At 41.1% G+C, this 121,998-nt stretch overlaps 3 protein-coding genes and 1 long non-coding RNA gene across 8 annotated transcripts; 1 reads left to right on the top strand and 3 right to left on the bottom strand.

Moving 5' to 3' along the window:
- Positions 1-12,410: 12,410 nt before the first annotated feature.
- Positions 12,411-22,209, bottom strand: tmem179ba (transmembrane protein 179Ba). The gene is made up of 5 exons (XM_020937750.2): positions 22,094-22,209; positions 17,328-17,524; positions 17,118-17,255; positions 16,876-16,954; positions 12,411-12,604 (listed from the first exon to the last, which is right to left on the bottom strand). The coding sequence occupies exons 1-5, from the start codon at positions 22,202-22,204 to the stop codon at positions 12,413-12,415; spliced, it is 717 nt and encodes a 238-aa protein (XP_020793409.2). The 5' UTR covers positions 22,205-22,209; the 3' UTR covers positions 12,411-12,412.
- A 1,335-nt stretch (positions 22,210-23,544) lies between these two features.
- LOC110171946 (uncharacterized) lies at positions 23,545-67,801 on the bottom strand. 5 transcript variants are annotated; one of them, XM_055156846.1, is made up of 11 exons: positions 67,597-67,801; positions 64,767-64,923; positions 64,525-64,640; positions 61,373-61,637; positions 59,016-59,174; positions 57,518-57,712; positions 42,416-43,803; positions 39,832-39,939; positions 38,555-38,667; positions 33,689-33,791; positions 23,545-23,723 (listed from the first exon to the last, which is right to left on the bottom strand). In XM_055156846.1, exons 1-11 carry the CDS (start codon positions 67,693-67,695, stop codon positions 23,550-23,552), a joined length of 2,877 nt encoding a protein of 958 aa, XP_055012821.1. In that variant the 5' UTR covers positions 67,696-67,801; the 3' UTR covers positions 23,545-23,549. The 5 variants fall into 5 exon arrangements, 4 of the variants coding, with proteins under 4 accessions (XP_055012821.1, XP_055012822.1, XP_055012823.1 ...); XR_008632637.1 differs by lacking the exons at positions 23,545-23,723; positions 33,689-33,791 and adding an exon at positions 39,208-39,336 and having other exon boundaries at positions 38,564-38,667; XM_055156847.1 differs by lacking the exons at positions 23,545-23,723; positions 33,689-33,791; positions 38,555-38,667 and adding exons at positions 39,218-39,336; positions 39,488-39,578.
- A 6,496-nt stretch (positions 67,802-74,297) lies between these two features.
- Positions 74,298-75,349, top strand: LOC129409906 (uncharacterized). Its single transcript, XR_008632635.1, has 4 exons — positions 74,298-74,421; positions 74,796-74,852; positions 74,936-74,983; positions 75,230-75,349. It is a non-coding gene; the product is annotated as an uncharacterized LOC129409906 (long non-coding RNA).
- A 15,928-nt stretch (positions 75,350-91,277) lies between these two features.
- ppp1r14bb (protein phosphatase 1, regulatory (inhibitor) subunit 14Bb) lies at positions 91,278-121,371 on the bottom strand. Its single transcript, XM_020937752.2, has 4 exons — positions 120,790-121,371; positions 98,186-98,269; positions 98,072-98,104; positions 91,278-96,443 (listed from the first exon to the last, which is right to left on the bottom strand). Exons 1-4 carry the CDS (start codon positions 120,988-120,990, stop codon positions 96,375-96,377), a joined length of 387 nt encoding a protein of 128 aa, XP_020793411.1. The 5' UTR covers positions 120,991-121,371; the 3' UTR covers positions 91,278-96,374.
- Positions 121,372-121,998: the final 627 nt, after the last annotated feature.

Below are 121,998 nucleotides of genomic sequence, written 5' to 3'. Positions count from 1 at the left end.
AATTAAATAAAAACGTGAAAGCTGTTCTTGACTCCAATAAAATGATCAGAACTTTAATGCAACATTGTACCACACAGTAAGAAAGCAAAGAAAAATGACAAACCACGTATGAACAGACAGGACGAGAAGAACGAGGGAGAGAGGAGAGAGAAGAGACAGAGATATCTATGATTAAGAGCTGTAAAACAAATCCTTTAAACAAAATTAAATAAATGATTAAATAACAATAATACAAGTATAACCATGTAATATAACAATATAGAATAACATAATAACAATATAATGTATCAATATCACAATATATAACAATAATATTATAACAACAATAATAACAATAATCATCATCATCAAGATGAAACTGAAACAATAAAACTACTGTAAACTAGGGATGTAACAATTCAGTGTAGACTACATAAAGAAATAACAGTTGTTTTAAGACTTAGTTCTTTGGATTAAATCTTGTCAAGGCATTTTAAAGAGGAAAAAGTAGCACCTTAACAGTTTTAGCTGTTTAACCTCCACAAAACTTCGCAATAAATATCCTACCGTGAGATGTATATAGTGAAAACATCGCACCAAGAGATTTGGATATTGTTACGTTCCTAATCGTGAGCCTCCCCACCATATCGTGAGCTTTCCCATGATATCGCAATAAATAAGGTACCGTGAGGTTCATACCGTGACGATATCGTATCGTGAGGCTTTGATATCACCCCTACTGTAAACTGTTCCTCCAGTCTTCCAGGGACAGTCCTGAGGCTGGACAGTACCACCGCCCCTTCACCTGGGTGTGTCCAATTCTTTTGCTTTTGTCCTGGCCACACTACATGCAGGTGTAGTGGTACTGCTCTTTTGATAGCCTCTTCTTTGGCGGTTCCCCCCTTGACACTAGCTCCTCATCCTCCTGGGCAGCTTTGGGAAAGGTAAATGAAATAACACATACCACGAAGAGACCGTGGTATTGTTCAGGGGCACCAGAAACAGGTTTGTCTGCTCCAAGACAACCCTACTGTCCTCCAGCAGCTGTCTGAGGTTGCTGTAGACACTGACGATGGACTGAGGGACGGGCGAGGTTTTCCCCTTTGTGTCCTTTGGCCCGTTGCGTGCTTGCTCAAACTCTTTGGCAAGCCTGAGGCAAACACACTCACTGACCCTGTTGACTTCAGGGTCCTGGGCTGCTTGGCCATGAGTCATGTATAGTCTGTGGGAGAGAAAGAGCATATGATCTGGACTGTGAACAAGGATGTAAATCCGTGATGAACCACGTGACGATGTCAACAGGGATTGCAATAAAATAATATGAACTGTATTGAACCATGATAGCAGATTGTGGTCAAGCTGCTGTCCAGGAGCAGAGCCACTCTGCTTCCTGGGCGCTCTCTACGGTCCTGCTGACACATGTGACTTTTTCCCAGAATTCTGGGTGTATCTAAACGATGAAAGAGACATCCATATGCTTCATTAGATCCATGGAATGTATGTGTAATTATGGTGTACAAAACAATTACTAATTTGTACCTTGAAGGTGCCATGATCATGGCATGGAGAGCTGCATGCAGGCGCACTATGTTAGCCTCCTCCTTGGCTGACAAAGCAGTGATGGTCTGCCTCCCATCCCACAACCCCTCTCGTGTCACTTGGGCTGGTCTGGAAAGTGATGAGTGAGAAAAAGAAAAAACAAGCAAATTAATGGTCACTCTTGTTCCTAATTATGTGAGCAATGCTGATTTTACATTCATTCATCTTATTCGTTTAACCACATTTATTTCAGGTAAGTATTGTGTTTTTGAGTAGGCTAAGGTGTTAGAGAAAATGTTACCTACCTCTGTGACGACTGCATCATCTGCGTCCCACTCCTCCTCAAGCACCTGTGATGGGATTTCAGGGACATTCCATGGCACATCCACAGCTACTGCCTCCTTGGCCCCGCCCATGTTCCACCTTGATAGCCCCTCCAGCATGTACATTTGCATATGTGTAGCATTGCACCGCCAGCCTAAGAAACAAAACTTTCAGTCAACACCATTATTGTAAAGTGAATCCATATGAATACATAAGAGTGTTAACCCTTGTGCTATCCTCAAATTAAATGTGGAAGCGTACTGCTTTGGGGTTAAAACAGATTCGAAATATAAATGACCACCAGAGGGAGACAAAGCGAGCCAAAGTGTGTCAGATGAGTCCAGTATATTGTAATAATAATGATAATGATAATAATAATGATGATAATAATAATGATACTACTACTACTACTACTACTACTACTACTACTAATAATAATAATAATAATCCAATAAACTGGACTCATCGGACACACTTTGGCTCATTTTGTCTCTGGTCATTTAGAGAGCGTGAGGTTTTTTTTTTTTTATTAAATGTGGAAGCGTACTCCTCTGGGGATTCCAAATGACCACCAGAGGGAGACAATGCGAGCCAAAGTGTGTCAGATGAGTCCAGTATATTGTATTATTATTATTATTATTATTATGATTATGATTATGATTATTATTATTATTATTGTTGTAATATTATTATGCATAATAATGATTATAAGTGCATACTGTTGGTACTGCAAAACTGTTATAAGTTGTAAAATTATTCATATGTTTATTTATTTATTGATTACATTTTGTAACACATACAAAAGGTTAAAAACTAAGAAAATCATTTATTGGGGATTGAATTACAAAACATATAAATAATAATAATATGCACATGAAATGACACAATGTCACAAGAAGAAGAAGAAGAAGAAGAAGAAGAAGAAGAAGAAGACGCAATAGGAGCTCTGGGCAAGTCCTGCCAAGTGCTGCAACATGAGCACAGACGTCACAAGATGTCAGAGGTTTTTCTTTGACTGTATTTTAGCAGGTTGTTGTTGTTGTCGTCGTCAAGGTGACAGGATGACATTTCTTCATACACAGGTATGAATCTTATCATAACATGTCCTCATACACATTATATGGATCAGAAGGAGTGCGATGTCCTGGTCCATGTTTCCAAGAAAACAATTGACCTATAAGTTAAATAAGTGCAATTTAAACTTGGGCTATAAATTGTATAACAAGAAACTAGCACAGGTGCGCGCGCGCGCACGCACGCACACACACACACACAGAATGAGAGAGGAGGAAAAAAATTAATAAATAAAGATTTACTTGTACCTTTCCCAGTGTTAGAAGAATCAAAGCTAAACCGAACAACATTAGCAGCAGCAGCAGCAGTGCAGATGAGGAGATGACAGCAGATGACAGAAGAAGCATTTCTTTTACATGGGCCCAATTGTTGTATGTGTGACTTGTACTTGTACTTGTACTTGTAGATGGTGCAGCAGATGGAGGCTTGTCTCCTACAAGCACAATATTATTTGGAAGTCTGTGTCCTGCATCCGCTGTTGTCATCGTTGTCATCATTATCCTCGGCGTTGCGGCCATAGTTGCTGTAGTGGTATCGGTCATTGTGTTCTATAGGCTTGAGGGCTGCAGCACCTTTGAACAGATCTAGATATTAGCATAAATCCAAATGACAAATTAAAAAAAACAACGCTTTATGAATTCTGTATAATCCATAATCCACCAAAGCTTTTGTGGCACGTGCACACACACTCACACACACGCACGCAGGCAGGCAGGCAGGCACACAGGCACACACACTCACACACGCACGCAGGCAGGCAGGCACACAGGCACACACACAGGCAGGCACGCAGGCACACACACACAGACACACACACACCCCTACACACCCTTACACACACATACACACACTTAAATAACCAAGTAACCTGGTAAAATAATGAGTGTGGTTGATTCACGTGAGACATTGAGAATCATGCTAGTCTGGCTAGTTCTGAATCCGTCATTCACAAGATAGGAAGATCTATACTATATCACAAGTCCACCGATGGGCTTCTGTCAGAGTCATGTTGGGTGTGATTGTAGTGCTATATGTCCCCTGTGCGTTGGTGACTATTTTGTGGTCTGTAAGAACAAAAATCCCATGGTTTTGCCCGAGGTTCCACGTGAGCCAAGGAAAGTCAAGAGGACAGGGCGTGACAGCTGAGCAGGTAATAGTCACCACCTCTGTCTCTCTCTGTTCACCAGAGACTTTTAGTGTGGGACTCCAGGGAGAGTCTGTGAAGAGTAAAAGAAAAACAAACAAACAACACACACACTACTACTACTACTACTACTACTACTACTACTGTCTGTAAGTCTAAAGACACCACAAAAACACATAGTAACATTAGACCTTTTGCCCTGAGAAAGGAGTTACAGATCATCAGTGTGCTAAATCATTTTCTGCTGTAAATGTATGTGTGTGTGTGTGTGTGTTTGTGTCTGTGTACATCAGATCAGAGTGAGGTGCTATTTGTAATTACATTGTTTTATTTTCTCATTTAATGAGGATAATCAACATCAAAAGGTTTTAATGTCACTAAACTTTGAAGAAATAGGAAAAGGGTTCTTATCTCTGACTGTGATGTGAAGAGGGTCACAAACAGCTGTGGCTGAGAAATCTCTGCTCACTACTCTGAAGGAGTAATTGCCTTCATCCGCTTTTTTTAAGTCATAAAACACAGTGTTGCAGGATTTGTTTTTTAAGTGCCCAGTGATATTCATGGGATAAGACTTGACTCCGCTGACTGAAAAGACAAGTGATACACTTGCTATATAACTATTTTTAAGCCAGACACCCACTATAGGCTGTGTAATCCATGTACTGTTGATTTGAGATGAGGGTGTATATGTACCATCTCATCGTCCTTGTCGTCAGTCTTTTCCTCTGAGTCTCGCGACAATTGCGGTACCAAACCAAATGAAATTAATACAATCGTATATTTATATAAAGTAAAACATAATTTTCCTGTATGAATTATAATATTTTTTAAACAAATTTTAACATAATAATTTTAACTTATACATTTCTTAAATCAAAATGAACTTGTTTTGCATAATGCATTTTAATGACACTTACAATAACAACAAAAAATGAATACAATTTGCATTTTTCCTTGTTGCTGAGTAGTATTACTACTACTACTAGTTCACAACACTAGACACAAAACACTTTTTCTAAACACTACTATGTACTGTTACTGAATGAATAATGTTAATAAGTACCTACAGTAGGTATACCTACAGTATACCTACTGTATACCTACAGTATACCTACAGTATACCTACTTACCTCTGAACCGAACCAGTTGCTCATCCACAGTCACATTTCGTCCCGGATTATACAAGCGTGGAAGCTGAGCCGCCCACAAGTTCCAGACCTGGCGTATGGCGGCGAGCTTATCCGCGGAGCGGCGTGCGCCTCTCGTGGTGCGGTCGTCGAAGCTGAGATGACGCGAATACGTGTAAAAGGTTTTCAGGGACATGGTTGCGCGGAATATGGCCCTGCCCGTGTGGGTGTCCCAAAGGCTGGCCGAGGCTTCTCCTCGCGATTTGAACTCTCCCGCTAGGATGAGCAGTCCCAGGTAAGCGCGCAAATCGATCTCGTCCATGCTCTTCCACACGTCAGAGCCAAACTTGCGCACTCCCTCCCGATTGGTTTCAGCAACAATTATTTGTTCAATTTCCGGCGTCTTTAAAAGGCCAAATGTTGAGGCGATCTTCTGCCGCTGCTGCTGCTGCTGCCGCCTGTGATGACGGTGGGGTTGGTGATGGTAATGGGGATGATGATGATGAGAAGGAAGTGCAGCAGAAGGAACACAACCAGCACCGCCATGGCCACAACAGTCACGACCTTCTTCGTCACCGCCATTGTCCTCACCCTCACCGCTTGCCACGGTGGCCTCAAAATTCTCTTCATCTTTCTCTTGCTGCCCCGGCTCCTCGTGTTCTCCTTCCATCCCTTTAACAGCATATTGTGTGAGTCCAGGAGTTCCTACAGGCGACGGGGAATGAGGAGGACGATGATGATGGCGTCTGCGATGTCCGCGGCGATGATTGTTGTCGTCATCGTCATCATCAACATCATATGGTGATGATGATGATGATGATGAGGTCGGGCTACAATAAGGTTGGCAAGGATCATATGGTACAGTAGACCATTCTGTTTGACCGTCTTTTGAACTGTAAAAGGAAACTGTTGCTGCTGCTGCTGCTTCTTCTTCTGCTGCTGTTGTTGTTGGATGTCTGCGACAGACATTGCTGTCATCGCCGTCTTCCTCATCCTTGTCCTCGTCTTCCTTATCTGTGCTGTAGTCCTCATAGTCCTCCTCCTCGTCCTCCTCCTCGTCCTCCTCCTCCTCCTCCTCCTCCTCCTCCTCGTCCTCCTCCTCGTCCTCCTCCTCGTCCTCCTCCTCGTCCTCCTCCCCCTTCTTTGGGTTCCTCTTCAGAGTCCTGTTCTTCATCATCGCCACCTTCTTTTTCTTCTTCTGATATCTCTTCCTCTACATTATCCTCCTCTGGGGAATCCACAGCCTCTTGTGAAAAGAGTAACTGTAGAATTTCAAATGCACTCGATTGTTGGCCATCGCTATACCCGCTACCTGTTTTTTGATTTGTTGTAGCCGAATGCTGCTGCTGTGACATGGCTGCAAAAAAAAAAAAAAAAAAAAAAAAAGGATACCTGTAGTAAGTAGTACAGGGATTAGGTTTGGAATGGTGGGGTTGTGCAGTGTGTGTGCTGCTGCTGCAGGGGAGGTGCAGGTGTGGTTGAGTGTTGGTAAAGAAAAAGCACTTTAAAGCACAAAGGAGGTGTAGTGAAGGAATAGTAAATACATTGAAAGGTAATACTGTGTGTGTGTGTGTGTGTGTGTGTGTGTGTGTGAGTCAGTGAGTGAGAAGAAGAAGCCTACTACTACTACTACTACTACTACTACTACTACTACTACTACTATTATACAGACAGTGATTTAAGTACATGTACCACACAAAGCACACACCAAACAAACCAACAAAGGAGGTGTAGTGAAGGAATAGTAAATACATTGAAAGGTAAGGGTGTGAGTGAGTGAGTGAGTGAGATGGAGGAGAAACGTACACAAAGGAGGATCCAAGACGTGTTTCAGCTGCCAGGCCACCACCACTGCTATACTACTACTACTACTACTACTACTACTACTACTGTTGCGGCTTATGCTTATGCTTCTACTCCTGCTCTTGTTACTTTCACTGAAACAAGTTGCAAAAGCAGTGTGGTCCAGTGCTCTGTCTGCTGGTACTGGTGTGTAATGCCTGCCCTGCCCAGAGAGAGACACCTCCCTAAGAAGAAGAAGAAGAAGACGAAGAAGAAGAAGAAATCATGGTTCCACATGCACAAGAATGCAACTCCAGAGCAGAAGCAGAAACAGGGGACAAACATTGCAATGAACATAGACATGGGTCCACAGTCTGGAGTCCAACAGCCTGGAGCCCAAGAAGGCTCTGAAGAAACAGAAACAGAAAGTGAAACTGAAACTGAAACAGCAACTGAAAATGAAACACCAGAAACAGGGGCCACTACAGAAGCCAACGGCATAATAAGAGAGGCTATAGATGGAATAGTAGCCGCTGCTGCTGTAGTGACAGGGGAGAGTGAAGTAGACATACGGGCAATGGAAAATGCCTTGGTACACATTTTTAGTAGTAGTAGTAGTAGTAGTAGTAGTAGTGGTAGTAGTAGTAAATTGTTATATTGTTATTGTTAAGACATGTTTGCCTTGATTTGTATCACAGTTGTTGTTGTTGTTACTATCATGAATGTAATAAACAAACTTAATAAAAGAGACAAAGACTTGAGTATGCATTTCTTTATCTTTTAATAATCATAATCATAAGTATGAGTAATACTTTTATCCCTTTCACCCCAGCATAGATAGGCCCTGTACCAAAAAAAAAAAGGGAGCTGAGAGGAGGTTGATTTTGAGTCTATGATAGCAACACACACACACATAACACACACACACACCAACCAAGGAGGTGGTATTGTACAGTAGATACATTAAAGTGAAAGGTTAAGTTGTGAACTAAATACTAATTGATATAAATATTACTAGTCTAACACACATTTATTTCTGAGGTTTAATATATAAATAGTTTTTGCACAATTGTTCTCTCTCTCTCTCTCTCTCACACACACACACACACACACACACACACACACACACACACACACACACACACACACACACACACACATCCCTCCCAAGACATGTTTCTTCAGCAGCTGCCTGCTGGAGCACAAGGAGAAGTCATCGCTGCTGCTTCTGCTCCGGCTTTTGCTACTGTCACTGAAACTGCTGTTAGTGAAACAGTTACAGAAGCAGAGGCAGACTCAAAAGCAGCAGAGGATGCTACAGAGGTGGTCGAAGCCAGGACGCTCCCTTTGCGTGATGCCCTAAGGGAGACAGTAGTACTGATGTGCACATACACACTCGCTACTGTATTCCAGAGTCAGCAGAGTCAAGATTTTGGTCTGTTTATTAAACTGCACTAGCCTGATTCATCAGCAGGGTTTCACACGGTTTATACTCGGAACCGTATTCTTGATTCCTGACCTAGTCGCTGGAGAGAAATGAAAATTGAGTGGAGGCACTAAGTGGCACCAGCCTGGGTAAAACTCCACCACCACCTTGTCCTTGTCCTTGTCTGTCTGTGTCCTTTTGTCAGTCCTATAAAAGAAAAAAAAGTTCAAGTACAATTTTAAGCATGGATCCACGACAGCCTGGGGCTCATGGAGGATCACAGGGGGCTTCTAGAGTAGCAGGAGCATAAGGAGGAGGAAGAGGAGGAGGAGGACGAGGAACACAAGCCACCGCAATGGCCTTGCATGTCATCATTACAGCGGCAGCCGAAGCCAGAGAGAGTGAAGCGACACTGCAGAGGATGCCCAATGCCATGTTACAGCGGCAGCCGAAGCCAGAGAGAGTGAAGCGACACTGCAGAGGATGCCCAATGCCATGGTCCGTGTGTGTGACACACAGCCCCCTTTCATTCTACTGCATGAGTTCAAACTGTCATGCTACCATGAAGGCATACACTCGGTCAATTCTGGAGGCAATCAGTTTCTGAACACGCTACTGCAAAATGTTCGGCTGTACCCCGAAGAGTACCCCACCTATTGGTTTCTGTTAAGAAAGGCCAGCAGGGCCTGCTCGCAGTATTTCCATGCAGTTTTGAGAGCAGCAAATGAAGAAAAAGAAAAAGAAGAACAAGAACAAGAAGAAGACAGACATGAGGACCAACAACAACCACCACCACCAAAAGTTAACCCACAGGAACACTGTGACATACAAGTGACCTTTGAAATGGATCAAGATCGCAAAGAGGTCAGAAACATTGTGACCACAGAGGACTGCTCCCCACGAATGAGAAATGCAGTGTCTCTAGGGAGAAGGCTCTGGGTTCGATCCCCAGGTCGCCCAGGGCCTTTCTGTGTGGAGTTTGCATGTTTCTCCCCGTGTCTGGATGGGTTTCCTCCGGGTGCTCCGGTTTCCCCCATCATCCCAAAACATGCTACAGGTCTCCAGAACAGTTGATAGTCATGGTCAGTTAAATACAATCAATCAATGAACCTGTCCAGGGACTACAAGTGGAAATTAGCAAAAATGCCCTTGTGCGCTGATGCAGTTCAGTTTCTTTTGGACTAAAGGACACGACTTAGTGGAATATAGATGTTCTCTCTATGACAGAGGGGTGTTGATAGTGAAGGTGAGTCTGTTCTGTGTCTGTGTCACGATGTTTTCAGAGATCAGATGTGTGCAGGTTTAGAGGCGATGCGGCGATGAAAATTACAATTCTTTGCGGGAGCGAGCAGAGCAGGACTGCACAGTGCGGGACTGTCCTAACAACACATAAAAACAGATTTTATAATAAGGCAACTCGCATACAGAAACAGTAAAGTTAGAGATTAAAAATAAGATTAACGCAATTAAAAAACATAACGTGCTAAATATGACTGTAATTAATTCATTGCAATTAACGTGATAAATTGACACCCCTAATATTTACCAGTGCTATCAAATATCTCATTATTAACAAGTTAACGCAAAATAATTTTAAAGGTGTTATTTATTTATTTTAATCATGAGATTAGCGCTGTTTGTGACTTAGTGAACTAGTTTTTATAAGATGTGGCCACTGCTGGTAACATTAGAAAAACTACAGTATCTGGCTGTAAACCGTGTCAGGTGCACTGATGTAATTTATACAAAGAAAACACGAAACAAAGTTCACGCTTACCTTCAATAATGGACTGTGACAATGACAGAGGTTTTGCAGCTTCTCTCCTCCGGCTGTCCTCAGGACAGGACTCCTATCGGTCTCGCTAATTAATAGATAATTCATGCCACTGGACTTAATTTCTCTGCTCAAAGAGTTAGCTTTGCTGTGCGACATGTAAACAAACAGCGCTGCGTGATGACGCCCTTAGTACAGCAGGCACTGGCTCAGGAAAACACAGTCGCACTAACTGGAGATTACTCATTACTGTCCCTCAGTAATGAGAACTTCCTTGGGTCACAGCCCACAGCACTTCAGTTGCATGCTTTGACTGTTCTGAAGACAGAAGAGAGGCACTACGCTGACATTGTTGCAGAGCACTTCATGAAAGTGGAACATGAGAGTGGAACATCAAACAGAAAGTCGTCTCACTGACAATTGTTATCCATTCATTCATGCATTTTCTTCCGCTAATCCAGGGCAGAGTTGAAGAGGTAGCAGTCTAAGCAGGCAGTTCCAATCTTCCTTTACCCTGGACACTTCGTCCAACTCCTCCAAGGGGACCAAGGGGCATTCACAGACCCATGTCCTAGGTCTTCCCTAGGGCCTCCTTCTGGTGGGACATGCCCGGAACATCTCCCGGGGGAGGCGTCCAGGAGGTATCCGGAACAGATGCCCCAGCCACCTCAGCTTGCTCCTTTCACATTGCTGGCAGTATGCCAGATCTGCTCCCGGTGCATGATTCTCCTCTCCAGTACCCTGGAACAGACCTTACCGGGGAGGCTGAGGAGTGTGATTCACCTGTAGTTGGATCACACCCTCTGGTCCCCCTTCTTAAACAGAGGGGCCACCACACTGGTTTGCCAGTCCAGAGGCACTGTCCCTGACCACCATGCGATGTTGCAGAGACGTGCCAGCCAAGACAGCCCCACAACATCCAGAAACTTAAGATACTCAGGACGGATCTCATCCACCTCTGGAGCCTTGCCACAGAGGAGCTTGCTAACCACCTCAGTGACTTCAGCCAGGGTGATGTGCAAATCTGGCTCCGAGTCCCCAGCCTCTGCTTCCTCCTTGGAAGATGAAACGGAGGGATTGAAGAGATCCTCAAAGTATCCCTTCCACCGTCCGACAACATCCAAGTGCCGTGAAACACCCTAAGCCCTGTCTCCTGTGAGGCACCCTAAGCCCCCCTCCTTTATGTGTGAGACATTGTCTGATTTACTATGAGCTACTTCTTCTTTCTTTGTTGGCCATTTTGTGATTTACCATAAGCCCCACCTACTTTCTGTGTGTAACGTGAAACACCCTAAGCCCTGCCTCCTTTCTGTGTGTAACACATGAGGTACTCTAAGGCCCGCCTACTATTTATGTGTAATGCACCTTAAGCCCTGCATCCTTTTTGTGTGGGAAATTGTGATTAACACTTGAATGAGGGCAGCTCCACTGCACTTGGTAGGCTAGATTTCAGAAAATAGGATCATCCTATATTATGATGCTCTATGCGAGCATAGGTGCTTATCCCCATATCAGCATGCATTTATTGTTGTCCTTTATACAGAGAATGGAGGCGGAACTGGTGGTGCCACCCGAGTTACGCACAGAAATGAGGCTAGGCTTATGGTAAATCACACAATGTCCCACACATAATGGAGGAGGGGCTTAGGTTGTCTTACGTGTTACACACAATACACACAGAAAGGAGTTCTACACGGTGGGGGAAAGCTCAGTCTTCCCAGGTTCAGAGTTTAGTCCTGCAAGAGATGGATAGGTGCAGACAGGAGCAGGGAAGGGACAGGAATTTGGCATTAGATGAGCAGAGGGAGCAGGATGGAGTGCAGTGTTATAGCTGGTCTGAGAGGTACGAGGGGGTCAGGTTGTGGAGGTCTTTCAACTGGATGTGTTGAGGGACTCTGTGACATCTATGTAAAGCATTAACAGCTACATTGAGACAAGCTGGTGCTTGTGTGCTTGCATGGCATGTCCACCAGAAAAGGTACAGTCAATAAATGATGACAATTAAACATTTGATGGAAGATTATTTATTTAAATATGCAAAATGAAAGTCTTTGGGATCCATGGCATCCATAGCATCCATGGGTAAATGTAGAAAATTTAAAAAAAAGAAAAAAAAAAGACCTAGAGTCAAACTGGAAGGAAACCATGCAGTCCTTTTCCCTCATGTATGGGGTGTTAGATAATAGATGAATCAAAAAAAAAAAAAAAAAAAAAAAAAAAAAAAAAAAGCTGAGTGTGGATTCTCATTGTTGCTGAACCGGGCAGTTGAAAAAGGGCTCTGTCTCTGCTGCAGTCACCCCAGGGTCTGCTAATATTCTCCCAGCAGACAACCCAAAGCCACTGGGCAAACGCTTTGGACTCAAACTGTATCTCCTTTGTGCGAAACCCAGAGCTCCAATCATCAGCCATAAGAATAAGCTCACCCACACTGTTGTCTGAGGAAGAAGACACAAGGACAGTTTACAAGCTGAGCTTTACAGAAACCGTACAGGAGCTGAAAACTGCATGAAAATGAAAACTTATAAATACTAATAAAAGCAATGTATGATTACTTTAAGGATAATTTTAAAGATCTATTCTGTGCATGAAGGTAAGTTATCTCTCTCTGCACATGTGTGTGTATGTGTGTGTGGGGGGGATGTCTGTGGGTGGGTGGGTGGTTAGGTGTGTGTGGTTTGGTCGGTACGTGTGTGTGGGTGGTTGGCTGTGTGGGTGTGTGTGTGCGTGGGTGTGTTCGCATGTGCGTATGTGTGCGTATGTGTAATATCATCAGTAAGATCATCAATCTCTGTTTGAGGCTAAACTTCAATGAAATTGGAAACACTGGGTCTCAGTTCATGTATATTTACACATTGAATACTGCACATTATTTCATTGTTGTAATGAATACACAGATTTTCAGATAGGTGTAATGCAACAATATCTATCGAAAGCAGACAACATGCCAAAGAAATAACAAAATTATGAACTGGACAGAGTACTTCAAAGAAGAAACCTAAACCTCAGCCATCTCTGCAAAACTGCAGCCTGCATGGTTACAAGGGGACAGTAAATGACAGGTTCATACTTTTGTCTTCTAAGGCTGATCCACTGAGTGCATTTACTGCTATCCATGATATGAAAAAGAAACTTCACACACAAACATTTGATGGTGCTGGTAAGCAAGATGTTGTTGAATCAATTCCTGATGAATTGTGTTTGGAATGTGGTTACCATAAAAGCTGCCAACGCATGTTTTTCCAAAATGCTAACCCTGCTTTAAGCAAGTGGTTGGTTTAGTTCCCGGCCCCCTCCTCTTCATACTCTACATCAGGGGTCTCCAACCTGTAGCTCAGGAACTACCAGTAGCTCTCCACCCCAAGTAGCTTGCCAAGGTATTTCTGAACTATATATAATGTGCTAAATAAGTAAAATTTGATTAATTACCATTGTCAATCTACCATATTAATGACCAGTTTTGTGCACTAATAAATAAATAAAGGTTTATATGTTATCTATCTAACTGTCCCTAACATAAGGCTGTGGCTCTTATATTTATTACATTTCTTGCAACTGTTAAAATAAGTAGCTCTTTGGCATTTCTGTTTTGTAGGTAGGTAGCTCACCAGAGGAAAAAGGTTGGAGACCCTTGCCCTTCATCATACCCCTTGGTCATATAATCTGTCACCATGTCCTCCAGTTCCATTGCTTTGCAGATGACATGGACTCTGCCTGTTCGCCAAATCCATAACCCTAGCCACACATTCCACCCTCACAAATTAATCTCCAAAATAAAGTCAAAATTCCTCCAACTCAATGGCGACAAATCAAAAATAATCATCGGCCCCAGAAACACTCACCAAAACTCACAACAACTTCACCCTCTCCTTAGTCTCCTCCTCCTCACACCTCTGTAACCTTGGTATCTTTGACCAGACTCCAATTTTTGAACACCACATCAAACACATCACCAAAACTGAACTGCCTTCTGTCACCTCCAGGACGTTGCTCGCCTCCACCCATGCCTTTCCCCTCAGTCTGCTGAAACCCTCATCCACGCCTTTGTCATCTTCCGCCTCGACTACTGTAATAGCTGCTCTATGGTTCACCCTCCAAACTCCTCAACAGACTCCTGTACATCCAGAACTCTACTGCCCGCCTCCTCACTCGCACATCCTCCTGTGAACACATCACCCCTGTCCTCAGAGATCTCCACTGGCTCCCCATCCGCCGAGAGCCCCCACCTGTCTCTCTGAGCTCCTCCATCACCACACCCCCACCTGTGTCCTCTGATCAGCTGATGCCAACCTCCTGTCTCCCCCCAACAGAACTAAACATAAGACCCGGGGGGACAGGGCCTTCTCTGCTGCTGCCCTCACCCTCTGGTACTCCCTGCCCAAACACATCAGAGACTCATCCACACTCCCCATGTTAAAAAGCCCTAAAAAAACATCTCTTTAAAACCACCTTTCATTAACTGTCTTATTTCTGTCTTACTTGTTTGCTTTTGTTTATCTCTTTGTGTGAAGTGTATTTGAGTATCTTGAAAAGCACTATACAAGTACTACATATTATTCAGCGGCTGTTGCTGAGATCACTAGCAATAACCTAAACAAAAAATTGTCAGACTGGGTGCTTGCTGCATGTACTGTTTGCAGCATTCAAGAAACTTGTCTCCTTGGCAAAAAGATCAACTCCTCTGATTTTGCACAGCAGGTCTTCATCACTGAGTTGTAGAGCTTTTTTCTCTATATTTTTGTTTGCATTTCATTGGAAGCTATATCTCTTGCCCGACACTTGCTTTACTGCACTACTACTGCAGAATATGTAATAACTCCTGAACCAAACTAAAGAATCCACGTGCTCATGTTTCTGTCTCATGGAGACATTTTCTTGACACTTGCTTAAAGCAGGGTTAGCATTTTGGAAAAACATGCGTTGGCAGCTTTTATGGTAGCCATAATCCAAACACAATTCAACAGCAATTGATTCAACATCTTGCTTACCAGCACTATCAAATGTTTGCGTGTGAAGTTTCTTTTTCATATCATGGATCACAGTAAATGCACTCAGTGGATCAGCCTTAGAAGACAAAAGTATGAACTTGTCATTTACTGTCGCCTTGTAACCATGCAGGCTGCAGTTTTGCAGAGATGGCTGAGGTGGAGGTTTCTTCTTTGTAGAATTCTGACCAGCTGACCAGCTCATAATTTTGTTATTTCTTTGGCATGTTGTCTGCTTTCGATAGATATTGTTGCATTACACCTATCTGAAAATCAGTGTATTCATTACAACAGTGAAATAATGTGCAGTATTCAGTGCGTAAATATACATGGATTGAGACCCAATGTTTCCAATTTCATAGAAGTTTAGCCTCAAACAGAGACTGATGATCTTACTGATGATATTACGCATGCACATACACACACACACACACACACACACACACACACACCCCACATAGCTAATGTTCAGTCTAGAAGTCATTCATGCCTAGAAAAGGACACCAATCTCCCAATAGACTCAATCTCTAACTTCTGATGGGATGTTGCATAAAGGATTAGGATGTTGGTTGGTTAGTGTGTGGGTTGTGTATGTTTGTATGTGTAACCTGGTTACCATAGTTTTCTCTGACCCTGACCCCTCTCCACCTGGAGTTTTAATATTATTCACTTTTAATGTAATTCACTTCATATAGTACGGCAGGACATGAGTCAGCTCTTTTAAAATATTGTTTTTATGAAAAAAAAAATCCTGCTTAATCCCATAAGTAATGGTAATGCATGAAAGTTCTGCTTTCTGCCGATTTGAGGTACAGTGAAGATCTTTGGTCATAGCAGCTGTTTCCCTCTAGATACAAGGGTCATCTTGGGCTTAAATTGAAGCTTATAAAAGGTAAGTTTTTCATGTACATTTGAGATGGTGATATATGCAATAAAATGCTTGAAAATGATCACTTTTGCTGCCAATTTGTCAGGCAGACAGAAATTTTTTTGTCTTTTGGTATACTACTATCTACTACATGATATACTATCATGGATAGTAGAAAGGCAGCAAGCCCCAGAATATTTTTCTGCTATTTTCCCCCATGTGTCAGGATACACCATGTAAACTTTTAGGGTTATTTGACCAGGTATGCAGTTACAGTACCTTAATATTTACTGTTACATAATTTCACAAATAGCTTTTCTTAAAAAACTGTGTTTTTTGGGCCCTGAGACCAAACGTTGACAAAAGGTAGCAAAAAACATCCTGAGGGGTGTACCTGGCTCCTGGCCTAATACTGCACGAAGCATGACACACTATGAAGTCAAAACTCGGCCTGATCCCTAAAACAGTCACACGAGTGAAAAATCGTCTCAAAAAGGGTCAAAAATCGCACAGTGTACACCCAGCTTAAGTGTGAACTGTGCTTGAGTCGTATTTTTGCATGTATTTTTTATTCAGACCCCTGATAGGTAATCTCACCCCTACGATCATTTATTCTATTTATTTATTGTTTTGTCAATGTATAAGTCATTGCTGTCTACATAGAAATTAAATTTTCTGAACAAATCTAGCCTGTTTGAACAATGTCTCTAACCACTTCTTCCCCTTTGCCAGCATCTGTACTTTTGGCTCTGGGGTGACTGAGTTGCTGCTTTGTTTCTCCTTTTTATGTCACATATGGGTGAACCTGTTTCATTTGTATTTGTTTCTGGCAAAAAAATAATTTAAATATACTGACCTCAGCTTTGTAAAAACTACTGTAAAACAGGTGTCCTTTGAGCGGTGCAGTCCATGCTTTCGACTGAGCTTCTTCACAACTAAAGCAAGAATAAGACATGCATTATTTACCCAAATCATGTTACTGAATATGAATAATTAAAATTAGTGTATGTCTTGAAATGTCTTTGTGATGTGTGCTTTAAAATTTAGTTTTTAAATCGCTACGATTGAGCCTGTCTACTGTACATTGACTGAATTCACCTGGTTATATTAGGCACTGTTTGCGTGACAGAGTTACAAAGTATGAGGCTGCCGTTTCTTAACACAAAGCCTGTTATGAACAGGAAGAAGAGGAACCCTGCGCAGACAGAGGCAGTGAGGGTCATCCACAAACGCTCCCTGTGAACAAGCAGATCACAATTAGTGGTAAACTACAAACACAAATCCAAACATAACTGCATTGTGCATCACCTTTTCATGTTCCCTTCAATGCAGAACGAGTAGAGGGAGTGCAGGGAGAGAGAGAAGCATACTACTGCCATTATGACTGATATGGAAGATACAAAGTAACACAAAGAAGGAGGACTGGAGTATTGGACTCCAATGGATTCAGAAGTTTTGTTGTAGGAAACAAGTCCATAGAGCAAACACAGACCAGCAAACTGACCCTGTGAACAATAAGAACAGGCCATTAAATTCATGATATTGGTTAAACTGTTCCAAAATATTTACAAGAGCAATAGTTGCTCCTTGAATTATAACTAGTTCTGTGAAGAAAAAAAAATCAGATTAACTACACTTGAAATATGATTAATCATCATTGATTGATTGAAATGTAAACTTTTTTATTTGATGCATTTTTTAAACAAAAAATATTGTATTTAATTATTACATAAATGTAAATTAATTATATTAAAGGCCAACTGTCTATGATTTAAGTCTATAAATTCAATTGCATAGTAAATTTGTGTGACCACATGATCCAGATTAATGTACATGACCGCAGGTTTAGTGGGGTTACACAGGCTTGTCATTGCCACTTGCAGGTGTAACTGGCTCTTATTGTGACAGATACAAGCTGTTAAGGGCAAAGTAGAGTTCTGTGTCAACTCAACACACACTGCCACCGTGGCCTTGTTGCCGTCGTTTTTGATGTATGGATCTGCGTCGAGGTCTATGCGCCGCAAAGTAATTCACAGCCACAGGAGGATATATATGTCCATTCATATATACGGTCTATGCGTATGACCTGCAGACGTATGATCTCTGAAAAGTTTAACATGAACTAGGGATGGGCATGATTAGTCGATTAATCAATAATTGATCATTAAGAATTTCATCGATTACGTAAATTTTAATTCACAAACCTAATGCAGGTTGCTGTGCCTAGCGTGACCAAACAGGGGTCCATACAAGTAGCTCTCTGCACTCAGAAGGAGCGAGCAAACACAAACAGTCAGTTCGCCTGCAATGTACCGAAGTGCATATGCATATTTAACAATGACTTGTACAAGAAATTCCACACTTTCCGTTCCGGTCGGGACAAGTGTGAGGCCATGTGTACAGTGTACGAAGCAGCACATATGTTTCTGTGTCCAGTGGGAAAAAGCTTTGCCAGGTGAAAGAAGCGCAATGTCGATGACAAGTCCCCACCTCCCATCCCCTGTATGGTGTCCTGGTTTTGACAAACGCAAATATGGTCACACTAACTTGTATTCCACTGAGTCATGTCTTTTAATCTGACAGAAGTTGAACCACATCAGCGCACAAGAGCTGTAGTTTTATCTTCGCTTTATGCAAATTAGCAATGCGGTTTTAAGTTTCGTTTCTGTGAGACTTGCGCAAAACTGAATTAAACACATTATAATAAACGGGCTGATGTGGCTCTAAAGTGGTTACGGTTTATTTGTCATAAAGTTGAATTTATTTATGCAGATTAGGAGTGCAGATAGTAATAATAATGATGATCATTTTAATATAAAAACATTAATGATTAATCGATAATCGATCGTTAATTCTCTCGATGATCGATTAAGAAAATTTCATCGAATGCCCATCCCTAACATGAACCATCTCCAACGCGATAGAAACACAGAGTCCAACAGAAGCTGAACAAGGAGCACAGGGCACAAGGAGCGAGCTGTTTTTTTTTTTAGCTCTTATACTTTATTCAAATTAGCCATGTGGTTTTAAGTTTAGTTTCTGTAAAATGTAAACAAATGTGTGCAAAGCTGAATTAAACACATTATTACTCAATGTATATTGAAAGAAGTGGTGTACAGGAGATGTACTTGGTGGTGGTAGAGAGGACAAATCACAGCCCTTATTGCCTGCGTTGCTTCCCCTGCTGTCTCCATCGCTTCGACACATAGTTAGAACATTTTTAACGCTGGTTGACGCAGACATTTTGCATAGGGGGTTCACGTCAACGCATACTGTCTGTTTTGTGCCGCAGACGATTTGACGCTGGACCGTAAATTGTCCTTAGAGTTGGCCTGGTATCTTGCAATGTTCTGTAACAGTTTGCTCAAATATATTTAATAACATGCAACTGTTATTTCTATTTATTTTGAATACAATCTAAAAAAAAATACACATCTAACACGTACCTTTTTTATGCTTGCATAAGGCAAAATATGTGTGCAGTGTGTCCTAGGCCTTAAAGTTGACAACTCTAATTGTAACATTACTTCTGCAGAACTGGAACTGCAGAGCAGATGGCTTAGTAGATTAATTTGTGTAGTGGACAAATTAATGAAGTCACATCTAAAAATAATAAATACACACACGCATTATTTTCATATGTTGCATTCAAAATAAACTAAATTAAAATGGGGTTTGGTCATAAATGTGTCACTAACCCATAAAAAAAATTAAAATTTACCTCTCTATTAGATGATTTGATTTCATCAAATCAAAAACACAATTAAAACATCTTTTAAAATTGATTTTATGAGCATAAAGAATAAATAGCAAACAATCTGTGCCATTTAACACAATAGATAGTGAATAGATTGGGTGGATACAGCATCCACAGCACAGCAGGTTAATAGTATCTGAAAAGTTACTCTGTTCACACCTCTGTTCATATTTCTGCTGTTCACTATGCTCTTCTTGTATCATATGATATGATTAATAAATAATAATATTAAATATATAATAATATAATAATATTAAATATATCAACAAAGCTTTTTACAGCTGCAAAAAATTGCATTTTCTCATCTCTGTAATATTTCCAGCCCCATGCCCTTCATTGACCAGCAGTTCAGGGTTAAACACAAATCTGCCTCCTGGGCTATCAGCAGTGATAGAAAAAATATTTTGAAAGTGTATTTAGTTATTGTATTTAGGTATTTAGAATACTGAGTTAAAACGTATTTTGCAAAATATTCTGATACATGGTCCAATCAGAGTACTGTATTTGAACACTTCGAGATGCATTATATTATAGTGTGAAAAACATGACATATACAAAGAAACTTGACATTATGCATTAATCTATGTCCATTTAGAGACAAAAAATGTACATGTATGCACTGCAAAATCAGTGTTTTCTTTTTTCCCCCACTAATAACATGCGTTTTAAAGGGCCCATCTCATGCAAAATCAACTTTTGCAGAGCTTTCTACCTTCTAAGAGTGATGTGTGGGCCTTGTATATGTCACCAAAGTGGTTTTTAGATTGATTCAGCAGTTTTTTAACAAATTGCTGTGTATTTCTGCTGCCCTCCCATGTGACAACCAACTGAAGAATGCTACAATGATGATGCAGCCAGCTACACCTATGACACGTTTAACGTAGCAGAAAGTGTTTCGCACCTTCCCCCCTCCCCCACTTCACCACCTCCGCCCCGCCTCCACCCCGTCTCCACCCACTCACACACCATCCTGCCTCTGCATCATACAGGTCTGCTGTTATGCGTTATTTATCTTTATTTTTCACTTTAAACACTCTTTTTGTAACCATGTCTTCATGGAGAAAGTGCGTATTTGGCTGTCATGGCAAGTCGAAATTATTTGGCATGCCGACAGAAGAAACAAGGTATGCTAAGTGGCTGAAGTTTATTTTTGGGAACACAGTCAAAAAGGCTGAACGCACTGTAAACTGTAAAAGTTTATTCCTACCGCCATCAGGGTGCCTGTCTCCCCCTCCCTCCCTGAGATGGGCGGAGGAAAGGCGGCTCACTCAGAGCCTACGTCACTTTTGGAGGGCGGAGCCTGTGCTTTCTCAGGACGGGCGGAGAGATGAGCAATAGCGGCCCTTTCATAGTTCCTAGTCTGTGACTGCCTCCAAGAAATCAGTAAGATCAGTAAGAACTATTGTGTAATGGATCCAAAACCCAAACTGTGCTTGTATATGTGCATAAGATACAATGTGAAAAGAGTTATTTTGCATGAGATGAGCCCTTTAAAGCCAAAATTGCTAAATGAAGTACTGCCATGTATTTGTTTTAATTTGATAAAGTAACTGTACCACCAAATAAAAACGTAACTGTATCGGAATACTCAAAATTAGTATTCAGAATATGTATTTTTGGTACTTGTATTCAGTTACTTCCTAACACTGCCTATCATTGCACCAGAGAGAACTGCCGACAAGGAACAAACCCACAAGACATAAATGTTTCATTATTATTTTCTGTTCTGCTTTTTAATGTCTTGTTTTTGGCCGAGTCTTTGATCTCTCTTACCCAATCATTAAACATGTCCACTTTGCATTTATTCAATGACGTGTGATTTTTAATTATTCAGAAATGCCTTGAAAAACATGTCCCATGACATTACTGCTTGTTTCCATGGGGTCCGAAAAGTTGGATCGTGCACCTCTGGGACTAATCACCCACAGCCCCAGAGTAGAGGCGTGTGATGTCACATGTCACACTAATTTGCCTAAATGTTCCTCAGTTTGATGTTAAAGTTACTGTTTTAAATTGCTGGTGTTTTGATAGTTTAAATATTCCTTGAAAAACTTAATTTACACGCTTGTCTCCACTAATTTTTAATACCAATCTGTAGAATATTCTAAACAGCAATAATTGAGACAAGTAGGTGGCAAACCGCAACCAGAAAACTGTATGTACCTTAAAGTGAAATTACTTGATTGAGTTTGAGTGAAGTTATCAGGGTGTTAATAGCAGTTTGGGTGAAGTTAGGTTTGCAGAAGTGGTTATGTTTAATGAAGAGGTTATGATGTTGTTGTTATTGTTAGAAGAAGAGGAGTTTGATTGAAGTTACCTGGGTTATGGTTATAGATGCAGCGGTCACAATGCCACAGACGAAGCAGCTGACGTAAAGAATGAGCTCCAGTATTAGTATTCCAGTTACTGCCATGGTCCAACCCTTCATGTATCTTTAAGAAATGCTGGATATTTCAACATAAAATGTTTTAACAAACTTGTCCAATTTAACGTAACATGTTTTGACAAATTTGTCCAATTGTTTAATTAGACTAAGGCAGCAGTTAAATTCTTCATTAGAGAACAGTCACTTACATTTACAAATGCAAAATCCTGGATGTGTGCTGTATGGCTGATGTCCCAGCTGCCTCTCCATCTGCTATGTTTCCCATATAAAGCCTGAAATTACTTGTTGGTCATAGTGACGGCTGGATTTACCCAAGTTAAGCACTTCAGAACAATTTTCTTCAGCCCTGAAATGGACTTGCCTGATTAACCACAACATGAAGACTATTTGGCCTCAGAAGCTGACCATGTGTCACGGAGTCATGTGACTGAACTATCTCCACATTGGATCTCTTTGTCAGTTTAACTGAATGTAATTTTTGAGGATTGCCATTAAGCATTGATTGTGATAACATTCTTACTATCAGGGGCTGGTTCTGCCCCTAAAACGTCTCTAATCTACAGTTTATTTAAAACATGAATAAGAAAACATTGCTAATAATAAATTATAAGCCTTTTCTTCTCTTACTGATTGACCTTTGATAGTGACTTCTTCTGCACTGTCACACTGTCACTGTTTACTCCCACACTTTAATATGTACATCATAATAGCGTTGTATGTCAACAGTTATACACATACTTGTTTATTACCATATCAGTACAATAAATCATGTTTCAGTCAGTGCACACACAAATTTATGGAATATTAAAAAGCACTACACGAGGTAGTGAGAACTAGTAGATGATCATTTACTGTACCTCCCCCTCTATCTATTCTACACAACACAGATTAACAATGTAAATTCATAAACCCATATATTATATACAATAAAATATATATAAAAGTGACTCTCGTTGACTCTAGTAAAAGTGAAAGTATCACATGAAAAAATTGACTGAAAGAGTAAATAAAAAAGTGAAAGTAATTTATATTGTGCATATTTTTAGGTCTTATAAGACTTCAAATGTAGTGATTTTAATACAGATTTGTGCTAAATTTTGTTCAGTAGAAACAATCATAGAATAATTTTTTTTAACTACAAATGTGTGTGTGTGTGTGTGTGTATGTATGTATATACACACACACACACACACACACACACGTGTGTGTGTGTGTGTGTGTGTGTGTGTGTGTGTGTGCGTGTGCGCGTGCGTGTGTGTACATGTTGGAAATTCTATAACATTTCCTTGGGAACGTGTGTCTAAATAATTGTGGAAGAAAATTCCTTCCCTGCCAATGTTAATCCAATTGGACAGTCATGGATAGTATCACAAGACCTTATGCAGAACTATCCCACTGGACATCCAGGCAGTCTGAATGCATCTGGTACATGGTTGTCCAGTTTACAGATCATTTTATAAATGGCTTTTTTCCAGCAGGGGTCACTATCTCTGCCAGTCCAAATAGCAGCATAAAATTCTCTCAAAGCCACTTCAGAAACTTTGATGAATCCATCTGGAACCTGAACACACAAAAGAAGATCAACACAGCATTACTAAGGTATGAGGCTGTAACAATACAGTTAGAATAACTTGTTCCACTGTATTCTAAAAATCACAAACAATAGTAGAGGTGCAAATTCTGGCACCACAAACCTTAAACTAGTTACACCATATGTACCAATGCATTGAATTAGTACTTATCTACTTTTATGTCTTGAATTGTTTAGCCCATGTTAGGTCCTTTACATGTGGTGTGAATCTTTATTTGTTGTGATTATTTGTGTTTGTTGTGAGCAGATAGTTTTTAAAAGGACATGGTGGACTGGAAGACTGGACTAACTGGATTCTACCTCCCTGCCTATTAAGATTGATATATACTAAAAGTGAAGTAGAGGGCATGAAGAGGAAGTCAAACCTACTCAGTCTGTATTTTAATCATTTCTCATCCCCATCTCTACACCTCCCAGTCGCCCATTTCACACCTCACCACAGACCACTAAGACTGCCATTCATCAGCCCATTACGTCTGCTCCCACGCCCACCCTCATGGAGGAACCCAGCCTAGTGTCCTTGTCTCCTGTGCAGGTGAGAATGCAGTTGGAGAAAGTTCACCAAAAACAAGTTTCCTGGACCAGACCAAGTCAAAGCCCTGTGTGCTGAGGACATGTGCAGCACAGCTTACTGGGATCCTGCACTTTCTCTTTATACTGAGTCTGAAACTTGAAAGGATACCGGTGCTATGGAAGACCTCCTGCATTGTGCCGGTGCCCAAGAAGCCTATTCCATCTGGACTTAATGACTTCAGACCAGTTGCTTTAACGTCTCATGTCATAAAAAGTGTTTGAGAGAGTTCTGACTCAGCTCAGTCCCCTGGTGGCACCATCCCTGAATCTTCTGCAGATTGCCCATCTTCCATGTAGGCATGGAAGATGCAATAATCTGTCTTCTGCAGCGGGCTCACTCACACCTGGATGGTGTTAAGGGCTCTGTGAGGATATTGTTTTTTGATTTCTCCAGTGCCTTTAACACAATCCAGCCCTTTCTGATGAGTGAGAAGCTGCTCAGGATGGTGCCAGCTCTCCTGGATTACTGACTACATGTCAGGCAGGCTTAAGTATGCGCAACTGGGGAGCACCCTGTCTGGTAGTGCGGTCAGTAATATAGGAGCCCCCCAGTGTACAGTCCTGTCTCCATTTCTGTTTATTCTGTACACCTCTGACTTACAGTACAGCTCTGGGCTCTACCACCTGCAAAAGTTGTCTGATAATTCTGCAGTGGTTGGGTGTATCAGAGATGGTCAGGAGCTGGAGTACAGGACACTGATTGCAAACTTTGCCGAGTGGTCCCAGGCAAACCATCTGCTCCTGAACATTGACAAGACCAAGGAACTGGTGATTGACTTCAGGAAAAATAAGACACCAGTGGAGCCCATCACCATCTAGGGCCATGAGGTGGAAATAGTGACTGCTACAAGTACCTTGGTGTTCAGATGAACAACAGATTGGACAGGAGGGACAACTGAGTAGACTCTACTTCCTGAGAAAGACAACTGCTCTCCATCATGGACATTCTGGCTCACCCACTGCACCAGACTATAGAGGGACAGAGGAGCTCATTTTTCAACAGGCTCCTACAGCTTCACTCAAAAAGCGAGAGGTGCAGGACTACATTCATCCATACGCCCTACAACTGTACAACAACTCACCCTTGTGTAACAGATAATACTCCCAACAAATGTAAAACAACTCACCTTTATGTAACAGATAACCCTGTCCTGTCAATAATTATACCATTGATGCACTGTCTTCCTGTGACCTCTTGTATAAAGCTGTGATTTAATTTTATTACTTATCTTTCTATTTTATTTTGACTTGTACATATACATTTATATAATTGTCTTATTTGACACCTGTCACTTGTTTCTTTTTTGCTACTTACTTAGAATTTATTATTACCATTTATATTTTTACTCTTTTTTATTATATTATATTGTCATGTGCGAGCTACTGTGTCCAAATAATTTCCCTTGTGGATAAATAAAGTTTGTCTAAGTCTAAAAAGAGGGCATTGAACTGTTGGCAGAAGAGGAAGGGAAGCCGACACAGCTGGATCATGAGGTGACAGGTCAGAGATAGGCAACAAAGCGGCAGGACAGGAGCAAATATCTTGTTTCAAGCAGAAAGTCAGATCAAAGCAGCTATCACTCTTAACACAGGGGTGTCAAACTAATTTTGGTCCGGGGGCTGTATCCAACCTACTTTAATCCCAAAGGGGCCAGATCAGAAAACTAATGGCAAATAAACCCCAAAAATAACAATAAGTTCAAATATTTGTGCAGAGAAACAAAAATCTATTACAGAAATCTATTTTTAATTAATAAACTGTTTCTTTTACAAAATATTATAATATTATGAACAACCTGAAACTTTAAGAAAAATGCAATTTCAACACAATGTTTTAACATCAACTTGTATACAAATAGGAATAAGTCAATTTTTCTTGGAAAATCCTGCACTCGGCTCCACTTTTTTGATTTTTGACATTTTGCTGATGAGGGTGTCACGGTCAACAGTCAAAATGATCATCCTTTAAGAGCGTTTGGAAAGAGACAAGTCTTCATTTGTGCTGCTCTGGTGGGAGGGGCCATGCACAGAGACGCTGGAGATGCTGATATGATAAACATTGCAGAAAATTACCAATATTTTAATAGAAAATATAATTAAAATATTTTAGTAGAAAATCAGCCGAGAGCCAGATTAAAGGACTTGGAGGGCCGGATCTGGCCCCCGGGCCTTATGTTTGACACCTGTGCGCTAACATCTCAGAATGGACCAGAAGAAGGAAGTGTATAATGCCGACATGAGGCAAGTATAGTGACAACACCAAGTGGAGTTGGGGGGGCAGAGCTAGACACAGTGTCAGGAGTGAACTGGAAATTGTCCATTGTCTGGAGGGAGCATGCAGAGGAGGAAATTGCTCAGCTAAGTACACCTAAGTACAGGACAGTTATAACCACCTAACCACCAAGTGTGTGTAACCATTTCCTGTTGCTTATCAGTGCAGTGGAGTGGCTAAATATTACTCAATATTACTCAGGAAACTTATTTGTATGCATGTGGCTTTCTTTCTCAGCACAGTAAGGGTCACTTTTTGTCCAAAAGGGGGGAGCAGACACACAGCTTGGACAATGATTCTATGCCTGTACAAGCTAAGTACAGGAAAGTGTGTGTGCAGCAATCATTCATGACTTTATCCATGCAGTAAGGATTCTTTGTTTTTTGGCAGTGCCATGGAGGAGGTTGCTTTGCTGGGGGTGGAACCAGGAGCGGGGGAAGTGCTGTGAATGATGGACATGTGAAGGACAAGGAAATAACAAATGTGACACTTTTCATTAAATTTCCCCTTCCCTAAGGAAACCCATATTTCCCTTTTAATATTAATATCAATATTAATATTAATATTAATAGGCCCAAGCGCCAGAACTGGTGAAGGGCCTATTAGTATCACAAAACTGCTCCTCGATGCTCCTAGTGGGCAGGAAGTGAAATGACGTGACGTGAGTTGCTCATAGTGACCAGGGACAATCACCATGACATAGCAATGTGCCTGAGATTTCACAAAATGTATAGTTTGTTGGCCAAACAAAAAGTGGAACATTGTTCTTGTATCAGAATATTATTCTTTCTTCTTTCTTGTTTCTTTCTTTCTTTCTCATTATTTTTCTCCTAGCCAACTCACTCATTTTTCACCTAGTGAACCATGATGAAAATGCCTGAAATTTTGCCAGCTGTTAAACCTCACTCTTCTCTAACTTTTGGCTATTTACATTTTCAGTAAATAAATAAAATGGCTCATCAGTGCCCTCAACCACCTCAAAAATGCATTAGGGAAAAGGAATGAGTCCAAAAATAAAACTGGCACGTACAATCTGAACATTTTACACAGAAGTAGATCATGACAAGACAAGGAAAAAATATTATTACGCCAACGCCATGGGCTCCACCAGGGGGCAGTAATATTGATGTGCTGTTCTAGTTTTTCCACCTGAGCTGCTAATTACTATTTTGTTTCTGTGTTCATGCTTTCTTGTGTTGTGGCTCCTTTAAGAAAGGAATAGTTGTATCAGTAGGTTATGTGACACTAAAATCAGGAAGTTCAGTAAAGCATGGTTCTGAGAGGTGTTGGTTTTCATCCAAGTTAATCCAGACTCATCTATATACATCTTATGCCTTTGGTAGCATCATGGGTATGTACTGATTATTTGTTATATCTTCATTTGTATATGATTATTTGATGGAAAATCATAGAGTGTTGGGTTGGAAAGGGAAGTTCAAAATTGATAATGCCGTACCATGTTGAATTGCTCTGTAGCCATATTGGTTCATGTGAATGGGGTTTTAATGGGTGCAATTTTACGTTTGGTTTTATATGACATTTCATTTGAAGAAACAAATATTATAAAAAGCTAAAAAATATTGTATGGTAGTGATATATAGTCAGATTGTGAATAGACATGCTGCATTCCTTTTGCATACTTTGCTATGTTGTTATGTTAACATGTTGAAGGTGCACATTGTAATTTCTGTTTCATATCTGTTTCAGTTTCACCTTTTCTTGCCACGTCAAGAAAAGGTGAAACTGAACGAGATAGGTGGACAGCGAGATAAAGTCTTCAGGGTCTTGATGTCAAGAAGGAGTTTAGCTGTCTTTCTAGTTGTATTCAGCAAATATAGCGAGGACAGAACAGTGAAACCACAGCTGTCAAGTGGGCAAGATAACGCTGTTTGAGCTGGAAAACAAAGACTGCACTGCACTGTCCCATGCAGCAAGTGGACCACCATCAGAGTAAAGAGGTGCATAAACAAATGATACAATGGATGAGAAATCTGTCAAGTGCGTCAAGTGGCTCAGCAGTTGCAAAGGCCAAAGCCAAGGCAGAAGCAGCAAAAGCATGCCTTGAATATGCTGAAAAGGAAATGAAACTAAAAGTGGAAAAAGCCAAAGTGGAGGCATCTATGGAAATGCTCAACAGTGAGAAAGAAACAGCAGCAGCAATAGCAGAAGCTGAAGCCCTTTAAGCTGCCTGTGAAGTGGAAAGCACAAAGCACAGTTTTAAGTTCAAGCTAGACTCTATCCCATCCCCAGAATCGGCAGAAAGCACTGAGCAATATGTTGTCGAACAAACATGGGATTTGCAAACACTTGTCAAATTTGAACCAAGTACCACTTGTAGAAATGTTTTAAAAGCTGAGGCCAAACCTTTCACTCCAGCACACCGAGCCAGCACCGATTTACTGCCATTCCATCTCATTCAGCAGCCATCTCACTCATACAATGATGAGTACCTCTCTAAGCCACAAGAAGTAAGGTTTCAAGATGGCAATGCTTCATCTGTGCATCGCACTCAGTCCTATCCCACCAAAAACAAATATCAATAGCGAAAATGTTAACGACTTTGTGCAATACCAGGCTCGTCGTGAGCTTGCTTCAACAGACTTGCTCCAATTTAATGATAAGCCTGAGAACTTTAGAGCCTGGAAACAGTTGTTCCTAATGGCAACTGATGGCTTACACCTGTCTGTAAGTGAAGAGATGGATGCTGAAATGGCTTGGCAAGGAGTCTGCAGAACATGTTGTGTGGATAAGAACAATACATATCAATCACCCAGAAGCAGGTTTGGAAATGATATGGCAAAGATTGGAGAAGACATATGGTTCAGCAGAGGTGATAGAAGAATCTCTGTTCAAAAGACTTGATGCCGTCCCAAAGGTGACAAAAAAAGACTACTCAAAACTGACTAAACTGTGATAAGTGATATGTTGATGGAGCTATAATCAGCTAAGAATTAAGGAGACTTACCAGGTCTGTCTTTCCTTGATACTGCAAGGGGAGTCAACCCCATTTTACAAAAACTACCTGCAACAGAAACAAGTGTCCTATCCTCCATTTTCTTGTTTTGTGGACTTTCTTTGTCATGAAGCCACTGTCGCTAGTGACTCAAGTTTTAACTTCATCTCTCACAATGACACAGCTCCATGAGCAGAGAAAACAGTCCAGACCAACACAAAGGAAGTTGGCGTACACAAAACAGAGATGTCTCAAGGGAGAGCTATCAATACTGGCCAGCCTCCAACTAAAACTGAGTACTGTGCCCTATTCACAGGAAACCACAACCACTGTGCACGTGTCGTGCATTCAGAGAAAAATCTATTGAAGATCGCAAGCAGTTTCTAAAAGAAAATAATGTGTGCTTTAAATGTTGTTCTTCGTCGTCACACATGGCAAAAAATTGCAAAGCCAAAGTACAATGTAGCGAATGCAAAAGTGAAAGACACACCACTGCAAGTCTTAAAGAATGTAATGAAATCCCTGAACAGAGATGAGATCCCTATCCCAGACGCAGCTCTCTACCATCCTCATCGTAAGTCACTGGCACCGCAAATCCCAGACATCGACTTGAAAGCTAAGATCATGCTCCTGCTAGGACGAGATGTAGTCAGAGTACATAAAGTCCGCAAATTTAATTTTACTTTAATTTATTTTAATTTGATTAATTATTATTATTATTATTTTTTCATTTAAATTAATTTTTAAATGAAGGAATACAATAAATAAAATTAATATTTCATTTAAGTTTACTTACATTTATTTTAATTTGATTTATTATTTAAATGTATTTTATTTTAATAAATGATTATATACAGTTTTCGGTAATTTATATACATTTAGGGTAATTTATTCAAATTTATGTTGATTTACGCAAATTTTCATTCATTTATTTTATATATTTTTATATTAAAAGTATGTATTTAAAATGTATGTATGGCACAGCATTTGTGGGACACAGCGTTTGTGGGGTGCGGTGTAGGCACACATAAGGGCCAATCATTGCTGCTTGCAACTATATTTATTATTAATATTATCCACCTCCTTGCAAATCATCATGTTGTACTGTGTTTGATCATGTGGATATGTTGCAGAGTTTTTTGTGACATGCATTCAGGAGAGGCAAGGGGAAGCAGAGCCTCACCTGAATCTTGAATAGATTCAAGATTCATCAATCAATGTTGAATAGAAAAAGAAACGCTGATTATAAAATATAATATATTAATAATTGTCACCTTGTATGTATTGCAAATCCCTTTTCCATACAAATCCTTTAAAATACATATACTTTGAATTAAGAATGTCAAAATTTCTGCCTGTTCCATTCAAATACAGGAAGGAAACGCATTGTGAGGCGGCACCTTGCTGCGCTGCTCAGTGAATAATGTTATCCCATGGTAATACCTAATAAACAGTGCCTGTATACGATACAAATAACATGTGGATTTTGAATCAAAGAAAGAGGTAATAACCAAAGGAAGACCAAAAATGGAGCTGATTACAGGAAAAAACAATACCCGTTCTTTCTTCAAACGGAGCGGTAAGCTTGAAAAAACTGGCTGTGTGGATGTTCTATGAGAAACCACCTTTTCTGTTTTCCCTGTTTTCAATTAATGGCAATGTATGGACTCAAATTGGATATTGTAAAGAATTTGCCTAGAAGCCTCAGCAAGCATGAGCAATCAGCCACTCACATTCAAAGTCAGATAGCTTTGAAAACTTTTGGGGTTTCAAGGATAGACTTAGCCTTGGATGAACAGTGAAGATTCAACATTAGCCTACACAATGCAAAGATAAAAGAACATAGAAATGTAAAAAAATGCAATGAGCATCATTCTCCTGATGGTAGGTGGAGATACAGTCACCATTAAGGGGTGCTCACACCAAACCTGAATGGCGTGAACAAGGCAAATGATTTACATGTTAACCCTATGTAAAGGCACGTAGACACGTGAATAAAGTTCTGCTGTGCAAATGTTGCGAATTGGGAGGCGCGATTCGCTCGTTCGCAAATTTGCGATACTGGTGTTGACGTGCAACTTCTCAAAAGGGAGGAGCTTGCAAAATTTGCCAAAGTTGAGATTTTTAAACTTTCTGTGAATATTCGCGTCACATCAACCAATCAGGGGCCGTGGTAAACAAGCTGATATTACATGATACCAGCATGAGCCAGAGACCGGAATAAACTCCACAGAGCAGGACCTACACCAGACTCTGTCCCCCTCTCCTTTATTCTGTTCCTGGACTCAGTCCTGGTCCTGTTCCCGGTCTGGTCCCGGACTTCGTAAACCAGGACTAAACCTAAAACATGACTACACCAGGACTGAATCAGAATGGAACCAGCACTAAACCAGGACGAAACTAGGTCTAAACCAGAATTGGACCAGGACTAAACCAGGTGTAAACCAGGACTGAACAAAGTGTAAACCAGGACTAAAACAGGACTAAATGAGGACTGAACCAGGACTAAACCAGGACTGAACCAGGACTGACCCAGGATGAAACCAGTTCTAAACCAGCACTGAACCAGGTCTAAACCAGGACCAAACCGGGACTAAACCAGGAATAAGTCAGCCTGATCCCAGTCTCAGTCCTGGTCTGGTCCCGGTCTGGTCCCGGGCTCATTCGAGCTCTGGCTCTGAGCCTCAGCTCCGAGCTCCGGCCCTGCTGAGAGAGCCCGTGGCTGGAGCTTGACTGAGACTGGGACCAGGCCAGTTTAGTCTTGGTTTAGTACTAGTTTAGTCCTGGCTCAGTCCTGGTTTAGTCCTGATTTTGACCTGGTTTAGTCCTGGTTCAGTTCTGGCTTATACCAGATTTTGCTCTGGTTCAGTCCTGGTTTAGTTCTAGTTCAGCCCGTATGTGGTGCAAAAGTTCAGCATCCCAGACCAGGATGAAGCCTGGGACCAGACCAGGGCCAGGACCAGACTGGGACTGAGACCGGGACCAGAATAAAGGAGAGGGGGACAGAGTCTTGTGTAGGTCCTGCTCTGTGGAGTTTATTCCGGTCTCTGGCTCGTGCTGGTATCATGTAATATCAGCTCGTTTCCCACAGGAATACTGAGGTCTCCTCCATGTTGAATGAAAGTTCATGTCTGTCTCAGCTTTATACGTCATTATCAGAACACGGCCCCAATTGGTTGATGTGACCCGAATATTTGCAGAAAGTTCAAAAATGTCAAATTTCAACCGAATTTCGCGAGCCCCCTTTGGGATTTGCGCATCAACACCAGTTTCGCAAATTCGCTCTGCTCATTTCGCCTATTCATGCTGCTCAAAACGCTCCAAATGCGAGAATTCGAGAATTGCGCAGCCCAATTTGCATCATTTGCGCCGCAGAACTTTTATTCACGCGTCAACACGCCTTTACATAGGGTTAACATGTAAATCGTTCACCTTGTTCACACCATTTGTTTTGGTGTGAGCACCCCTTAAGAAGGCTCTCAATTATTGTGTCATCTGAAAATGATTTTGTTGCCTGGCTGACTGCTCCAACATTCATTTGTATACAGCGTGAACAAAATGGGTGAACTTGCTGCACCTTGTGGCACACCTGTACTACAATTTTTGGCTTTGAATAAAGTACTGTTGACTCTCACTTGTTGCATTCTATTTATTAAGAGAGAGTAAAACCATTTCACAATAGCAGGGCTTACATTGAAGTCAAATAGTTTTTGAACAAGAAGACTGGGGCTTACAGTAACTAATGCAGAACTAAAATCTGCAAATAAGTCCCTTGTATAAGTCCCAGGAGATTCCAAATATTTACAGATCAGGTACGACAGACTGATGACTGCATCCTCTGTGGTAAGGCCCTGTCTGTATCCAAATTGCAGTGGGTCAAGATAAGAAACTTCAGATTTTAGTCTGTCGATCATTATCTTTTCAAAACATTTCATCAAAATACTTATTAGGGCTGCAGGTCTATAGCCCTTATTTGTCTTTGGAATTGGTATTATTTATGTAGTACTTTTATTATATATTTGTCTTTACCTGGTCCACAGAATCTTAATTGTAGTACTTTAGCACACTGTACTTTTACTATAATACTCTGGTTCTATCTGATACACAATACTTGTATTGCAGTACATTGTTCCTTACCTGGTATACATTACTTTTATTGTAGTGCATGTTTAAAATGCGATACAACTCTGTGTCTTGTCCAGCCCTCAGTCGCCTGTCTGTGCTCTTGTGTGTCACATCCCTGAAATGAAAAACAGTGAGAGGAAATTTGTATGTACATGTAACAGAAATTGTATGGTGTTCTTAACTAAAATGAGAGCTAGAACAGGACCAAACCTAATACATCAAGGCTAACCCTGGACCAACCAGGCTAACCCTGGACCAACCAGCACCAAACAAGGCCAAATTTTATATTACTCTAATGTGCTGTTTGTATAAAATCATCTCTATCTTATAAAATAAAATATCATGTATGCAGGTACGGCTACGGTACGCTGCACCTGCAAACGCCGTGACCCGAAAGTGCCGCACCCTGCAAACACCGCATCCCATGCATGCTACGCCTGCAAAAACCTCGTCCCCCAAGTGCCACGCCCCGCAAGCTCTGCAGCCCCCAAACACCCCACCCCACAAACACCACAACCCGCAAGTACCATTCCCACACTAACCCAACCATATTCTTCCACTTATCCAGGGTCGGGTCACGGGGGCTGCATGGGATGCCGCACCCCCCAACACCGCATCCCATGCATGCCACACCCGCAAACACCTCGCCCCCCAAGTGCCACGCCCCGCAAGCTCTGCAGCCTGCAAACACCCCACCCCACAAACACCACAACCCGCAAATACCACGTCCACACTAACCCAGTCATATTCTTCCACTTATCCAGGGTCGGGTCACGGGGGCAGCAGTCTACGCAGGGACTCCCAGACTTTCTTCACCCCAGACACGTCCTCCAGCTCCTTCGGGGGGACCCTGAGGCGTTCCCAGGCCAGCCAAGAGACAAAGTCCCTCCAGCGTGTCCTGGGTCTTCCCTGGGGCCTTCTTCCAGTGGGACATGCCCGGAACATCTCCCTATGGAAATGCCCAGGAGGCATCTGGAACAGATGCCCGAGCCACCTTCCTGGCTCCTCCCGATGTGGAGGAGCAGCGGCTCTAGTCCGAGCTCCTCCCGTGTGATGGAGCTCCTCATCCTATCTCCAAGGGAGTGCCCAGTCACTCTGAAGAGGAAGCTCCTTTCGACCACTTTTATCTGCGATCTCGTCCTTTCGGTCATTACCCAGAGCTGATGACCATAGGTGAGGGTAGGAATGTAGATTTCCCGGTAAATCAAGAGCTTCGCCTTTCGACTTAGCGCCCTCTTCACCACAACGGTCCGATACAGCGACCCATTCACTGCCAACGCTGCACTGATCTGACTGTCAATCTCATGCTTCATCCTCCCCTCACTCGAGAACAAGACCCCAAGATACTTGAACTCCTCCACTTGAGGCAAGGACTCTCCACCCATGCGGAGAGGGCAAGCTACCTTTTCCGGGCGAGAACCATGTCCTCGGACTTAGAAGAGCTGATCCTCATCCCAGTCGCTTCATACTTGGCTGCACTCCTCCCCAGTGCACATTGCAGGTCCTGGCTTGATGAAGCCAACAGGACAAAATCATCTGCGAACAGCAGAGATGAGATCATGTAGTCCCCAAACCAGACCTCCTGACTGTGCCTAGAAATTCTGTCCATAAATACAATGAACAGAACTGGTGACAAAGGGCAGCCCTGGCGGAGTCCAACATGCACCGGGAACAGGTCTGACTTACTGCCGACAATGCTAACACAGCTCCTGTTGCAGTCATACAGGGACCGGACAGCCCTTAGCAAAGGGCCCCAAACCCCATACTCCTAGAGCACCCCCCACAGGACACCACGAGTGACACAGTTGAATGCCTTCTCCAAATCCACAAGGCAAATGTGGACTGGTTGGGCAAACTCCCATGAACCCTTGAGCAGCCAATGGAGAGTATAGAGCTGGTCCAGTATTCCCCGGCCAGGATGAAAACCACACTGCTCCTCCTGGATCCGAGGTTCAACTATCAGCCGGATTCTCCTCTCCAGTATCCTGGCATAGACCTTACCGGTGAGGCTGAGGAGTGTGATTCCTCTGTAGTTGGAACACACCCTCCGGTCCCCCTTCTTATACAGAAGGGCTACCACCCAGTTTGCCAGTCCAGAGGTACTGTCCCCGACCGCCACGCGATGTTGAAGAGGCGTGTCAGCCAAGACAGCCCCACAACATCCAGAGACTTAAGATACTCAGGCGGATCTCATCCACCCCCGACGCCTTGCTACCAAGGAGTTTGCCAACCACTTCAGTGACTTCAGCCAGGGTGATGGTCCGCCTCTGAGTCCCCAGCCTTGGCTTCCTCCTTGGAAGACATGGCGGTGGGATTGAGGAGATCCTCAAAGTATTCCTTCCACCACCCAACAACATCCCCAGTCAAGGTCAACAGCTCTCCCCCTGCACTGTAAACAGTGTTGGTGAAACACTGCTTCCCCCTCCTGAGGCGCTGGACGGTTTGCCAGAACCTCTGATAGTCTTCCTCCATGGCCTCCCTGAACTTCTCCCAGCTCCGAGTTTTTGCCTCTGTGACCGCACAGGCTGCAGCATGCTTGGCCCGCCGGTACCCATCAGCTGTCTGAGGAGTCCCACGAGCCAACAAGGCCTGACAGGACTCCTTCTTCAGCCTGACAGCATCCCTTAGTTCCAGTGTCCACCACCGGGTTCTGGGATTGCCTCGTTTGCCAGCGAACCCAACTCACAAACAGGTGGTGATTAGTTGACAGCTCAGAGCCTCTCTCTCAGATGACATGATGATGAAGTTGATCATCGACCTCCGACCTAGAGCGTCCTGGTGCCATGTGCACTGATGGACACCTTTGTGCTCGAACATGGTGTTCGTTATGGGCAAACTGTGACTAGCACAGAAATCCAATAATAGAACACCACTCAGGTTCAGATCAGGGAGGCCATTCCTCTCAATCACCCCTCTCCAGGTGTCACTGTTATTGCCCACATGGGAGTTGAAGTCCCCCAGTAGAACAACAGAGTTGTTCTAGTACCCCTAGTTCTAGTACCCCTCTCAGGGACTCAAAGAAGGCCGGGTACTCTGCACTGCTGTTAAGCCCGTAGGCCGACAACACAGTGAGAGACCTTTCCCCGACCTGAAGGCACAGGGACGCAATTCTCTCGTTCACTGGGGTGAATTCCAACACACAGCGGCTGAGCTGTGGGGCAACAAGCAGGCCCACACCAGCCCGTTGCCGCTCCCCGCAGCCAACGCCAGAGAAATGGAGAGTCCAGCACCTCTCAAGGAGTTGGGTTCCAGAGGCCAAATTGCACGTGGAGGTGAAGCCGACTCTATCTAGTCGGTAACACTCATTCTCCTGCACAAGGTCAAGCCTCTCCCCCCCAGCAAGGTGACATTCCATGTCCCCAGAGCTAATCTCCATGTTTGGACATCCGGTCGCCGAGGCCAACGCCTTCAACTGCCGCCCAGATCTCTCTGCACCGGCCCCATATGGATCCTCCTGCAGGTGGTGGGCCCACGGAAGGGTGGCCCCACATTGTTTGTTCGGGCTGTGCCAGGCCAGGCCCCATGAGGGAAGGCCCGGCCACCAGACGCTTGCTTGGCTCCAGAGTGGGGCCCCGGTAACAACGTCATTCCTTCTGAACAGTAGGCCGAGTAACCAAACTCCAACCATGACTCTAATGCCTCAACCCTAACGTTACGCCTAACCCTAACTCCAACTGTTACCCTAACCCTAACTCCTACCCTAACCATACCAATGCTGTTTTTCTAAATTTTTGTGTATTTTTGTAAAAAAAACAAAAAAACAAAAAAAAAAACATATATATATATATATATATATATATATATATATATATATATAATATATATATATATATATATGTGTGTGTGTGTGTGTGTGTGTGTGTGTGTGTGTGTGTACAGAAATTAACATCTAAAATACAATAAATAAAATAAGAAAATAAGAAATTCAAGTAATTAAATAAAATAAAAATAACACTCAATTAAATACATACATTTAATATTACATACATTCAAATATATAAAATAAATTAACGTGAATTAAAAAGAATGTGTGTAAATCAACATAAATTTGCAAAAATCACCATCAGTTTTAATAAATTACAATAAATCTGCATACATTAACATAAAATATAAAAATCAATAAAATACATTAATACATTGTTAATAAATATTAAATCAAAATAAAATGTATTAATGTAATAATTAATAATTAAAACAATAATAATTATAATAAACAAACTATAACTAAACAAATTAAATACATAAATTTAAGATCTATTTGCATAAATCACCATAAATTTGATTCATTTGCGTAAATTTACGTAAATGTAATATAAAAATAAAAAAACTATACAAATAAATTTAAATAATAAATCAAATTAAAATAAATTAATTTAAGTTGATTGTAATTTAATTCAAAGACATAAATTTTAAATGATGACATTTTAAATTTGCATACATTGAAAATAAAAATGAGATAAAATAAAATACAAATGAATTAAAATAATAAATAATCAATTAAATAAAATAAATTAAAAAAATAAGTTTATCCTGTTCACTACGGGCGAGTCACATCGCGTCATTTCAATTCCCACCCACTAGGAGCATCGCAATGCATTCCTAATAGGCCCTTCGCCAGCCTCTTGTGCTCGGGCCTAACTAGGGTACAGTGTTGATCTTGTACAGCTTTTAGAATTTACTCTGGCCAAATATGAAAGCCGTTTAACACTGTAGATATATTATTTATAATAACACTGCACTTAACTGATCTTTAATGTGTCCCTGATTAGACATTTCAGTGTCATCCTTGAATAATTACAGGATGTTAACATTTAATAATGACTGTTTTTGCAGTAGTACTAATATTAGCATCAGTATAGAATATAAAGCTTAACCTACTGTGTTAGTGCCTCCTGTACAGCCTGCCGGGCAAAGCGCTCCATCTGAATGTAGAAGAATTCTCTGAAGTTACTGAACCACTTGATCATCTGAGAGGTCACACAGCGGCTGAACTGCACAGAACACACAAGTTACACCAAGGCTGAGCAACTTTAACTGTGTATTATCATTGCTCATAATGAGTATGATACTATCAATTGTATATACCATACATGATAGACACATGCAGACACGCACACACGCGCACACACACACGCATATGCACACACACAGACACACACACAAGGTCACACTGTCACCAGCCCCTGTCACCTCTGTTCGTATTTGTATGTAATCTTCGATCGTAATGTCTGTCCTGTGTCTTGTATGTTGTTTGGTTCATATTTGAAATAATCAAAATTATATTATATTATTAAATTATATTATATTATTTAAATCAAATTATCATTTTTTAAGTGATGTATGGTATGTAGAGTAGAAGTAACGCATCTGGAAAAGAACTACTACTAATTGTGTTATTATTAGTAGTAGTTATAATTAATGTTGTGGAAGTATAAGTATAGTAGCTCTATGGTAGTGATAATATAGTAATATTCTTAGTGGATGTTATAATTGCTAGGCATGACAGTCAGGGGAGCAAACAAATGCACAACCTCATATTTTTCTTTCACCAACCCACAGGTCAATGGTTCAAACTTGACTTGGACGAAATTTTTGGGAACTTGTCTGATGGCTCAGGTTAACAGCCATGCTTCCACCAGATTACTCCAGGGCAGCTGTGTCTACAGAAGCAGTTAGCTTGTCAGTATGAAATTAACAAATAATGCACAAAATAATAAAAATGAGCATCTGGAAAAGAACTATATAAACTATATAAAGCATCAATGGGCTTCATCATTCATGAATATTTTAAAAAATAATAATAAAAATTACCTTGCACTTTAAGAAGACGCTAAGCGAATGCTGCGCTCAATTCACAAAGTGTTCTTAAGCAGCCAGATTCCTTCTTAAATGACAGTTGCACCTAATTCAGCAACATCATGAAGGAATTTTAATTTTCTGTTGAATTATCATAATAATAATATTCTAAAAAAAAAAAAAAAACATTTTACGACATCTTACGAGTGACTGATTGTAGGACGTGAGAACATTTTCAGTTAAGAAAACTTTTCATGAATGCCAAAATGTTCATAAGAAGCCCTTAAGTACAAATTATTTGTAAGAACGCTTTGAGAATGAGGCCCAATATCACTATTTTGTACTTTAGCCTCACAAACCTTAACATCAGGAAAGTAGGTCTTGAGTGTGTTGGAGGTGGGATAGCGTGTGTAGAAGAACATGAGTTTGGCTTTCTTCAGATGACATGGGGACAATCCCTCCTGACTGTACACATTGTTAAGGTTAACCTCCACACTTTTGCTAAACAAGGAGCAAAAACAATGTGAAGACATTTAAGACAACACAGTAATCCAAACAGTATACTGGATATTTACAGTCCCTGACAAAAGTCTTGTCGCTTATCCATTTTGTAGAAACAAAAGCTTATAACCTGACTTTAAATTAATCGATTGGTTTTAGAAATATCTCATATGAAAGCTAAAACCCTCCGAAATTATGCTCAATATACTAAAATAAATTTGCTTCACTGAAGAAAGATTGATCATTTAATGAACACAGAAAGGTCAGATTTTGGAAAGACAAAAGTTTTGTCGCCTATAGAAAATTGAACAAATAATTTACTTCAAATACAAAAATATGTTGCATAACGTCAGTGAATTAAGTAGTGGTGCTGTGAGATCCATATTTAATATCTTGTATGACTTCCATGAGCTTGAAGGACGCATCCACGCGGTTCCACAATGATTCATACAATTTGTTGATGAAGTCATCAGGAATAGCAAAGAAAGCAGTCTTACATGCCTCCCAGAGTTCATCAAGATTCTTTGGTTTTGCCTTCCATGCTTCCTCTTTCATTCTACCCCAGACATGCTCAATGATGTTCATGTCTGGTGACTGGGCTGGCCAGTCCTGGAGCACCTTGATCTTCTTCGCCTTGAGAAACTTTGATGTAGAGATAGAAGTATGCGATGGAGCACCATCCTGCTGCAAAATTTGACCCCTTTTATGGTTGGGAATGTAAGCGGTAGCTAATACTTTTTGATATTTTAGGCTATTGATATTGCCTTCCACCCTGCAAATGTCTCGCACACCCCCATACTGGATGGAACCTCAGACCATGATTTTTCCGCCACGAAACTTCACTGTTTTCTGGGTGAATCTTGGATCCATGCGGGCTCCAGTAGGTCTCCTGCAATATTTGCAGCGGCTGTGATGTAATTCAACCGAGGATTCATCTGAGAAATCCACCTTCTGCCACTTTTCCAGTGTCCATCCTTTTAGCAGGCTGTGGGCCTTGGCAAATGCCACACGGTTTTTTAATTGCCTTTTGTTTAGTGCTGGTTTCTGTGCACTGATTCGACCATGGAGGCCATTTCGAGACAGAATTCTACAAACTGTTCTGGTTGACACAGGGACTTGAGGTGACCAGGTCTGGTGGAGCCCTGCTGCAGTGGAAAAGGGGCTGGCCTTGGATTTTCAAATCAACAAATGGTCCTCCCGAGCAGTTGTCTTGTGGGGTTTGCTGGACCTGGGCTTGTCAAAAACATCTCCAGTCATTTCAGATCTTTTTCTTATTCTTTGTACTTGACGCTGACACATTGAAGGTGTCAGCCACCTCAGCAGTGGATCTGGTCTTCAGCCTCTTGATAATTAACGCTTTGGTCTCAGGGTGGAGCTTAAGCATGTTGTCAGAGGTCAAGATGCAGTTGATGTGAAGGTCTGATGTGCTGGGGTTCTTTTTTTACACACCCATTAATTGACTGATCAGTAACTGATCACAGGTGAGGCTGTAATCTAGGATTGGGTGCATCATATGACAAGGCGACAAGACTTTTGTTTTGCCAAAATCTGACCTTTCTGTGTTCATTAAATGATCAATCTTTCTTCAGTGAAGCAAATTTATTTTAGTATATTGAGCATAATTTGGGAGGGTTTTAGCTTTCATATGAGACATTTCTCAAACCAATCGATTCATTTAAAGTCAGGTTATAAGCTTTTTTTTTTCTACAAAATGGATAAGCGACAAGACTTTTGTCAGGGACTGTATATAGATTTAGTATTGGTGTAAAGCAGATATAACACAAAACAATAGGTGAAAATTACTTATCCCTCATCTTTTATTTCATTTTTATTGTGAAAAACAAGAGTGAAAAGTGGGAGAAAAGAAAACAGCTTCTGAAGTTACACTGTCCCAAAAATCTGTTACTAGGTGAAAATGGGGCAATGTCTTAGATAGTATATATGTTAATACAGCAAATTGAAAGAAAACATAAAAGCATAAATAAAAAGGTCATGTTTTGATAGATTTAGTTCAGTTTCATTTAGTATGAGGACAAAGAATTACCATCATAGAGTGCATTCCATCAAAATGGACTACATGAGACATGTCAAACTCAGGCCCAGCTGCCAAATTTCAGATCATATCAAATATGTATTAGAGCTGGCCCACCGGCTACAGAAAGACTATAGAGGTGTTAGTTATTTTAAATTTTGTTATTATTTTATATTATGCTTGTTCTGGATTCAATGTTTAAGCAAAACTATTATTAAACATTTATTTTAATAAGAAAAGTTTTAACATTACGTATCTCAAAAGAAGAGAAAACATGCAGATGTTGTTGAAATTTTTCTATAAATATTTAGGTTGGCCCATGACTTAGTCCCAGTTTTTAATTTTGGCCCTCTGTGAATTTGAGTTTGACACCCCTGGACTACATTATTTACCACATTGAAAAAGGATATCACTGATGATGAGAGGTATAGGTCCACTGCACCTCCAGCTTCTCTTATTCCCACCTCTGCTCTCCTTCCATTCTCCATGTCTGTGAACTGACTGGATAGAGGGGGCTCCAGGAGTTCCAGCTGAGGCATCAGCACACTGAACACTGGTCGCTCTAACTCAGCCAAGGGTTCTCTGGTCACATGGAAGTTCTTGACTGGTGGCGAGGGCACGTGTGATAGTGTCCTGGAGAAGAGTTGATGCATGGAGTAGTGTAACAGCGGAGGTGTGTCCATCGACTGGAGAGGATGAAAAGGTGGGTAACGGGGAGCTAAGGGGGCAGTAGGGTGAGATAAAAAGCAATGGTCTTTGGAGAGAGGATCAGGAGAGATAAGGTTAGGCCTGGATGGGCCAAGAGGAGGCAATTGTATCCGGACAGCTGTTGCTTCAGTTGGTTGATTTGATTGTTTTGGAGCAGTGTTACGGTCTTTGCCATCCATCTCATGTGCTCTCTTTGATATCTTTTTCACAATCCCCCACTTTTCATTTGCTTCAGCCACAAAAGAAACAGCAGGAGGAGAGGAAAAATCTGGTTCTGAGGCTTCGGTATAAATTGTCAGAACTCGGTCAATAACCATGGCCATAGCATTTCTAAGTTCTACCTTCAACAACTGTGCAAACTGCTGACATCCATTATCTACCATGCACTGTTCTCCATCCCAGTCTCCCCTGGAAAGTTCAGTGCAATTCCACTCCAATGTCCTTTCCCCAGCCTCCACTACTACATCTTTTGGACCTTGGCTACCAGTATGTTTTTTCAGTACATTTGCAAAAAGGTCCTCCTTTCTATCCACCCCTATGCTCTTATCCTCAGAGAGCTCATTTATGTTCCTCCATTTTCTGTCATTCTGGGACAAGTGCTGTTGTGCAAATGCCCTCCACACTTTCTCCTGTAGGGTCACCAGCCTTTCCTTCAATTGTCCTACCTGTTCTTTGAGTTCATCCCTGTCTTTTCTTTTTTTTCTGCCAATATTTTCAGATTGTTCATGGCTTTCTGGTCTCTTTTTTTTTACTTGTGGTAAATTTTGATTCCAATTGAAATAATCCATCCTCTTTTTTTTAACACCCAAAATGTTGTTTTCTGTTCCCACTTTTGACCTAATTTCAGTTGCCAAATTTTGTCTTTCCAAAATTGGATCCTGGTTTCTTTGAAGGCTCATGTTGCTGCCATGCATCCTACCTAGTTGTCTAGGCATGCCTGGTTGGAGATGTTGAATCAGAGAGTGTTTTGGAGGCTCCTGGCAAGAAGGGGGATAAAATGAACATGGATTTTCACTGAATATGCTCATTTGGTGCGTAGCATTGTCAAAAAAGTCAGAGGGATCCATCAGTGGTGAGATGAAACAGTTTTCTGTGGAGTGGAAAAGAAGAGAATGTAAATTAACAAAAGCATAACAATCTCTCTCTCTCGATATATATATATCTATATCTATCTATCTATCTATCTATCTATCTATCTATATATATATTATATATATATATATATATATATATTAGGGGTGTCAAATTATCGCGTTAATTGCGATTAATTAATTACAGTCATATTTAGCGCGTTATGTTTTTTAATCGCGTTAATCTCATTTTTAATCTCTAACTTTACTGTTTCTGTATGTGAGTTGCTTTATTATAAAACCTGTTTTTATGTGTTGTTGGGACAACAACACACACACGCACAAACAAAAAACACATTTATACATTTTTTTAATTTCGGCAATTCCACTCATTGTCGGAAACCCACACAAAACACGCGCAGTAAGAGCGACGTTTACGGCGTCAGTCGCACAATGGACGAGGTCGAAGAGCCAGTAGAACAGAGTCAGCAGTGCACAGGTAAAAACGCATTCGTGTCTTGGAAATTATTCTCCCGACGTGAAATATAAAAGAAAATAACAAATATAATATTGCCTACAACTTAAATGTCACTGCTGAAAACAGCCTGCATAGGCTCATGATGTCTGCACTACTGTCCTATAGTGACCTGCCACATGAGGGGACACGCACACAAACACACACAAACACAAACACACACCTTCATCATCGTCATTAACCTGAGAACGCACGGACCACGTTTCCTTTCGTAGACACTGCGCGGACACCGACGTGCTCCCGTGTGCCGCGTGTGGATCGTGTTTTCTCGCGTACGCTGCGTAAACCGCGCTTCCTCCTGTGAGCCTCTAAACCAGAACTAACACCAAGACTAAAACCAGGACTAAACCAGGACTAAACCAGGTCTAAACCAGGACTAAACCAGGACTAAACCAGAACTAAAACCAAAACTAAAACCAGGACTAAACCAGGACTAAACCAGGACTAAACCAGAACTAACACCAGGACTAAAAGCAGGATTAATCCATTCCAGGACTAAACTAGGACTAAAGTAGGACTAAAGCAGGTCTAAACCAGGACTAAAACAAGGACTAAAACCAGTGATCTCATATATAAAGCATTTCTCTATCAATAATATTTTTAATATGGTTAAGGAAAGACTGGACGTTTTATTGTCTTTAAGTAGACAAAAGTTATTATGTTCAGATTTCCTCGTCTTTGCTACTTTACAGCAAACAGTTTCTTATTCATGGAGACTTGGGCTCAACAGCCAATTTGGAGAGATTTGTTAAACAATAAATGACTTTATAAAGTCACTTTTTTTGTTCTATATCAGTCTTTTGATCTGCCACAATAATGTAATAATGAATTTAAATGAAAATACCTCAAATTGAAGGCTTTTCTCAGCATTTTTTAGGTGAGATTAAAATGAGATTAATTAGATTAATTAATTACAGATCATAATTAATCTCTCAATTTTTTTTATCGCATAACAGCACTAATATATATACATATATATATATATAGGCTCCAAGCCTTGGCCAGCCGCCTAAAGAGGTACACACAAGATAATGAAGCCAGACAAATAAATTGGCTAATAACACCAGAGCGGACCCACCAAGGCTGGAGACTGAGAGGTACTGGAAAGGCATATGGGAGAGGGAGGCATCACATAACACCGATGCACAGTGGCTGGTGGATCTGAGAGAAGACCACAGCAACCTCCCTGAACAGAATCCAGTCATCATCACAGTGGCAGACATCCAGGAAAGAGTCTCAGGTATGAAAAACTGGACTACACTGGGCCCTGACATGATCCACGCATACTGGCTAAAGAAGCTCACTGCTCTCCACGAGCACCTGGCAGCACAAATGAACCAGCTGCTAAAGGATGGGACTTACCCTGAATGGCTAACCCAAGGGCGTACGATCCTGATCCTGAAGGATCCCTCAAAGGGTGCAGTCCCATCCAGCTATTGGCCAATAACCTGTTTCTCCACAACATGGAAGCTCATGTAAGGCATCATTGCGGCTAAGACAAGCGAGCACATGGATCAATACATGAGCGCAGCACAGAAGGGCATTGGCAAAAACACCAGAGGAACCAAGCACCAAATCCTGGTTGACCAAACAGTCGCCCGCGACTGCAGAATCTGTAAGACCAACCTGTGCACTGCCTGGATTGATTACAAGAGAGCCTACGACTCAATGTCACACACATGGATCACCGAGTGCTTGGAGCTGTACAATATCAACAGGACTCTAAGGGTCTTCATTACAAACTCGATGCAGTTGTGGAAAACCACCCTTGAAGCCAATGGTAAGCCACTTGCACAAGTGTCCATCAAAGGTGGCATATACCAAGGAGCCTCACTGTCCCTACTGCTGTTCTGCAAAGGAACCCCCTCAGCCAAATCATTGACCGCACTGGCTATGGATACTGACTCAGAAACGGGGCCACCATCAGTCACCTCCTCTACATGGATGACATCAACCTGTACACTAAGAGCGAGTGAGACACTGACACATTCCACACCGCCAGGATCTACAGCACAGACACTGGAATGTCATTTGGGCTTGACAAATGTAGCAGGATGGTGACAAAGAGAGAGAAGGTAGTCCACATAGAGGGGGTCTCACTCCCAGAGGGAACAATAGCAGACGTGGAAGATGGTTACAAGTACCTTGGTATCCCACAAGCAAATACTAACCTTGAAGAGGCAACAAGGAAAGAGGCTATGGCCAAATACCTGCAACAAATGAGGCAAGTCCTAAGAAGCTAGCTCAATGGCAAGAACAAGGCACAGGCAATAAACAGCTATGCCCTGCCAGTGATGAGATACCCTGCAGGAATCATAAGCTGGTCAAAGGAGGAAATACTGACCACAGATGTTAAGACACAAAAGCTTCTGTTTATGCATGGAAGATTCCATCCCAAATCCAGCACCCTGAGATTGTACGCAAGCCGAAAGGAAGGAGGCAGAGGACTAGTGAGTGTGGGAACCACTGTCCAGGATGAAACATCCAAGCTCTACAGGCTCTACAAGCTGAGTACATTAAGGATAATGCCCCGACACATGACATACTCAGAGAATGTCTCAGACAGTGGGGTGAAGAGGAAGAGGTGCTGGAGGGACCATCATGGCAAGACAAGCCCCTACATGGGGCATACCACCAAAATATAACTGAAGTGGCTGATATTAAGAAATCCTACCAATGGCTTGAAAGGGCTGGTCTGAAGGACAGAGGCAGTGATCCTGGCTGCTCAGGAGCAGACCCTGGACACTCGAGCAATAAAGGTCCAGATCTACCACACCAGACAAGACCCATGGTGTAGACTGTGCAAAGAGACTCCTGAGACAGTCCAGCACATAACTGCAGGGTGTAAGATGCTGGCAGGGAAAGCAAACATGGGCCGACATAACCAAGTGGTGGGCATAGTGTACAGAAACATCTGTGCAGGGTCAAGGTGGGAAACACCTCTAAAGGTTGTGGAGAACGATCAAGCCAAGATCCTGTGGGACTTCCAGATACAGACTGACAGGATGGTGATGGCGAACCAACCAGACATAGTGGGTGGATAAGAAACACTGCAGAGCCGAGGTGGTGGACATCGCAATACCAAGCGATGGTAATATCAGGAAAAAGGAACACGAGAAACTAGAGAAATACCAGGGGCTCAAGGAGGAGCTGGAGAGAGCCTGGAAAGTAAAGGCATCAGTGGTGCCTGCGGTGATCGGAGCACTCGGGGCTATAACCCCCAAACAGGAAGAGTGGCAATAACAGATACCAGGAAAAACAACGGACATTTCAGTCCTGAAAAGTGCAGTACTGGGAACAGCAAAGATACTGCGCAGAACTCTCAAGCTCCCAGGCCTGTGGTAGACGACCTGAGCTGAATGAGGGTGAGAGAGACCTACCACCGTGGAAGGTGAGAAACACATTTTTTAAAATATATATATGCAAGTGTAGCTTGCAGGTCCCATGAGACTTGTCTGGGACCCTGGGAGAAACTTCGGCAAAGTGGGGCACGCAAGTGTCGTGCAGGTCTTAAGACTGAGGCAGTAGTATGCCATACTTAAGTGCCACACAAGGGTCACGTACGAGTCAAAATCCCATAGATTAGTATCTGCACAAAACCCCTCTAGTCGTTTGTACGAGGCAAGTACAAGTTTCTTAACCCGGGTGTACGTGGTGTGATTTTTGACCCTTTTTGAGCTGATTTTTCACTCATGCGACTGTTTTGGGGATCGGGCCGAGTTTTGACTTCATCGTGTGTCATGCTTCGTGTTGTATACATGGGGTAAATAGAACAGATCAACACCTCCCGACCAGCTCTCAATCGGCATTCGTAGGTCGCAAGAATATCAAACTTGTTTGAAATCCAGTCGCCTCTCGTGAGGGTTTCACTCTGTTGAAGTAGTTCCACAAGCTGATTTGCCAGAATCTGCCAGACTGCGCATTTGGAGGCGCAGCTAATTGAGCAACAAAGAACAGAAGTTTGGTGAAAAACTTGATGCTACTTACCACCAGTTCCTTCTGAAGAACAGACAACCTGTACTGCTCACGTCTATGCAGCCATTTCTTTGAACATATTCGTCGTCTTCTTTTTGGGCTTGTCTGCGCAGAGAATGGCACAAATTGCCAAGGCAGCGCATCTGTTTTTTGCCTGCCTCAGCATTATGTCTCCACACGTTTGCGGTTTTCTAATTCTGTGGTTTTCTTCTTCGTGGTTTTCTACTTCTGGAACAACAACTCCAGCCGTTATGTGAACGTACAGTGTGCGCAGGCAGGTCGCATCAGAGCATCGGTTCGTATAGTGTGAGAACATGTTTCATGAGATGTGAACTTTTAAACCCTGCGATTTGGTCGTACAGTTTAAGCTGGGGCCCGACCAAAAATATCACACAGTGTACGGCCGGCATTACGCGGCCCGTGTGACAGCGTGAGATGTGGCTCTTATTGCCGTGCTATATAATACTGGGCTCGTCATCACCACTTCATCACGTACTCATCCATTGTTCGACCATGGTGATGCCAAGACGGCTCTTACAACTAGGGTGAAGCTGTATGACATAAGGGTTGTCCGCTTCCCTGTGGCCGTCGCGCTGTGGCCGCTGTCGCTGTCCCCAATAATGCCTCGCTCTCTGACTGCCTCCTCATGTGCCTGGGGATCTGCTGTGGCTGCTGTGGCTGCTGTGGCTGACCTTGTTCCTGCTGCAGTCTCTGGGCCCTCAGTGTCATGGCCCTTCCCCATCCTCTTGCCCTTTGCCTTCCCTTTGGGCGGCATCTCGTTGGCGAAAACTTGGTGTATACAGCACGGCAGCTACGACTCGTGTGTGCCCGCATGGGCATCGCATCAGTTTTTCTGACCCTGGTGGCTCGCATGAGGGCATGCACGTGACCCATAGGATCGACGCAATTGGCCCTTCAGGGACCCGTGCGTGGGCTGCAGGAATTCGGGGCGTGAGAAAATGGAAACACCTGTACCACACACCTGCGTGATGCGTACTTGACCTGTACTTCCCCGTAAGTGTGAGATACGTGCTTGCTATGAGCTGCCGCCCATAGACCGCTCGCAGGAAAAAATGTGCATGAACATTTCCTCTCTATGGGCTCACTGGGCGGTCTACGAGCTTGAAATCTTGTACGGGACACTTGCGAGCCCCATACGGCTTTAGTCCTCCAGCCCCCGCTCCTCTCTGTCTCCACCGTTTAGTACTCTAGACCTCACTCCTCCCTCTCTCACTCTCCCATTTAGTCCTCCAGACCTCACCCTTTCGCCCTACTTCTCTCTCCCATTTGTTCTGACACTCCCCTTTTTCCTTCCTTCTGACCTCACTCATTTCCTTTTCCTCTCGTTTCGGTTAACAGAGGGGCAGGTGGATACACTGTTTTATCACCACCTGACCCACTGTCTCGCTCTACCAGCAGAACCCCTTGAATCCAACTCTACACTTATTCTATTACTAATAAATTATTCAAATGCTTTGTTTCTCCTTATATTTATCCCAGATGGAGGCTCTGTCAATGTGCTTAAACTAAGATCAGATTAGCCTGTCAAAGCCACAGAAAAGATGCACCACTTTTAGATAATGAATCAAATGAAATCCGGTAACAGCTGGATTAAGAGGGCCGATAAACCTGCAGCATTCAGTCCAAACTGGCTGAATGCTGTGACTGGGTTTGCTTAGAATGTTCCACAGTAAGGTTTCAAACTTATCTTTTATTTATTTCATTATGGGTGTTTTATTGCAAAAAACTGAGGGGTCACCTCTCCACAGATCTGACCATTAACATGGCCCCCCTGCTTGCCTCCATGGCAATAAATATATTTAATGTCATACTGTGGAGCATTCCAGCTAAAACCATAATATCTCCTATGGAGATCGTCTCTCAAAAAAGTTACATAGGGTACCTTTAAAAATAGAGAAAGAACGAGAAAGAGGTTTACAGTGGACTCAAACAGTGCCTTTCAAATGGAAACACAACACAGCAAAAAGAAAAAAAAACATTTACAATACTGCTATGGCACATTGCTTTAGGTACACATACATAAGAAAAAATGGACTCACTCAGCCACAGATGCTCCAGTGTCGGGGCGTACTTTGGTCTTTAAACTGGCACCAGGCAGACGACTGATATGAGAAAATGAGCGACTCTGTCTGCCTCACTTCCCTGAATGCACTCTCACTCTCAGTTCATCTCTGTCGTCATCAACCCCCTCTTTATGCCCAGCCCTCCCTCGCCTCTGGTAAGCTATGAGTGGGCTATATCCCGTACTCTCTGCTTGTTGGCACTGGCAAATAATCAGGCTTCAATCTATTAATGTATATCCATGTTGAATGTTGTTGCATTGCATTGTCATTACACCACCTCTTTGTATTGATTGTATAATGTATATTTATTATGATTTATTAAATGTGTGCAAATACTAATCCATCCATATCACCTCCAGAATGTTGGTGTAAGAGGGCACTATGTCAATTTTTTTCTCCATGGAGGTGTTTTGTGTGGATAGTTCCACAAAATTGCATAGAAAAGCTATCAATCTCCATGGACAAGCCTGTGACTTTAATTTACAAAAAAATAAGATTCTTATTAAACAGGCAAGAATCCACTTCCAGAAAGGCTACACTGATTTGTTACAATCTTGTCTCTGCATTTGCATTAGTTCACTGACAGATTCACTCCTCCAACAATAGAATCTCCTTGAGGTCATACAGTTTTGTCTTTCTTTCTTCTTGATTGAAGTCTGAGTTTTTTGTTGTTGTTTTTTTTCCTTGAGGGCATATTTCAATCTAGGTGTGTGGCAATGGGATAGACCAAGACCAAATCAGTTACTTACAAATGCAAAATTTCAATGCCTTTCCTGTAATCAAACTATTTTTGTGGAACCATGTGATCTGCATGTTGTGTTGATCAGTATATCCATTATTGAAATAAAGCTTTCCCTCATGGATCAAAAAAGATGACAACTGCTGAGGAACGGTGTCTTTGGAGTAGTTGGTTATTAATACATGTGATGTGTGTTGTGTGACATGTTTCAGCTGTAGTCAACGGAAACAATTCTTGGTTTACCAAAACATGCCATATAGTTCGATTAGTATTAGCCGTGGTGTGTCATTGACAAAAGTTTCCAAAACAGTCAATTAATTATTAACTATTAACAAACTATTAAATACTAACAATTAACTATTAAGCATATCTGACCTAAATTGGGCTCAGACATTTTTCAAGAAACAGTGTATGTATTAATTAAAAGATTACACTCACAATTCAGTCCCAAATTTTAAGGTTGCTCACTTCATGTCTCCACTATTCTGCGATTGTCCTTATTTTTAAATTTGTATAATTAGAATGGAATAATTAGTTCACAAATAATGCAGTTATTAATAGTCAGCTATTTAAACAACTAAGGAATACAGCCCTAGACTCATCTATGGAAATTAGCTACTGTATGTTCAACACTTCCACACCTGCAGAACCTTGCATTGCAATGTTTGTACTCAAGGCCATGATCTGATAGAGCTATTGAAAGTGTATCAAAATCAACTCCTTCTCTATCAATCTGCCCATTCTTTGTCTGTCATCTCTGCCATTCTCTTGATTGGAAAAGGACAGCATAAAGGTTGCAGTTGTTATGGAAACAGGTCCAGTAAAAGCTGGAGAGAGGGAGAGAGAAGACTCTGAATAAACATAACAGCATGAGAGAGGGAGGGTTGAATAATGCAGAGGGGGTGGGTCACCTGTGATTGCTCCATCTGCAATAACAAAAGCTTTGTTGTGCAGGTCTGTGTGGATGGGAGAGGGAGAGGTAACCGATGCTCCACACAGCTCAAATACAATGGAACAGAAATGCCATTCCTCCAGAGTGCAGAGTTTGAATAGAACTAACAAGTTCATGCAGATTAATTCATTTAGCAACAAGTCTTAGAGAGTTCACTCAGACTAGGCATTTACAATGTTCTAGAATGTAATTTAAAAAGATGGACAATCTAGATAGAGCTCTTTATGTGTGTTCACGCCAGAGCGTCAAAAAAGACTTTACATATAAAATGGACGCTTTGACACTCTGGTGTGAACCCCCTTTTGGCTGTGGTGTGCAAGTTGTGGCCCCGGGACCATATACCACCTTACTGCACATTCATTTTACTATAACATTAATAAAATTACATTAGGTTTTTCTGGGCATTAATCAGACAATTAAAATGCTTTTATTCTACTTTTCATCTTTAAGTAAAGCCACATCTTTATAAAAAATAGTGTGAAAATAATCTTTTTAGGAAACTCGACCTCAATTTTCAACTATGGGTTGTTTGTTTAAAAAGTATATAGACCCCTGGCAAAAATGCTGTTTGCAGTTATTATGGGTTTCAGCATTTCTGTGAGCCAGTAGGTAAAGCTCAGCATTTTGCCTTCACCAAAAATGTTTGTGAAGGCAAAATATTTTAACCATGCACCGATATCATTCATATGTTCATTTGCCAAAAGTACTGTATCTTAATTTTCACATTTTATGATATTCTACACCTAGTCCAAATATCTCCACTGAAATCATAGTATGTTTCACTTCACCTTTGCCTTCTGTTGCCTATATTCTGGAATTTATACTATTATATATAAATGTATAATATATAATGTTTTTTTGTTTGTTTGTTTGTTTTTTTGAAGTCAAATTTAAGTAAATTAGTTTTCTGCCACATTTCTTTATGGTACATTGGCTGTGTTCAAGTGACATGACATACTCAAAAGTAAGCAGTGGTGAAGGTCCCACTTTTATATCAGTATTTGCTGTTTAACTTTCAGAGATGCAAATTTTTAAAACTGGTTTATGGTCAATGTCTCTGTATCTTTATTTAAAAAAAAAAAGAAAAAAACTGGCACAAAGTTCAACATCTTCTCTGTGTCACCAATGTATTGGGGGGCATAGTAACCATGGCAACACACGAGCCACATCGTTGTTTTTCTGATGTCCTGAAATAATACATCTTTTGTGACATATGTGTAAGCATTATTTACCCCATTCAAGCATTTGATTTTCAGGATACATGGTGAGTGATAAATTTATTTTGACACTTCTTGTGATTCTAATGTTATTTGATATCAGCTCAGCAGTAATATGTTTTCATTTGTCCATTTACCATAGTAAAAAAAAAATCTTGTGATATTATTTTGCTCTTGTTTGTTCAGAAGCCTTATACTCTTTTTAAGCTTTGCCTTCACAAAATCTGGTCATAAAAAAACTGACCTGGAACATGTATGCTGAATTGATATCAAATAACATTAGAATGCTAGATACCTGCGCATGTGCTGCTCATACACTGTGCTGCTGCACTTACGCACTCTTACACTTTGGTGTAAATAGGGGGTTAGTGTCTTGTAGGATTTTAGAAGAAGCAAAAGTTTGAGACATTTCTTCTCGTCATTTAAGTAGTCACCTGCAATTAACACATGTATCCCACTTACTAATTTAGCATCAGAACTTATTTTATCACAAAATAATAAACCGTTTACTGGGCTAGCAAATGTTGCAACTTCATGTTCACCACACAGACAGTGATGCTTTCTGCACTCAGGCTGCATGCGCATCTGCTGTGTTGCCAAACAAATAATCCGTTGGTATGTGTGTTTAGTTTCACTTTCATTTTTAATGCTCTGAGGCACCACTTCCTTTGCTATCTGTGTTAAGTCATTGCCCCTTCAGAGCACTATCACATTACAATCGGTGTGCATTCTGCTAAGTAAACTACAGCACATGGCATCAGTTTTGTTTCATTTATATTTACAGAGAATTGCCAGGAGCATGGGTGACATAGGTTTGTGGGTGAAGCATTGCACAAAATCTTCCAGCTAAGGTGGGTTCAAATAGAGCATGTGAGAGATCATTAAAATACTCAAACATGCATGGATCTAAAACCTCTTCAGGCATGGTAGAAAGGTAAAAAATGCTGATTTTACCTCATCTCAAAAGTAGTCAGCCTTGTCGCATGGGTCTAGAACAAAAAAAAAAAATCATAATTTTCTGTAAAATGTTCAAAATGCTGACATTAATTTTGGTCAATATGTCTGTCTGCCTACATCAAGTCATTCTGTTGCCCTGTGCCATATGTAATGCACTATATTATGATTCTAGGTAAACATGTGATGTTGATCCTCACTCACAAATAAGGACTATTATGCTCTCAGGCTGAGCCACTGGAGATTATAATTGCAGTGGGCAGAGTGGAGAGTACTGGAGTGCGCATATGCTAACACTTTTGTCTCTCCATCTCTGCTTCACAGGTGCAGCACTAAATCAAGAGCTTTCAGGGACTGGATGGAAGCTAGAGGAAAAACAGGCTGCTATCTAACATCTACAGAACATGAAAAGGTGTTGTACAACAGAAACAAAAGAGGGATGATCTGGGCTCATGCTCTCATCACCACCCTCTTCTACTCTGCTCGCGGTTTTTGTTGTCCTCTCATCTTTTGTTGTACACGATGCTGGCCTCATTTGGTGGTAGCCCCATCTGTCCTCGACAATGGTTCTTCAAATCAAACCAACAATACTGTAATACATATGTTCATCTGCATTTGATAAGAAAGGGATTTTGGATAAACAACAAAAGATGCTGGTTTTAATAGAGCAGTTTGAATTTATATTTGGTTATTGCTAATTGACACAAATTTAAAAATAAATATGGTATCAGGATGTAACCATCTTTTCCTCTCTAAACTTCAGACAGAGGTGGATGAGTAAATACACTGTGAGTAATATTTAAAATGTTACATGGACAAGTCAGTCTGGAACTGCAGCTGTAAACTAGTTGTTTAGCTATAATCTGCCACTGAACATCTCCATTTTCATGAGTTTTGAGTTTTATGCATTATGTCTCTGTACATTGTCCCTTCAAATAAAGACTAAACTAATAAAGACTATTCTAAAATAAATAAATAAATAAATGCATTTAAAAAAAATCTAATTTCTGATATAAAAAGAATGTAATTGCTCACTCTTGTATTGCAAAGAATAGACCAGGACAATTAGAAGAACTTAGCATTAGTTTTACTGAAAAATGGGTTCAAATACAAAATAGTGAGGGGGAATGTTTGAAAATGATTGGTGATGCGTTGAATGTCACAACAAAGTCAACAGAATAGCGCCTCTTAGTGGAATACTTACTTTACTGCATGGAACAGGACTATAACTGCATACTTATATATACATACACATCTTTTCACTCTCAGTCATATCAGGTAAGCATATCCTAGGGTTTTGAAAGTTGATTCAAAGTTAGTTTAACCTGATGTAATAGTTTGTACTGGTCATGCATACAGTGCAAGTTGAGGGGTTGTTCTATTGAAAAAAAATACAGATACCAAAAAAAATATAATTAAACATTGCATCTACTTTGATCAGTTGCATACGTGGACTCTGTTTTCATTGTATGAGACACAACTGTGTGTGTCTGCAATGTGTTCTGAGCTACTGAGTTAAAAAACACACTTTAAAATATCAATAAGAATATTTACATTTAGTTCTATAAACAAAAAAGCCATATCATAATTTATAGAATAACTCTCTATACCATCTGTTGAGAAAGTACCTAGCATGAAATTGTCCACAGGAGAGAAAAGTAGTCCGAGTTAAACTCCCAGTCGTCGAAAATGTTCACATTAAAGTCCCACTCATCAAGCCAGCGTGATTGGTCCTGTATTCAGTGAATGATCACATCATCAGTTTTAGACAGACAGACTGGTTGGCTGCTTTAATGATAGTTGTCTAAGAGACATGAGCCAGTGACAGTACAGACTATAAGCTGCATTAAATGACATAGTGCACTATACTGTGGTACTACACATGTTATTGGACAAATTTGCCTTGGCATTACAGAATAAGAACTACATGGTTACATATGGATAAGACTCTTGAACCTGGACTGCATTTCTGGGCACTTCATTTTGTCATTTGGTTGGTTCTCTCTCTGCTGGTAGCAATGGTAATCATTCAGTCATTTTGCAATGGGGTCGAAGGAAAAGAAGCAAAGCCAAATTGAAGATATGTTTCTGATGGTGTTACATGGTTAATAATGCTACAAGTGTGCATAGTAATTCTCCTCTTCATTACGTAAAATGGATTCTTTTGAGCCATGTTAAAAAGTTGTTACCTCCTCAAAAACATACCCACAGTTGGTTTCATTTACACATGTTAGAGTAACCTTTAATTATTTGTGTCTATATCCAAAGTGATGAAACATGTAATTTTTCAATGGTATGTTAACTTTTATCTTTTGTTCAGTAGAGATGAGCAATTCTAGCACTGATGTTAACCAAATGAATCTTTTGAAGTGTGTAGAGTTTAAAAATGTAGTAATAGTACCACAAGACATCACAAGTTGTTTTTTTGTTTGAGAGAAGAATTCAAGTTTGTGTAATAAACATGTGTAAATGAAACAAAACTCAGGGTATGTTTTTTTATGAGGAAACAACATTATAACATAGATTAAACATATATGGGCCCCTTGAAGATACAACACAGTATGTCTCATGTGAGGGCTGAAACGATTTTGGACAGCCTTCTCAGGTACAACACAGTCTGTATCTGCAGAGAATAGCCACTAGAGATGAACTGTTGAGGAGTGACTGGTTAGGACTGTTTCTATCTAAGCTTTTTCATCACTACACATGAGGAGACTCATTTTTTGGATGACAGAGATAGCTTGTTGTTGACCATAGTCGAGTAACTTGTGCTAAGAATGAGAATCTGCGCAGTGCATGTCCACCAGCTTTTCAACGTGTTTTAGGTAGTGGGCTGTTCTTCTCATTACAGCCTCCCGCCGCACTGAGTTTGAATCTCCTGCACATACAACAACAGACAGTCTATATGACAAATGTATGTGTATAAATTATTTAAATGAACAGGAAAATTGTCTTTGAATCTTTATTTAAAGAGGGGCTACTACACTTTTATGGGGTATTAGCCGCTAATATATAAAATATTTAGATCATCATGTTATCTTATATTATATTGTTAAATGCTATATATGGCAAAAATAACATATTAACATGTTTAATAAGTCCCCTCTCCCTTTGCTCTCTTTGCTAAATTACTCCCGCTTCAGAGACATGTGGCCAGGTTATATCTGTAATCCCACAGTCGTTTTACTAGTTTTAGTTATCAATTAGTATCTGATTTTCAATACTTTTGACAACCCTAAAAACACTAATGTTATATTTTCATTAGTTATTTTAATTACCTTGAACTCCTGTGATGAGGATGTCTACTGCCGTCCTGTATTTGACTATAGCTGCACTAAGCTCTCCCTCCTTCTCCTTCTCCATGGCTGCAGTGAGCTCGGAGGAGGCGCTGGTCAGATAAGCAGCTCCTGAGTTCATGTTGTCCAAGGGCAGAGAAAACAGCTCAGAATGGTCACTGCAGCGGTCAGAGTCACCTGGAAATGAGGGTGTATGAAATGACTTTGAACAAAACCAACATGTCTAAAATAACAAAGACCACAGTCTGATTATATATATTATATATTATATATATATATATATATATATATATATATATATATATATATATATATATATATATATATATATATATATATATTTTTTTTTTTTTTTTTTTTTTTTTTCCCATCCCTCCTCTCTTCTTGACATTCCAAACCACTCCAAAGCAGCAAACATCTTATATGGCCAAGTAGTCTGTACATTATTCATTCAAGCATACACGTCTTGAGGGAATACCAAAGATAATTTAGTAAATGTGATACTTTAATTCTTAAAGAGTTTCCAGGCTTGCCAGTAAAGGATACCAAAGTTCTTGAAAAATGTGTCCGTAATTATTTTTTTCATGAGTTTTGCCAAAGGTAGAAATTGTGACAACTGACTCGTAAATAGTGCCATCTTTCCAAAGTGGTAGTATACTGTAACATACTTTGTAAAGAAATGTAATCAGTATTCTACATTTCTTTCTATCTAAATGAAGTTGTTCCACGTAATTTAACAAGTATATATTTGACTGAATATCAAAAGTTTTTTCCAAAGAGGTTTGTGTAAAGGGATGTGTAAAGGAGGAGTTCCAGAAGTCCACAGTCTGAAATTTGAAAAAGTATTTTAGCTGCAGTATTTTGACTGAAATTATTTATTATGAGTAATTTTTTTTTAGAGTCTATTAATCTAAAAATGTATTCTGTACTTATAATAATGACTATCTTGGCTCCATTGAGAGGTTATAGTATGCCATTAAATGCATCTATTTATTTCGTTATTATAGACATATTGTGCCTCTGTCTGCTATATACTTAATCTATTACACCCATGGATCATTATGCTATAATCTGCACATTTGAACATACTGTCAGCCTCTCCTATAAATAGCTTCAGGTCACGGTAGCAAGTAGACTTTTTTTTCGACACTGGGGAATCTTGAAAAAAATGTTGACTGGAGAACGAAGTGAGTAGAGAGCAGTGAGCATATCCCGCTGGCAGTGACAACGGCATATGGCCTCTTGAAAATAAGCGATTAATCTAAATTACATTTGAGTAATCACTCAAACATACCACAAGTCACTACAAATACCACTGCAAGTGGGTAAACATTGAGAGAAAACAACTATAACATGGTTAAAAGGTCTGAAAAGTCAATTTTGCAGAATAGGTCTGCTTTAACACTGCTCAACACAAATGACACTTTTTAAAAGTAGAAAAAACAAGTGAAAAGAGTAGTGAAAGAGCTTATAAAGTCACCTGGGTTATAATAAGGGTCAAATGTAGCCAGGTCATCTTGAGACAGAGGAGGTGGCGCATCATCGGTATGTGGTGCCTCGTCTTCCACCACTGAATCAAAAAGGGAATTCAGCTCTTCCTGCGACTCCTGTAAATCTTGCATTAGAAACGGTGATGGAACTGGAGCCACATAGAGAACAAAAGTCAGTACATCATAAAGTTTAGCTTGTATTTACACTGTTAGCCACTCTGGCTATTAAATAATCATTATCTGAAATATATATGAAATAATATGAAACATGACATAACATAAGGAACTAAAAGCTGTATGTATTTGATTATGAAACAATTCTAGCCACAGCTGCCCAGGGGAAGACTGATGGAAGCGAGGCTACCATTCTGCGCCATTGGCCCTTCTGTCCACCACCATCACTCACACACACACCACTTTCATACAAATTCAAGTGCCTTGCCTAAGGGGGCACAACAACAATTTTATTACTAGCACCCCACTGTGGCACCTGATTTTCCCAGCAGTCTCCCATGCAAGTACCATATTTTCCGGGCTATTAGGCGCTCTGGATTATAAAGCGCACTGTCATTAAATGGTCTATTTTCGAACTTTTTTCACTAATAAACCGCACTGGACTTTAAAGGAAACCCAACAGTGTGATGGGTGAGTGGTTTTGTTTGTTTGTGGCGTTCACGGTGACTCTGGGCTTTGTTCAGTTATGGCGTGTAGGGAGGGTGCTGTCTGGGACCAACGGATTGTCGGCGTGTTCACAGTGACTCTGTTGTTCAGTTGTGTCTAGAAGTGGCACATTGCACTTGCTTTTTCGGTTCCTCCTCTGTTCCATTCCTCGTCTGCGTGGAGTGATGAGTGTGGCTGTGGGTGTTGGTTGCTGAGCGGTTGCTGTCTGCTCTGTGTGTGTTTGCGTGTGCTGCAGGTGCTGTGGCTTTGTAGTTTACTGAAGTCATGCTGGGACACCCAAGTGGATTCATGTATAGGGCGCTCTGGATTGTGGGGCGCGCAGTCGTTTTTTGGTGGGGTTGGAGGCTTAAGAGCACGTCTAATAACCGGAAAATAAGGTACTAACCAGGCCCGGCCCTGCTGAGCTTCTGAGATATGACGGGATCAGGCTTTGAGAAGCTGGTATGGCCACGGAATGTTCTATAATATAGCATTAAACTAATCTATCTTGTATTTATTCAACTGCAGGTGTTTTATAACTAAATAAGTATGCTGGAATATATTAATTAGCCAGATTTGTTGCAAATAAATGACAAAAATGTGAGCTGGGCTGCCTCTCCGCAAAACTGACATGTAATTTGTCCTGGCAGCATCAACTACTTGCCTCCATTGAAAATTGTTTTTCCAAGAGACTTTCCAAGCAATGTAGCATCTCCATGAAGACAGGTGACATATCCAGCTATTTATTTTTATTTAAATAATAATAATAATATATTAATTTAAATGTAATGTAATAGTTAAATTTATTATAGTTTGATTTATTATTTAATATTTAAATAATTGTTTACTTTATTTTATTTAAATTAATTTTTACTTTAGTTTTATGGTAATTTATACAAATGTGTGTGAGTTAATGCAAATGTTATTATTTTTATAATTTTAATTTATATATTTTTATGTGAATTTGATATTTTATGGAAATGTATGTTAATTTATATTATTTTTATTTTAAATGAATATATTTGATTTCATTTAAATGTACTGCATTTATTTTGAGTCATTATTTATTATTTTATTTTTATAGCATTTTATTTTTATGTGTTTGTTATATTATTTGCAAATTATGTAATTTGCTAATTATGTAATTATGCTAATGTATGCTAATCATTGTTAATTTTTGTTATTTTAAATTCTATTTTAATATGTTTAATTTAATCTTGATTTTATTTTATTGCTTTCATTTATTTTAATTGAATTTATTATTTTTATAAATTTTGTATATACAAACCAGAAGTCTGTCAACTTAGATTTGTTTTTGTTATGTTTTGGGTTTTTTTTATAAAAATGTGTTGGTATGTAGGGTAATGGCTAAGGTTAGGGTTATGACTAGGGTCAGGTTTAAGCTTAGGGTTATGCTTATGGTTAGGCCTACCATTAGGGTTGGGGCTAAGGGTTAGAGTCGTGGTTGGAGTTTACAGGTGATTAAGGTTAGTGTGGGGCACGGCGCTTGCGGGGTGCGGTGCTTGTAGGGCACGGCGCAGACGCATGTGAGGGCTGATCTTTACCACTTGAGGCTACATTTATATGTACTCTGAGGAGATGACTTGCAATAGCAGTTTGTAATTGTAGTAGTAACTGTAGTTTTGTAAGATGTAAATAACATCTATACTCTGCTATGGTCTTTCACCTCTGTCATCCAGTTCTGAGTCACTTGGTTCTTCAGGAGATCCTCTAATGTGACAGAAGGCCTCAGCAGCTACTTCTGGCTCTCCCAGTTCTAAGCCCAAGTTGTTTCCTAAATCTTGGGGTAAAGTTGGAGCCTCGTGTCCCATTTCTTCATCAGCGGGCAGACAGTCTGAGGCACGGCGTTTGGGGAGGGGGATGAGAGGGGGAGGCAGTGTCCCAGAGGTGTATACTACAGTGGGGTCCAAAGGACGGGACACCTCACCCCCCTACGAGCACAAAACAAAAGTGTGTTGCTCTAAACCATAGACTGTATAAACAAGTGGATTAAAGGAGGAGGCAGCTGGTAGTTATTGGACTGAGTATGGAGCTCTATATTTGGAATTCTGACCACAAGTAATTTTATCATGGCAACCAAAGAACCAGTCTGGGGCAAGATTGTTTAAGGTAACGCTTCTTCCCACCCACAATGCTGGTTTGGCAGGGAGCGGGCAATCAATGTGTTGTTAACGCTAGTGGGAGCAGCCTAAGGAAAAGACGGCTCCTGATTGGTCTGTTATTAATGTTCATATCTTGACTTATGGACAAAATAGTGACATAAAATACCAGGGGAGATTTTTATGCAATAGAAAGTGAATTGGAGCCAGGATCCTTGAAGCCAAAGTGCACACATGCTCACTTTCCATTTGCAAGACTGCAGCTAAAAGGGTTAGTTAAGTCCATTTATACATACAGTCTATGGTCTAAAACCACCAACAATCGTACAAAACCAGCCAATATATAGTAACAAAACATGAAATCGGAAAAAAAAAAAAAAAAAAGTCAAGCCAAGATAAAGCCATAAAGCACAGTAAAAGACAACATATTGCATTCCCACTCTAGAATGCAAATATAATTTTTTTTTATGTTATGACCAGTTCACTTCTGGAGACTGAGTTACTACTACAAATCAGGAAAATAGAAGCACCGTATTTTCTGCACTTTAAGGCGCTCTGGATTATAAGGCACACCGTCATTGAATGGTCTATTTTTAATCTTTTTTCACATATAAACCGCACCGGACTAGGCGCATTTAACGAAACACAACAGTTAGATAAGTCAGTCAAACTTTATTTAACGCGTTCACAATAACTCTCAACTTTTTTCAGTGTTGACGCGTAAAAAAACAAAACAAAACAGTCTGAGACGCTAAATTGTTAGCGTATTCACAGTAAATCATAATTGTCATTGGCTCAAAATGCGGCAGCCTCTCGCCATTGGAGCTTTACACACGCTGCTCTGTTGGCACGAGAGTCCGTATCTTCAAGTGTGCGCACGAAGAGAAGGGGCTTTGCAGTCGCCTCTTTATAAACTGTTATGAGTTTATAAGGGACCCACGCATTTCTGGGTCCCTGTGTAAGGCGCTCTGTCCTCCATGACCAGGTAAAATTCCAGTCCTTTATTCATGAAAATACCCAAATTCCTAAATCACTGATCCTTTTAGTGCCTGACTGTGCTTCACTCTTGCAACATGCTGAGCTTCACAGTGCATTCTCATGCGCCCTGGTCTTTGGCGACAGGTAATGAATGTCTCCTGCTCCTGTCCATTCACAAAAATGTCCAAATTGTCTCACAATCCAGTTTTTCGTAGTTTCTCTGCTTGGCCGTATCATTGTGCCTTGAGCCAAGTGCACGTCACTGTGTGCCTCCATCTGCAGTGTCAGGTAACGCCCCATAACCTCTTCATTCATAAAAGTTCCAAATTCTTACGCATCTGTCCCTTGTAGCCACACTGCTCAGCTGCACTCACAGTACCAGGACCTTTACGTACAGTGGTGTGACTTCAACAATAGGATAAGATAAACGCATTCTAAATATAACTCTGGTACATGATCCCAGGGTTGACGGCTGGGAATCCTCTTTACGCAGCTCATTTTCTGGAGTTTGGGAGTCACCCCAAAGGACGGGCAAGTCATTCTGCGCCTGTCAAGGCGCCGAATGACAATGCCAACTATACAACCAGATTCATTGTGAGAGAACGCATGTTTGGAGGTGAAATTATATTTAGAATCTGTTTATCTTAACTGATTGCTGAAGGCGCACCACTGTACGTCCTGGTACTGTGAGTGCAGCTGAGCAGTGTAGCTACAAGAGACAGATGCGTAAGAATTTGGAACTTTTATGAATGAAGGGGTTACGGGTGTTACCTGTCACTGCAGATGGAGGCGCGCAGTGACGCGCACTTGGCTCAAGGCGCAATGATACGGCCAAGCAGAGACACTACGACAAACTGGATTGTGAGACAATTTGGACATTTTTGTGAATGGACAGGAGCAGAAGACATTCATTACCTGTCGCCAAAGACTAGGGCGCATGAGAATGCGCTGTGAAGCTCAGTGTGTTGTGAGAGTGAAGCTGTGCTGGGCTTGCAGTCAGACAGCGGCACTAAAATGATCAATGATTTAGGAATTTGAATATTTTCATGAATAAGGGCTAAAGGACTGGAATTTTACCTGGTCATGGAGGACAGAGCGCGTTACACAGGGACCCAGAAATCTGTGGGTCCCTTATAAACTCATAAAAGTTTATAAAGAGGCGCTTAAAAATGCAAACTTTTACGCACTCGTTAATCTGGCATCTCCACTGCACTCTCACCTGCAAGGGAGGTCAGAGCAGCGTGCGTCAAGCTCTGCGAGCTCTAATGGCGCAGAGCACGCCAAATACCCTGCTATACGGGATTGCGGTTCTCTCTCTCTTTCTCTGTCTCATCCAAGATTAGTCCTGGAGTAGTCCTGGTTCATCGGTGTTGGAATGGCGGCATCAAGGTGTCAGAATGGGGGCATCAAAAAGTGTTGGAATGGGGGCATGTCGTGGTGGATGGTTGTCAGAATGATGGTCGGAATAGGGGTTGCAGCCCCTGTATGGAGTAAATTGTACTAACACTCGAATAAATTCATATATAAGGCGCTCAGGATTATACGGCACGCAGTCATTTTTGGATGAAATGAAAGGCTTTAAAGCGCGCCCTATAGTGCGGAAAATACGGCAATTTAACAGTTGAAAGGGAAAGTCTACTAGAATCATGACCTGCCCTCAAACTTAAGTTTTCTTTTTTTTTCACAGGGTTGTTAAAATGTAATGATGTCATGTAACCCAACCCAATGGTTTTGGACTCACTCTGAAAAAGTCTTTGAGCTGCGGGCTGTTATAAAGAGCAGGTATAGTGGTAGTGAAACTAAACATGACTTCTGCTGCTCTCCTCCTTTCTTCTATCACAGCTTCATCAAATCTCCCTGTAGGACAAAAGTTTTGTTAGACAGAAACATAGCAAAGTTAGAATGTTAGCAAATGGCCGGTGCATAGTAACAGATAAAACATTTTTTATAAATTTAAAGAGCATAAGTAGGCCATATTATTACCAAAGACTTGTGCTCGTGGAAAAGGGGGGAACTCTTCTTCTCGTCTGAACAGATTTCTGTGTGTGTAGGCCAGCTCTCCATGAAGCTTCTTCAGCTCAGAGAACCTCCTCCAGACCACTATCTCCTTCACATCTTCAGGATGAGACTTGGACACAAACTACAAATCATCAAGGAAAAATAGCATTCAGTCATTACTATTGCTTTTAGATTTAGATTGATGCTTTAAAGGTGCACTATCTAACATTCCTGGTGCGGGGGTAGGGGATTAGCTACCTTTGTGTCTTGAGATGTTTTGCTTCTTCATATCTCTCTGTATCTCAAATCCATATTGATTATTTGTATTGCTCAGGATTAACTTGAAAAATTGTATTTCTTCTTGAGAGTGGGCTCACCTCCACTGACCTGATCTGTAATTTGGCCTGGTGGTGTTACATACAGATAAAACATTAAATAAGTTATTGAAGTTTGAAAAAATAAATATTTAGATCTTTGCATTAAATTGGTAACAAGAATGGAATAAAAAAAAAAAAAGGGACTGTTGAATAGGTCTGTCACGATAACAACTTTTGAAGTGTGGTATGGTAAGTAAATATAGAAGACATTTAAGTAGTTAGTTTAAGTAGTTAGTTTGTTATTTTTGTTCATAATTCTACAGCTCAAATTTTGTCATATATAAAAAAATACCAACTATTTCCCACTAGAGCAAGGAAAACATACACACGATAAATAATAACATCCAAAACTTATCGGTTCATAATTTATTGAATTAAAGTCGATATAGTAAATGTGACATGTCTACTGTTCTATAACATTCTATAACATGTCAATAGTGGAGGACTTGTCAGTGGAATAGTTGCTTAAACATGAATGAAATGGAGGTTAACTGATAAATGTAACAAAAACTGTTTAAACTATATTTCACATTTAAAAATTTGCCTTGATAGAAATATGACAGTGAATTTCTTTCTCAGAATAACCCTGCATATCTCCTTCTGCATATGACAAGATCACAGTGGTCATGCGGACCAATTTGCAGTCCAACTCCTACAGGATGGTACATCCAGACGTGCCATTGCAAAGTGTCTCCCAGCACAATCTCAAGAAGGAGGAGATTTCAGGAGACAGGCACTTACACTAAGAAAGCTGGACAGGCCTGTAGAAGGTCTTCAAGCCATCAGCAGGACCCATATCTGCTCCTTTGTGCAAGGAGGCTAAGCACTGCCCGTGTCCTACAGAATGGATTCCAGCAAGACACTAGTGTCTCTACCCAAAACAATCAGAAACAGACTTCCTGGGGGTGGCTTGAGGGCACCATGTCCTGCAGTGGGCACTGTGCTCATGGCCCAGCACTGTGGAGCTCCATTGGCATTTACTAGACCACACCAGAATTGGCAAGTCCATCACTGGTACCCTGTGCTTTTCACAGATGAGAGCAAGTTCACCCTGAGCACTTGTGATAGAGGTGAAAGAGTCTACAGAATAAAAGGAGAATGTTCTGCTGCCTGCACCATGGTTCAGCAAGAGCGGTTTGGTGATGGGTCAGTGATGGTCTGGGGAGGCTGATCCATGGCGGGACGCACAGACCTCTACGGCTGGAAGATGGCAGTCTGACTGACATTAGGTCATTGAATCCACTGTCAGACTACGCTGGTGATGCACGACAATGTCCGGCCCCTGTGGCAAGAGTCTGTAGAGTCGACGTCTGGGACATTATGTTTGGGTCCATCAGACGCCGCCAGGTTGCTCCTCAAACTCTACAGGAGCTCGGGGATGCACTTACACAGGACATCCCACAAGACATCATCTGTCGTCTCATTAGGAGCCACGACATTGTCAAACATGCAGACAAGCATGTGGGGCCACACAAGAGACTGAGAGGCATTTTGAGTTACAGAAATTTAATTTTGGCAAACTGGACTAGCCTGCCTGCCACATCATTATTTCACTTTGATTTTCAGGGTGTCTATAAAATTAAGCCCTCTGTAGGCTAAAATTTTTTATTTCTGTCCATTTTTCCCCCCATATTGAGATCTGATGTGTTTTCAGAGTATTCCTATTATTTTTTGAGCAGTATAGAAATAAATCATGAGAACTAAGGCTATGCATGTGAAGCTTGTTGTGTTACCAACCAAATAAACTACCAGTATTTAAAGGTTGACTTTTTTAGTAATGTCATAATGTTGTTATCTCCACAAAAACATACCTGGAGTTGTGTGTTGTTTCATTCATACGTATCTGAATGACACCGAATTACATAGCTGTCTTAGGGCAGGGCAAACAAACAAAGTAACAAAAAGCAACAAAAAAAAAAAAAATAATAATAATAAAATAAAATAAAATCCACCATGTGCATTTTTGTCTAAATTGATATGTTTGGAAGAAAATCGATTGTATTTCCTCCAGTATCCTGCACTGGAAATGCACGACAAGCTGCTCACTGCAGTCACAGGGAGTGATGTTTTATAAGTGTTGTACTCTTCCTTTATGTACCTCATGAAGAAGAGAGAAGTTTTCAAATCACGCCTTTTGGCCCACATCAGCTACATGTCACAGGCAGCCCCAACACTGTCACGAGTTTGTGTATATATCGGTTTCATGTTTGAGAGACGAACATGTGTGAACGACACAAACACAACTCAGGGTGTGTTTGTGATGAGGAAACAACCAATGTAACCGATCGGAAAATTGCATAATGTAGGCCCTGTACTAATGAAATGAGTGAAGTCCAGTCAGTGATAAACATATAACTAGAAAAGCAGCAGCCAGATTAGACTGGATGCGCACACGGCCGAGGCAGAGACAGTACAGTGGACAGTAGAGTGGACAGTACCCGGGCGGTGATCCTGTACTCCGTGTGGCCCTTCTCGTGCGTGCGTGTGTCGCTGACGGTGAAAAAGCGGTAATACTCTTCTTTCTGTTTCCGTGACATGTCCCTTCACGACGTTAAGTGTTATCAAAAATAATTATGGCGAAAGTAAATCACACATCAACAGAGAAGATATGTCAACAGACCACTTCCGCGTCCTGAGGTACATGAAACGTCATTACGTAAGGAGATACGTAATGCGTTGCTTTCGCTCTGTGTGCGTCTGTCGGTCTCAAATAATAATAATAATAATAATAATAATAATAATAATAATAATAATAATACATATGCCAATTTTAACAAACAAAAAAATAAATTAGTCATTACTTAAACTTTTTTTTGCATTATTTTATTTTTGCTTTTTGTTTGAGTTATACTAGACACAAAAAGAGAACAGTTGAACAACAAAAACCCCATGCCCACCCAGCTCACCCACACACAAAAAAAAGGAGAATGCGGTGGTGTATGGGCTATTATCACGCTTCCGGGGTTTTGTGAGCGGGGTTTGTCGAGTTTGTGCACTTCCACTTCCGGTGCAACAACAACAATAGCTCAAACAACGGCTAGATGTCACTTCTCTTTTCAAATTATTAGTTAATCAACACGATCAATGCATATTCTTTGTAAATACTTTGTAATAGCTTTATAATGGGCAAAAGAAGTTACTGGGACCAGTTAAAGTCCACAGCGGGAGCAGGACAAATGTAACATAGACACAAAAAGGATCAAAAAGTCAGCTTCAAACAGGTGTTCTCGCTCTGTCTTTTTTATTTTCTTATAGCATTGTGAAGTCCATTGAAGTCCAAAACGTCTCGGTGCTTTGAGAGCCTGGTTGAAGCGGACTTTTTTCTCTTTTACGTGCTAGCAAAAGAGACACTCGTATGCCGACGTTAGCTGGCTGAAACTGAGAGGCGAACGTTCTTCCTCTCAGAATACAAATGACATGGGGGAATTTACTTAGCCTCATTTAAAAATTAATACTCTTGCTTTTGTTGGGTATGTTGGGTAAACGCCTTATATCCATACACCAAACTGACGTTAGCATAAGCTAACCTACCTGTTCTAAAGCATAGGCAACCCCTGTCCTGACATACCGTCATTTCGACAACCCTCCACCCCGACATGCTCCCATTCTGACACCGATGAACCAGGACTAATTAGTCCGGTTCCTTATATACTTTTGTGGGAATTTTTTGGGGATTTGCTAACCTATATATTTTTGGAAAGCTTATAGTATATGGAGTCAGAAAATCAATGTTTGCATTTGCCCAGATGTCTTTATGGCGGCCATATTGAATTTTTTTAAAAATGGCCGCCAAAAAACTCTTTTGGAATATCTCAGCCTCTGAATAAGTTGAAATGTTGATTTTAACTGCTAAACCCACATTATCAGGGTCAGGGAATCAAATGGTGCTAGTTACAAAGCTGTAAGACCTACCCACATTAACCCTTAGATGCATAAGTGGGTCAAAAATGACCCGGTTTGGTTGTTTTCTTGCAATTTCATTGTGATATTTGCATGTAATACTCCATGTTCCTCCCAAAAACATGTTTTTTTAATTATCCTGTTGAAATACTTCAACAATATGGGTAAAACAAACTATAACCATCACATGCAGTTGGTCAGATAACTCAAAGAGTTTAAAAGTAGCTAACATTAAATGTGTATGTTGAATGTCAAGAAACACATTTAGACACAATATGATTATGCAACCTTTTTATTAGACATTTTCTATACATCATCATTATCATCATCACTTTCATACAACCATAGACTGTATATATGAGTGGACAGATCTAACGCTGTAGCCACCATGTGCCAAATAGGAAGTTCTCCAGGAGGCTCTTCCAGCTCCTTCTGACTCTTGGCTCTGACTTACGTTAGGATCTTGTGGCTCCTCTCTCTGTACCTGCTGCTGTGAACCTCGACATTTTGGTCTTAAAATGTTTATATGAACCCGCTCTACATGATCCTGAATTTGTTTGTTTTTTTTGTTTTTTTGCTAGTTTGTCCATCAAAAAAATCCTATTCATAATATAGTGTCTGGCTCCAGATTTGCTCCTATAACAGTGAACATCTCAAGCTTCATTTGAGCAGCGCTGAACTCTGTGGGTCACACTCACTTAGTCCACTTCTTTCATACAGTCTATGCAACAACACGGCTTGGGAATCGTCATCATTCTGGCACTGGCTGCTGCACTGACACATGTCGGTACAGGCTAAATCTTTAGTTTCTGGTGTGCAGTTCTACAGTCACCTTTGTATTTGGCAGTAGTGAACCGTGGACCTGGACCATGGGCCTTCACTAGGACCAATTTCTGGCCATCATGACATTAATTATTTAAAGAAAACTAAATGAAGCAAATCGCACATGCACTTATTTCATATATTTGTTTAATAAACATTACTGTTCAACAAGATGGACAGATCCATGGCCGTCTCATTGGCTCCGAGCTCTGCCGGCTCTGAGCTCTGGCCTGGCCATGGGCTCGGAGCTCCAGTTCCTGGGTCGTCCAAATAGGGGTGTCCTGCTCATTTTTTGATGCTGCGATCTTGCTTATATTTGCTATCACAGGGTATTCGCAAAGGCCCTGAAGATGTTGTGATATGATCCGACCATATATATACACCCATAGTGTTCAGCGCCGCTCAAATGAAGCTCATGATGTTCATGGTTACAGGAGTGAATATGGAGCCAGGCTTTATATTATTCCATTCCATTCCATTTCTTCCACTTATCTGGGGCCGGGTCACGGGGGCAGCAGTCCCCTCTTCACGCACACTTCCTCCAACTCCTCCAGGGGGACCCCGAGGTGTTCCCAGGCCAGCCGAGAGACATAGTTCCTCCAGTGTGTCCTGGGTCTTCCCCAGGGCCTCCTCCCGGTGGAACATGCCCGGAACACCTCTCCAGGGTGGTGTCCAGGAGGCATCCGGAACAGATGCCTGAGCCACCTCATCTGGCTCCTCTCAACATGGAGGAGCAGCAGTTCTACTCCGAGCTCCTCCTGTGTGACTGAGCTCCTCACCCTATCTCTAAGGGAGCGCCCAGACACCCTGCGAAGGAAACTCATTTTGAGCGCTTGTATCCACAATCTCGTCCTTTTGGTCATTACCCAGAGCTCATGACCATAGGTGAACATAGATTGACCGGTAAATCAAGAGCTTTGCCTTTCGACTCAGCTTGCCCTTCATCACAACGGTCCAATACAGCGACCGCATCACTGGCGACACTGCACCTGTTAATCACACGCTCCATCCTCCCCTCACTCGTGAACAAGTCCCCAAAATACTTGAACTCCTCCACTTGAGGCAGGGACTCTCCACCCACCCAGAGACGACAAGACGCCTTTTTCCGATTGAGAACCACGACCTCAGATTTGGAGGAGCTGATCCTCATCCCAGTCGCTTCACACATGGGTCAAATCGCCCCAGTGCTGCAGGTCCTAGTTTGATGAAGCCAACAGGACAACATCGTCTGCCAACAGCAGAGATGATCCTGTGGTCCCCAAACCGGACCCCCTCCAGCCCCTGACTGCGCCTAGAAATTCTGTCCATAAATACAATGAACAGAACTGGTGATAAAGGGCAGCCCTGGGGAGTCCAACATGCACCGGGAACAAGTCTGACTTACTGCCAGCAATGAACACAGCTCCTGCTCCGGTCATACAGGGACCGGACAGCCCTTAGCAAAGGGCCCCGAACCCCAGACTCCCAGAGCACCCCCCACAGGACACCATGAGGGACACGGTCAAATGCCTTCTCCAGATCCACAAAACACATGTGAACTGTTTGGGCAAACTCCCATGAACCCTTGAGCACCCGATGGAGAGTGTAGAGTTGGTCCAGTGTTCCACGACCGGGACGAAAACCACAGTCGGATTCTCCTCTCCAGTCCCTTGCATAGACCGGGGAGGCTGAGGAGTGTGATTCCCCTGTACTTGGAACACACCCTCCGGTCCCCCTTCTTATACAGAGGGACCAACACCCCGGTCTGCCAGTCCAGAGGTACTGTCCCCGACCGCCACGCGATGTTGAAGAGGCGTGTCAGCCAACACCCACAACATCCAGAGACTTGAAATACTCAGGAAGGATCTCATCCGCCTACGGGCTTTATATTATGAATAGGATTTTTATGACAGACAAAATAGCAAAAAAAAAAAATCTGAATCATGTAGAGCGGGATCATATAAACATTTTAAGACCAAAATGTCGAGGTTCACAGCAGCAGGTACAGAGAGAGGAGCCACAAGGTCCTAACGTAAGTCAGAGACAGAGTCAGAAGGAGCTGGAAGAGCCTCCTGGAGAAATTCCTATTTGGCACATGGTGGCTACAGCGTTAGATCTGTCCACTCATATATACAGTCTATGGTTGTATGAAAGTGATGATGTATAGAAAATGTCTAATAAAAAGGTTGCATAATCATATTGTGTCTAAATGTGTTTGTTGACATCCAACATACACATTTTATGTTTGCTACTTTTAAACTCTTTGAGTTATATGACCAGCTGCATGTGATGTTTCTAGTTTGTTTTACCCATATTGTTGAAGTATTTCAACAGGATAATTAAAAAAATATGTTTTTGGAGGAACATGGAGTATTACATGCAAATATCACAATGAAATTGCAAGAAAACAACCAAACCAGGTCATTTTTGACCAACTTATGCATCTAAGGGTTAATGTGGGTAGGTCTTACAGCCTTGTAACTAGCACCATTTGATTCCCTGTCCCTGAAAATGTGGGTTTAGCAGATAAAATCAACATTTCAACTTATTCAGAGGCTGAGATATTCCAAAAAGAGTTTTTTGGTGGCCATTTTTTTCAAAATCCAATATGGCCACCATATAGACCTCTGGGCAAATGCAAACATTGATTTTCTGACTCCATATACTATAACCTTTCCAAAAATATATAGGTTAGCAAATCCCCCAAAACTTCCCACTAAGGTCAAAAAATGACAATAAGGAACCGGACTAAATCTTGAATGAGCGAGAAAGAGAAAGAGAACCGCCATCCCGTATTGGAGGGTATTTGGCGAGCTCTTTGCCATTAGAGTGCGCAGAGCTTTACGCAGTACTACATAGTAGATACGTAGTACTTCCCGTCGGCCCCTTATAAACTTATAAAAGTTTATAAAGAGGTGGCTGCAGCGCTCATTCTCCTCGTGTGTGCACTTAAAGTTGCGGACTTTTACGCACTCGTTAACCTGGCACCTCCACGGGCTCTCACCTGCAGGAGGTCAGGCGTATGTGGCCCCCTCTCGTGCCAACAGAGCAGCAAGCGTAAAGCTCTGCGCGCTCTAATGGCACAGAGCTTTACACCAAATACCCTCCAATACGGGAAGGCGGTTCTGTCTCTTTTTCTCTCTCTCATTCAAGATTAGTCCTGGTTTAGTCCTGGTTCATTGGTGTCGGAATGGGAGCATGTCGGGGTGGAGGGTTGTCGAAATGACGGTATGACAGAGTGCGGGTCTGTTGGAGTGACGGTATGTTGGGACAGGGGTTGCCTATGCTTTAGAACAGGAGGGTTAGCTTATGCTAACGTCAGTTTGGTGTATGGATATAAGGCGTTTACCCAACATACCCAACAAAAGCAAGAGTATTAATTTTTAAATGAGGCTAAGTAAATTCCCCCATGTCATTTGTATTCTGAAAGGAAGAACGTTCGCCTCTCAGTTTCAGTCAGCTAACGTCGGCATACGAGTGTCCCTTTTGTTAGCACGTAAAGGAGAAAAAAAGTCTGCTTTAACCAGGCTTTCTCGGTGCTTTGTTTTCACAGCACCGTGATGTTTTGGACTTCAATGGACTTTATGATGCTATGAGAAAATAAAAAAGACAGAGCGAGAACACCTGTTTGAAGCGGACTTTTTTCCTCCTTTTTGTGTCTGATACATTTGTCCTGCTCCCGCTGTGGAGCTTTAACTGGTCCCAGTAACTTCTTTTGCCAATTATAAAGCTATTACAAAGTAGTTACAAAGAATATGCATTGATCCTGCTGATTATTTCATAATTTAAAAAGAGCAGTGACATCTAGACATCGTTTGAGCCATTGTTGTTGTTGCACTGGAAGTGGAAGTGCACAAAGTAGATAAACCCCGCCCACAAAACCCAGAAGCGTGATAATAGTCTATAGTTTAAAAGTTAATTGTATTAGTCATCATTAATGTACATAACGTTAATGTTAGATTGTGATGTCTGTACGTCTGTGACTGTGTGTGTTTTATCAGTTTTGATGAGTGCAGTAGCAATAAAGTTACGACAGTAGCAGCTAACGTCAAAAAGCGAGGTCGGGTGTCAGGACAACTCCATCTCTTGAAGTAGATCCCAGTCTAAATACTATTTTTATATAACACTACTTATATTCATATTTGTTTTTACGATCATGGAGTTGTAACACTGCTCTGTGATCATTAGTTGTTGCTAACAGGTTCGGTTCTGGCTGGGTGCCGCTCTTGAAGCTCTCCCCTCGGCTGTGGAGCGACTGTGACACCGGTGTCTGAACTGGTTGTGTTTTAAACCACAGATAATTATTCTTTGTGCAGTATGTTGACTCTTAAGACTAAAGTGCAGTCATGTCGGTGCGTTAATACAATAAGGTAATGTAATAAAAGGCACAACTTTTAACAACGTTAGCTAACCAACCAAAACGTTCTTTTCCCCAGATGAGCCCTTCTGATTGCCTGGAAGAATCCAGATAAGGAGCTGTATAACAAATACAGAGAAATATCCTTCCGGATTTCCAGGCAACCCTTCTGAGTGTCTCCATCCGGAGCCCTGCACACTGATCAGTAAGTAAGTACTTTTCACGGTTTCTGTGCCAGTGAGGACTTAGTTTAGAGCAAAATCTGACTTTGTCTCTAACTTGCTGTTATGGGTCTTGAAACAGTGCTTCAGGCTTTCAGTGAAAAATCTGACATCTTGACAGGGACACTAATGTGTCACATCTTAATTGCACTGATACTGACCATGAGCACCATCATAAATTGATTACTGTATTTTAAATGCTGTGCTAAAAGTAAATGTAGTAGAGTATAGTATTATACAGCAGTGAAATATGTCTCATGCTCATATTCACGCTCATACTAAAACAAATTATACTGTTCAATTATTCTGTGGTAAAGTATTTCCTATGAGTTAAAAATGCTTTTTATCTCTGTTTTAGAGAATGCTATGGATAATAAGAAGATGGACATAAGGGGACGATAAAGACCTTCTGGAAGTAAATACTGCACTTGTATTAAACACTGTGGCCTGAAATGATCCAAACTGATATTTATCTTTCTTTTCTTTGATGTATAACAGAATTTCCCGTGGTGGGTGAAGATTCAAAAATGAAGAGGCAGACCCTCTGTAAGTGTACATGTTTACATTATAATCACACCTGTTGTTGTACATATTGTTTATTTCAGAACATAAAGTGGTGGAGATTAAAGAGTGACCCTATGTAAGTGTACACCTTTCATCAAATCACACAACCCACCGTCATTATTCCACTGTCATTATTACTTACATTGTTCTTCAAAAATCCGTAACTCTAACTTCTTACAAGAAGAAGAGGTGTAATGAGGTATTTCATACACACTGGTGTCATTTTAGATGCTGTGAGAAAAGAGCTGGACACTGACAGACTGGACAACATGGAGCTGAAGAGGAGCTAGCCTCTACAGACTGAAGCTAAAGACACAGAGACTCTGAAGCTCCCACACTGCACACTCTATAAGTACAACCATCTGTCTAATTGTACTGTGGTGCTAAACTAAAAGTTACGTTTTAACAATAAGATATTTGGCTACTGTAGTGGCTAAATTTACCTTCTTGTGTTCTGTGAGTTTTCCTTTTGCGTATTCATGAAATTAACCACTTTCAGATGGAAAGAATGAGTCTACTCATGTTTAAGTTTTAACGACGGTAGAAAACAGTGTGTTTGCCCTGTCTTTTACTGAAGTTCTCACACAAGCAAAAACAGATTAACGGTTTTCCCTTACATCCATGTGTGAACTCAAAGCGTCAGCTCCTATTGGCTATATATCTGGAAATTTTAAACTAATTAATCTGAAATAATTCAAACAAAATTTAAGTGGGGGGGGAGAGCTGCTGACCTCGACTGGGGACGTTGTCCGGCGGTGGAAGGAATACTTTGAAGATCTCCTCAATCCCACCGTCACGTCCTCCGAGGAGGAGGCCGAGGCTGGGGACTCGGAGGCGGACTCATCCATCACCCTGGCCGAAGTCACTGAGGTGGTTGGCAAGCTCCTTGGTGGCAAGGCTCCAGGGTTGGATGAGATCCGTCCTGAGTACCTGAAGTCTCTGGATGTTGTGGGGCTGTCTTGGCTGACACGCCTCTTCAACATCGCGTGGCGGTCGGGGACAGTACCTCTGGACTGGCAAACCGGGGTGGTGGTCCCTCTGTATAAGAAGGGGGACCGGAGGGTGTGTTCCAACTATAGGGGGATCACACTTCTCAGCCTTCCCGGTAAGGTCTATGCCAGGGTACTGGAGAGAAGAATCCGGGAGATAGTCGAACCTCGGATTCAGGAGGAGCAGTGTGGTTTTCTTCCTGGCCGTGGAACACTGGACCAGCTCTACACTCTCCATCGGGTGCTCGAGGGCTCATGGGAGTTTGCCCAACCAGTCCACATGTGTTTTGTGGATCTGGAGAAGGCATTCGACCGTGTCCCTCGTGGTGTCCTGTGGGGGGTGCTCTGGGAGTATGGGGTCCGGGGCCCTTTGCTAAGGGCTGTCCGGTCCCTGTATGACCGGAGCAGGAGCTGTGTTCGCATTGCCGACAGTAAGTCAGACCTGTTCCCGGTGCATGTTGGACTCCGCCAGGGCTGCCCTTTGTCACCGGTTCTGTTCATTGTATTTATGGACAGAATTTCTAGGCGCAGTCAGGGGCCGGAGAGGGTCCGGTTTGGGGACCACAGGATTTCATCTCTGCTGTTTGCGGACGATGTTGTCCTGTTGGCTTCATCGAACCAGGACCTGCAATGTGCACTGGGGCGGTTTGCAGCCGAGTGTGAAGCGGCTGGGATGAAGATCAGCTCTTCCAAGTCCGAGGCCATGGTTCTCGACCGGAAAAAGGTGGCTTGCCCTCTCCGGGTGGGTGGGGAGTCTTTGCCTCAAGTGGAGGAGTTCAAGTATCTCGGGGTCTTGTTCACGAGTGAGGGAAGGACGGAACGTGAGATTGACAGGCGGATCGGCGCAGCTTCGGCAGTGATGTGGTCGCTGTATCGGACCGTTGTGGTGAAGAGGGAGCTGAGTCGAAAGGCGAAGCTCTCGATTTACCGGTCAGTCTTCGTTCCTACTCTCACCTATGGTCATGAGCTCTGGGTAGTGACCGAAAGGACGAGATCGCGGATACAAGCGCTCGAAATGAGTTTCCTCCGCAGGGTGGCTGGGCGCTCCCTTAGAGATAGGGTGAGGAGCTCAGTCACACGGGAGGAGCTCGGAGTAGAGCCGCTGCTCCTCCACGTCGAGAGGAGCCAGTTGAGGTGGCTCGGGCATCTGTTCCGGATGCCTCCTGGGCGCCTCCCTCGGGAGGTGTTCCGGGCGTGTCCCGCCGGGAGGAGGCCCCGGGGAAGACCCAGGACACGCTGGAGGGACTATGTCTCTCGGCTGGCCTGGGAACGCCTCGGGGTCCCCCCGGAGGAGCTGGAGGACGTGTCTGGGGTGAAGGAAGTCTGGGAGTCCCTGCTTAGGCTGCTCCCCCCGCGACCCGGCCCCGGATAAGCGGACGAAAATGGATGGATGGATGGAAAATTTAAGTTACATTAAATACAAATGATCAAATATAGTACTGTAATGTAATCCTAAATATGCTGTAACATGCAATCAATACATATAAAATAAATTATAATCTGAATCTGAACTGAATATGAGCCTAAATTGCAACATAGAAAATGGCACCAACATTTCCGACCCTAATTGCTCATCATGAGGATGACAATTACATAACTAAACTAAAGAGTTATTTTCTATATTCAGTTCCCTTTCAGAACTCTTACTTAAGTCTAAACCGCTGTAAACAACTTAAACTAATCTAATGGAAACCTACAAAAAATAAATAAATAAATAAATAAATACTAATAATAATAATGTCCTTCATTGACCATGAGATTCTTCCATCTCCAGCAGAAGGCACAGCTTGTCAATGGGTCTCTCCAGGGTGTTGGTCTTTGTTTTGACTAGGACTCGACGGACAAACCCTTGGGCATCAGGGATAGTCTTCTCCACCTTCCCCATTAACCAGGACCCTCTTGGAGCCCTCTTGTCCCTGATGAGCATGATGTCTCCCTCTTTCACGTTTCGCTTCTTTTCCAGCCACTTCTTCCTTTCTTGTAGGAGGGGCAAGTATTCTCTAGACCAGCGCATCCAGAAGATATCAGAGATATACTGCACTTGCCTCCATCTTCGTTTGGAGTATAGATCCTCCTTATGTACTGTTCTTATTTGGCACTCCCAAATCTCACCATGGTGCGAACCGGCAGGTGGGTTGAAGATCCAAGTAACTCCTCCTGGTTCCATTCTTTCATTGCCTGGCGGATCTCATACTCTGCAGCTACCATGTTTGTTCCGTTATCAGATCTCATAACTTCTACTTGTCCTCTTCTGGCAGTAAACTGTCTCACTGCGTTTATACAGGAGTATGTGTCGAGTGAGTGTGCAATTTCAATGTGGATGGCTCTGACTGTAAGGCAAGTAAACACCAACGCTTGACACATGTGCACCCACACTTTGCTTCAAAAGGGCCAAAATAGTCTACACCGACGTTGGTGAACGGTAGATGGTCAGGCAGAAGACGATCAGGTGGTAGATTTGCCATTTTCTGTTCACTCATGGCAGCTTGACACTTCTGGCATTTCACACACTTTGAAAGCACACTTCTCACCGCTGTATTTCCTTTGCTATCCAGACATCCGATTTCCTCATGAGCATTCCTGATGATCAAAGTTGTTATGTGATGATCCTTGGCCAGAATGGCTGGATGCTTTGTATGTTCTGGCAAGGTGCCATGGTGCAATCTTCCGCCAACCCGAAGAATGCCATCTTGGAGGAAGGGATCCAGTTTCACGATGGAACTGCTTCTCTTGACCTTTTCTCCTTTCTGTAGTGCACAAAGCTCCTCATGGAAGGTTTGACTTTGGCTGAACTGAATGATAGCAGCTTCTGCTCTTCTGATGTCCTTGACAGCAAGATGGATTCCGTTTAGGGAAGATCTCCATTTCTGCATGTGGTTCTCAACTGTCTTGATTTTCACATCTTGACTTGGCTGGACTGGAGACTCAAGCATCTTCCTTCTTTTGCAGAAACTTCTAAGTAGCTCCTTCAGTCTCAACATCCAGGCGACAGCCTTCCTCACGCTGTGCCAGTCGGAGTAGTGATGAGTTAGCTTGAAGAGAGGGTCTGTGCTTGAGTTGACGGCCTTAATAATGTTCATGCTGGTCGTACGCTTCACTTCAGCATCGTCTTCACTTGTCTCTCTTGAGAACTCTGATAAGACCGGCCAGTGAGATTTGTTTTTGGCTTGGAAGTCAGGACCTTCAATCCAACTCTGACACTTTATGAAGTGCTCTGCCTACATTCCTCGTGATGCGTGGTCAGCTGGATTAGAAGCTGTGCTGACGTACCTCCACTGTGCTGGCCTTGTGTTTTTTCTGATTGTTGATACTCTGTTTGCAACAAAGGTTTTAAAGCGAGCGCCATAGTTTTCGATATATATGGGAGGACGGTGGTGCTATCTGTCCACATCACGGAGGCTTTGAGGTCCATCTGCAGCTCTCGCTTCAAGAGCTTATCCATTTTCACCGCAATAGTAGCTGCTGTAAGCTCGAGGTGTGGCACAGTGACTGATTTAAGTGGTGTCACTCTAGAATTTCCTAGAAGAAATGAGCATGGACTCGACCATGGCTGTTCTCGATGCGAAGGTAAGTAACAACGCCATAGCCCTTCTCGCTAGCGTCGGAGAAGTAGTGCAGCTGGGCCGACACCACTGGACCAAATCCCTCAGGTTTGAAGCACCTCTTGACGGAGAAGCTGGAGAACTGGCTCAGATCAGACAGCCAGGCAACCCATCTGTTTGCTATGTCTTCTGGAATCTCATCATCCCAGGCAAGTTTCATTCAGCAGAGATTCTGGACAATGATCTTCGCAAGAAGAATGAAAGGCAACAGAAATCCTATGGGGTCATAAATTGAGCTTACGACCGAGAGGATACCTCGTCTGGTCAGAGGCCTACTCTTCACAAGGATATGGAACTTGAAGGAATCTGATTCTATGCACCAGTCCACCCCAAGGGCCTTTTCCATCGGTAGTTCATCTCTGTCCAGATCTAGATTCTTGATCTCCTTTGCTCTCTCATGTTTGGGAAGTGATGACAGCACTTCACGGCTGTTGCCAGACCACTTAGTCAAACGGAATCCTCCACTCTCGCATTGTGCAACAAGGTCCTTGGTCAAGGAAGTAGCCTTCTTCTCGTTGGCCGCTGAGACCAGGCAATCATCAACATAGAAGTGCTTTAGGACTGCAGTTACTGCCTCAGGTGATGACATGTCTTTACCATCCTCTGCAGTCTTCCATAAAGTGTAGTCAGGACTCCAACCAGACCATTAGTGAGGTCTGGACCCTGTAACAATTCCTCATTTAGTGACTTCTCTTGAAACAAAGCGGTGCAATCAAAAACAACACCCTTTTGCGGATGTGTCACACCATGGTGGGGAATGGACCATACTCTGCCATCACTGCGGTTGAGCTCGTCTGTGGGGGAACTTCTACTGCATAGCCTTTTCTCAACAGGTCTGACATGAAGGTCTTGTATTCATTGTGGAAGCTGGAGTTCTTGGCAAGTTTTCTTTCAGGTTTGATGCTCGTTGCTTGGCAACACATTTATTGTTTGGCATCATCACGTTTTTATTTCTTTCACCTTTCTTGAGAGAGCCATTTACTATCCAGCCAAGGGTGGTCTTTATTGCGCAAGGCCCATTGTCTTGGCTGTGGATTATCTGCCACGGCTCCATGGCAGAGTGAGTACATGTTCTTGTGGAATTGAGTGTCCACTGGTAGAGCCTTGACTTTTCTCAGGCTTGGCATTTGCTTGGTTGACATTATGATCTCTTTTGCTGTGAAGCAGCCTTGGGTGATTCTTGCTGCAGATTTCACATGTAGTTCTCTTTTTGCAGTCCTTTCCCACATGCCCACATGCCCACCTTGAGTTAAACACCCAAAACAAAGTCCTTTTCCTTTAAGGAACTTGATTTTCTCCTTATAGGGCAGACCTCTTATTTTATTACATACACTCAGAGCATGTCCTTTATTGCAGTACAAGCATGGCTCTTGAAATGCGTTGCTTGTTTGCTTGTTCTTTCTTGATTTTGAGGCATTGTTATCTGGTGCAATGCTTGTAGCACAGCCAGTGGTTCTTTTCAGTCAACCCACTGCAAGTTTAGCGCTTGACTTGCTCTTTTCTTTTTGTTATAGCCGTGGTAATAAAAGACCGGAGCCGGGGATGCAGTTTAGGTTATTTATTTAACATAAATGGACAAACTCGGGAAAAGGGAAGTGACTGGAAAAACAACTACAGGACAGCAGGGACAATAGCTAACTGTAAAAACACAAAAATCCAAAATTACAAAAAAGGACAGACAGGATAAACTTTAATTTAAATTGTTGCTTAAAATGTTGTTTAAAATGTTGCTTCTTGTGTCGTAAATCCACACACAGCTCCCCCGTAGCACCGTTCAGTTTTTTTTTTTAAAAACAGCGTGGCCGCCCTAACACACAACAATTCATTTAAAAAATGCAGTTTCATTCACACTCACACACAAACCATTTAAAAACCCACCAGTATCCTTAGCCAAACACACGCTCACGTGGGTCCAGCGGTCTACCTGGCCACCCACGGAAACTAGCACCTCCCAGGCACACAGCCAACTTCCCCTTAAATTCTGTCTGGCTGTGGCCCAGCAGCGACACTCCGTGGTACCACCCGCTACATCCCTCCCCAACAATGAGCATTGTCGACCCGACGATATACAGAAGGAGGGAACTGTCCAGTTTAACTATAATGTAATCCTAAATATCCTGTAACATGCAATCAATACATATAAAATAAATTATAATCTGAATCTGAACTGAATATGAGCCTAAATTGCAACATAGAAAATGGCACCAACATTTCCGACCCTAATTGCTCATCATGAGGATGACAATTACATAACTAAACTAAAGAGTTATTTTCTATATTCAATTCTCTTTCAGAACTCTTACTTAAGTCTAAACCGCTGTAAACAACTTAAACTAATCTAATGGAAACCTACAAAAAAATAATAAAAATAAAAAATCCTAAATAATAATGTCCTTCATTGACCATGAGATTCTTCCATCTCCAGCAGAAGGCACAGATTGTCAATGGGTCTCTCCAGGGTGTTGGTCTTTGTTTTGACTAGAACTCGACGGACAAACCCTTGGGCATCAGGGATAGTCTTCTCCACCTTCCCCATTAACCAGGACCCTCTTGGAGCCCTCTTGTCCATGATGAGCATGATGTCTCCCTCATTCACGTTTTCTCTTCTTTTCCAAAGCCGCTGGTTTAGACATGCGCACAGGTTGTGGCAGCCTATATGGGTTGGAATGCTGTCCAGCTGTCTTTCTTGTTGTTCTCTGAGGCCCAGAGACTAAGCAGGTGCCAGTTTTCTTAGGACGGTTTAGAAGATGCTCAACACCAGACACCACTTCATTTTCACAGATAAAACAGTCACAGTGTCATCATTGTTTCCCTCAATTACCGACTCGCTGTCAGACACATCGCCTGTCCTGTCTGTCTCATTTATGTTATTTGGTAAATCCTCTGCATTGAGACCAGGCAAATTATTAAACTCTAGAATCTCAGGAACACTCCTCAGCTCAGTCCTATGCAGCTGGCGTAGGCGTACTGGGCTCTCCTGACCAACCGGGGCTACAGAGTACACCACACCTCTTGGGGGTGGGGGGTGGACTACCTGGTATGGCATAGGGTCCCAAAAGTCTTGAATTTTGTTCCTCCCCTTGACTGAATGGTTCCTCGTATACACCAGATCACCCTCCTCGAACTCAGCTGCCATTAACTGTCCCTGCTCCCTCTGCTCCCTCTGGGCCCTTTTACTGTCCAGTCTCCTCTGTACAGTCTCGTAAGCTGCTGTTAAAGATTTCTGGTGCTCCTCTACCCACTCTTCCAACGGAATGTCTACCTCTGGCTCCCTTTCCACCAAAAAATCCACCGGTAACCTCGGCTCCCTTCCAAACATTAAAAAGTAAGGGGTCTTGCCAGTGGACTGGTGCACAGTGGTTTTATATGCATAAGTTACCTGAGATAAATGCCGGGGCCACCTACGATTCTGTTCAGGGGGGAGGACTCGCAACAGGTCATGTAAGGTGCAATTGAACCGCTGACATTGACCATTACCCTGGGGGTTGTAAGGGCAAGTGCGGCTTTTTTCATTGTTATAAATTCTACAAAGCTGTTGAACAAGGCTACTTTAAAAATTTCTCCCCTGGTCCGAGTGGATGCAACTGGGGGGACCGAACAGCTGAAACCAGTTTTTCACTAAGACCTCTGCAACTGTACTTGCCCGCTGATCTTTAGTAGCCACTGTCTGGGTATATTTTGAAAAAATGTCCGTCATAACCAAAACATTTTCTTTCCCATCTGTCGATTGTTCCAACACAGTGAAATCTATGGCCAAGATCTCATGAGGCTGGGATGCTTTGACTGAGCCCATATAGGTCTTTACTTTGGGTTGCAGGGCTTTGGACAGCACACACCTCTCACAGTTTTCTACATCCCCCGTACATATTTGGCCAGTAGTACCTAGAGCGGACCAGCTATAGAGTGCGTTCTACCCCCTGGTGGCCATGTTCATCATGGAGAGAGTGGAGGACACGTTCCTGTAAACACTGAGGTAACACCAGTTGTGAACCTCCCCCTCCCCACCAGGTTTATGAACTCAACGGTAGAGCACTGACTCCCTCTTTCTGATACGGCCCCACTGACGAACCAACTCTCTCGTGCCCTTACTAAGCGTCTCTCTCTCTCTCTCTCTATGGCATTTGGCATTCTGCCCTCTACCCAAAATTTTAGAAAACTGCCAATAGTGGGGTTCTGAGACTGCAGTACAGAGAGGTCTGACAAATCTAAGCAGTACACTCACTTTTGCCTGTACACCACACACTTCATTCCCCTCCTCAGGTGGCAAGTGGAGGCGGGACAGTGCATCCGCATTTGCATTTTGTGAACCTGGGCGGTACTTAATAGTCAGGTCAAATGAGGCTACCTCAGAGGCCCATCTCTGCACTGCGGTACCTAGTTTTGCCGTTCCCAAATGGCTCAGAGGGTTGTTATCTGTAAATACTGTACATTTATTACAATATACAAGTACGCTCTAAACTTCTCAATAACAGCCCATTTCAGGGCAACCAGCTCAAGCTTCATAGAGCTATAGTTTTCTATATTCCACTCTGTTGGTTTTAAGCTCCTACTTCAAAATGCAATGGGTCTCAACTTACTCCCATGCTCTTGGGATAAGACTGCACCCAAATCCCCATAGCTTGCATCTACCTCCAAGACAAATGGCCTCTGGAAAACTGCACAGGCAAGAACAGGAGTAGTTATTAAAGCATTTTTCAGTTTGGCAAAACCTTCCTCACATTCACTGTCCCAAAATTCAGTTACTGATTTCTGTGGAGTTTTACCCTCCCTACCAGGGGGAAGAAGGTTTGCAACCAACCTATTCAGCGGCCCAGCCATATTTGAAAACCCTGCAATAAACCTTCGGTAGTAAGAAGCAAGTCCCAAAAATTATCTCAACTCAGCGAGATTCTGGGGTTGCTTCCACTCCCGCACTGCAGCCACTTTATACAGCAACACCCCATGGTACCACCCGCTACATTGTGCTTTGGAGGACTTTTTGACATCACCGAACAGTGGGTCTAAAGCTATCTTGGCTTGTCTGTTGATATACATCACAAGATCGGAGAACTTTGCTCTTCTTCCTTCATTTTCTTGTATGTCAAATGCTATGACTCTGTCTCTCGCAAAGACTGAAGGGCAATTTGTGGACAACAATTCGAAGGTTGCTTGGGCTGTTCATCTTCTCGAGGTACTCCATGTCCTTCATGATGTTGTTGCATCCGGTGAGAAAAATGGAGAAGCTGTGACTTGGCATCTTCTGCTTTGATTGGAGGCCATTTGACAGCCTTGTCCACGTATGCCACGGCTATTTTCTGCTCATTGCAGTAGTGATAGGTCAAGAGCTTTCTTGCTTCATTGTAGCCTTGTTGTACACTCATGCATTGGCAACTTTTCACTAGTTCTCTTGGTTCACCAAGGGTGAATTTCTCTAGATAGTACACAATCAGCATTGTTGTCTGTACGGCTGTGAATGATGTGCTCAAAAGCCCTCAGGAATGGCAGGAACTTGAGAGGATCACCACTGAATTCAGGGACCTTTCGTTGAAGTAGGTTGGCTAGTCTCTGTTGTGTGACTAACATCTCTGTGATATTCTGTTTCAAAATCACTTCACCGAGATTGACTTTCCTTCCATTGGAACTTGTGTTTGCATTAGCATCATTTTCATTATTTACTTGCACATAGGAGGTGTGTCTAGTTGGACCTTGAGATGCACTGTTGTCTTGGATAACTCGAGGACAGCTGGTCAATTTTGGTTTGACATTTGGAGCATGATGTGCGATGGTTGCTGCTGTATGCATGTTCTTGTTGAGGTAGGAATTCATACCATTGTCCATGTTTCTGTGTCATCATATTCTTCCAGAACTTGTATCCTTGCGGTGGACTCTGCGATAGCAGTTTCAACATCTAGCTCCTCCATTTGAGCCTTCAAATGAATCTTCTTGGCTTTCAGTTGTTCTTCCATTTGAGCCTCTTCCAACTGCAGTGCCTCTTTCTTCTTAAGTGTGGCTGCACGCGTGAGTAGGGCTGCACGGTGAGCTTCCTCTTTTCTACACAGAGATGAAGCATGAGACGACACACTGGATGACTTTGAGAGTCTACTGCATACACTTCGTGGTGGGACTGAACCATATTTTTGTTGTACAGTGGATGCACTGGCGTCTGGATTCACCTCTTTGGCAGCCTTGGTTCGCTGTCTTACATTTATTATCCACTGCTCCAATGCGGTCAAAAGGGTCTCATATTTTGTAAGATTTGGCTCACTCCAATACTGCTGGTCGGCTTTCCTTTCTTCATCTGATAACAGTTCACTAACTGCAAGATTTACTTCAATAAACTCATTTAGCAGTTTTGAGTAATCACAGAGATGATCTTGTTCTACTATAAGCTCGTTAGAATCATTTTTCATGAGGTCTTTTATTTCTTCTGCTTTGGAGACAAGGCGTGCTAAGACACATTTTCTGAGGTTCATTTGTTTATCAAGTTTCTCTTCTAGGGCCACAAGCAAAAACAGAGTAATGGTTTTCCCTTACATCCATGTGTGAACTCAAAGCGTCAGCTTCTATTGGTTGTATAGCTGGAAATTCTAAACTAATTCCAACTAAATTAAAATTACATTAAATACAAATGATCAAATATAGTATTGTAATGTAATCCTAAATATGCTGTAACAAGCAATCAATACATATAAAATAAATTATAATATTAATCTGAATCTGAACTGAATATGAGCCTAAATTGCAACATAGAAAATGGTACCAACAGCTAGTCTCATCTGTCCATGCTTTTACTCATATGGCTTATATTTCTATTTTTGCTTTTTTAACTTTGCTTAATATGAACTATTTTTAGTAAAGACTGCAAATTGTAATTTTCATATTTAGATTGAAGCATTGGTTAACTCAAAGGGCATACAGTCCTATACCGTTAAGAATAATTGCTCATGTTCTAAGATTTCTAATTAATGAATTAAATAAACATCGTTTACGTTTTCGCTGTGGGCAAAGAGCTGCTAAAATTGCCATTCTGTTATAGTGTTGAGGAAAATAACCATTTTACTCACGTGTTCGTTAGTTTCTGCTTAGACAAAAATTACACTTGAAACAGAAATAAAGTCCAGATAATTTACGTATTCCAATATTAGAAAAGTCATACTTGTACAAGGAGTCTGTGCTGACATTCCCATGCAGAGACTGAATATTTACACCTATACAATGCTTTTTATGCACAAACTATAGTGGGAGGCGACCAAAGTTTAGACTTAGTGCCTCTTCGTTGGTGCACAGGCCAGCCAGGCCTCTTGGCACATTGCACATGTTATCCGATTGTGACAAGGATCCCCCGGATTCATTTCACTCCCCTCATGGGAGCGTGTTGCTGGTCTGATCAGGGTGATGAATCATGAGTCAGCATATCCCTATCAATAAGTCCTTACCCTATTTAGTTAATTGATTAGACATATAGATAGAAATAGAATATCTTGTACATGAACTGAACCTATCTCTGCATCCCTCAGCTATAATCTAGTCCCTGTTTTCTGGGGCATTGTAAAGTGAATTCTAATAGTACAATAATAAAATATAGCAGTACATCAATAACTGTATAGCAGCACGTCAGTTACATCATAGCAGTAGTTATACACCACCTAAGCCTAGTTATTTATCCTAACAATTCCCCCCTTTGACACCTTTTTAGGTGTCAACCAAAAGCTGCAATAAAGCACAATGATTAGATATGTGTAAATTTTGCAAATAATAAGAAAAAATCTTACCTCACCCATAGAGAATACAGCACCAAAACCTTTCATTTACCCCCCAAAAAAGATCTTCCCATACACCACACTTAAACCCTGCTTGTCTGTCCCCCTCCTCGACTGTCCAGTTGGGCTTGGAACCATTCAAGGTGTTGTCTTTGTCCTCTGAGTTAGTCATCCATGTCCTTTCGCTCCTTTGCCTGTCCTGTGGTGTTGGTGTTGTGAACTCCATCTGGCTGGGAAGTAGCACTGTGATAAGAATTTGGTGCTATAAAAAGAAAGAAAACGTGAGTAAAATGTATCATGGTAAATGGGAAAAATGATTAGCACAGTCAAACAGTGAATCTTAGGCAGCCCCAAATGTCCTTTTAAAAAGTTGATATGTATAAATGTCCCCAACTAGTCCTTTATATGTCCATTCAAAAAGTCTGTATTCTTTCTCTGTAGACCTCTGAGGCTTTCTAGAGACTAGATTATTGGTCTTGGTTGGATAAGTGATCTGTAATTGGCTAAGTTGTTTAATTTACAGCCTTCTTATTGTGTGTGAATCATATTGAATGGATGAATGGCATCACTCCATGGCAAGTATTAATTCATAACTGGTGGCATATTATAATGTGAACTGTTTTTCAATAGTCCAGTTGCACTGGATTGAGTTTGGAGTTGTAATACATCTGTACCCTCCTTCGTCTTTGCTTTCTCTTTCTCCTTTTTCAGGAAAAAAATTAATAAAAATTGTGCCAGTGTTTGCTTGGTGGCCACAAATGCACCTTCATCCTCTTGTGTGGGCCAGGGACATGATTTCTGCTGTATCCGGTCATGCTAAGAAATGTGATCATCTAAGGAACTGTCACTAGTTTTCCATGTTGTGGAAAGGCTTGCCTCTGAATGTCTGTACATTCTGTCGTAATAAGCTGGTTGGTGTGGGCCTCGTGGGCCTTGCCATTGCCGATCAATTTGGAATTGTTGATTTTCATATGTACAGTCTCTCACCCAGTGATCATTCCCTCCACAGCCAAAGCAGGAATAATTTCTTGTTCTACGGTTTCTAACTGACTGTCCATTGCCTCTTTGTCTTGCATGGCCCCATCCTTCTTTTCCCCATTTTTGATATCCTCCCTTTGCTCGTGGTATTGGTCGGACAATGATTTGAGGTGGGGGTTGGTTCGGAACAGGTGGAGTATTGTGTCACAGGTGGAATCATATGTATTGCTGCAATTGTTTGGGCAACTATGGTAGGAACATCGAGCGTGGGACAGGCTGGAGGCATGGATACTGTGACTTCCATGGGTTTGGCTTGTTTCTCATGTTCATCTTCCTTGGACTCAGCACTGTGCTCTCTGACCTGGAGCATGTGTAGAGTCTTGGTGAGAGCATCCTTGTTCTCCTGGTTTTCTTGCCACTTTCTCAGGTGGTGGCTGCAATTGGCTTCCCATTGAGCTTCAGGCATAGATGCCAGTCCTACCACCTCTTCAAGTTTATGTTGGACCGGTTTTGGAAGACCCTTCTGTACACTTATTCTGAATAATAATCATTGTGAGGGAGTGACATCATGACGTTCGCCAGTTGTGTCTTTCCATAATTTTTGTGCTCTTTTCAGGTATTCAAACCATTCTTCTGGTGCCTTGTGTTTCAGTGTGGTTAACTGATTGACGTCTGCTCGGGTGGGGGACTCTCTTCGAAGTATTTCATATAGCTTGTTTCTGAACTGATTGAATGGAAGGGCAGTGTGGTTAGGGTCTCTTTCGTGGCTTCATCAAAAATGTCTTCTGTCTTGTGCCTACCCACACATCTGGAGAGGACTGCGCTTAAATTGGCTTTGCAGAGTTTTTCTCCTGCTGTTTTGTCTTCAAATTCTTTAATCCACTTGTTTACATTCATTTCAATTGGAGGAAGATCCTTTATTAGGGCTGACAGGTCTCTCCATCCCCATGGTGAATATGCTGCTTGTCCTCCAGTTGTTAGCCTCAGAGGCATTTGCATCACATTTGATGGAGGCTGCTCTTTAGGTTGATTTAGACTCTGGGCTCAGCGTGCCAGACTTGTAGTCATTGAAATCACTGCCCTGCTCTTCTCCATGTATGCTGAGAAGTGATTTGTATTTAGTACTCATTCTCTGACCATGCACTGCGTGCTTCCTTTGCCTTTTCACGATTAACTCTGTGTCTGTGTCGTAATCTGAGTTCTAACTCTTTGTAACAGTGGATAAGGTGGATGTGGATGGTGGATAAACTGAGGCCAGATCTACCATCAGCGGTGGAAATTCTTCCCCCTCTTTCTCTGGGTCAGTTTGGGTGATTGTACTGCAAATCTCGGGCCTTCTTCTTCCTTTGAGAAGTTCTTTCGTCCCGAGACGGGGAGGCTCATCAGCCTCTGCCCCTTGCCTTGGAGAGCTGCATTTAGGGGGAACCTCGGATGATCTTTGGGTCCCTGAAAGGCTGATTTCATGAATGCTCTTTTTGTTGTCTGTCACTGCATCAGCTGTTGCTTGTAATAATCCACCTTGGGACTTTTGAATATTTCTTAGAGCCTGGACCGCTTGGCTTTGGGCTTTGACCACCCTTGTGAATTTTTCAATGGTCTCTGCTTGTTTTTGTAGCTGTAGCTGCAGTTCCTGTAGAATGAAATACGTTGTAAAATCCAGTTGTCCTCATTTGTGATGTTGGTGCCTGTATCACTGACTGACCACTGGGTGGTGTTGTGGCTTTGGTGAGGAAATGATTTATGGCCACATTTGATGAAGTTGGAGCTGGGGGTAAAGAAACTATTCCTCGGGGCTTCTTCGCTGCTGGTATCATGTCCATGATCCAGGAAACAATGGTACTTGCTACAAGAGCTTCCTCTTCAGCTTTCTTCACCATGCCTTTTGAGAATCTCGGTTTCCCTTTGGCTTCCCATTTTGTTCTTGCAGCTTGATGCGTTCCATCATAGAATTACTTTAATTCTCTCAGACGTTTGTCGCTTGTTAATGACGTATAGTTCGGATGGATGCGCTTTGGCCGTTCAGACTGAAGTTGCATGTCAAAAGATCGGATATGTATCGGATTCAGGACCACATATCCAAGTGGCCTGGGTCGCATTTGAAAAATTCGGATCTGTGCCTTTCAGACTGTCATTAAAAGATCGGATACAGGTCACATAGAAGCCAAAAAATCGGATTTGGGTCACTTCAGGCTGCAGTCTGAACGCAGCCTAACTGTATGACCTCAACACCCTACAGCTTCAACACAAAGAATAATCAGGCCACATAAGCCACCTGGCTATGAGGCACCAGGCTCCACCCCCAAGGCTCCACCCCAAAAACACCTTGAACCAAATGTAGGACAAAAATGGCCATAACAACCTTCATTTGTATTCAGCGACAGGTCCAAGATGAAATTTGATCTTGGCCTTTTTGTACTTATGTGACCATTTTTGTTTGTACTTTATTTAATGCACATTATTTTCAAAATTTAACCCTCACTCACTCCACTCTCAAGGCAGCCACAGTATTTGCCGTGGCAACATAAGAAGCTACTTTACATCTAGGCTTTATTGGAAGCACAGCGTGTATCACTGTCCATTTGAATAATCACATTTAAATATAACCTAGTGTGTTCCAATTCAAATGGTTAAATTTGAATAATCACACATATAACATAACTAGGCAGTGACTTAATGGCTCTATACCCTGGCTGAGCCATCAGAAAATGTCATAAGACTTTGCTGAAGTGGTGGGGTCAACAAATGAAATATGTGAAGAAATGACTCAACTATTGGCTGAGCCACAACTCGTTTTCCAGAATCTAATTCTAGTGTGGACCTCCTTGCGAATGTTCGTTCAGTGCATTTTTTCACTGCCATTTTTGGGTGAAGACTTTTGCCACTCAGCTACTACCATAAGAAGATTTTTGACATTTTGCTTTTAGCAAATTAACAATTACAAGTTTATACAAAAACTGACAAAAGTGCATTTCAAATTCACACATTTTTATTAAAGTTGCATAAAAGTGTAACAAAACTGGGCAAAAACCTGTTGTTGATATTGCTACATTGGTTGGTTTGATCTAATCCTTCTCAAAAACATTGTAATTTATTTTGGCTAAGACACAGTTTAGCTCAGGTAGCTTAATTTACAATCAACAGTAGCCTAGACATTTAAAAAAATCCCCCCCAACAGTAAAAAAAACAGACTTCTCAGTAACAGTCTAACAAGGTATAGTCCAATGCTGGATTGTGAATGATAAATATCCACTCAAATGCTTTTAATGCCTTGTTTTACAGAAGATCTCCATCTTTTGACTGGATTTTTGTAACTAGAGGTGGACAATATATACAAGATCATCTCAAAATGATGTTTTGATTTTTTGCACACACAGAAAAACTGACAAACAAGAAGGAATAAAATACCAAGTAATCTATAGAAAACTATGAAATATCTAATAAATAAGTAACACTTGCAGCAAAGCCATTTAAAGGTCCTGTGTTACACAAAACTGACTCCTGTGAACTTATAACCATGTTATAATCCAGTTATGTACTCAAAAACATACCTGGAGTTGTATTTTGCTCCATTTCACATGTGGATTATTAGGCTATCCAAAACTGAAAATACTCATTTTCACCTTTTACCTTACTTTTCATTACTCTAGAAGAACCTTATGCGGTTGCTTTTATTTATGAACAATTTTGTTTTACCATGAGATAATAAATAGAAAGTTTTCAATATCTGCTGGTGCACTGAGAAGTCAAGCAATTTTAATTAGGCTAAAACAATAGCTGCAACTGCAAAGTTAGACAATTTCATGGCTGAAATGATCAAAATGATTATAGTGAAGGTTTATGGAATTTAATAACACAGTGGAGTATTTTCTGCATGAGGAAAAAAGCTCATAAAATATGGATGTGGAGTAAGTACGTAATTGGCATTTAGCTGTTGCAAATCTGCAACGCCTGCCTGGAGAGGGTTAAAATGGGGTATTCACATTTGACAATATCATCCACCTCTAATTTACAATATAATAAGCCCATGTCTGACTTCAACAAGTGTCATGACAATAAAAACAGTATTCAAGTAATAAATGCAAAAAATGGTGATTCCCTAAACAGAACAATCAGTTTCAAGGCCTAACATTTCTAAAATAATAATAATAATAATAATAATACAAAAAAAAAAACAACAACAACAACAACAAAATAAATCTCAATTTCATATACAAGTACAAAAAGAAGAGCACATGCTCTGCAGGTGTTCAAGTGGCAGTGTCTGTTGTGTTTCTATGATGTGTGGGGTGTTCTTCTGTTTTTGGTTTGTGTAACATAATAATACCTAAGGCAACATTAGTTTATTAAAAGAGAGTTGTATGAAGGAAAGGAATGAGAGAGAAGCAGAGAAAGTATGGTCTTACACATACAGGCCTACACATGCAGTGTGTTATTCTCCTACCAGTCTGCAATATTGACCCGAAGAGATGTCTCCTAGAAAACCCTGTCTCTCTGTCCACATCTCATTTCCCTTTCCTCTCTTCCCTCTCCATGATTCCTCTCCTCGATTCTGCAGGAAATGGTTGAGGAAGTCCCACCCACAGAGGAGACACAGGGAAGAGAAAGGATATAAACTCCTCACTGAGACCAATAAAGTTTGATTCATGCTCCTGAACCCTCCCTTATGTTTACTCCCTCCTTCTGTAGTTTTCTTTGGGACACCATTTAATATGACACATTTCATTGATAACTGATAGAGGATGGAGGAGAGAAATCAAGGAGAAGAGACGTGGCCTCTCTCTCTCTCCTCTCTCTTTATATGTTTTACTAAGTTACTGCTTGTAATAACTTTTGTGATTTTGATATAATAATTTAAATGGCCCATATTGCGCTATTTGTTTATGTAATAATGTTGTTCCCTCAGAAAAACAGAGTTAAGTTTTGTTTCATTCACACATTTAACATACAAACCCTGCAACAGAAAACACTGTGTTCCACGTTATGATGTCATGTGGTCAAACAGGAAGTACTCCATACATCTTAATTTCAGCCCTAGAATTACCAGTCTCAACTGAACAAAAAAGAAAAAGGTAGCTGTTAACTTGACAACTACCACTGCATAACGTCACAAGATGGAACATAGACTAATAATAGAGGATAACTCAACATGTGGGAATAAAACAAAACAACTCTGGTTATGTTTTTAATGAAGTAACAACATTAACATAGTTAATTTTGCATAATATAGGACCTTTAAGATGGAGGACAGGGGCCTGCAGAACTCTACAAGAAGTCCACCACATTGCTATCCAAACGGAATATCCACAGATACTGAACCTTCTTTTATGTCAGTGGTTACTTAAGGTCTTTTCAACTGAGGATGATGAAGCCCCTCTGAAAAATGTGAAAAAACTGTTGTATGCTTTTAACAATACTCATGGACCAGAGCTGAGTTTTGCCATGGCAGTAAAGCTAACAACAACAAATAGCATGCTCATGCACACTTTCTGATAGCAGACTTATTTTGACTTTGAGAGCTGCTTATACAATATATCTGTACCAGGGAAAGACAAAAGTTCATAATCTTAAACCAAGTAAAACCTCTCCAATATGCCATTCTAGCTCAGTTCCATTACCACGATATAAACAGGCTGTTTGTATCGTGGTAATGTCATGTGAACCCAACCTGTATGGGCTGGTGTTGGATTGGCTCTGGTATAGGAATCGATGGCTTGTTTTGGGATGATTAGTGTAAATCTATGGAAGCCCATTTCCGCCAATAAATAAAAAATAAAAGCTTCACAGAAAGTCATAATTACGAGATTAAAAGTCTTTATTACGAGTTTTAAAGTCATAATTACGAATTTTAAAGTCATAATTATGAGTGTAAATATCATACTAATTACAAATTTCAGAGTCATAATTATGAATTTCAAAGTCAATTATGAGTTTAAAAGTCATAATTACAAGTTTTAAACTCATAATTAGGAGTTTTCAAAGTTAACTCTGAACCTGCTCTTGGTATGCAAGCATGTGGGCTGGTGTTACCATTTTCCTGGAGAATGTATGAACCCACTACAAGTAAAAATTTATTATTTTACTAATTCACTTCACACTGTATTTAAATGATTTGCTTTATGCTCATATATTCATCATTGAGCAACCTGAAGTAACCAGTGCTAAGTGCCCAGCAAAGCTCATCAATTCCCAGCCAGGCCAGGAGAACGGGTGCACTGCAGAGCCAAAGGTGCTTCATCACCTTTTTGGATTAAACCAGCTACCATGGGCAGAGGATAGATGGACACTTCGCACGTACTCATTCATGTGGGATTTGTGTGGATATCTCTCTCTCTTTCTTGTCTTTTAACAATATTCACAAGTTAACAAGGAAATGGAGCTATGTGGAGATGTCCTGAGCACCTGGAGGATGGCCTCTCATAACATAATTACGAGTTTAAAACTCGTAATTATGACTTTTAAACTTACTAAACAAACAAACTAAATTATGACTTTCCCTGTGGCTTTTATTTTTTATTTACTGGCGGAAATGGGCTTCCATATGAATCTGAGCTGGCTGAAAAATATTTTTTTTAAATAAATAAATGCAGACCTAAGAAGAGAAAGAGGTAAAGTTATTTACTGTTATTAAGCACTTCAAAACTGCTATTAAAAAAGACAAAACAAATTGCACACCTACTGCAAACTGAAAAAAAGGGTTGAAGAAAGGATAAAATTTAGGAACACAAGTTGGTCCTGCGCATCCTGAAAGCAGAGTCAAACAGAAACTTTTGAAGAATGGTGAAAGAAGAAGGGTGATGAGGCTATTACATTTAAAGGTGCACTATATAACTTTTATGGTGCTAAATGATGTGTACTGTACGCACTGAATACACACATATACACTTAGAAATAGAAACAGGGTTTGAAAAAGGTCAGACATTTTCCATGTTTAGAGCATAGACTGTAAAATGAAGTGGACTAAAGGAGTGTGACGTCACCCATAGCATTTGGCTCCAGTCAAATGAAGATCACGAGGCTAGGAATTAGGAATGGGAATTTATTTATGGACAAAAGAGCTCAATAAAAACATCAGGAACATGTAGAATTACCAAAATGACAAGGCTCACTGTGCCAGTTATGGAGAGAGGAGCAACGTTTTTCAATGTAAAGTCAATTGAAATAGAGTCGATGGAGCCAGAAGTGACCCCATGCAGGTTAGCCTCAATTTATACAGTCTATCATTTAGACATAGAATAGTTGTACTTTGTAAATCTTAAGGAAAACAAAAAACATGTCTGAAGTGGTTTTTAGGTTATTTATGCATGTTTGAGAAATCGAACAATCCACTGCTTTGTTGGTCTGCTACATGCTTGTCTTCAGTGAAATGTTAAATGTTTGAATTCACAAGAACCCATGTTTTCAGGGTATTGTTTAGCAATATAGTATCTGTAATTGTTCAATATACTGTGGAACATTTCAGGCAACCATAAAAGTTACATAGTGGAGCTTTAAAATAATCTGCTAGATAACAACAAATTACATCTCTTAGCTTCTAGAGCAATTATGGCTAGTATAAATCAAGTATTACTGAGAAAGATGAGCCACAGTTTCTAACAAGCAAAAAAATAAATGCCAAGCCCTTATAAGAGGTTGTTTTCTTTCTTCACACACATTTCACTAAAACTACTTTTATTTTGACTGTAGGGGGTGAGTGTATTGGAGAACCGTACCTCCAGAGTCAGAGTAATTTAGATTCAAGTGACCCCTACCTTCAGGGGCAATCTTTTTCATCATAGCATTGGACAAAATTAATTTACTGACATCTTTAAACATACAGATTCATGAATCAGTTTTGTTTATAGGAAAGTTTTAGATGTTTCTTTTAGTTGGACATTATGGTTTAAGACATGCCACAAACACTGAAGAGGCATTTTAAACTTCAAAAATGTGAGTGGATGTGTAAATGGACGTGTGACTTTTGCAGTGTTTATGAGGCCACTGAAAGGAGAACACAATGGGGGCACATGGTTTAGAAGGCCAGAAGGACTTGACAAGAGCAGAGCAGCGAGGTTGGACTGAGGTGGCATCATTTCTTCTGAGGCGTAGACAGCTTCTGCATCCCTCGGATTTTGTCCAACAATGCTGAGATAAAGTCCTGCCAGAAGAGAAGTATGTAGTATTTCATTATTTCTTTTTTTGAATCACTAAACTAAACTTAACACATCTGTACAAATTGTAACAGATTAAGAGACCGGAAACTAAACTGGCCAACATATATTGTTAGTGGCTTTGCAAGCTATATCGATTCACTTAGTGTTTCTCAATCGGTTTAGCACTTTTATCTATTGAAAATTTACATTTGCAAAACAGCTCACACAAAATGCTAAACAGAATTTTTGTTTTCCAAACAAAATTTTAATCTCAGCAAAACACAAATTTTCATTCAAAACTGTTAAATCATTCACCAAAAGTAAGTTTTACCATCAGACCTCTTAGACCCTCATCATGTGTTTTTATGTGTTTTTTCATTCATTTAACACTGCAACTTAGAACATTTAATCCTTCACTCAGTGAATCTAGAGAATCACTGGTTTGGTGCAGTCTGACATAGGGGTTCCCAATTTAAGATGAATTTTGGACTGGAAAAAACTGCCTGTACTGTATTATGTAAAATATAAAAGTACATTAACAATTGCAGTGTAGATTTTGCAGTATTTGACCAAAAATATTTATGTAGAAGAAAATACATCAGCACTACTTTTGCACTGTGATATGTAATGTATACTTGAAAATCAAAGGACTGTATGTCTCTAAATCTGTATGTAACCCACACAGTCTATATGTGTGTCTGTGCGCAGCTGAGACCCTTCTTCCTGTTTCACATGTGTGAAATCCTTTCTTGTTTAATTTTTGGTACTGACAAATGTTAATTTGCTGTTCTGTTTGAGTCATTTAATTGAATGCATTGAAAGTAATGATACTGAAAGTAACAGACTCTGGGCCAAAGTCCTTTATCATATGAGAACATTTAGAGTTTAAAAAAAAAACATGTTTGAATCAAAAATTCAAACTAAACCAAGTTTTAAAAAATGTATTAAAGCAATTGAAAAAAAAAAACAAAACTGTATTGATGCAGTGACATTACTCTGGGAGTGTTCTACATGTATGTTTGTGGCACATTCAGCACACATTAGCAAACACAGTGTGAGATTTTTTAAGACCAAAGTCTGACAACTCAACACACAAAATGGATTTAAAGAACACATTTTCAGGAGCCTGTGATCAATACGAGCATTTATGATCCTGTTTAGGAATTAGATTTTTCAACAAAACAGTGAGACACATTTTCATTAAACAGACAGATCATTAATGTTTATTGGTGGTTTATGGTTACAAAAAAAAAAAAAAAAAGAAGGATTGAAACACCTTTCAAAGCATTTGTAGTAATAAAAAATGTACTGTAAAAAAATATATATTTCTTTTTCCACCACAGTTTTTACTCATACCTGCATCTATAACTTTAAAGCGTGCCAAATAATGTGAACATTTGTTCTTTTGTTGCACAACTCACTCAGATATAATTTTACTTTTCTTATTTTTGTGGTCTATCCTTTGAAAATGTCAGGTTTTATACATTATTTTTTGTCCTTTTTTGTCCTTATTTCCCGAACTACAGCTTTGTGCTTGTGTAATATTACTTGAAGCAATTGTACTTGAGTACAATTTATAGCAACTCACCATTTTTAACCATGGCTTTGTTGTGATTTTAAGAATGTAACATACCTCAGTAGGTTTAAAACAATCAACAAGCAAGTCCTGCAACACAGTCAGACATAGCATAGTTAAGAGATGCCAGCTAACATTGTTGTATATCCTTTTTTCTCAAACTGTCAGTACCTTCACTCTTGCTGCTCGCTCAATATCACTCGGCATGTCCAACAATTCATCAACATCAATCTCCAGCTCTGGAATGGCCTCCTCCTGCAATGCACAAGCACACAAGCAAAATGAAGAGTAGAAAGGCAGAAGGAGTATATCATCTAAAATCTCTTTATGACAGCGGAGTGTTGTAGAACGGTGTGATGTCTGACCAAAGCCACTGTTTGACCACTAGAGGGCAATACAAGTCAGAAAACCACACAAAGACAAAGGGAAGTGGAACAGGATGACTAAAATGTAGAATAAACCACTTTGTATGTTACAAAGAACAAATACAGAGTCTAGGAGCATTTCACAGGACAACAGTGCAGCTTACATCCTTATCTTTAATAAAATACTAAAAGCACAATTTAAAGGTTCACTATTTAACTTTTCTGGTTAAATTTTGTATAGCCCAGTTACAACTCATATCTGCAGAGATGACAGTCTGCTCACAGTAACAATATTCAGGGCATGTTTTAGAAACTTTAAGCTCATAATGAAATACATGCTTGATATGTTTATTGCCTCACAACAAACCAGGCTACATATTGTAAAATAGAGGTCCCTTACATAGGGTGCAGCCCACTCCAGCTGTCTTTGTACCTGTCCCTGCCCATATGAAAAAAATAATAATAACGCTTTGTGAGTTATCTCACAAAGCTCGTGGGCTACTCTTCAAAATCACTTGTGACACACTATGGGATTATTGGGGTGCATCAACTCAAGTGCGAAATGTAAAGTGTATCAAAATATTTAAAAACTCATTCATATGAATTCATTATTAACATAAGTATTAAGTAATAACAGTTATAACAAAAAAGATTGAAAGATTAAAAATGAATATGCGCATTAGGCCTGACATGACATGAGCCATGTCTCATGTACATTATAAATACTTTATACATTAAACATTATACAATACATTATTTAAAAATATATATATACTGCCAGTCAAAATTACATACTTTTTCATTAATGTTTCTTCTTTATTTCCATGATTCCATTGCACACATTCAGACTGAAGACATGGAATATGGAAACTAAACTCAAAATAACTCAAAACCTGTTTTAGATTTTTAAAAATAGCCTTTATCCTTTTGCATTTTTGACTAGGGCTGGGCAAAAATTTAAAAAAATTAATCGCGATTATTCACATGAGTTCGAGCGATTAATCGCGATTAATCGCATGTTATACGCAAAACCAATTAATGAATTAAAAAGTAGAGTATAGCGCTCTTTTATTGGAAATGTAAATGAAAGAGCCAAACATTTGTTGTGCAAACAGCATTTCTTTCACAGGGGAACCTCAGAGCCTTCAAGGTATTCAGGGAGGCTCAAGAAAAAATATTGAATGGACGTTTGTACTACTAATATATTTATTGAATATTTTTTATGCTGTGAGTAATGAACACTAGTAATAATTTCTAGATCAGTGTTATAAACAAAGGGTTAATATAATGGAATGGAAATGGACCAATCACATTTTTTCTTCCAATGGTATCTGGGTAAATCAGTTACTCCAGCACTGAACTAAAGAAATAAGCTCAGCTCAGAGCCGGAGCCCGCGGCTGAGTCCGCGGCCGGAGCCGGAGCCCGCGGCCGAACTCGCGGCCGGTGCCGCGACGGGAGTCGGAGCCTGCGGCCGAACCCGCTGCCGGGCCCGCGGCTCGCCGAGGCTCGGGCACATTGCATCTCACGTGGTCAGAAAAAAGTGAAAAAAGTGTTAAGAAAAGACGTCAAACTTAAAGAAACGCTCGCGGTGGACTTTTTCAAAACAAAAGCCAGTGAGAAACAGACGTTTACAATAAAATAAATAATAAAAATGGCGTTAACGGCGTTAAAATAATTGTCGGCGTTAATGATTTAATTAGTTAACGCAAAGTTAACGCGTTAACGTGCCCGGCCCTATTTTTGACATTTCTTGCGCTGAGAAGGCACTGCTGTAAAATGAAAACCATTACAGGAGTTTTCATTGTGAAATCAGTAAGAGAAGACCAAAGGTTTGCAGCGCAGTCAACAAAGCAAAGGGTGCCTGCTTTAGGCATTTGGATATAAAATATAAACAATATTTAGTTTAGAGTTATTTCACTTTTTTTCTTTGCTGCATAATTCCACAGATCTTGCATCATATGTTGGATGTCTTCTGTCTGTATAAACACATAAAGAAACATTTAAAAAAAAATAGACTGAGATGTTGTGTCTAAACTTTTGAATGTATATATATCTATACTAGTGTAAATAAAAAATCCATGACATCCCATCCCAACAAAACATTCTCAACAGAAAATAGGATCTTGGTGCTATTGGTTCTGCCAATATGCTGGGTGGGTTTTGAATTGTTTTTAACAATTAACTAGCCTATGTAGTCCCTTGAACATCTCATGGTTTGAATTTTCATTCATACAAAGCTTTTCTGCAGTTACTTGCAGGATAAATTACAAAATCTGATCCAATTTGTAATAAGTTAACTGTGTTTTGAGAGAAACAAAAGCTATTTTCAGTCCCTACATAATATTGAGTTTTGGCAGATATTTAAGGCTGAAGTATCGATAATAGTATTGGAACTGAAGAAGCTGGATCGGTGACAAGTTGCCCCAGTGACATTGAAGACCAGTCTCCAGATCTTGAGCTATAAGCTTGGTCAAGACTGGAGGAATTTACCTGTTGCTCATGATTTGGTTTGATGGGAAAACCAGAGTGCCCAGACGAGGAGAAAAATAGAAACACGCCACAGAAAAGCCCGGGCGTCCTGTAAACTTGGAACCTTCTGAATGTGAAGCAAGAGTACTAGCCACTATAACCTGTCAGCTGCCATATGAATAACCTTATGAACCCACTCACCTTATGAATAAGATCAGTGAGTGATAGTTGGAAGAGCTGATGCCTCAAAAGTATCTTATATCCACTTCCGGTGAGGGGTGAGTAAGTAATGCCAAAATAGTGTATCATATTTGCTGCACTACTTAGATGCTTGATGTGAAGAATGTATGAGATTTGAAATAATTGAAATAGTTGAAACAGTGTTTGTTTTTAGTCCAGACAGAGGGATGAAAAGGGCAAACAGGAGAGAGGAAGAGGAACGTTAGCCATATGCCGTAAACAATATGGTCCTCAGAGCTTATTGTACAAGCTGTAGGCCTCCACAAGTGTGAGTCAATATTGACAATCTATGTGTCTCATTGCCTTCACTCACTGATGTCCTTATTATTTACTGAGACATACGTATCATGGCTTACTTGTACCTTCTCTATTCAAGTGTCTTCCACATCAGAAAATGGTGTCCTCAGAGTGGCAAGTCAATTTAGGTTATTACAGAAACTGAGAAATATAATATACTTAACAACATCAAACATACATTTTACAAGGACAACTTCAGAAAAGTGAGAAGACATCATGTGCAGTAGCCAAAACTTAATGCTATGGTGGTAAGTAGTTCAAAAGTCTGTGAATATTGTCCTTCAACATTCAAATAGTTTTAAAACCTACTTCATATGAAAAACATATATATTTAAATCAATATAAAGCAGTTTGGTGTATATTTTTGACCTTCCCTCAACATTTAAAGAGGAAGTCTTCAGTGCATGTGTGAGTGTTTCAGCGATCTCTCTCAGGCCTATTAATGTGTAAGAGTTTCATTAGCAGGATGCATGCTAATTGTATTGTCAAAAACTAAAGTGAACAAAATGTTAATATGTTGTTTTCTGCAAAACTTTGAAACATTAAAAGGTAACATTGTGATCTAAATATGTTTGTGTTAGCACTTCATACCCCAGAAGTAGTAGTACTCTTTAATATTCTCAACACTGATTATGTACAGTATGTAAACAGAACATAATGCACTGAGAATGCAAAGACCTGATCAGTTCTTATAGCTCACAATTAAGATAAGTGGGGACAGACAGAGCTGAGTCCAATCAATACAGAGCAACGTTTTTCAGTTAGTGCCAAGTGTATACAATGCTATGGTGCTCAGCTTAATGCACTCATACAGGGACTATGAGGCTATATGATACCCTGTTTAAAATTATAATTTATACATCATGCAGGTTGGATTTGGCATATATTTTGAGCAGGTTATTATTCTAGATTGATATCTGTAAAATGGCTAAACATTGTGCAGATAACTACCTCTGATTACCACTGTTTCTGTAGATATATAATTGTCATTTGGTCCTATGCATTTAAATAAAAAAAGCTATTGTCTTTATAGAAAGAAAAGAATTGTGGTTCACTTAGCAGATTATATGTGACATAGTGCATATGCATTAATGGCGCATGTCAGTCACTTGTACGGGACCAGTGCTGGTCATGCAGTCACCCTCCTCTCATCCTAATTCGCGAGACATCCACCTGAGTGGGACCAAATGCAGTGGACAGCTGCTGTGAGACGAGAATGTGAGCGGTCAGCAGTACCTCAGGTGAGAGACGCGGTAGTTGGACTGCTGGGACAGGCAAGAGCGGGTTCGACCAGGGGGAGAGAAGTGGTCAGTGGGTCTGCTGTGGTATGGGGAGCGCATGAGATAGACACTGGTCTGGCACATGAACAGAGGAACGCAGAGAAAGCTAAAAAGGCTAACATGTCTGTGCGTGCACAGGTTTACAGCGGTGTGCGTGCATGAGAGGGGTGCACATGCGCGTGGAATGTACGGAACACAAACCCAGACAGTTCTGTCATGGCCCAGCCAAAATTCTATATTCCTGACGCCTCTACCAGTGTGTACTTGCATCATGGGGATACAGAGCTGCAGGGCGGCAGTAGCTCAGTTGGTAGAGCATTCGCCCACTGATCTAAAAGGTTGGCGGTTCGAACCCAGCTCTCAACATAAACATCACAGGTTGAGTGGTCAGATCCACTGACCCACAGGTTGGCTGGTGTGATTCCAGCTCCCACAGATGAATGCTGTCGTTGTGTCCTTGGGCAAGACACTTAACCCACCTTGCCCACAGTGTCTGCATACACTGGTGTGTGAATGGGTGAGTGGTTCCTTGTTGTAAAGCGCTTTGAGTGCCTTGAAGGTGGAAAAGCGCTATAGAAAAATGTGACCATTTACTGTACCATATATAACTTTTCTCCACTCCCCTCTGTGCTGCCTGGTAATGAGGCAAAGACTGCAGACATTACCCACACCGGCAGTGCCAATAAATGCTACAGCAGTCACAGATTGGATGAGATGTACTTGTACTGTCCCACCCCAGCCTCCAGCTGTGAAGTACAGCCCCACCTGGACACGCCCACTCCTTTACACTAGCTCAGGGACAAGATAGGACCCAGTGTGTCTGTGTCCATACTTAGCAAACATACAGTAAACAAGGGCCTACACTTCTGAATGGACCTTAGTTCGCCACCTAAAAAGTGACATAGTGCAGCTTTAAACAGCTCTGGTAATGGTGGGACCAGAGCCACACAGTGCGATTGTGCTGCAATGGTAAGTGGAGCTTATCTGTGATTAAAATAAGAATGCTCACAAACACAGATTAACATTATGTTTCTTTTTTTTTTTTTTTGCCTGTGCTTGGGATCTCATGTTCTGCCATTCACTCTTAAGTAGCTTAAAGTCTTCTTATTCACATTCATTCTCATACACTAATCTGGAGATGCCCAAACCATTTCTCAACTGTGCTAAGGTTCATGGATAACATGTGTTATTGTTTAAACCCATAGTACATTAGAGGTTGTGTGAGTATTCGGATAATTATTCAAGACCATGGAATTTGCATTCAATATACAATAATATTAGTTTCTGTAATGTGTTTTTTACTAGTTCCAATATAAATATAAAACTAGTATGCATCATGTAAAACTGCATGCTTAAGTTAGGTTACGAATAAATATGTTTGTTTACAGTCTCAAACAAGTATCTTGTTCAAACAACTATCTATTTTCAAAACTAGTTTTATTATTGATTAGTATCTGGATATTGTCCTGATATTTTTGACAACCCTAGTGCCAATCACTGTACCATATGGCACGTAACAGTTTACAATGATACATTTAATTAGCTACAGTAATACTGATCATAATAGAGGCGATAACAAAAAAATCATTCTGTTCTCTTCCAAATCTGAATGATGCATTTTTGTGCAGTTTCAACAACTTAAATGTGATGTAACCCTCAGTCAAGTCTTTTGTCAATAAAACAAAACAAAACAAAAAAACTGGGACCATATGCACAGAAAACGGTATGTAACAAAGACTTTTTTCTCCCTACAGGCCACATGCTGACTCACATATTCCCACAGCCACAGCCTTTATGTTCACCTATTTAATTATAGTATTAACAAAGTGTGGCAATATTCTTGGCTCACCAGATCAACTGGCACAAAGTAGTGTTGCTGTCATCATCAGCTTATACTAGACAAACTTGCTTGAACCACAAGGGAAATTACAATTTCATTTCCGCATTAAATACAATACAACAACAATAACATGTAACCTGAACCGTTTAACAGTATTGATTTAAAATTATAACATAATGATCCACGTGTGTCATAGATTATAACTGTATGTCCTATTTAAGGCATGTGACCAAACAGTGTAGCAGGAAATGTACAGAATTGTATTTGTATGTAAAAGTGAACCTCCAATTTACAGACATATTTAATTTAATGTTAAAATGTACAGTTTTTGTGTAGAATTGTGTTGTTGCAAATTGGCTTAAACTGTGAACACTGTGATGCCTGCATTGGATTACTTAGTTGTTAATTCAGGTCTGTTGTCATCTTTCCCTATTCAGACAAACCATAAATAAATACATTTGGCAATAAAAAACAGAGAAGATATAAGTGTTTATGGCCACTAAAGTATATCACAGTAAGGCAGTGCAGTACATTGAATTATAAAGTTTGCTTGAGGGAAATTCATTCTCTGCATTTAACCCATCCTTCAATCAACCTGTCAGGGGCAATGAGCTTTTGGAGGACTCATCTTCAGATCTGGAGGTAGTCTTGGTCAAGACTAAGCAATCCACCCAGAAACAGTAAGGATTTGCAAACTTCACTCAACTCAACCACTGTGTTGCCTTCAATTGAGAAGAGTGTCATTTATAATTGTAGAGGTCTACAGCCAATCCTCTAAATAACTAAACTAAATAAAATCTTCTATATCTTTCTGTGGGCTGTTTCACTGCTGCTGCTTTACTCCTTGCCTTGCTCTTTGTGGTGGCCCTGGTTCATACAGTGCTGATTGGTATGCAAAACTTTGAGCTACAAATGTGCTCCGGGCCATGTGTGTACTAAGAGCTGTCACCAGAGCTGAGGCCTTCTATTTTTCCTGCTCTATACTAATATACTAAAGTGTATACTATATCAAGCCATTAATCAACATTTACTGAGTTGACTGAGGACTGTGTATTGAAAGTATTTATCTATCTATCTATTTATCTTATCTATGTATTGCTTATTCAGAATACCCTCAAATATGCATGGCATAACAGTGCAGCCAGCTTTCCTTGTTCTATCCACAGATTATCTTAATGTCCCGGTATGGGCCAATAGTGTCCTATGTGCGGTCGACCTGCACGCCTCAATGGCAGAGGCAGATGCATTGTGCCATTATACTTGTAGGAAAGGAGGTGGGTTTCTGGACGCGATCTGCTTCTCCTGTACCCTGTGTACTCTGCAAATTCTCTCCCCTCTTTAGAGGCTTCCCTGGACACAGATGGCCATGGGTACATGAACTCAAATATGTTCATGTAACCATGAATATATCATTTCAGTGGTGGTACACTCGTTCCATTTTTATTCATTTATTGTTTATTTTAGTGTGTTTAATCTGTTAATGCTGCATTTGTGCATCCAAGAGCAGAAATGACAAAGGTAAAGGACTCATCTACGCTGCATACAAGGCATTAAAAGCAAAGAGATTTCAGCCAATAGCCTGCTGAGACAGACAGGGACCAACTGCGCATTACGAGCGTAACGGGACACAGCTGGTGGCTCATTTAGTATGCTAACATTACACATCTGTGTCCATAACAGCTACAATAACTTCACAGAAGCTTCACGGTGCTATGACACAGGCCCACGTTTAAGCAGATGCACGCAAGCACTCCCCTAGTGACAGAGGACACGTCTTTCCCCCTTCAGTTCTGACGTCCCATCGAATGTCCAAAAGTCCATTCCCAGTTCTGTGTCTGTTATGAAACTGTCCGCACTCTGAGTAACTCAGCGCTCCTGCACAGCCACCAGCCATTCCTCTAGATGTCCCCTGTCCGCTCATTTATTTCAACTTTCTCTTGTCTGTTTCATTTGGTCTGTCCTGTGGTTAGTTATGAATAATAAAAGCAGCGCCGCCTCTTGGAATTGGTAACAGACAGCATCATAACTTCAGAAACTAATTTTGTATGCAGTGTACATGAGTCCTTTTCTTTTGTCATTTCTGCTCTTTAATGCATGAATGCAGTATTAACAGATTCAATAAGCTAAAATAAACAATGAATGAATACTGGTGACTAGGATAAAAATGGAACAAGTGTGCCACCACTGAACAGATAGTACTAGTAATCAAGTAAACAAAATATCCATTTGTAAACATATCTGGGTTTGTGCAGCCATGGCCTAATTGTGGCCAGGGATGCCTCTGAAGAAAACACTGAATGTACAGATTAGACAGGGTCCAGGGGAATCAGATTGCGTATAGAGACCTAACTCTTCTCCTACAAAGAAAACAGCACAATGCATCTGCCTCACCCTGCTCACTGGCCATTGATCTGTGCAAACTGACCACACAGAGTTGAAAGAGTGGAAAGCAGGTTGAGGTACCTTGTACACTCCACTCTCATCACAGTCCTGTGAAGACGTAAAAATCACATAAATAAAGCATGTGTTGCGCAAAGCTTTACGCACAGCGTCTTGTGGCTCTCCATTGGCACAAGAGGCGGCTGCATAGCAACTTTTACTCATGCTTGCACTTAAAGATGCACTTTTACTCACTTTAACCAACCTAGCATCTCCACTGCACTCTCACTACAGGGAAATCAGGTGGCCTCTCATGCCAGTGGTACAAGAGGTGGCCACATATGGAGATGCTTCTCCTCTGGACAACCAGCCGACCCCCACCCAGCATTAGAGCCCAAACAGGAACAGAAAGACTGTGGATAGAAATAAGAAAGCAGGCTGGGCAGCGAAACAACTGCACTGTGCTCTCAGAGACCCACCACCTCTACTGTCTGGAATGCCTGGTTACAATGATCTCTGCTTCCCTGTCTACCTCATCATCCATTCAGTGCATGAAAGTTTCACAGGATCACAAGATATTTTTATAGAATTATGAGATACTTTTTACGGGATAACATGATAATTTCTAAAGATTCTCTCTCTTTATAAAATGACACTGTGATCAGTGGACAAAAAATTGGAGGAGGCCTGCACCGCTGACGAGGGACCTGGCCTGGCTGATATTATGGCAGAATTACATTCTCAAGGGCAGGATATAATCACTTGTCTGAATGACATTGATACACAGATGAACACTGTTACTCAAGATGTTTCAGGCATGAAAAACCAACTAACTACAACAAATAAAACACTCATCATCATCAACTTCTTAAAGCAACAGAGCAAAGGATCTCCACACTCTTGAACCTAAGACAGATGACTTGGAGAAGAGAGGCAGACAAAAGACTGTTGTGCTGATTGGGCTTCCCAAAAGTGCCGTACTATTTTTTTTCACATGATCTTTTTTTTTTTCCCCCCTTCTATCTTGTTGTTGGGTTAGGATCTCTTGGTGAGAAGTTGTGGGTGGGATGGGGAATGTCTTTTGGGGTGGGGGTGGGGGTTTGTGGCATTGTTGTACAATGCCACAGTACATTTTTGATTGTTATACAATTATTATTACAAGTAATGTCCTGAAATAACTCCAAATAAAAATGGGATGATCTGAAAATCTTAATGTAATCTTGTGGAATGTGACAGGGCTCGGTCATGCATTTAAAAGATGTTGTGTCTTTTCTCACCTTAAACCATTAAAAGTTGATATAGTATTTCTCCAGGAAACACATTGAGCCCAATGATCAACGCAGAGATAGCTGGATATCTCAGTTTTTTCAAACTACCTTTAACCGGAAAGCTAGAGGAGTTGCCAGTATTTTCCACAAAAATGTTCCATTTCACTTAGAACAAATGACAGCTGATCCATTTGTCAGATATATGTATTGATTACAGGGTATATTAATGTTACTCCCACAATGCTCAACATTAATGGCCCCAATAATGATAACCCTGGATTCTTCAATCAGGTTTTTGATTTAATTCCCAGTTCTTGTTCTAACATAACAATCAGCAGGGACTTTAACTGTTATTTAGATCCCCATCTAGACAGAATATCTACAAAACCTCACATTAACACAGCTTCAGCTCAAACACTGAAAGACGATCTTGATGAAAGAAGATCTTGTGGACATATGGCGCCTTTTGCACCCTACAGACAAAGATTGTTCCTTTTATTCACATACACACAAGTCTTATACAAGGATAGATAATTTTTTTGTCTCATCTGAACTATTATCTAATATTAAACACATTACATACAATAAGATTATTATATACAATCCCACTTCAGTTTAATAATATAATACCTAAACAACACTATGTTTGGCACCTTAATGACCATACCTTTGTTTCATATATGAATGATCAAATTGACGATTCCATGCAAATGAATGACAATGGAGAAGTAACGGATTCAACTCTGTGGGAGACTCTCAAGGTCATATGTAGAGGCCACATTATTGCATAATCAGCTAAGAAAAAAGAACTTAATGCTTGTCTTAAGGAAATAGAGTTACTACTCTGTGGGATTTTTTTAATGTTTCATTCATGTTAATTTACCATGTAATATAGAAGTCACTGTGTTCCTTGATGTGATGTGTAAGTTTCTGGACCTTGGAGTGTCACTGGGGTCGGGATATGATGTCGTATGGACTTCGAGTGTTATGAGACAGCGAAGGGTTGGGTTTCCAACCTTTAGCATATGCCAATCTATGATAAACACGTGTTGGGTCAAAATTGCTGTGTATGTTTCTGCTGAAGATGCTAACTCAACAAGTTATGCTAGTATAAAGGCACCTGTTTTTCTGTGTATGGTCAGAACAGGGAACGACGTCTAAGGGGCGTTGTCGAGGGATGACGACGCAAAGAGACTCCGTGTGGCTGAGTTATGTAAAATCAACTTAAATCGGAGACCTGTACCTGCCTGAATCAATAAAGAGACATGTCTGAGAACTGTTTTAACTCTCCAAGACTCTTTTTTAAGATTCTCTGTTCAGGTTGCTTCCAGAAGAAGTGACAACTCCCTTCACTTGAAGAGAAGTAGTTACTCAGTTACAGATTACAAAACTATCCTTAAATTTAAATATGACTACAATAATATTTTAAGTAAACAAATTTGTAAAACTATATTGAAACTCAAGCAATTTGAACTGGGTGAAAAGTCAGAGAAGCTGTTAGCAAGTCAACTCAGAGGATCGCGAGCTAATACATAGCATACATCTTAATCAGAAGAGCTATTAACAATCCTACAGAAAATTGATTCCAGATATAAAGAATTCTATGATGAACTTCACAGAAGCAAAACAAACTCACTGATAATGATTTTTACACTTTCTTTTATAAATTTACAATCCCACAATTAATAGGATATTCCAATTCCACTGCAAACTGGGTAAAACTTGAACTGATTGCAGTGCAGACCAGCCTTTCAACCATCCTTCACACCGGGTATAAAAATGGGCCCAAACTACCAATACATTATTTGCTAGGAAAGATTAAGTAAATATTTATATTTCAGTGTACTCTCCCGAACCAAGATCCTGCGGGATTTCCAGATGCAGACTGACAGAACAGTGTTGGCAAACCAACCAGACATGGTGATGGTGATAATATCAGGAAAAAGAAACATGAGAAACTAGAGAAATACCAGGGGCTCAAGGAAGAGCTGGAGAAGGCCTGGAAGGTGAAGGCTTCAGTGGTGCCCGTGGTGATTGTATTCTCACTCAGGGCTGTAACCCCCTAACTGGAGGAGTGGCTACAGCAGATACCAGGAAAAAAAAAAAAAAAAAAGTGCAGTACTGGGAACAGCAAAGATTACACCTATATACATATATACATATATATATATATATATATATATATATATATATATATATATATATATATATATATATACACACTTCAGCAGCAGTGATCCTAGATGTGTTGGGCTATAAGAGCAACCATGGGAGCCATGCGATACAATACCCACCATGGAAAAGACGGTTAGAGGCTAAAATCAAGGAGGTGCGGAGAGAAGTGAGCCAACTGTCAGAGGCCCAGAAAGGTGCAATGAAAAAGCAAGTGCCCAAGAGGTACAACCAGTTGCCCATACCTGAAGCACTCGAAACTGCCAAACAAAGGCTCCAAGCCTTGGCCAGCCGCCTAAAGAGGTACACACGAGATAACGAGGCCAAACGAATAAACCGGCTGTTCGCAACACAACCGGCGAAAGTGTACGCTCAGTGGCAGGGTAATAACAGCAGAGCATACCCACCAAGGCTGGAGACTGAGAGGTACTGGAAAGGCATATGGGAAAGGGAGGCATCACATAACACCGATGCACAGTGGCTGGTGGATCTGAGAGAAGACCACAGCAACCTCCCTGAACAGAATCCAGTCACCATCACAGTGGCAGACCTCCAGGGAAGAGTCTCAGGTATGAAAAATTGGACCGCACCGGGCCCTGACATGATCCATGCGTACTGGCTAAAGAAGCTCACTGCCCTCCACGAGCGCCTGGCAGCACAAATGAACCAGCTGCTAAGGGATGGGACTCACCCTGAATGGTTAACCCAAGGGCGTACGATCCTGATCCTAAAGGATCCTTCAAAGGGTGCAGTCCCATCCAACTATCGGCCAATAACCTGTCTCTCCACAACATGGAAGCTCATGTCAGGCATCATTGCGGCTAAGATAAGTGGGCACATGAATCAATACATGAGTGCAGCACAGAAGGGTATCGGCAAGAACACCAGGGGAGCCAAACACCAACTCCTGGTTGACCGAACAGTCGCCCGCGACTGCAGAACCCGTAAGACCAACCTGTGCACTGCCTGGATTGATTACAAGAAAGCCTACGACTCAATGCCACACACATGGATCACTGAGTGCTTGAAGCTGTACAATATCAACAGGACTCTAAGGGCGTTCATTGCGAACTCGATGCGGTTGTGGAAAACCACCCTTGAAGCCAAGGGGAAGCCACTTGCACATGTGTCCATCAAATGTGGCATATACCAAGGAGACTCACTGTCCCCACTACTGTTCTGCATAGGCCTGAACCCTCTCAGCCAAATAATCGACCGCACTGGCTATGGATACCGACTCAGAAACGGGGCCACCATCAGTCACCTCCTCTACATGGATGACATCAAGCTGTACGCTAAGAGGGAGCGAGACATCGACTCACTGATCCACACCACAAGGATCTACAGTACAGACATTGGGATGTCATTCGGGCTTGAGAAATGTAGCAGGATGGTGACAAAGAGAGGGAAGGTAGTCCACACAGAGGGGGTGTCACTCCCAGAGGGAACAATAGCAGACGTTGAGGACAGTTACAAGTACCTTGGTATCCCACAAGCAAATGGCAACCTCGAAGAGGCAACAAGGAAAGCGGCTACGGCCAAATACCTGCAAAGAGTGAGGCAAGTCCTTAGAAGCCAGCTCAATGGCAAGAACAAGGTGCAGGCAATCAACAGCTACGCCCTGCCAGTGATCAGATACCCTGCAGGAATTGTAAGCTGGCCAAAGGAGGAGATACAGACCACAGATGTTAAGACACGAAAGCTCCTGACCATGCATGGAGGGTTCCATCCCAAATCCAGCACCCTGAGACTGTACGCAGGCCGGAAGGAAGGGGGCCGAGGACTAGTGAGTGTGGGAACCACTGTCCTGGATGAAACATCCAAGCTCCTTGAGTACATCAAGGACAAGGCCCCAGCAGATGAGGTGCTCAGAGAATGTCTCAGACAGTGGGGTCCAGAGGAAGAGGTGCTGGAGGGACCATCATGGCAGGACAAACCCCTACATGGGGCGTACCACCGGAACATAACTGAAGTGGCTGATATCAAGAAATCCTACCAATGGCTCGAGAGGGCTGGTCTGAAGGACAGCACAGAGGCACTGATCCTGGCTGCTCAGGAGCAGGCCCTGGGCACTCGAGCAATAGAGGCCCAGATCTACCACACCAGACAAGACCCACGGTGTAGACTGTGCAAAGAGGCTCCTGAGACAGTCCAGCACATAACTGCGGGTGTAAGATGCTGGCAGGGAAAGCATACATGGAGCGACATAACCAAGTGGCGGGCATAGTGTACAGAAACATCTGTGCAGAGTACGGGCTGGAGACCCTAGGATCAAGGTGGGAAACACCTCCAAAGGTTGTGGAGAATGACCGAGCCAAGATCCTGTGGGACTTCCAGATACAGACTGACAGAATGGTGATGGCGAACCAACCAGACATAGTGGTGGTGGATAAGAAACAGAGCAGAGCCGTGGTGGTTGACATCGCAATACCAAGCGATGGTAATATCAGGAAAAAGGAACACGAGAAGCTAGAGAAATACCAGGGGCTCAAGGAAGAGCTGGAGAGAGCCTGGAAAGTAAAGGCATCAGTGGTGCCTGTGGTGATCGGAGCACTCGGGGCTGTAACCCCCAAACTGGAAGAGTGGCTACAACAGATACCGGGAAAAACAACGGACATCTCAGTCCAGAAAAGCGCAGTACTGGGAACAGCAAAGATACTGCGCAGAACTCTCAAGCTCCCAGGCCTCTGGTAGAGGACCCGAGCTGAATGAGGGTGAGAGAGACCTACCACCGTGGAAGGTGAGAAACAAATTTTTATTTTTATTTTATATATATATATATATATATCCGGGAAAAACAACGGACATCTCAGTCCAGAAAAGTGCAGTACTGGGAACAGCAAAGATACTGCGCAGAACTCTCAAGCTCCCAGGCCTCTGGTAGAGGACCCGAGCTCAATGAGGGTGAGAGAGACCTACCACCGTGGAAGGTGAGAAACACATTTTTTTTTTTTTATATATATATATATATATATATATATATATATATATATAAAATTGTAGGTACCCCTCTGGTAATGAAAGAAAAATCAACAATTTTCACTGAAATAAATTGAAACTAAGAAAAGTAAAAAGTAATAATAAATTGTTGTTCAACAGAATTATTGGACAAAAATGATGGTACCTCTACAAAAGATTGTAAGTAACAACAGGGACATGTTAAACTTAGGAGTGTCTCTAATCTGCATCACAGATTCTTCAAACTTGTCCTCAGTCAGTCTGTCTGTTTAAAGGGGACATGTGTCATTGTGCTGTTTGGAGACATGATGGACACAACACTGAACATGGACTAGAGAAAGAGAAGAAAAGAACTGTGTCAGGAGACTAGAAAGAAAATGAGAGACAAGCAGGATAAAGATAAAGGCCATAAGACCATCTCCGAGCAGTTTGATGTTCCTGTGATTACAGTTACACATGTTCTTCAGAAGTTTAAGGTCCACAGGACTGAAGACAAACTCCCTGGACGCGGCTGCAAGAGGAAAATTTATGAGAAACTGAACAGATTGGATCATACAAATGGAACCAAAGAGCCCAGAACAACCAACAAAGAAATTAAATGTGAACTCGAAGGGCCAGGTATGTCAGTGTCAGATCACACCATCCATCAGTGTTTGAGCCAAAGTGGACTTCATGTGAGGACACCACTGTTGAGAGAAAATCATAAAAAAGTGAGACTGGAATTTGTCACAATGCAGATTGATAAGCCACTAAGCTTCTGGGAGAATGTCCTTTGGACAGATGAGACAAAACTGGAGCTCTTTGGCAAGACACATCAGCTCTATGTTCACAGATGCAAAAATGAAGCAGACCAAGAAAGGAACACTGTCCCTACTGTGAAACATGGAGGAGGTTTTGTTTTGTTCTGGGGCTGTTTTGTTGCATCTGGCACAGAGTGTCTTGAATCTGTGCAAGGTGCAACAAAATTTCAAAACTATCAAGGTATTTTGGAATGAAATGTGTGGCCTAGTGTCAGAAAAATTGGTCTCAGTCATAGGCCATGGGTCTTTCAACAGGATAAGGACCCAAAACACAGTTAAAAACACACAAGAATGGTTAAGAACAAAACACTGGACTGTTCTGGAGTGTTCTTCTGTGGGCCCAGATCTCAGTCCTATTGAACATTTGTGAAATGAGCTGAAACATGCTGTCTGAAGAAGGAACCCTTCAAACTTGAGACAACTAGAACAGTTTGCTCACGTTAAGTGGGTCAAAATACCAGTTGACCAGAGCAGAAGTGGCACTGACAGTTCCAGAAATCATTTGTTTGCAAAGTTTGCATCAAAAGGTTGTGCAACAAAATATAAAGGCCAGTCGAGGCCAGTTTCATTATTTTGTTTTTTCTAATAATTCTGTTGAACCACAGGTAAAAAGCAGTGATTGATTTTTAACAATTTTGTCCACGACTGTATATAGCGGTTAGTCTAAAGCCATGCCTAATTTGGTTCTCTCTGAATCTTCAGGGACTGGAAAGCTCTGAGCAGATCCACTGACTCTAGCTGACACTCGCTGCGTTACTATGGAAATGGTTCCACAGACACAGGAGTTCCTTTTCCCTGGAGTAGACACAACTCCCATCCACTGCGCTGCTTTTATCATCAAACAGAAACATGTCCCTCTGTGGAAAATTTGAAATACTGAGTTTAACGGGGTCATATGTAAAACTTTGCTGAGCTGTTAAAGAGGGAATATTTACTTCTGTGGAGTATTAACTATAACATACAACATATTTAGATCACCATGTTACCTTTTATTATTTTGGAAATGCTGCATTTGCCACTTAACTTATTAACATGTTTCATAAATTTCACTTTCATTTTTGACACTTAAGAGTCTCCCCTCCATTTGCTCTCCATGCTAAGTCACTCCCACCTTACATCACATCCCGCTAATGAAGCTAGTGCACATTGCATTAGGTTTGTCAAGTTGTTGTGTACAGTTTTGTATCATGCTTTTTTATGTTTATGGAGAACTGTCATGTGGGAGCATCAGTGACATAGGCTTGTGGGCAGAGCATTGCATAGAATTTTACAGCTAACTGTAAGGAGGGTTTGAATAGGGCTCAGGAAATATCACTCAATTACTCAAGAAAGCATGCATGACAACCAAATCCTCTTGCTTTTGATGAGAGAATAACATTACAATATCATAAAAAGCTTGAAAACAATTCCAAATACATCTTCCCTCACCATTGGTTTAGTCAAAGTTATATTTCAGTTGATTCATGCACAGTAATTTTCCATAAATGTACAAAAGCAGGATACAATACTACACAAAATTTCACAAACCAGATGTATGGTAGTTTCATATTAATATATTGTGTAGCATTAAGCGATTATAGCGCTTAAAAAAAAAAAGATTAACATGCGACCCACCCCGGATAAGCAGAAGAAAATAGATGGATGGATCTAAATGTGATGTGTAATACCCCTCTTTAAAAATATTAAAAATAATAAACTATAGAAATTTTAACTTCATAACTTCATTGATACATATTTCTTCCTAACATTATAGCAGACCTATTCTGCAAAAATGACTTTCCAGACCATTTAACTATGTTATATTTTCTCCTCGCCATTTAGGAATTTGAATTGTATTGTATTGTTGTATTTGTAGTCATTCGTGACAGAATAAAGTAAATCAATGCTTCCAATTGTGTATATGACCATAAGTTGTTTGGTGTCCTTTAATGACTATGATAAATGGGCTGTAAAAAATATAAGAGGGTGCGTGGACCTTGAACTCACATCACCCGTGAAGAAAATAACAAGTGCGGCATCTTTACCTCTATCCTACGTTAACATATCAATCAGTTCAGCACGTATATCTCTCATGCTCGTTACGGTCACATTGGAAGCATGTTAACTTGTGAAAGTCACGCTTAAAATCAGACAAGTTAGCACTGTTTTTAAAAGTGTGAGTGCGTCCTTTACCATGTGCCTCGTGTGCACACTACAGCACTGAACTAAAGTCTGCAGAAGGGTGCAAGATGGTGTTCTAAAGGCTACAACGCAAACTTCGCTTGCACAGCGTAGGCACATAGAACGCTAATTCAGAGCCAAAACGCTAAGAAGCTAGAACATATGTCCATTCATATAAATGGATATGCATATACGCAAAGACCGCATAATCTCTGAAAATTTTAACATGAACTATCTCCAACGCAATAGAAAAGCAGAAAAAACTTACCATAAGCTGAACACCCCTCTGTCACAGAAAGAACACTTATAACCCACTGAGCAGTGTCCATTAGTCCAACAGAAGCTGAACGGCATCAGTGCACAATAGCGAGCTGATTTTTGAGTGCATAGCTTATGCCATGCGGTTTTAAGTTTCGTTTCTGTAAAATGTAAACAAATATGCTCAAAGCTGTGTGGATAGGGAAGGCTTGCAGACACAGAAACGAGTCAGTTCTCTCTGAGGACTGAAGACTGACTACACTAAGTAACAACTGAACCTTATCGTCGGTCCACGAAAAGACCGTTTTCACACTTGCCATCTCCCTCAGCTCAAAATCAGCTGCTGCTACTTCAGACTTCCTTGTTTTTACTGCTCACGTGCCGTGCTCACATGCTATTGTAGCCACAGCTGCCCTGGGTCAGACTGACAGAAGCGAGGCTGTCTATCTGCACCATCGGCCCCTCCGACCACCACCATCACTCACACACACACACACACCACTTTCATACTAGGCAATGTGGGTGAAGTGTCTTGCCTAAGGACACAACAGCAGTTTTTTTGCCACTGGAGCCCCACTTTGGCACCTGGACTTCCTAACAGTCAAGTACTAACCCAAGTACTACCCAGGCCTAGCCTGCTTAGCTTCTGCGATCTGACGGGATCAGGCTTTGACAAGCTGGTATGGCCACGATTACAGTCCCCAGCTCATGTGCAAAAGGTGCTACTTAAGTTTAGTTGTGTGGACAGATGTGATTGTCAAATAGTCAGGATTTAAGTTGAGCAGAGAAGGAGCTGAGTGTAGGCAGGTCACGTACAGTCACTGGGATGTTCCAGGTTTGAGAGGCGCGGAAAGAGCATACACCTTGTCCAAAGGCACTTTTCCTTGATGGTATTTTAAAATAATCTCTGGAGCTTGTTGAAGTGTTCAGATTTATTTATTTATTTTAAATAAATTCTTGTAGTGTCTTCAATCAATGATCTTTCCATCTTTAGTCTATGAATTCACAACAATGTACTAGGTTAGAAAATCAAACACTAATCAATATAGTAGTATCAAAACTCTGATACTCATTTGATTTCTATTGTCTAAAAAAAGTGTTTTTATTATCATTGTGGTATCAGAAATGAGTATCAAGTCTATTCCTTAGTTTTGAAATAGAGTTACAACTTTTAGCATCGTGACAAGACTAGTACAGAATGGTCTGTGTTTACATTCTAGTAACAGCTCAGACCTGTGTATGCTTTGCCAGTTTTCAACATGGCTCCCACATTGGCCCTGAGCTCAGAGTGCCTGTGTCCACACGTGTCTTTTGGTGTCCACTGTGTGGTACGGCTGCTTCTCTAATTACATTGCTCACCAGCATGTGCTTACCAGCCTCGTACAGCCCTGTATGTCTACAACAGTAAATCTGGCTCTTTGTTGACTAACAGCTTTACATATTGGCAATGAAGCCAGCAAATGATTTGCAAACATTTTAACAAACAGAAAACTGAACTTAAGATATTGTTATAAATTGTTAGCTGAATGAAAACTGGGAAGATTTTAAGGAATGAAATATGGATTGAAAATGATTCAATTCATCTGTTTGCCCTCTCTGTACAATAACTTGGAAGCCAAAACTACTTGGAAGCTGTGTTGACTCTGTGAAATAAAGCACATTGATTCTGAAATCCCCTCTAGGCTCTTTAATTTGCTTATGCTGGCAGGTTTACAATTGGCACGCTTTAATTTCTATTAACAAACCAAGTGCCTTTAGTGGAAGGAAACATGGTTAGTAGGGCTGCATGATTTTGGAAAAAAACATAGTTATTCATGATATATGTTTAAAAAGTGGGATTGTGAGTGAACACACAGCAAAAACATTAACATCTGAGAGAACAATGAAATATGATCTAATGAACTAATACAAGAGTCCTATGAATTTCAGTTGTTTGTAAAGGTCTAAAGCTACATGATTTTTCCATAAAAAAAAGATCATATTTTGTACTTTGCAGAGGACATTCTATGATCTAAATAAATCATCACCATTTCAGTTATATACAGTTTTGCCAACTTTCAAATGGGCAACAAACCCTAACATGCCAATCAATAAGTAACCTAATGCCTCAGAGGAAGTGTGCAAACCTGGTAAGTATGTGTATTCCTCCAGCTCAGAATAGAATGTGGGTCAATGCCAGCTCAGTGGAGTTGACTGAAGGCTTAAACATCCTCAAGTCCTTCTCTCCACCTCCTCTGCAGAGGTGCAGTAGGACCACACGTGCTCTACCTCTAAACTCACAAATGTGTTTGCACTTTTTAGGATATTGACAGACAGCTGCCCTGAAGTAAGCTAAGTTGGTGCGACTAGTCTGAACACTACCAGACAGATGTTTGTGTCCCCAGGGCTGGAGCTTCATTAATACCAAATGCAAAAGTGTCCAATAAAATGTGAATACACTAAAATACAAACATTCATGTGAAGGAGCTTAGAGACCTCTGTCACAACCAGGCATAAGTATGTATTAAGAAGTGGACTAAGCCAATGTGACGTCACCCATAGCATTTGGCCCCAGACAAATGACACTTGAGATCCCAACAGTTATAGGAGAGAATTTGGCTCCAAGCTGTGTATAGGGAATAGGATTTTTTTTAACTGACAAAACAGTTAGATAAAAACACCAGGATCATGTGGAGCAGATAATAAGAACATTTTAAGATGACAAGACTCACAGCAGCAGTTACAGAGAGCCAATGGGAGCAGGAAGTGCCTGCAAGCTCACTTCCTATTTGGAAAGCTGCAGCTAGCACGTTAGCTATGCCCATTTATACAGACAAACAAACAACTGGCTTGAGAGTCACTGGTTCCATCCCCACACTGCTGTGTCCTTTTTGCTTAACCAACCAGTCCCTTCTACATTCTGTTTGAATCCAGATGGGTCTGGAGCTGGACCACAGAGCATGAAAAACCTCCAGCTGCTCATTTGTAGCACATGATGATTATGATTATTATGATGATGATGATGATGATGATTATTATTATTATTATTATTATTATTAATAATAATAATAATAATAATAATAATAATAATAATAATAATAATAATAATAATAATAATAATAATAATAATAATAATAATAATAATAATAATAATTTATTTATTTTATTCATAAAACATAAAAAGACATCAACAGTGTCACAACATCAGACACACAAGAAATGAATGAAAAGGAGCACAAAGAAGAACAAATCTTATGTTATCTGCCCCCCTTTCCTTTTTCAAGACAATACATAAACACCGATGGTCACTAAACATTCCATATCAGTTCAGGCACAATTACTGATCAATTGCAAACAGTAATCTTCATTATTATACACAACAACTTAGTTTTCTTTTTCATACATACACACTGCATTCGATTTTATATGATTTTTAAATGTCGTCTTTGAACTTGATTCTTTTATTTCTTTGTCAAAACTATTCCATAAGTGAACTCCTTTCACAGCAACGCTTCGCTCCATAACCTTGGTTCTGAATCTGGGTTTTTTAAACATGTAGGTTCCTTTTAAATTGTAGTGGCTTGTTCTCATCTCAAACAGTCTTTGAATATTTAGGTAATACATTGCACTTTGCTTTATACATGACTTTGAGGATACTTAAGTCAACAATATCCTGCATTTTCAACATGTCTCTTTAATGCAGAAGACCTCTCGTAACAATCAGACCAAAATATATCACAGCTTTTGCCTATATACATATGTATGTATGTATGTATGTATGTATGTAAATATATATATGTATATATGTGTGTATATATATATATATATATATATATATATATATATATATATATATATATATATATATATATATATATATATATATACACATAGTAAAATATGTGTTATTTCTATCTGAGAGAGTTGAATAAACTCACTCACAGGTGACAAAGTGAGCCAATCAGAGCGCAGGACTCAGAGCGTCTGTGTCATAGCAAGCTATAAAGCTGGAACAGACACTTATAGCCTGGCCACGTCACAATGGATGTGAAGTTAAGCTGGCCTCACTTTGATCACTGAGGAACCACATGGCTCCACAGTATCCGCCGTCTCCTTCGACATATTGTCTGTGTCCATAGGCTCCCATGGCCTGCACAAAGCGCGGCCGCAATGAGAAAGGACGTTTCAGTATCAACAGTTTAACTAAATGTGGTGCAGGAACAACATCCTGGTGTCAATGCAAACTATTACTTACGCTAGTCAATACAATTGACCGCTATAGTCGCGGGGTATTGTCCGTGCTCCATACCTCACAGTCGTAGAGATCCGTCAACTGGTCGATAATCCACTCCTCGAGGTTCAGTCTTTTTCTCAGCTCTTTGCGGTCGTATTTGACGGTAACACGTCCTTGTTTTCTGACGGGAGTCTCCGGTTCTTCTGTGGTGCCGGCCGGTGTCTGGAAATATACCCGGGGTTGTGGGCTCGTCTCCGGGCTTGTTACAGCAGCCATGGTTGTTCGCCTTCAACAAAAATCCCCCCGGATGCGCGGAAGTGAGATGGGGACGCCGATCAGAGATAAAAGCGTGGCTTTAGAAACGAGATAGTTTTTCGCTTTTGTATCCTCTGAAAAAATAGAAACGCAAAAATGTGCTTTCCACGACGAAATGCGCTTGACCTGATGCTTTTCTTTCAAGAAGGTTAGGTTCTGCATGCGCGTTTGCACACAACAAAAACAGACGTGAAGTATAGTCGGTTTACAAGAGTATTTAAAGAATGGTTATTCAGCCTAATAAAAGAGGAGGAAGCGACAGACTCAATGTGAACTCTTCATTCAGTTGTTACAAAGGAAAATCGCACGTTCTGTGCGTCCCCACGAGCTGTGCGTGCGTGAGTGCGCTCTGTCCACGTAGCGCGCTTTGAGGAAAAAAAACAAAAAACGGGCGGAAAGGAAAAAGAACCCAATCACAATCACTTCTGTCCACTCATGTTTTGTTCATCAGCCCATCCCCTCTCAGGTCATACTCAGGAAACCCGCTGCGGTCAATTTAACACGCCTCCTGTCCACGCTGAGTCTCTAAAGTCCAGAGGGAGAACATATACCTTATTACTCAAGTAGGTAAGCCCAAAATATGTCTAAACGTATGTGTACAGACACTGGATAGGCTATTTACAAAGAACCAACCTTAAAAATCAGTACGGTTAAATGAAAGGCGAAACACACAGAGTAAGGCGAATTTAAGAACATTTAGTGGAATATCAATGAAAATAAACTGTATCAAATTTAAAATAGATCCTGTGTAATAAATTAAATGTGCCCTCATCCAAAACATATCTGGAGTTGTGTTTTGTTTCATTCACACATGTTTAACACACACACTCTGCATATTTAGGTTGACTTTTTCTCTCAAACAGACAACAATCTGTGCCACCTTACAGGAAGTGCTTCACTGTGTTTTTAAATCCATACAGTTTCACTAGAATCATTTTGATGACTTTAGCCCTTGTACTGCCGATCTCT

Source organism: Boleophthalmus pectinirostris, unplaced genomic scaffold (assembly GCF_026225935.1).
Source record: "Boleophthalmus pectinirostris isolate CB_2022bp ecotype Guang Dong unplaced genomic scaffold, ASM2622593v1 HiC_scaffold_20, whole genome shotgun sequence".
Taxonomy (NCBI): domain Eukaryota; kingdom Metazoa; phylum Chordata; class Actinopteri; order Gobiiformes; family Gobiidae; genus Boleophthalmus; species Boleophthalmus pectinirostris.
Note: the sequence above shows the minus strand (reverse complement) of the source record. Positions and strands in the feature narration are given on the sequence as shown.

Excerpts from the sequence above, each read along its gene's own strand:
- tmem179ba (XM_020937750.2), bottom strand. The coding sequence starts at position 22,204 with ATGAAGGGTTGGACCATGGCAGTAACTGGAATACTAATACTGGAGCTC. Across the intron at positions 17,256-17,327 it reads ATTGAAGGGAACATGAAAAG|GGAGCGTTTGTGGATGACCC; the intron begins GTGATGCACAAT and ends GCTTGTTCACAG. Across the intron at positions 12,605-16,875 it reads GTAGTTTTTACAAAGCTGAG|ACAACAGTGTGGGTGAGCTT; the intron begins GTCAGTATATTT and ends CTTCTTCCTCAG.
- LOC110171946 (XM_055156846.1), bottom strand. The coding sequence starts at position 67,695 with ATGTCACGGAAACAGAAAGAAGAGTATTACCGCTTTTTCACCGTCAGC. Across the intron at positions 61,638-64,524 it reads AGCTCAAAGACTTTTTCAGA|GGGGGTGAGGTGTCCCGTCC; the intron begins GTGAGTCCAAAA and ends TTGTGCTCGTAG. Across the intron at positions 43,804-57,517 it reads CCTCATCACAGGAGTTCAAG|AAAACTGTTTCATCTCACCA; the intron begins GTAATTAAAATA and ends TCCACTCCACAG.
- ppp1r14bb (XM_020937752.2), bottom strand. The coding sequence starts at position 120,990 with ATGGCTGCTGTAACAAGCCCGGAGACGAGCCCACAACCCCGGGTATAT. Across the intron at positions 98,270-120,789 it reads CGGATCTCTACGACTGTGAG|GAGGAGGCCATTCCAGAGCT; the intron begins GTATGGAGCACG and ends TGTGCATTGCAG. Across the intron at positions 96,444-98,071 it reads ATTGTTTTAAACCTACTGAG|GACTTTATCTCAGCATTGTT; the intron begins GTATGTTACATT and ends CTCTTCTGGCAG.